Source organism: Carex rostrata, chromosome 24 (assembly GCF_964058835.1).
Source record: "Carex rostrata chromosome 24, lpCarRost1.2, whole genome shotgun sequence".
Classification (NCBI taxonomy): Eukaryota; Viridiplantae; Streptophyta; class Magnoliopsida; order Poales; family Cyperaceae; genus Carex; species Carex rostrata.
In genome coordinates, this window is record NC_135941.1 from 3917719 (window position 1) to 4023706 (window position 105988).

Below are 105988 nucleotides of genomic sequence, written 5' to 3' on the forward strand. Positions count from 1 at the left end.
GACATTTGTCATTGAAGCGGCATACAGTGGCAACTGTCTGACGAAATGCCTGAAAAAACGTGGCCCTATTACAGAGGGAAATGCTTGACGCTGTCCAACAGTGGCGTTAACTATCTAACTAAATGATTGTTGTTTTCTGAAAATCTCTAATTATCATTTGAAATTTGATAATTGTGCAATTCCAAAATTAGATAAGAAGATACTCTGAATGATTTTAGTTTGTTGAACTGTTCGCCATGTCTAGATATGTAGTATTTTATTATGATCAGGGGTAGAGCTATTTGTGAACAATAGGGATCAGCACATATGGAGTCAATTATATAAAAAAATTTGAACTATGATAATTAATTATATAAAAATATATGCAAAGAATGAGAGTCAATGTTAATGTATCATGATATTTTGTGCTAAATTATATAGAAAATTAAATATAAATGTAAAATATATAAAATTAAATGAGGGTCAATTTATTTTCATGAATCTAAGTAAATCCATCTTTGTGGTAAAAATGTTTGGGAGCTTAATTGCAGCTGTAAAGCTGTTTGAATCTTTTGTGCTGGTACAATTTGGTGGTGGAAAAATATATTGTTTTTGTCTTATTGTTAAAGAAAATGCGCACATATATTTATTCGCAGTTTTTTAGTCATATGATATGCATTGGCATTTGGCACCGCAAATTGGTGCCAATTTACTGGGAAATTTTTGTTTGAAGGAAACATTATCATGATTAATTAATTATAAATATTATTTCGGGAGTAGAACTACAGTGTTTTAAATTCATCCGTTTTTTTGTAAACTTAATTTTAAAATTTATTGAATTAGTTTTGAACGATGAATCTAAACTACTAAGTCTATATTATCTTACGTGTAATGTGTAGATGGATTTTAACGATTTGAATTTGTTATTTGAAGTCTCCGATAAGTTTTAGAGTGAGTTAAAAAAAAAGTTTAATGAACTTAAAACACTCTAGTTCTACTCTTATCTTGGTTCATATTAAGAGTGTCGATGCTATAAAATGACACAATTTTTAGAAACACAGTTTTATATTCCAAAATTTAAAATTCAAACTATCGATCTTAAATTTTTTAATTTCTTTTTTGTATAAAATCAACAAGCAAACGAAAAGAAATGAATACGGTATTGCACCGAATTTGATCCATTTATTTTATGGACTCGATATCATGCGAAATCAACCACAAAATAAGAAGTTTGATACGTTTATTTTATAGGCTTTTAGTTTTATGCAATGGAATTAAAAAAAAGTTGTAAAACCTTCAATGAATGCATCATCTATGAAGAAGAGGGAGATCATAAGTTTTGATTTTTTTGAATTTTTTGAATTTTAATTTTGTAATGTTAACAAAAATGTTTCTCCAACTTGTGACGTTAAAATTCTTATTTTTTTGGGATAAATTTTATTGATAATATTTTTTTTTATGATCGTGACAACTAATTAAACGATCATGAAAATAAACAGTAAAATTTTAGGTTTTTCTTTATGATTTAAATTGGTTTTGTATTAAGTTAGATGAATCATGAATGTTATTCTGCATGCAAAAATTAGGAGAGGAGCTAATAAGTTCATGTAAGAGAAGACGGTTATCTCTGAATTTTGAAAATATGGGCCTATATTTATAACGGAGAATTTTAATTTTCGAATCCAGCACAGCCGTTTTTTTTTTTTCTTTTCTAGTCCAATTTGTAAAATCTCTGTAGGGGTGCAAATGGATCGGATAGTGCTCAATCCATATCCGTATCTGTATCCGTATTTTTTTCGGATACGGATACGGATCGGATAGTAATCGGATACGGATACGGATCGGAAATTTAATGGATACAGATACGGATCGGATATTTTCGGATACGAATATAGATACGGATATAATTCGGATTTCTAATTCAAAATATATATCTAATTAACTTGTTGCGCCATTACAAAATATATATCTAATTAACTAAAATTCACCAACATAACTATAACTTTAATTAAAAATACCAACACAAAAGATACTCTCTAACGATATTCTAATACAAAAGATAAATAGACACAAAAGATATTCTCTCAAGTCTTAACACATTAATCATTGTCAACATCTTCAAAACAAGATCCATCTTCTTCTGATTCTTCGATAAAATCAAAAACTGAAGCCGCATGACCTGAAATTAAAAATAATAATTGAAATTAATATTTAATTTTTAAAAGAATCAATATTGTTTTCTTATTCAAATAACATGAACTCTATACCATATGAATTAAAAAATTGAATTAAGAATGTGTACTATCAGTGAAGAACATAGATACTTATTTTAGTTGAATTAAGATTGTGTACTATAAGTACAGAACACAGATGCTTATTTTAGCTCTATCCAAGATTTCAAGTAAATAATTTTTTGTTTCCTTTTCATTTATTAATTTTAAAGCTTCTACTACATGTAAGACCTATCATCGATACATTTTCAATCTTTCACCAGATATTATAAAGAACCTAAGCATGTAAAATTTTTGTGATTAAAGAATACTATGTAAAATTGTTGCACCTAGTTACTGGAGCCTCAACAAAAAAACACTAGACTAAATTAGAAACTAGCAAAATAATAAAATATCAACAGAAGAATAATAGTTAGTAGGGCCTCAACATTACACTAACCTGAAATCTTCATCAAATAAAAAAATTTCTTTCAAGGAGAGACTTCACACAGCAAGTATTTTTTTCTTCCAAAAGTTCATTGAAACAAAGGTAGTTTCATAAGTTAAAAGAAAATGATATAATTAAGAAAACAATACCTTTCTTATCACCTCTGATCCAGTCTTGTATGCACACTAACGCTTCAACAGTTTCTGAGTCTAGTTTGCTTCTATAGGCATTAATGACACGACCACCAGTGTTGAAAGCTGACTCTGAAGCAACCGTCGAGACTGGTACAGCCAACACATCTCGAGCAACTTTAGACAGGATTGGATATTCTTGACCTTCTGTTTTCCACCAACCAAGCACATCAAAATTTTGACCTTTTGGCCATGCAGTAGCACGTCTCTCTATGTACTGATCTAGGTCAGATTTGATATTCCATGATTGACTTCTCTCCAACATAAATTGATCGAACTCACTTTCTCCATCCTCGTCACCATCACCCGAGTCACAGTGGGAACATACCCCCCGCCAACATGTGCTACTTGTTGTACACTACTTTCGTACTTCAATACATACTCTCCATGTAAATCTTTTAAAACCCTTTTGAATTCTTCCAATTCACGTGATCCCCCATTTTCATATATTCGGGGATAATAAAACTCAATAAACCCCATCTTATAACGTGGATCTAGAAAAGAAGCTATTGCTAGTACGATGTTCGATTGGTCCCAATACTTGTCAAATTTTTGCTTCATTGAAGAAGCCATTTCAACAAAAATTGGTTTTTCATGTTTAAGACAATCTCTAATTCTTAGTTTGATTTCACAAAAAATTTGAAAGAACAAGTTAGATGTTGGATAAGAAGTACCCGAGAGAATCTCGGTTACTTTATGGAAGTTCTTTAAAATTTTACATAGCTCAATTGTCTCTTTCCACTCTTCACTTGAAGGAAAATTAGGGAATCGTGCATGGTTGAGGATGTGCATCCTCTCTAATGCATCTCGGTAGTAGGTCTCTTAGCATCATATAGGTCGAGTTCCATCTTGTAGAGACATCCAAGGAGAGTGCTCTCGTTGTGTCTAACTTGCACTCCTTAGCTCTTCTCTCAAATTCTTCCCTCAATTGAGGAGAGTTTTTCACTTTTATCACCACTTCTCGTATTTTATCACACCCTCCTTTTATGACATTTATCCCATCTTGTACAACAAGGTTAATGATGTGAGCGGCACATCTCACATGAAAAAGCTTTCCACCACAACAAATGCCTCCACTTCGGTTGAGTCGCTCGACCATTTCCCTCACACACACGCCATTGGCACCATCATTATCTAATGTAAGTGAAAACATTTTCTTATCAATGTTCCAATCAAACAAAACTTGCAAAACTACCAAAGCTAAGTTTGCACCTGTATGCCTCCCTTGCAAGCGTGCGAAACTAATGATCCTTTTTTGGATAGTCCACTTTTCATCAATGAAGTGGACCGTTACACACATGTAGCTTCTATTCTGCCGTGAAGTCCATAAATCCATGGTGGAACTCAACTGGCATGAAAGTGACCCAAAGAACTCATAAACTTTTTCTCTTTCTTCCTTAAACATATTCAATATTTCCTTTCTACATGTAGTCTGCGATTTCATAGGAAAATTGGGATGGAGGGATTTAACAAAATTAACAAAGTAGTGTGCCAAGTTAGATTCAAACTCATTAACTAATAAGTACTAGATAAAAAAAAAATGCTTTAATTTGAGAATAAAAGAATGGTAGAAATCCAGGCGATTGGAGAGGCGACCAAGCCAGCACCGCTTACAACCACAACACCAGTGAAGGTCAAGACTTTATTCGACATTTTCAATGAAGCAATGGAAGAACCGCCACGAGACATTAGAGAGGACTTCTCAAAATACGGGAGAATCACATGAGAGAGTAGAAAACCACCGCCGGAAAACAACATCGCCCAAACAGCCACCACTCCGATTAGCGCCTCCGCTCTGCAATTTGACACCGCCGAAGGCCGTGCAGCCCAACATGATTAACTTGCCGAAACGAAGGCCACCCAAACAACGGCCACTCAGATCCCCGCCCGCGCCCTCCAATCTGCCACCGCTACTACCTACTCCAAAACTCACTGCTCCCAATCCCTCAGCTGCTTCAATTTCACATCTTCAAGACTATGCTAACCTTGCTCCGCAAAACTCTTTGATTCCACCCTCTGACCAAGTGAACAACCAACTCAAAATTGGGACTGAAGATGGATGGACATTAGTCACAAGGAAAAAACGACAAAAAATTGAGAAACACCCAAAACCACTCAATTTCTTCCTTTTGTCCAAGTTAGAAAAGATGAGGAACCAAAATCGATGCTTCAAGTGGCTATCTGTTGGTCATTACAAGGTTAATTGCAGAGAACCAATTAAATGTCTTCATTGTCATCGATTTGGGCATACATATCGGTTCTGCTCTCAAAAGCTTCATAAATCAAGGAAACCTTCTGATGGTCGGGTGCCTATTCAGACTATGCCTATTGGTCCTGATATCCCACCATTGTCAGACTCACCTCCGCACCATCCGATACCTCGGCAGCCGCATCAACCCCATAAAAATCATGCTTACCAATTGCATACACAATCAAATTGGAAACCTGGAGTTGTGATTTCCATTCTATGACTTGTTAACACTATCAAGGGCCCTGGTATTGTTGCCATTGGTGGAGTACAATGCCCACTACATTACCCTCCATTTCTTGTCTTAACTGGAGAAAGCTTACAGCCATTAAAATCTCCATTTACTCTCACCAAAGCTCCTCTCCAGTTAAATTTAAAAAAATCTGCATCAGGCTTCAGTTCTCTTGGAAATGATCAACCATTAATTCAGGTTGACATTCAAACTGGAATTTTTAATGCATATTCTTTGAAGATGGGACCGTTATTCACTGCTCATTATTCAATTCCAAAAAATCCAGCTTTTGGTTTTGAGTTGGGCCGCTTCAATTTTTCTACTACCTCAAGATCAGGGATTATGTTGGGCCTTGATTTTGGAGACTTGAGATCCCTTTACACTACTTTCACTGATTTCTCTTCTGGACTAGTTCATGTTTTAGACTATGGTTCCCTTTCTATTGCATCAAGCTCGACTGACATTTTCTCTAAGCCCTCCAAGGTTCAGTGCTTGCTCCCTCCAAGTGATGAGCTGGATGCTTCAACTCAGTTTGAAGCAGAATCACCTGAAGAATCCCCACCAGGTTTTAGCGGCCCACCGAAATATCAACAGACTACTCTAAGAAGAAGCCCACACTTGAGAGAAAAACACACTGGGCCATATCAGACTGCTACACAGAGAGCACAATTGGTGGATAACAAAGATGTTCAACAAAAAATTTGTTCTCCAAGGAGGAAAAGCTCTGCAAATACTTCACCTTCGAATTACACAAACAGCAATGCGGCACTCAAAATTTTCCAGGCAGAGGCGGTAGTTTCAGCTGCTGGAGTCACCATTACCTCTTTGATTGCTGATCAGTTGAACAAAGCCTTATCTACTCCCAATGACATGTCGGTGGTTGCTTCTTTGGATTTGGAAATTCCAAAGAAATCTGCTAGAGAAGAATTAGTTATTTAATGGATCTTTTCACAATATTTGCAAGGCCTTGCTGGTGCTCTATGTCTGGTTCTCACCTCTTCTCTTCTCCACTTGCTTTCAATGCTCAGAGTTATCTATTTATGAATGGATTCAGTCAACACATTTAAAATTATCTCTTGGAATGTGCGAGGTTTAAACGAGAAAAACAAAAGGTTGGCAATTCGGCAAACTTTTCTATTAGAAAAGCCGAATCTGATTGCTCTACAAGAAACAAAATTATCAGACCCGCCTTCAAGCTGGTTGCAGGAAATATGTGGATCGACTTTAAATAAAAATATTTCCTTGCCGGCAGTTGGCTCAGCGGGAGGAATTCTTCTAGCATGGTGAGATAATGAACTAGACCTTCTTCATTCTAATCAAGGAGTTCATACAATCTCTACTGACTTCATTTTCAAAAAGGATGCTACAGTTTTCAGATTCACGGCGGTCTATGGTCCATCTAGCACATCAGACTGTACATCATTCTTTCAAGAACTCACATATTCTAAGCCTACAAATGACACTCCTTGGATGCTTGCAGGAGATTTTAACGTGGTTGCTGAACCACTTGAGAGAAATAACCCCACATATGACCTAAATGGAACAATTTCTTTTAGTCACCTATTGCAAGACCTTGGTCTTGTAAATCTTTCACTTGCTGGAAGAAGATTCACTCACTCCAACTCCCGTGACCGACCTTCAATGGCGAGGCTTGACAGGTTTCTTACTTCAGCTCACTGGAACAACATCTTCCCTAATATCTCTCAACAAGCATTGCCCAACACCTCTTCTTACCATTGTCCAGTGCTTTGCTCATGTGTCAAATATTTTCAGTCTTCAAACTTATACAGATTTGAGAATTACCTTCTAAAACTGCCTGATTTTCAAGAGTTTGTCAGGAGCAATTGGAATCAACACCCACACCCGTCTGATTTTTCGGGCCTTGCTATGGCTCTCTCAAACCTTGCTAAGGCCATTAAAATTTGGGATAATCAATACAAGGTGAACCTTAAAACGCAACTGGAGACTTGCAGAACTTATATTGGTTGGATTGACAAACAAATGGAGATTAGAACTGTAACAGCCCTTGAGAAACTCGTGCTAGCACTTATTAAAAATCGATACACTGAGTTATCGGTTCTTGAGGAAGATAAGTGGAGGCAAAGATAAAAAATAAGATGGAATTTAGAAGGTGACAAGAATACACGTTACTTCCATGCATTTGCAACACATCAGAAGCGTACAAATTGGATTCACTCAATAGAAGTTGATGGTGAGCAAGTTATTGATCAACGTGCTAAAGGAAGGCCTTTCTTCGATTTCTTTTGTGAACTGATGGGCAAGTCTTCAAACTCACCACCTGAAATAGATTGGTCTACAATCTATCCCAATCCACAATCATTTCCAACTCTTTCTGCACATATCTCACAAGAAGAAATTCTACAAGCTATCTCGTCTTGGCCTAGTAATAAAGCATCGGGCCCGGACGGCTTCACTGGTGAATTTTACAAGAAGTTCAAGGATCTTTTCTTACCTTGTTTTCTCCATCTCTTCAATAAGGTACTACTGGATGGTATTTCTTTGTACCCTTTGAATGATTCATTCATTGTGTTGGTTCCAAAAAAAGAAGATACAAGCAAACCAGATCACTATAGACCGATAAGTCTAATAAATGGAATTCAAAGAATTTTCTCTAAAATTCTTGCAAATCGGATACAAGTGGTGATAAACCAGTTGATAGATGAGACATAGACAGGGTTCATGAAGCACAGACAAATTACCCACGGCTTCCTCTATGCCCAACACATAATTCAACATGCCACTACATCAAACATTCAAGTTGCTCTTTTCAAGGCCGATTTGCACAAGGCATTTGACACGATAAGTTGGCCATTCCTTCTCCAACTCATGAGAGCTAAAGGCTTCCCTGAAACTTGGTTAAATTGCATTCACCATGGAGTGTTACAAGGATGCTCTCAAGTCATTGTCAATGGATTAGCGGGTAAAAATATTGTTTTAAGGAGGGGTGTTAGACAAGGAGACCCATTATCTCTGTACTTATTTATCTTAGCTATGGATTTCCTTGCCGCTTGGTTCAGCCGACTTACTGCCATTCAAGCTTTAAGGCTTCCATTTCCTGGGATGAAGCCGTGCTTGCTCTACGCTGACGATGCTCTTTTCTTCTTGCAACCTACAAAACAACAATTTCAAATATTGAAGATTGCATTCATGGTTTTTCATAACATCTCAGGACTCAAACTCAATGAGGCAAAATCTGAACTTCATATAACATCTACGACAACCAATCAAACTCAGTCTTGGGCTGATTTTATGCAGTGCAAAGCCGGTACATTTCCCCTGACTTATTTGGGATTGCCTTTGTCTAATAAGAACCTTTCTAAAACACACTATCTCCCACTTATTCAGAATATGGCAAAAAAATTATCCGGTTGGCAAGCAAATTTGTTATCACTGGCGGGTCGCTTGGTCTTATTGAACTCTACTTTGTCTGCAATTCCGATTTTCTTCATGTCGGCATTCATGCTACCTTCATGGGTAATTGTTGAGATGGACAAAATACGCAGAACTTTCTTTTGGCACGGCTCAGCTCAAAGAACCGGGAAATTTAATCTAGCTAATTGGGAGCTCATATGTAGACCAAAGAAAGTTGGAGGATTGGGCATTAGAGATTTAAAGACCGTAAATCTTTCGTTGCAAGCTAAGTGGTTGTGGCAATGGTTCCAACCAACCGTCTACCTATGGAACCAAGCATTTTTGTCTACTGGTACTTCCCTCACTGATGGCAGTCTTTTGCAAACAACACCATTCATGCGAGGATTGAGGCGCATTCTAACAGTATTCCTTTCAAATGTTACATTTCATCCTGGAAATGGCCATGTAATTTTGTTCTGGCATCACAATTGGGGACATGGTATTTTGAAACACTCATATCCTAATCTCTACTCTTTCTCACTCTGCCAAGATGTGACCCTACAGCAAGCTCTCTCTCAAGATAATTGGTATCTTAATATAAGGCCGAATCTGTCCCTTGAAGCCGAGCAAGAGCAAAATTCTCTGTTACATCTTTTTTCTCATGGGGCCTTTGTTCTTAACTCATTAGCTGACATGATCACTTGGAACCTCAATTCCAACGGATTATTTACTTCTAATTCTCTTTACAATTTCATTCAGGAAGGAGTTTGCCCATGCACAGAGATAAAAAATATTTGGAAGGTGAGAATACCACCTAGGATGCAAATCTTTGCTTGGCTGGCAATTCAAAATAAAATTATAACAACCGACAACTTGATGAAACGAGGGTGGTCCCTTCCAAGCATCTGCTACCTCTGCAAACAAAGTGTAGAGACGGTGTCACACTTATTTAATGAATGCCCCTTCTCCTTATCTCTCTACCAATCCTTACAAACCGTGATTTTACCATTGCTCTCACATAGATATGGTGAAATGATAAATGCAACACCATTGTGTGCTATGTTCGCTTACAAAAGTATGCTACAAAGTCTCAGGTACAGCTAGCTGTACCAGTTTAAACCTTGAATCAACTCTCGTCTAAGACTGCAAGTGCACAATCCTATCCGTATAGTATAATAAGGTATCGATCTTCAGGGACGGTATAATTCGATTCTAAATTCCTACAAATTCGAGTTAGGTACTAGAAGTGACAAACTTTGGTTGAATTGGTTTCAATTTCTAAATTCAATAACAAAAGATTGCAAAAGAAAATAAATATTCGTTTCAGTCAAGTTTAAAAGGATGTTTCCAGGGTTTCAGATTTCATCCTCAGCTTTGCCTCTCTAGACCCTCACTCGACTCGCATCATCTCTGATGCGACCCTAGTGATGCAACCCGCATGGTCTCTCATGCGACTCGCATGGCCCTCGAGTGAATCATTGCACCTGTTTCTGAGTTATTCGATTGTGCAAGGTTCTACTAACCCTACCTATGATTCCTGAGCCTCAACTCTCGTTTATTAGCACCAGAAACCTAGTAAGGAATTGCAATTTCACCTTCTTAGATCTACAACTTTCAACTCTCATTTATTCGTGTTCAATCTAAGTCAATTGATCGGTTTGCTGAAGGTATCCACTATCTCTCAATAAATGGAAATCTCACCTTTCGGTTCAATTGATCTATCTTTTCAGATTTCTAACCTACCTCAAGTGCTTGATTAAATTGCAAGAAGGATCAAAGTCAAGATATTAGAAGAGATGCAAGAAACATTCAACAATAGACAATCAAGATTCAAACAATCAAAATCAAGAAATGAAAGAATAATACTCAATCAATTGATCACAAGAACAACTCAAATTCAAATGCAATACATACAATCAAAGCTTTAGACTACATCAACCCTAGAAACAAGAAAAGATCTACTCAAGCAACATCATAAAAGAAGAGAGAAGAGAAGAGATCATGATAGAACCCAATGTAGCAATCTAGCAAGGATCTTCCCTTCTTTCTTGATTAACACTCCAATTCTTGAGGTTTTGAATCTTCAAATTCCGAACTCCCTCCCTGGTAGCAGGGGTGGTCTATTTATAGACATTTCAAAACGAGTGCTTCAATTCTGGGCCTTAATTGGGCCTTTGCTGTCTGCTCTGGAAGCTCGCGATGCGACCAGCGTTAGGTCTGATGCTACCCGCATCGACTCTGTGAGGGTCGCGTCAGATGTGATGATGGTCGCGTCAGATGTGATGAGGGTCGCGTGCAGAGTCTCAAAATTCAGTAACTTCCCTGATTTCGCCCGTTTTCTGCAAAATAAGAATGAAATCGCAGCAATACCACATTCTATGGATATTCAATGTAAAATACGCGATTTGGTGGTTTAAAACGCAGATTTTGGTACAAGAATTGGTCGGAACAATAGATCAAATATGGAGATATCATGCTATTCTTCAAAATAAGTACCCTATGCAATTGAGAAGAGTCTTCATGATTGCCATCTTTATATTATGGAGAGAGCGATGCAATCAAATCTTTAGAGACAAATTTTGCTCTATTTTTCAGTTGGTTGGTCAAGTGGTACAAGAAATGTAATTTTTATTTTATCTTTGCTCAATACTCATTGAGCAGTTTCTTGCTTTTTGACTCTTTTGATTGTAGCTTATATTTAATTTATCAATAAAATATAAGATTAGGGGCTTGACCCCTATCTTATTTAAAAAAAAACAAAATTAACAAAGTATTCATGCTCAACAATGCGAAATGGATACTCATGCATCACAATAGCAAGTGTCATTTTTTTACGACTCAACTCCTCATTATACTTGAATGTCTCTCCAACTGTATTAATAACTCCTTGCCCCTTACTAACTTTATGTTTTGCTTTGTAATGATTCCGTAAGTGTGAAGTTCCATGTCTGCTATTTGCATCAATTTTTTGAGAACAAACTTTGCAAGTTGCAGTGACATATTTTTCCTTCTTTCCATCTACTACCTTAGTGGTCTCTACTCTATCAAAATATTCCCAAACATCCGAACTCAATTTTTTTTGTTTTTTTCTAGGTTGGTTTTCGTTTGTAGCACCTTCAGTACCATCATTAGTAGCAACAGGTGTTGGAGCCGAATTCTGAATCGTCTCACTTTCAATAGGCCTGCTCGATGATGCCATTTAGAGTGATCACCTAAAATAGTAAAAGAATTAGTTAATCACATGCAAAATTGGTTTAAAATTATATAGTTAATCATAGTCAGGCAAAACACCGAGGACATCCAAAGCACATGTTGTTAAAAAAAATACATGCCTTACATGAAATTGATTTATATATAATTAATAGTTTGACTTATTGACCATTCAATAAAAAAAAATTGAACATGATCTCAATAATGCAATAATAATTTATGTCATTCTAAGTAATTCATAATTTATGTCATTCTAATGCAAATTCAGACATTTCTGAACTGATATATAAGTATCTAGATTTGAAAAACCTGTTCGGTATCTATTTAGGAAGCTATTACAAATTTCATGAAACCTGGAAGCTATAGTTTCATAAAAACAATATTTTCACCTTCGAGTAACAATTACAAATTTTAAATTTTTTCCAAAAAAAAAAAAAAATCTAAAAGGCCGTATCAGTGTACTTGAGTTAGACGCGATTGGTAAAATCACCAAAACCCAAATCTCCACCTCCTGATCGCCTCCCCATTCCCAATTCCGAAATTGCTAAAAAAAATGCTCCTCCTCCACTCCATTACCTCGCTCCCCCGTCTCCCATTCTCCGTCGCTGCTCCCACTGTCAGCAAGGTAAATTTTTTGGGTCTCAGTCTTGAATTAGTTTATTCCTAAAAGTATGAAGAGTGTTCAAAGCACGGGAGCAAAGGCTGGGTTACTACACATTTTTCCTTCTACATTGAACATTTTTTGTTGTTATTATTATTGGGCAAAATTAAAATTTCTAAAGTGTAAAGACCATAAGCATTTGGAAATAAAGACACATCTTTACATTTAGCAAATTATTTGTTGGACGTTTGTAATTTTCGTTGTCATTTTTGTCTTTTCACAGCTGTGGCAAGCTTCGTTTCATATTTATTGCTTAGTTATTTTTTAATTTTGATAGAACCATATAGATAGCACTGACAATTTAATGTTCTCCAGCTCTTTCCATGTTAAGCATAATACAATCTTCAAGTAAGAGCATATGTTTTCTTTTACTATCCCTGGTTAGTTGTTTTCTTTTACTTTCCATGTTAAGCATAATACAATTTTGATAGAACCATATAGATAGCACTCACAATTTACTTATCTAAAATACTTCTAATTAATAAACTCAGGTGCAAGGCAATCACAGGCGGAAGGTGGATATCCTGCAACCCTCATTTTTTTTTTCCTATCCCTGGTGAAAAAGCTGGTTACCCCCTGATGCTGCCTTCTTCATTCCTTCCTTGGCAGTCTATGCCCCTGCCGCTCAAATATGGATGATTCGGCATCTACAATACCCGACTGGGCCTATCTCCCCCAAGTAGCGGTGCATTTGATTTCATAAAAGCTTAAATGCATCACCAATTATGTTCGATTTCGTGCCGTTTGCTCTCCATGGCTCTCTGCTTCACTTCCAAAGCCGCACCACCTCCCTCATCAACTCCCGTGGCTGATGATTCTGTACTCAATAAGAAATACAGAGGATGTTGGGTTCCGGCAGTTCTACGACCTATGGGAATCGAAGATGCGCAAGATTCATCTTCCAGAGACCATCGGTAAGGCATATTGTGCCTCCTACTTGTGGCCCCTGGTGGTACAGAGCTTTTCTTGCTGAACTCGTTTAGTTCATAAGTGAGGCCGAGTATTGTTAGGAAATAGTTTCAGTAGAACACTTAAGTTGCTTGGGCTGGTTTGGCGTTGTTTTAGCAGAATTTAGGTTTTCTCTAATATGTTGGTGTTTATCCTTCTATATATGTTATCTGAGATGTTTAATAGATACTGGTATGTTTTATCAGAATTTGTGTTAATTTTGATTGTTGGCGTTTATGCTTTTGTGTCGTGCTATCTGGGTTTTTTGAAGTCAATAATTAATTAGGATTACTGAGCATATTATCAGTTATGATGTATTTTTTGATAATAAGCAACCTGCATTTAGAATGTATAGTTTAGATATCTCTACCAATTTTGGGCGAACTCATTCCCTCTTAACAGTGCAACATAAGCATTTTCATTTAGTAACAATCTTTATCTATTATAATGAGGTGTGATATCAGTATCACTACAAGTTTTGAGTGAACTCATTCTCTCTTATCTTACTCTGGTTTCCCTCTTACTGGACTCAATATGATCATAAAACAAGTGCCAAATGAGGTATGATTATAATATAAAAACTAAATGTGGCCTACTAGGGTTCATATCATCTAATTCTGCTATTAAATTTGACCGAAACTACATATGTTGGTAGTTTGTAACATAACAGTTTGGGCAGCTTGCTAAATAAAATTTTTCTGATAATTCCGATTTGCCTATTGTATACTGTGACATTCTCATTATAACAGATAATGATTGTTACTATATGAAAAAATGCTTAGTTTGATGTTGATGAACTATTGATAGAAACATTTGTATATGAACACTTTTTGCTATGATCACATGACAAATTTACAATTACATATTAAGCCTTTAATTGTACCTTTACTTGGAGCTGGTTTTTATTATTGAAGGTTTGATATCGTTTGTTTCTTTAACAACCTTGTTCTCACAACTCGTGTGATTTTAATTTTTGAAACTTTCAATGTATGCACCATTAAATCTCCCTGTTTTCTAAAAGGAAGGTCAATATAGTGCATTATTCTTTGCGTTGATAGAGTAAAATGGACACTACCTGATTTAAGATCTTATTTTCTGTTGTTTTCAATCTTTTCTTTTTGTGTTTGTGAGTCTTGTTTTTGCTTGACTGAAGTTTAGAGGACATATACAAATTACAGGAAGCTGAAATTGATCAATATGTTGTTCAATGACTGAATTGGACATGTTGCCGTTGTACTAATGCTTAGTTATATTAATTTGAATTGTTGTTATTTGTCAACTTTTCTTTCGATTAAACTGCTTATTTTACTGTATTTGGTACGCGGCTTGTGGACATTTTTGTAGTGAAGAAAAAAGTAACATCATTTTGCTTTGTCGCATCACGACACATATACAACACAACATGTCACGTAATGTGATGGTTACGTGATGCGGCTCGCAAAGTTGGCCACAGATGATGCAGAATATATGTGAACACATCATGACACGTCTTGTGATCACGTATAAACATGTGAACACATCACGTATAGTCACATGCCTAACTATATCTGTTAGATTTTGATTGGTTAGTTAAATTTTGAAAAAAAAAAAATAGACGGGACTGACGAGTGGCGACCAAATGAGACATCTGACTCATAATTATAAATTTATTTTATTTTCGTAATTAAATATTAAATGTTTCTTCATTAAAATTGACATTTATGAAAATTTAACTAAATTATCGTCATAATCATACGTTAGATCAGAACAGTTTTTTTTTTCTTTTTACACTTCTCACATGTAGATGGAGTGATGATTTGTTGAATATATTATTTTAATTTGCTGTGCGCATTTCTAATGATAGAAGAATAGATAAACAAATCAATACTTTTAAAACAATTAGATAATTCTATGCTAGGTGTAGAAACTCGAATTTGAACGATCCGAATTCGTATCCCTTTAATGTTTGTGCCAATATGAATCCGACGGTCCAAATTCATTCTGCATTAACGGATTTTTATTTTTTTGAGAAAAAGCCCTTGCGCAATTAACGGAAAGTTTGAGTTAAATGCACAGGATACGAATTCATCTATACCAGGTGGAAAACAAAATGTAGCAATCTAACAGATGACCCGGGATGATTGCGGCAGAGCATTTTAATACTTTCAAGTTTCAACGATTGCTGTGCCACGCACTTTATCATTTATTAACAGCAAGCATACATTTTTTTACGTTTGTCGATTTTATTGATAAAAAAATCAGAACTTTCAACTTTAAATATTTTTATTATAACTCACAAAGAATCTTTCAAATTTTGAATTCGTCTCTTTTACTCGGTTTTATTAAACTCAAGACTAATTCTAATAATGTCGGTTTATTAAAGGCAGAGAAGAAAAGTTATATTTATAATTTTTACCTAAAGATCGTATTGCAATTTTGATAATTATACTTATAGCCTTATAGGTGGCTTTTATTGTGCAATGACGCAATGTAGGCGAATCAAATGTCGTACTAAACCGTTATTTTTTTTTAATTATTTGATGAATAAATAATCAGATTTAAATTATACCAAAATTTATCCAATTTATTTAGATAAAATTTAAATATTATTTTCCCAGTTTTCCAACTTCAATCACAGATAGAATAAACAGGAAAGAAAAGCCGACTGATCACGATTCACACATTTGCAACTCCTTCGCGCACCCAATGGGCCTTTCAAACGAAAAGGTCCAATTTTCACCAGAGATCAGGTTTTACATCAACAGTAAAGACTTGACCCCACCTGCAGAGGACTGCGTTTTACAATTTGCACCAGGTGCAACCACTATTCAGTCGGAATTTCTTTTTTTGTTTTTTTGAATGCCGTAGTAGCTACACAGTTCGTATCCTCTGCATTAACTTAAAAAGGAATCTTTTGAGTTATACATCTAGACCGTCCGATTAGCTTTAAGAGTAGTGTGAATTTAATCCGCACTAACATTAAAGACACCCAATGTTTTAGGCGGAGGTCGGATGACCTCCATTTAAAATCGGACGGCCAATATCTATTAACTCAAAAGATGCTATAAAGATGCTCTTTTGAGTTAATGCAGACGATGCGGACTCGTAGCTACACAGCTTTCAGTCGACATTTCTTCGCAAGAATATTTACTTGGCGTCGAAGAGAAGCGCGTACTTATCTACAGAACCATCGATAAATTCGCAAATCTCAAAATTCATGAAAACCATCGTTTCCGTCCCTCTCGTGCTTTTCTTGTTGTTTTCCTCTGTGCTCGCTTTAATGGCTGACAAATGCGAAGCTGGTGGCGCTGGGGTTGAGGTAGAGAAGGAGACGAAAGAGGAGGCTTCCGTACACATCGTCTACCTGGATCGACCGGAGGGTGTCGATCCGGAGGAGTTTCACATCCGTACACTGGGTTCCGTTCTCGGAAGGTGACTTCCCTTTTCCTTCACGATATTTTTTCACATTTCTAGGGTTTTGGATGAGGTTGAGAAACCGAGGCTTTAGTTGGGGTTTCTCGTCGGTGCTACCCGAGACAGATAGCCCTTTGGGGTGATGGTATTTGCCACATGGTTTCCTGTATTGTTGTTGTCGTTGTTGTTGCTATACAGAATTTTGGCTTGAAGCATAAGTTTTAGTTGGGATCAGTTGCAAAATTTTCCATTCTTTTGTTAAATTGGAGGTGGAATCACGGTTTCCACAAAAAGGTTCTTAGAGATTTTATTACAGATGCAATATTGGATTTGTTTCTCCCCAATGAAATATAACTATTACTAAAGAAATTTGGGGCGGTCTGATATCTGGTTGAAGCCTTTCGATCTGCATCAAGATTCTCATTCGCTTGATACACGAATCTCAATGTGCGTCTGTGTGAATCTTGATGCAGATTGAACGACTCCGATCGGACATCAGACCACCCCCGACTCCATTTCCAAAAGGACCACAAACTGTAAACTGGTTGTCTTTTCTTAGTTTGTTGCATTTCTATTCATTTTGGACCTTGTTTTTGTTGCTAATTATTAGTGAGGAGGCGGCGAAAGAGGCAGTGTTGTACCACTACAAGCATGCAGCTAGTGGTTTCTCTGCCAAGTTGACCCCATCTCAAGTTGAAGAGTTAAAGAGTAAGTTACTATGTTGTTTCTTCTCGCATTAATTAAAATTAATATATGTTTTTGGTGAACTATTGTTTGTTTGAATTGATGATGGTAGTCGGGCTATATCTGATCAAACTCTTCTATGTCTAAGTACAAAAATTTCTTACTACGTAGCAACTGATGCAATAAAACATTATAAATCCTCTTTAGTTCATTTACACCTGGTAACTTGTATCACGCCACTGTGACAAGCACCAATCTCTGGTACAATGCACTGATCATGAAAGAAAGATGCCATTCTCTTACACTGAAATTTTTGTGATTTGCAGAGCAACCAGGTGTACTTCAGGTTGTGCCAAGCCAGACTTACAAGCTGCATGATGGAGCTGGTGCAATGCACCGCCCTGGTTTGGTGTGACCTCTGTTGTGTGTGTCTGTTTAAAGTTTGTTGGTGTTATGTGAATATGGATCATGGTTTGGTAATAATTGAACTTGTGAAGTACTGAGAGATCTTTTGTCAAGTACTGAAATGGTATCCAGGAGTTAGTGAGCTATAAAATATATATTGTGTGTCTAATTTGAGTTGTGATAGCTTGTAATTTTGGATGCTTGGATTTATTGTTTCAGTCAATTTTAGATAGCTTTATCTCAGTGGATGGATCACTTGACATTGGTTATTTTGATAATTTTGACCATAGTTTCTTAAATCAATTCAAATAATTTTGATAATAGTTTAAAGGACTATTAATTTTGGACTGTTGAAACTTCAAATTATTCAATGTAACCATAGCTCTCGTCATATTGTCAAAATAAATGATTGTCAATTGATTCCTCCGCTTCTCTCTCATTGTCGTTGCCAGTTCATTAAATCGATTTGCAATAGTTGAGTTACAGGTCCTTTATAATCTTTTGAACTTTTAAACTTAATTGTCAAGCAGTTGTTTGGAATCTTCTTAGATTTAGTAGTTTTGAAATCCTCTTATTAGATTTACAAAAATATGTATCTCAAGAAATGATGCATTACCAATTTGATTTAATCAAAAGCTACTTGGTACTCTAATTGTTTCATCAAAATCTTTTATACAGTAGGTCTGATAAGGCTAGTGTTTAACTGTAATTCTGTAATACTCTTTTTTTGATGAACCAAAGAGGAGTGAATAGACGCACCAAAAAAAAAGGATGTTTATCTAAATGAACCGCAATCTATGTTGTATGTTTACCAGAGTTTGTTCAAAGAAGAAATTAGAGGGCATTTTCCCAGAGTGTAAATAAGGCAGTAATTATATAATTTCAAACTCATTTTAAGTTTTGAACTAAGATGAATAGCTACAAGGCACTTTGTTGTTGTGGTTGAGCATATATTTTTCCTCTTACTACCGCAGTTGCTTGTGTTTTCTTTTTCTCTTATTTGCCAATTATTATCATTTTATGAATTATGATCTATGGTCTGGACAACTTTCTGAGACATTTTGCTGAACATTTGAATTATCTCTTCATTGAGGCCTGAAATCAGATGTGCTTTTGACAAAGTTATAATTCTACAAAAGTAGAAATGTCTAAAGGGTTGCGAGTTGTGAACATAACTCTTTTGATAGAGAGCGGAGCGCGTCCGATGAGTATCAAACTCAAATTGGTTCGATGTATGCTTAAAAATGTCAGATTTACTTCATGATTCGTGCTCGTCGCTTTGATATTTGTACAGACCAAGCGTACACAAATTATGAAGCGTATCGGACGGTTCCGAACAAGCATCAGACCGATTTGGATCTGATGCCCATTGAACGCATCCCGCTTCCCTTTAGATAACCTGCGTTGTTTTCCGAGCAGCATGTTAATTACTTCATTCAACATAATTTACGTAGACGTGCTAAAACCTATATGTCTGTTAGTGTGTGACTTGGGATCTAATAGTTATTACTGTTGTATTCTATACTTTTGTTCATATATTTGATGATGTATATTATTTTTTTTCTGTTCTGATATGTCATATGTTATTGATTTATGTAGAGTTCTTTTTATATATCTAGAGCTATTTGGTACTCTACTGCTCCATCAAAATCTTCTAGAGTTATACTATAGGTCTGACCAGTGTTTTAAAATGTGGTTTTATTCATGCATGCGGATGGCCACTGCATACCGCATATGCGGTATGCGGATGCATATGCAGATTTTCATGCGGATTTATATATACAGATTTTAAAATAAAAATTCACGTATATATATATATATATACACACATATATTCATATTCATATATTTTAATTTATTTCCACATAATGACATAACCAACAATAGTTTTTTTTATCTTTTTCCAATAAATTCTAATTAAAATACAATCAAATTATTAAATTAATCAAACACAAAAGCACAAACAAATACGTCAACTACAACCAGATTATGCATAAATTCAATTTAACACAAACATCAAGTAAAATTTAAAGTCCATAACAAATTGACAACACTAATTAAACTTAAGAAATACAATAAAGCAACAAACTAACAAGCAAACAGTACAAAATACAAATAACATAAATGAATCATAAGTTTAAACTAAAGTACTATATTACTCTTATTCCTCTACTGGTACACGTAAATCAGGTTCTTCTTCATCATTATCATCATTATCATCATTATCACAAACATCATCATCATCATCTATGTCATCAGTTGTAGAGGAAGATGCTAAACTTGAAGCTGAACGAATTTCCTCAGGCAAATCTAAGGATCGACCCCTGTCCACTCCCTCACATGTTCATCTTGCTCTTCTTCTCTTGCACGCAATGGATCAGATTTTTTCAAAATCTTTCAATCTTTTATGCGTGCATTGAATTGAACAAAACCTATATCATTAAGACGTTGTACTTCCAATTTGCCTCTCTTCTTTGAATGGGTCTGTACAGTTAAGAAAAATTAATTAATATGTCTACAAAGAACAATAAAGTACCCTCTTCCAATTATGATATTAATGATCTATTCTAACTTTCTAAGTTTCTATAGAGAAAAAAAAAACAGTACCCATTCAAATGTGCTCCAGTTTCTTTCGCATCCAGAAGCACTACATGTAGGGGTGGCAACGAACCGAACCGAACCGAACTTGCCTTAGGTTTGAGTTTGGTTTGAATTAATTTCGAACTGAACCTGGTTTGATTCGTTTCGAACCGAACCCATTTCGAATCGAATTAATTGCGAACTACACATTTTTTGAATCGAACCCGAATCGAATCACGAACTAAATTATTTTTTAGCAGCCCTAGTTATACCGGTAGTTTATACATTAATTTTTTCTCGCGGGACAAAATTCACATGGCTTCCTTTTACCGGTATGAACTATGAAATAAGTGTTTTTAAGTTGAAAAATTGTTCATGAAAAAATACATCAGAGACGGCTTTCCTGGTATAAACAATGAGAGACGACCGAAAAGAGAGGAGAGACAGTCATCTAGGCCGGAGAGAGGAGTGACAGCCGGAGAAACAGCCAGTCACCGAGAGTGTCGGTTAGATTTTAGAGCTAGAGAGAGAGTGAGTTAGGGAGAGGTGGAGAGAGAACTAGATTATTGAGATTTGAGAGCGAGGGAGTGTCAGCTAAGTTAAATTATGACTCTCTATCTTGGATTTTAATTTCATCAGGTAAATGGATGGCCGGTGATTTTATGAGATTTGAACCACAAAAAAGTCACAAACCTATTTCGATCGAACCAGGCTAGGTTTGAGTTTGGTTTGAATAATTAATTCCGAACCGAACCTGGTTAGGTTCGTTTCAATTCGAACCCATTTCGAATCGAATTAAACTCGAATCAAACCTGAATCAAACCCGAATCAAATCACGAACCTCGAATTTTTTTGCCAGCCCTAACTACATGTCAAACTAAGTATTTTGATAGCCATAGCTTGTAAGTAAGGAGTTTCTGAACCATAGAGACTCCACCAATGAGCTGTCAATACAAAAAAAATAAGAGGATTCAAGTAGCTGCTTCACAAATATTAGTTTTTTTTGATAAAAAATAAGGATCTAGTCCTTATTTACTTTATTGATCATGAAAGGTTTCAATATGAAACCAATTACAAGAGCATAGTGTTATTCAACCTAGTTGAATATGAATAATCATAACAAAAATAACAAAACAACAAAACAACAAAACCAAAAAAACAACAAAACAATATAGAAAAAAGGAAAACCAAAATTGACAGAAATCAGGGTCTAAAATGTAAAAATTGTAAAATTGTTCCTGTCAGAGAATAAATATCCACTGGTTTGAGTTGCCGCCATCAGGTTTCATACCAGTAACCATATTGTCATACCGGTCTTGGTACCATGAACTGAATTTTTTACCAGTAACCCTATTCTCGTACCAGTATATGCTTCATAAATTTTTGCATAATAATCAAATCTGGATTGAAGTGTGCCTTATTATATAACTTTAGACAAATATTTATAAAGTCCTAAAAAGGTGAAAGAAAAATACAAACCTCGACTGAAGGCTTCATCATTGGTTTCTCTATGTCTCTCACACAGATAAGGCGATCAGTGGAGGAGGAGAAATGCGATCAGTGGAGACTGGAGATTTGAGAGGAGCTGCTGGAGAGAAATCCGATCGGTGCAGGCGGAGAGGCGCCGGAGGAGAGAAGCGTGAGTGTTTGGAGGAGAGACAGAGATAGGGTTTGGAGGAGAAAAGAGACAGATTCGATCAAATTTGGGCTGGGACTAAGTGTTATCAGTCCGCATATGGGTTGGGACTAAGTGCATAATACATCCGCGTTTTTAAACCGCATATTCGGACCGCATATGCGGCCGCATGATCAAAATTGTATGGAAATATGCGGCCGCATGATCAAAATCGCATGGAAGGACTGCATGGCCATTCTGAACATGGCTGCCGACTGCATACGCATATGCGGCCGCATTTTAAAACACTGGGTCTGACAAGGCTACTGTTCAGCTCCGATACTCTTATTTTTAATGAACCAGAGAGAAGAACCAGCATAAATCCCCCAGATTTTTTTTTTCTATTTATCTATATGAGTCGTAATCTATGTTGTATATTTACCAAATTTGTTTAAAAATAAAATTAGAGGGTATTTTCTTATAGTGTAAATAAGACAGAAAGTTTATTATTTCAAACCGAGAAAAGTCAGTTTTGAACTAGAAAGAAGCTGCAAGGTACATTGTTTTGGTTCAGTATATATTTTTCCTCTTAATATCTCAGTTCCTTTTGTTATCTTTATCCCTTTTTTGCCAATTATTATTTTTTCTCTTACTATTGCAGTGTATATTTTTTTTGTTTGTATTTATTACTATCATTCTCCTCCCCTTCTTCTTTTTCTAAGAGTTGTGAACATAACTCTTTAGATAACTTGTGTTGCTTTCCGAGCAGCATGTTACCTTGCAAAATTTATGTAGACGTGCTAAAAGCTATATTTTACAAGTAGAACTAGGGTGTTTTTAGCTCACTGAGAAATTTAGTAAGTTTAACTTTAAAATTTATTGAATTGATTTTAAAAATAAATCCAAACTATTAAAATCAGGAGTACACTAGAGTGTTATTTTCTTTTAAGGTTACAACTAGAGTGTTATTATATAAAAAAAAAGTTTCTTTGTGAACTCAATTTTAAAACCTATTGAATTGACTTCAAATGATGAATTTGAATTGTCGAAACGCATCTATCTTACGACTAATGCGTCTTCATATGAAAATTTTAAATTTTCAAATTAATTTTGTATAGTCTAAGTGGTAAAAAATCATTCAAAAAACTAATTCATTAAAATTAATTTATAAACTTTCCAATTTTGATCGCTTAACTTTATACTAAATTAATTTGAAATTATAAAATTCCGGCATGTAGACACATAATTCGTAAGGTAAATGAGCTTCAATAGTTTTGATTAGTCATTTGAAATCAATATAATAACTTTTAAAATTAAATTCACTAAGATATTTAATGAACTTAAGAACACTATAATTTTATTCTAAAATCAGATTGACTCAATTAAGCTATATATATGTGCTCTAAAAAAACAAAAGAGAGAATAAAATTGATTTTGTATGATGATCATTTCACTCACGGAAACAAAGAACGGGGTCCGGTCCCATGTCAACCCAAATTATGCTATGTGTATCAGACTATCAGTATATGCCACTTGATCAGGTCCCCCACCAGACAAAATATATATAAAAGATTTTATAACATTCTGAAAATCTATTTGTATAAAAGAAGTGTGGAAAATGTCCTGACATAATTAGCACCAAACCACCAAGTCATCGCAGGAGCAGATTCAAAATTTTCATCAAAGATGGCAAAAGAAATATCGAATCGAGTTTAAATAGCTAATATTAGTATTTAAACTCATTAACTAATTAGGTACTCGATAAAAATATAATGCTTAAACTCATACTTTCCAATACTCTAACCTGTAATTTTTGATTTCTTATAATTATAATTCAAGAATTTTTTTATATTTTAATCCTAAATTTAACTCGAATTGCAAATTAAACATTCAGGGGGTCAAAAAAAATTCTGAATTGAGAAGAAGACAAAGTTGATCGGAACGTTCCGATCTCTACTAAAACTCAAAATTCAGAAAGAGACGGTCTCCTGGATACACGCGGGTCGGCCCTAGTCATGCACATCACAGTTGAGAACTTCAAAATATGTAATTTGTCATTCAAAAGAGCTTCTCTAGTCAATTGTCGATTTAGACATCAACATCATACAGATGCATCGGTTTAGATCGTAATAAATAGTTCGGATCACTTTTCAAAGCTCTAATTAAAATATTAGATTTAGGGGTTAATATCAAAGATTTGATACTTGAATGTAATACGAACTAACACGATTTAAAATTATTTTGACGTGACGAGGTTTATGCACCGAACAAAGTCGTCAGTGCATATTGATTCTCAAGAAAAACATCTAAAAGTTACTAGAATATACCGTAATTATTTAATAAAAAAAAAGTGCTCAGACAGCTCAGTACATATATATAATTGGTGACATTGTTATTTTTCCGTAGAAAACGGATATTTAAATCTCATGTAGTCATTATTATTTTATTGTCAACTATTTTTTAGATAGATAAAAAATTATTTTTTTTCAAAAGTTTCGGATCATAAAAAACAGTAATTTTGTATATTTCTAAAAAGAAATAAAATTTTAATATATAAAATTTGGGACCCTAACACATTTTAATATAAAATTTTATATTTAATAGTTCGAATGACTGTTCGGACTTTGAATACGACACATAAGATGTGAAACAGAAGATGACGTACCTGGTAAAACACGCCCAACTCATAATTTAATATTCAGTTGATTTTTTTGTTTGGTTTTAGAGACCACCACTTAGGTATATCATTGAGGAGACCGAATTCTCTGCCTCCCTGGGAGCAGGAAATTTTTACTTCTAGAGTCATTGTGGGTGGGTCCTCAATTCAAAAATTAACAGTGACTGATCCCCTTTAACAGTAATCGGCCCCAGCCGGCAATGATCTCCTTCCATCATTGAGACCAATTTGGAGATGTGAAACACAAGAAGACTCATTTTTTCAGGAGAGTTCCAACAATATTACAGTGACATAATTGGAAAAATAAAAATAATCTTAAGATAAACTAAAGAGAAAGCAAACAACATAATTGAAAAAACATTAAAACTGGGATCCTTCTATGCCTCTAAATAGCGAACAAAGCTGGATGAATTGGTAACATTCTTTCTGTGCCTCTGACATTCCTCTCTCTCCATTTACCAGTATACGGTAAGACTCAAAATTTACTGGTGTGTCGCAACGGTAACATTGGTACGAGCAGTGTTTTAAAATGCGGTTTTGTTCATGCATGTGGAAGGCCATTGCATACCGCATATGCAGTATGCGGACACATATACAGATTTTAAAATAAAAATTAACGTGTATATATATATATATATATATATATATATATATATATATATATATATATTCATATTTATATATTTGAATTTATTTCCACATAATCAACAATAGTTTTTTCATATAAATTATAATTAAAATACAATTAAATTATCAAGTTTGGACCGCATATGCGCATTTTCAGTTGGCATGTCCGCATGCTCAAAACAGCATGGGAGGACCGCATGACCATTCTAAACACAGCTGCCAATTACATAGGCATATGCGGTTGCATTTTAAAACAATCGGTACGAGCAAGGAGACACGATACTTTATTAAACATGTCCAACTCACAATTTAATATTCAGTTGATTGATTTTGTTGGATGTTGGATAGCAACCCTCAGCAACATTTTTGCCGTCTGGCCCACTCCATGTCAGATTTTCCACGGTGCTTAAAAACGGATGTATCCATTGCTTCCTTTTTGGGTTTCTCGAGATTTTGAGATATACGAATATCCATTCACTTTCTTTTTTCTGAAAAATTGAACAAGCCGACAGTTCCTTATTGAAACTATCTAGAAACATTCTTTCATTTACTTCTGTGCCAAAAAGGAAAGATGACCGTCAAAATAGTCAATAAAATTAATTTGATTTTATATGACATAAAAGGATGCTCCAGTGTTTTTGGGATAGGAGAAGATCGGATCTCCAGCCACGAGTGATAATAACAAATTAAATTAATAGAACCAATTTGGTGGTGTTGTTTGAATAAACAAAATATTACTTGTGCAAGCTATATAATTGTGACAAGGGCTAATTAAACTAAACGAACAACTTCCACTAAGAAATTTTACTATTATTTACTCGAATATGATGAAACACCCACATGCCAATCTGTAATTTTATATTTGATGTAAAGTTGAATACTCTATGTTTCTTACGAATCTATGATTAGTCTAAAAAATATTTTTAGAACAATAATTACGTACTTTTTATAATTCGTTTTTACTACTTGAAAAAAAAATGATTAATGAATATTATTACAAGTACTTTTAACATTTGTTAATTTCAGAATTATCAATGTAATATTAAATAGACAGCAATCATAAACAATAGGAAGTAATGAAATCCAAAAAGCTATTTAAATAATATGCCTAACTATACCACACTACTTTCCAAGAAGCATGAATTACACTAAAAATTATACAACAATCACAAACTTAATGTAAAAAAAAAAAAAAAAAACAAAGTCGAAAGCTATCAAACTAAAATTATTTTTCTAACTTCACCTAAAAAGTAAAAATATATACTGAAAAAAAAATAATTGAGCACGAAATTTATCAAACATAATATAGCATAAAAATTGCATAGAAAAATTGCTAGATGATCACAAAAAATAATAATTAATTTCATATATTAAATAGGCATGCATCACGGGTTTGTGAACATTTATTAACAGAAGGCTAAATTATTTTTTTCATACGATTAAATTTGATAACCATTCATGATAATTAAAAAAAATTTGATGATTTGACTTATCATAGAGATTTTGAAATCCAATAACCTTTTTAAATATTGATTAATTCTAAAAATCTAGAAGCTATTAATTTTTATTCTATTTTCAAACTTTTACAAGTAGTTAACTTAAGTGTCAACTCATACTAAATTATCAATTCATTGTCAACTTTATGACGTAAGATAAATACTCTATAAATATTATATAATCTAATTTAAGATGCTTAGAATACAGTAATAGTTGTTTTATTCTATACGTTAATACTAAAGTCATGCTATTTAAATTTTCAACGTCCATTCTAGTACATATCTAAACAAAATAAATCACTGTTGTTTTATCAATTCAAATAGCATTATCAGTATTCAGTTATTCACATTCACATCAAATCAATTTGATGGATTATAGTATTCAGTTATTCACGTTCACATCAAATCAATTTGGAACTTTTATCAGATTTTCTCTTCAAAAGTTATTCTTAGCTGGCAATTGTAGAAGTTATTTGTAGAAGTTCGTAAAACTTTCCGGTCGTTAAACTATCACTCCAAATAAACTGTCATATCACAGCGGGAACTATCCCTGCGGTACCGTACCGAATTAAATAACACTCATCCGAGCCAAAATCTTTTTGGTGCTTATTTGGATCAGGAGTTTGCTTCAAGATTCGTGTCAGATTAAAACGGACGATGATGATTTCATTCTACACGATATAGTACCGCATTGGATCTGAATTTAATCAGTACTCCCTTCTTTCAAGTAACAGTCCAAAATTAGCGCTCTATAGACTATAGTTCATCTCCCTCAAACCAGTCTCACCAACCCAACCCCTACCCTCATCTCCCCCCTCTTCATTGATGTCGAACGACACCATCTCCGCCACTTTTGACGCCTCCGCTTACGCCGCCGGAGAGCTCCTCCTCCGCGTGGCTGCAAGCCTGCCTCCGCTTTATTACCTCATCGCTTCTATCCTCGTCGTGGTCGTCTTTCTCTACAATTTCCTTGAATGCCATCTCCTCTTCGATATTTTCCATGGATTTCTTGGCGATCCAGTGGAACTCACCTTTAACCCCGACTCAGATATTTACCACGGCGTTGCCTCTAAGTGTCGCTCTCTCCACGGAAGGTAATTCTATTTGCATCGCTGCATTGATTTTATTGCTTTTCTAGTTTCTAATCACGGTCTCTAACGGTCGGAAGTTCAAATCAATGAATTCCTCGTGAGGAATTATTGTTTGTTTGTATATGCGAGAAAAGATGTGTTGCAATATTTGTTCGAACTAGTACATTACAGCATGGATTTCATAAGAATTTTTTTTTTTCCTATGATCCCCGAAGTGAGGTCTGATGCCAATGAAAAAATCCATTTTGACTTGAGTTTTAGTTCTTAGAATTTGTACATGGGTAAAATCGTTGCTTTGATGCTGTTTAAGTGGTAAGATTATTAGAGTATACTCCCAATTTATTTTATAAATATTACTGTGAATAAATTTAAAATCAAACCAAAATCAAACAGGATTTCTTTCCTCTCTCAAAAAAATTAAATTAACTCACATGTTTTTTATTTTTTAATTTGGTGATCAAATACCAACTTATTTATGCCACATCATGCAATGTTTGTTTCCCTCAAATTTTAAATTACAATTCTGAACTGCTAATATCCATCTATTGCACTGAGCAATGCCTATACTAAAATTAGAGGTTCTTTAATTAAAAATCAAGTTAAAAAATCAATGTACTGAAGTAGTCACTATTAATGTTGAATATTTGGCCTTTTTGACCTTGGAATACATTAAATCTAAAATTTTCAATTTTCAGCATAGTTGTATTGTAAATGAGATTGTGACATAGAGCAAGACATGGAATTTTTTGTTAATCAAATCATTCCTGCAAAATAAATAACAAAGTTTGGCTGTGGCATGATGTGGTAAATAAATTGATATTCAATCATCCCTTCTTTTTCCATTTATGGTTTCTATAGTCAATTGGTAACATATGTGAGTATTTTCTTTATTATTTCTATACACTAGAGTACTCGCATGATGTGCACATTTTCTGTGTTTGTGGCTGCTTGAAAGACGAATCATAAATATAGATATAGATTTATTGTGAATTGTGAATTGCTTTATGGTAGATCATTTTCAATAACAAGGGATAATGGATATTTTTCAAACAGGTACTTGGTGACGCCATGGCTGGCAAGCCCACATCTTCAGACAGTATTTTTGAATTTCTTTGGCCGTCCCCCGTCTTTTAAGTACAACAGGTCCAGCCTATATCTGATTTTGTTTTGTTGAAGTTCATATAATTTTTTATTTTAAATAAGCACATAGTTTAATCGTGAAATTTGAGATCAGACTATAATGTAAGCATAGTAAATGAATGTCAAATTTTGGACTTGATTGAGCAAAATGATAGCATTTCAGTCTATGCAATCAATTTAATAGAAATAAATAACAAAGTCATATTGTCAAACTTGAAGTTCAGTTAATTTCAACTCGGTGCCTGTGCAGCACTATTATTCACTCTTGACTTTTTTTTAACTTGTACTGGTAATCTGGTAGAGTGCATCCTTTTTTTATCTCCTTTATATTGCATTTATTGTTGTTGTTTATTAGAAATGGTCCTGATATGGTGCATTTATTCTTATGTATTGTTTTTGTTGTCAATTGCTTTTTCAGGCAAATATATAGAACTCGTGATGGTGGGACCATTGCTTTAGATTGGCTCCTTTTTTCTGATGGTGAGTTCCCAAGTTTCATCTTGTCTTTAATGTAACTGATCTATTATTGGTTTTATGAAATTCTGAATTAAATGGGGAAAAAGGGCAAGCAGTTGAGAAGGTGAGTTGCCCTCTGCATGTTCCATAACAAATCCAAATGAATTAAATGGAGTATTTGTGAAACAGTTGCTGGAGGCTCTTCACAAGTGCCAACTGGTATTTCTAAAGAAGACTCAACGCCTCTTATGGTTATGGTCCCAGGTCTAACCAGTGACTCTGCTTCTCCAGTAAGCACTTATAATTTTGAGTTAATGCATAATTAGTGCTAAAAAATCATGTTGTTTTTGCATTATTGTGTTTAGTTATCTCTTGTTTGATTTTGTGCATTATATTCTTTCTTTCCTTTTTTTTATCCTTTTGGTTTCAAGATAACTTTTCCAACTTTTATGCACACTAGAAATAATGTCACATACAGATATATCATACTATAAAAATGCCTCACCGGGTACACTTAAACAGGAGTTCCTGGATTTTTCTCCACACCTTATGATTAGTATTTCTTTTCTACTGTTTCAATCATTTATTTTAATCAAATGCACACATGTTATCTTTTCTTTTTGTCCATAATTTTTTCAGTATTTTATGTGCATCAAATGTTGCATTTTGTCATTGTGCAGTATGTGAAACATATGGTGTACAAAATGGCCAAAAATGGGTGGAATGTGGTCGTAGGTAACCATAGAGGCCTCGGTGGCATGTCCATTACTGTAAGTTCTATAATCAGAATTTAAACTTAAATTACTTTTTGTGGTTGTGTGTTTCCATACAACCTTTTCTTTGTCTTATGATTTGGCATCCTTTCATTTTATTTTGGAAAATTAACATGGTGGTTGGTTTCTTTAATACCTTTGAAGTTAGCAAAGATAAATATTGGGAAAAACCGATAGCCAAAATATATATTTTTTAAATTAGTACTCTATATTGTAAAGTTGGTTTATGTTATGCATGTTTTGTACTGAATGATTGAAACTCTGTACTAATTTTGATTCAAAGATGAGTAGTTTATTCATGTATGTTATGTAGTCAGATTGCTTCTACAATGCTGGATGGACGGAAGATACTCGAGAAGTTATTAACTATCTTCACAAAGAATACCCAAATGCTCCTATGTATGCTGTTGGAACAAGCATTGGTGCTAACATTTTGGTACATTAGCTATTATTTACTTGGGTACCACTGGTCTCCTCTTCCAGTTAAGTTTCTTTTTCTTAAGCGTTTATATTTGACATCTGAGGTTTATCTTTTTCTTCTTTGGCGAAGGTTAAGTATCTTGGAGAAGAAGGAGAAAACACACCTCTTGCTGGTGCTGCTGCTATATGTTCTCCTTGGGACCTTGTGGTATGTATCTAGGGTAAAATTAAGATCTTAGCCCCTGCAAATTGATAACTATCGTCCATACCCTTCTCTCGATCTTATAGGAGGATTATGTTATAACCCAACTATTCTCTCTCCTTGTTGTACCAAAGCAATTAAGATTTAAGAAGTAGCAGTAGTTTGGGTATCTTTTATTGAAAAAGGCCAAGTGATGATTATTAAGAATATTCTCCTTCTTTCTAGCGGAATACATCCTATTTCTTGTCCTACAAGGGTGTGCATGATATTTATTGCTTTATATGAGCTCACACAAATTTGAGATTCCTTAGAGTGCACGAGAAAAGTGATATGTGATAACCAAATATAAAGATGTACTATACCGACCCCACATTTATGCAACTCAGAAGAGAAGGTCAGAATTCTGTATGCACTAAGCCAGTAACAATGTAATGTAAGGTACTCAGGGAGTCTTGTGTAACTGCTACTGCACCAGCTGTAAATCAAGAACCTGCCCTGATGCTTTCGTATTGATTTTGTTAATTTAATGTGAAATTTTTAGGTGTGTGACCGGTTCATACATCGAAAGTTGGCACAAAGGCTGTATGGCAGGGCTCTGACAATTGGTCTTCAGGGATACGCTGAGCTGTATTGATATTCCTCTTGTTATACTATTTAATTTACAGAATGCATTGACATGCTTCTATAATTTATGGATGGATGTTTTTTACTGTCATTAATTATTAGTCTGTTCTGTGTCTAGGCACCAGCATGTCTTGAGTCGACTTGCAAATTGGGAGGGTATAATCAAGGTTTTTGATTGAAATATGTACTTTGTAAAGTTTTTGTTTGCATTATATCTATTTTATATAATTAACAAGTTTAATTGTCTTTCTTCTTTTGTTGTCAGTCACGCTCAGTTCGAGATTTTGACAATCATGCAACTCGTCTTGTTGCTAAATATGAGGTGATTTTCTCTGACTTGCCTTGATTATTGTTATTGTTTCTTTAGTTCGCAAAGTTCATACTTAATAACATTACTGTCGCAGTGTTGCAAAATTTCCACTTATTTGCTCTTTCTTTTGATAATATTTTCAGTTGTCTTTTTGTTCTTTCTTTTGATAAAATGTCACAAATAACTCAATACATAGAATCATAACTTGCAAATCTTGCTTCAGACCGATTATATATAGAAAGGAATAGTAAAGCAGGTTAGTTTTGGAACCTTTCAGAGAATTTGTTCAAGGAGATATGGGAGATGCTTAGTGCAATTTTCTATGTTCTTTGTCTTAAACATGTTGTTTCTTGTTTTGGCAAATGTTTACATCATATTTGAAGGTCTTAGGTAGGTATAGATACTATTTCTCTCTTTCTATTGAATCAAATGAAAAAGAATGACATGTGCTTTTTCCTCAGACGGTAGATACCTATTATAGAAAGTGTAGCAGTGTCAGTTACGTGGCAAATGTATTGGTACCACTTCTATGCGTCAGCGCAATTGATGACCCTGTTTGTACCAGTGAGGCTATTCCGTGGGATGAATGCAGGTCGATTTATCATTTTCTTTCCATTAATAGTATAAAATGTGAAACTAACTATATATATCCTTTCAAAATCTGAAAACATGGGAAACAAAGTTAGCTTGAGAATTTGTTGAAACTCAAAAAATATATGGGCAGTGGTAAAGATTTTTTTAACTGATTTACAATATTTTATTTAACCTTTCATTAGAGCAAACAAGAAAATTGTTTTGGCAACTACTGCACATGGTGGCCATCTCGGATTCTTTCAAGGGCTGACTGCCAAAAAACTCTGGTACTTGACATTTTCTCTCTCTCTTTTATTTGGTTGTAAAAATTTAAGGCTTTCAAACTTAAGGGAGTCAATATTTCTTCTTCTTTCTTTAGGTGGGTTGGAGCTGTTAATGAGTTTCTCTCTGTTCTTCACAACAGCCCTTTCATGCACTATCAAAAGAAGGTACGTGAATATTATTATTTAATTGTTCTGGAACTTATATTTGATTATCAATTTTGTATTGCTCTATATCTTATTATTAGGGTATTGGTGAATATAAAAGAAGAATGAAATAATGTAATAAGTTGTACAAGGGGATTATGAGACTGCATTTTGAAGCAGTATAGTTTATGAAATTTTACTTTAGTCCCTAATATTCTATTTTATTTAGATGGAGGCTGTTGGATTGCATTCTTCACTTGAATCAACCATTGATCATAGCCCTTATGTCAATATAACTGAAGATGGGATGCTTGCTCCTGCAAGTGAGAATACTATGACTGAAAAATCTGTATCTCGCACCAGTAAAGAAAGAAGTGAATCAGAAATAACCTCAGAAGATGAGACCGTAGAAAATAGTAGCAAAGATGGTAAGGTTACAATAAAAAAAGAAAATGAGAATTCAATAGAGAAGAAGAGCAAAGATGAGAATATCAATAAAACTGTGGCTGATGTCATATACCCTATCAAGAGATCAGTAAACGAACTCACAAAGTATCAGGGGAAGTCGATTTGGTTACTTGCATATATAGCTTTTGTCACAAGTTGGCCTTTTATTGGTTCACTCGGTTTTTTCTTTTTCAGAAAAAGGTTTAATAAGGCACCAAGAAAAAATAATTAATGAGTTAATTAAAAGGTGGGTTACAGGCTGGTTTTGTCTGTGTCAAAAATTATTTGTATGGATGTAGCATAACTTATTTGTCCCAAGATGTATAATCCAAAATTTTCATTTTTCTTTGTTTTTGTTAATGGTGTAATTGGTAGTACCAGTAGTACTGGTAAAACAATTTAGTGTTTTCGAGATTGGAATAAAGGTACTGGTTAGTTGCAACTGTGTTTCTAAATTAGCTATTTTACAACAAACAAAAAAACGTCATAATTCTCAGATTTTGCATATCAGATGTTTTGGCACATACCAGGTACCAGATACCCCCTTCTCGTGAGAATAGAGCAGACTTATAGGTATAATACTATAATCAGATTCCTGTAATTGAAATTCTACATAAGGAAATTTTATTATAAATTAAGCATCAAATTCTTTAAAAAAATGAAAAACCAAACCAATTTATTCGTTTATTAATAAGTCGTTTGTTCACATATTAAATTTGTGAACTTTTAAGTTTATACAGTGTAAAATCAAGTGGTCAAGTGATGAAAGGTGAATCATTGAGATGTAAATGTGTGGAATGTATTGGTTTGAGTATTACCAGTTTAAGCTGATGTGTGTGTGTGTGTCTAGAGTGAGTCTATGGTACTATGCATATTACGATTTGGCACCGTGCTACGGCTCTATATTCGAGTTTTCAAATCATAACGGTCGATCCGAACCGTTCATCTTGTTCTCCATATTAATATGTGTTTGGAGACCAAATTTTACATTTTTTAAAACTTTTTTACTATTTTTTTAGATTTATTGAAAATCATTGTTTTTGGATGGTCCAGAATTTTCAAATCAAGTGATTTTTTAAATATCTAAAAAAATAGTAAAAAAATTTCAAAAAATGTAAAATTTGGTCTCCAAACACATATTAATATGGAGAACAAGATGAACGATTCGGATCGACCGTTATGATTTGAAAACTCGAATATAGAGCCGTAGCACGGTAACAACCCGTGATATGCATAGTACCATAGACTCATTCATATATATATATATATAGATAGATAGAGAGAGAGAGAGATGAGCTACGGTGAGCCATGAAGTAAAACGCGTTTGTACTCCACGTCGTATTTTCATTTTGAAAGTCCAAATGACCGATCTGAACAGTTAGATGTATCACATCCATATTGAAATGTGCTTGGAGACCAAATTTTACATTTTTTGGAATTTTTTTACTATTTATTAAGTAATTTTGAAAGCTGCTGTTTTGCTGTGAACAGTAAAAACAGTAAAAAATTCTGGCCCATCGGATCAGTGATTTTCAAAATTGCTTAATAAATAGTAAAAAAATTCCAAAAATTGTAAAATTTGGTCTCCAAGCACATTTCAATATGGGGATCATGTTTTGATCGGTCGTTTGGATTTTCAAAATAAAAATATAGTGCCATGGAGCACCAACTCATTTTACTCCATAGCTCACCATAACCCATCTCTCTCTCTATATATATAATATATATATATATTATTACAAGAGTTACATGATAACCTGAGACACGTCAAGTACACATATTTTAAATAAATTAAAAAATATGATATACGAGTTATTCAATCAAAATAAAATAAATAAAATGTAGAAAAAATGAATTAGACAAATTAAAACATAAATGATATGATATAGTTTTAAAAAAAATTGAACTTAACAATACTTGTAGAGTATTAAGTTATTGTACAACTCCAATAAATTTATTTGGACGGTTCTTGTTAGTGTAATCGGTTCAACAAGTTTTATCGTTAAGGTCAAAATTCATCAGAGTGAACTTGATTTTTTTTTCCCTGCAAATTAATTTTTATCTATTTGGTGACGTAGCCTGTCAGTGTACAAGCAAGTGAATACATTGCAAATTTGTTTGATCCATGTATCACCTCCAAAAAAAAAAAAATGATGCATGTATGACGATCATCTTGTTTAATCGTGCAAGACTGCAAGTCAGCAACCTAAAATCACCCCCACACGTGCAGGCACGCATCCACCTCAAGCACCCTCTTTTGATCTTTGACTGCTGATTTGTACTCTTTGACTATTCACTTCCTCTTTTTGGTTCCTCTTCATTACTTCTTTAACTGGAATTCGTATCCTCTGCTTTAACTCAAAAAATAATATTTTTTAGTTAATATATCTAAACTATTTCATCTGCTTTAATATATGTGTAAGTTAGATCCGCAGTAATATTAAAGGATCCATGTGTTATAAACAGAAAATTAAATTAACTCTATTTAAAATCAGACACTGACATGTATTAACTCAAATTTTTTTTTTTTAGTTAATGCAGACTAGTGATTTGCTCTCGGGTAGGGTAGGGTACGGGTACCTCGGGTAAACTCGGAACGGATAACGGGTAGGGCGGGTAACGGGTAGGCGGGTACTCGGGTAGAACGGGTACTGGTAGGCGGTTTTTTTTTTTTCAAAAACTCTACCCTACCCGTTTCATACCCGTGCCCGTCTCGGGTAGGGTTAACGGGTACCTCGAGTAGGGTTCGGATATTTTTTTTTTCTGTTTTTTTTGAAAAAATTTGAATTTCAAATTGAAACGGGTTAACGAGTACGGGTACAACGGGTAAAGGGGTGCGGGTTCGGGTGCGGGCACTGGTACAACGGGTCCGAGTAGGCGGGTTTCGGGCACGGGTACGACGGGTACTGGTTGGGCAGGTTTTTTTTTCAAATAATAGTGTCCGGTCCGTTTCAAATCCGTACCCGTGTACCCGCCTATACCTGGGCACGGGTACGGATACCTCGGATAACGGGTACGGACGGACCGGGTTCGGGTAACCCGTTACGAATTTTAGCAAACCACTAATGCAGACGATGCGGATTCCATTAACTGAGCTATCAGGTTGGCTCCACAATTTCACACGTGACAAATTCGAGATTCCATTAACTGAACTATCAGGTTGGCTCCACAATTTCACACGTGACAAATTCGAAACAGTGACGACAACGAAGCTACTCTTTGAGTTCTGACAGCAGTGTTTCTAACTTTTACGGTGACGTAAATTGAGAGGATTTGATAGTGTCACTTCAAAATTACATGCAATCAATAATTTCTAGGACCTCTGCGATCGGGGTTATAGTATCATTTATGTAAAGTTTCGTAAAACTAATGGTCTTTTTACAGTGACAACATTTTTTTTTTGAACTAAAATTGTAAATGTTCAGAAGAAAGTATAATGTCACCCCCATGAGATTTTGAGATATCTGTTTCCAATGGCCTGTAATATGATTATGTTGTCAACTACCTATTTAGTCCTAAAACCTCAAAGTGGAACGGAAAATAAATTGCAGTAGTTTCATTCTCATCGAATGTACTGTGGGAATGTGTATCCTCTGCATTAATTCAAAAGGAAATTTTTTGAGTTAATCAATCTCAATCGTCTGATTTTAAATGGAGCCAATTCAGCTCCTACTTATAAAATAAGAATCTTTCAAAATTAGTACAGATCTGATCACAGAAATCTTAAAACAGGTCGAACGATTGAGATTGATTAACTCTAAAGAATTCTCTTTTGAGTTAATATGCAGAGGATACGAATACGTACTGTGGACCTTAATAACCATGTGAATCATGAATTCATATCATCATGCATTAACTCAAGAGGGGAATCTTTTGAGTTAATGTATTTAAACCGTTCAATTCACTTTAAAATTCGTGCAAATTAGATTTGCACTAATATTAAATAGTCCATGTGTTAAAACTAGGCGGTCAGATTGATTCCATATAATATCAAACGGTTGAGATGCATTAACCGGAAAGATTCCCTTTTGAGTTAATGAAGAGGATACGTGTTCGTGAATCATAGCATAGGCTCACAGCAAAACTGCAAAAGTGAAAAGACAAAAACACCCTTCTCAAATCCATTCTCCTAATAATTTTCTTTATTCATTAGCCTTTCAATTTCCTTATTCGCTTCAGAGACACAGAGGTAGGGGTGGCAACGAACCGAACCGAACCGAACCGAACCGAACTTACCTTAGGGTTGAGTTTGGTTTGAATTAATTTCGAACCGAACCTGGTTTGATTCGTTTCGAACCGAACCCATTTCGAACTACAAATTTTTCGAATCGAACCCGAATCGAATCACGAACTAAATTATTTTTTAGCAGTCCTAGTTATACCGGTAGTTTATACATTAATTTTTTCTCGCGGGACAATTCACATGGCTTCCTTTTACCGGTATGAACTATGAAATGAGTGTTTTTAAGTTGAAAAATTATTTATGAAAAAATACATCAGAGACGGCTTTCCTGGTATGAACTATGAGAGACGACCGAAGAGAGAGGAGAGACAGTCATCTAGGCCAGAGAGAGGAGTGACAGCCGGAGAGACAGCCAGTCGCCGAGAGCGTCAGCTAGATTTTAGAGCTAGAGGGAGAGTGAGTTAGGGAGAGGTGGAGAGAGAACTAGGTTATTGAGATTTGAGAGCGAGGGAGTGCCGGCTAAGTTAAATTATGACTCTCTATCTTGGATTTTAATTTCATCGGGTAAATGGACGGCCGATGTTATTATGAGATTCGAACCATAAAAATGATCGAACCCATTTCGATCGAACCAGGCTAGGTTTGGGTTTGGTTTGAATTAATTCCGAACCGAACCTGGTTTGGTTTGTTTCAATTCGAACTCATTTCGAATCGAATTAAACTCGAATCAAACCCGAATCAAACCCGAATCGAATCACGAATCTCGAATTTTTTTGCCAGGCGCCCTACACAGAGGAGAGGTCAGAGGGGTGATTTTTTTAGAAATAAAAATATTAAATATTAAAAAAATGATTATTTTTTATTAAAAAATAGATAAAATCACACTAGTAATACAATTTCAGCAGTTTTCCATCAAATTTAAAGTCAAGGTAAAATTTAACTGATGAAAAATACTGAAACCGCACTTCTTGTGTCGGCTCAGAAATCTGCACCATCAAACCGTACCAATTTATTTTTAAAGGAAGAAAAAACGATCATGGCCTTTTCCGAGTGATTCTAATTTTCTGTCTACTGTGACGTATGGCATGATCTCACATAAAATTAGGCTCTGTTGATCTTCTGTGGTGTCTGAATTGAGCTGTTGGTGCTGTCGTTGGAAGCTCTGGTGTTTTCATTTTCCCTACCAGACAACTTAATGATTCGGAGAAGATTTGACGAGACCAAATATTTGTGATTCGGAGATAATTCAGATATAATTCAAAAATAATTCAGAATTAATTTTAAGTGTAATTCATATTAATGAAGTGGAATTTATTTTTTCAAAAAATAATTAGAGGATGAAAATCAAATTATAAAACGATTACCAGGATTATTGACCAAATGTTAACTTTTTGTGGTTTTTTTTTTTTTTTTTCATTTCTCACTCATGTACCTCACTCAAAAATCAAATTAGACATACACTTCTACTAACTTTTTTTCAAAAACCATGTCTCACCCACGTGGTGAGAACTGCTGCCATTAACTTTATTAAAATGATGCCACATTGACATAAAGAAGAAATGGACCAGTACGGAGCAACGAATTTTTTCGAACAAAACATGAATAATTCGTAAAATTTCTAAAATTTATGAATAATCAGTAAATAATTCGGAAAAAAATTGGGAAACTGAATAATCCGCAAATTGTTTCACCAACTGCTTAAATCGGAGTTATTCGCGAATCTCGTTAATATATTACCTGCTATAGTTAACATATCTTAACGGGTGCATTTGGTTGAATCAAAAATAGAGCTAACCCAAAAATAACTATTCTTTTGAGCTAGCCTACATTTGGATCTAGAGCTACCAATAATTATTTGTTTATTTTTTGTGAGTTAGCTCACTATTTTACCAACACAGCAAAAAGTTGGGTTATCTCTATTCTCAATTTTGAAGTTAATTTGCTATTGTCACTAACTCATCCCACCATCCAAATGCATCTGAAAAAAATACTACAAAGTATGCACAAAGGAAACCGAAAGAAAAACCTATATTACTTAACATTTAGAATCAGAAACTGACCAAAATAATAATAATAAATTGTTGCGATTTCACCAATAGATAAGTTTTAAATGATTGCACTATAGTACACACTACACAACATCAAACACTGTGGTATGTGCCATAGAAGATCAAATAAAGTTAATGTTATAAATTTTGTTGACGACCGATTCTGTGGTTCTCTGTTCCACATTTCCAGAAGAGCCTGTGATATATATCATTAACTGGTGGACTTCACAGATTTTATGCATTCCTGTAGGCTGCTTCACAGTTGGTGGGGTCCGATAGCCAGTGTACAGGGATCCATTCAGAGAACATGTAACAGAGGATTTGAACTGGTCGGTAGGTTTAAGGTCCCTGTCAAATTTCTTGATTCTTTGCCTCTTTGGGCAGAGAAATGCCAGTCAGCCAAAATGTCAAAAGAAAAAAAAAATAGTGACCAGACTTTCAAGCTACAACATCAAACACACTGAGAATCAATTTTAGAGTATTAACTCTATAAAAAATTATGTATAAACACACTTTGTCCTTTACCCACTTCTGCTCATTTATTTCAAAATAGCGCAAGATTCGACAATAAATTATTTTTCAGTCCTGATGAGATTTTTTTCTAAACTGATCAGGCACAGAACTACTCGTTTGTCAAACAAAAATATAGTCTGCCTATTAAATTTTATATTATTTGGATTTTTTTTTAATAAGCAATTTAAAAGCTCAAATTGTTGAATGAATGATAAAATATTGATCAGATTATTATATATGATTCTGTAATCGAATGATAAATATACAAGATATGTGGACCATCTCTATTATCAAGCGTGGAATATATATATATATATATAAGGAGGGTTCAAATGCACCCAAATTTTTGTGCACCCAAATGCACCCTATCATTTTACTCCGTTTTTAAAGTCCTAGTAGTCAATCCGAACTGTTAGATGCGATCTATATATTAAGATGTGCTTGGAGACCAAATTTTACATTTTTTGAATTTTTTTTACTATTTATTAAGCCACTTTGAAAATTGCTGATTTTACATTTTCTGGATCATTGGATCAGCGATTTTTCAAAGTGACTTAATAAATAGTAAAAAAATTCCAAAAAATATAAAATTTGGTCTCCAAGCACATCTTAATATATAGATCGCATCTAACGGTTCGGATTGACTATTCGGACTTTGAAAACGGAGAAAAAAGATAGGGTGCATTTGGGTGCACAAAAATTTGGGTGCATTTGAACCCTGCTCTATCTATCTATCTATATATATATATATATATAGAGTTAGGCTGGGTGCTATGGATAGCATAGTGGCCTCCCGTGCTACGGCTCAATATTAAAGTTTTCAAAATCCAAACGGTCGATCCGAACCGTTCATCTTATTCTCCATATTAATATCTACTTGGAGACCAAATTTTACAATTTTCTGAATTTTTTTACTATTTATTAAGCCACTTTGAAAATCGCTAATCCAACGGTTTTACTGTTTTGTGCAGCCACCGTTGGATCAACAATTTTGTAAAATACTTAATAAATAGTAAAAAAATTCAGAAAAATGTAAAATTTGGTCTCCAAGCAGATATTAATATGGAGAATAAGATGAACGGTTCGGATCGACCGTTTGGATTTTGAAAACTTGAATATTGAGCCATAGCACGGGAGGCCACTATGCTATCCATAGCACCCCAGCCTAACTCTATATATATATATATATATATATATATATATGAGATGGGCTATGGTGCATTGGACCATAAATCATCGATTCAAAGTCCAAATGACTGATTCAAGCCGTTCATCTTAATATGTGCTTGGAGACCAAATTTTACATTTTTTGGAATTTTTTTACTATTTTTTTTTAGATTTATTGAAAATCTGAAAATCCTGATGAACAGTAAAAACAGTAAAAATTTCTGGACCATCAGATCAACGATTTTCAAAGTGGCTTAATAAATAGTAAAAAAATTCCAAAAAATGTAAAATTTGGTCTCCAAGCACATATTACTATGGAGAACAAGATGAACGGTTTGGATCGGTCATTTAGACTTTGAATCGATGATTTATGGTTCAATGCACAAGAGGGGCCTATGCATTGCAATGCACCATAGCCCCCCCTCTCTCTCTCTCTATATATATAGATATATATGTAAATTATCATAATTGTCAATTGTAAGCAACTTTTGTTTTTAATAGAAGGGCCTTGTGCCTATTTTTTTTAAAAAATCTTAATTGTTAATTTATTTATTTTTCCAACAATTGTGACCCTTCAAATGTAGAGTAGATTGTTGAAACCGAGTTCTACTCTGGCATTTGATAGGTCTTTGCTCACCCAGTTCTACTCTACATTTGAAGGGTCATAATTAACAATTAATTTGTCTTTGCTCCTACCAAGAAATATTCTACATTTGATAGGTCTTTGCTCTTTGTTCACTCAGTTCTTTATTCACCATTTGCTCTTTATTCTACATTTGATGGGTGAGCAAAGAACAAGAAATATTCTACATTTGATAGATCTTTGCTCACCCAGTTCTACTCTACTTCAAACGACATATTAATATATGTCTTTGACCCTTCAAATGGTGAGCAAAGACCTACCAAGAAATTTGATGAGCTTAAGAACAATTAATTGTTGGAGCAAAGACCTATCATATTAATTAGCTTCAAACGACATATTCTACTTTTCCGAATTAATGTATAAAGTCAAGCTATGGAAAAATAAAAAATTAATACATTAATTTAACTTGTAAATCTATTTATTTACCGCTTAATTTTATACTAAATTAAAAAAATTACAAATTTTGACATATAAACGTATTGCTAGACTGTTTGAATAATCGTTTGAACCTAATATGATAAGTTTTGAAGTTAAACTCACCGGTCTCTTAATGAGCTTAACAACATCTTAATTCTACTTCAAAATGTATGCACTTTGTCGTCAATTAGTTGAACGCGATTAAATCCATTTTTCAAATCGATGGATCAGTGGAAGCTAAAACCCACCTCGAACACAATTCTTATCCAATTATGTAAAACTTATTTGATGGTTTGAAAGATTTGGACGATCTATTTGTTTGATTCCAATCCGAACCCTTAATTTTGAAATTAGGTAACACCATGGGTCAAATTTAGGGGTGCACGGATCGGATATGGATCGGATAGTGGTAAAATTATATCTGTATTTGTTTTTATTTTCCGGATGCTGATACGGATCGGATATTAACCAGATACGAATACGGATATCCGCTTTTTATAATAGTAAATAACATTAATTTTTTTTATAATATATATTAAACTATATAGTATATATCTACTATTCAGATACGGATAATTAAAATTTAAAATCATATATGTATCCGTATCTGCACGGATATTCAGATATCGGATATCTGTATCAAATTTTCAGATACGGATTCGGATACGGTCGGATAATATCCAATCCGTTTGCACCCGTAGCCAAATTAGAGGAAATTCAGAGATGTAAAGCTAAGGAGCAATAAGTGGCCGATCAAACCACATTTGATCAGATTTGCATATGCTATTAGTGTGACAGCCGATTGTTATTAGTATATTAGTACGCAAACTGTCTGATTAAATTCATACAAGTCAAATAAATCAGTAGATTTCGAGAATTGTGAATAGCTCAGTGATAAAGACATTATTATTATTAAAAAAATAATTGAAGGAGGGTCGCGCGTCCGAAACTTAGTATTTGAATTGAAAATAAATTTAAAAAAAAAGTTTATTCTCATTTGAAAAAAAAATCAGCAGATTGTTTAGAGAGATTTGTCTATTTTTATTTTTCGAGGTGTTTATTGTAGGAATGAAAACGGAACGGATAGTGGAAAAACTATATTTAAATATTATTTTTTTAAAATTTCAGGTACAAGTACGGATTGGATATTAGATAAATACATATATAGATACGGATATGTATTAGATTAGATATTTATTAAAAAAATATAAAATTATTATTAAAAAATACTGAAGTTAGTAATATTTATTTAATTATAACAGTGAATAACATAACTTTTTCAAAATATATATTAATTTATATAATATTTAAAATATAAAATTATATTTGTATTTAGAGCAAAGCTAGAGTGTGATGTGCTCATCAAGAGGATTTGGTGAGCACAACTTCAAAAATATATCGGATTGACTTCAAATGTCGAATTTAAACTGTTGAAATCCATGTATTTTACGAGTGATGCATGTACATGCAAAATTTTTGAAAGTTTCGAGTTTATTTGCTACAAGGTCAAGCAGTCAAAGAAATAAACATTTTATAAGTTAATTTATAAGTTGTTTTATATATTCAATTTTTATTATTTCTCTGACAGCTTGACCTTGTAACAAATAAAATTGAAACTTTTAAAATTTTGTATGTACATGAATCATTTATGAAATACATGGATTTCAACAATTTAAATCAATATTTGAAATCAATCTGATATACATTTGAAGTTATGCTCACCAAATAGCAGCAGATATTCACACCTTAACTTTGCTCTTTATTTATATCTACGCAGTTATTAAGATTGCAGCAGATATCCACGACTAATTTTTTTATCCACCCCGTTTTCACCACTAATTTATTGTTGTTCGCCGTGCGACAAAGTATTAATCTAATGCGATCTGATACATCCCTAATAAATTGGACAGTCAAATAAAACATGTCTCGTTGAATAAAAAACAAGGAAAACAAATCATTCCGCACCGCGGCCGCGGCCACAGCAACTCACGTTTAACACCTGGCATAAACAAAGCAGGTATATAGACCTGTATATCCACAATCTCCATGATATTCTGATTCACTAAATATTGGTTATTTCGTGTATCTTTACCCTTTACAGAGGAAGTTAACCCGCTATACATTTGATAACTCGATAACACTCACATACAAATCGTTGCTCTGTTCGTCCACTAACTGCAACCTTCCCCAATTGTTATTCATTCATCCACCTCAAAAATTTTTTTGTTATTCACCCTTGCTTACGTTATCCTCGCGGAACAATTTTGTTATCCTGCACCTCCATTGGACCATCTCTTCAGGAAAAGTTGCACGTTTACCAATTTCACATCGATGCCATCACTTTTAAGGGGGTCAACAAGGGCTTGCGGTTTGCTACAACTTTCAATTGATCCAACAAGTGGTTTAGACTGTTGCACAACTCTTCCTCGAATTGTTTAGTCTCCGGTTCTCTTGTCTTTCTGTAAGTGTCTATTTTTCTGTTCTTCTTCTTTTTCTTACCCGAACTAATTGTGATGTACTTCGTGGTGTTACGAAATACGAACAGTATTAGGTTCGGGATCTCAGTATTCCCCTGCTTTGTTGATTTTGGTATTAAGAGGCGTGTTAATTTGGGAGAAATATTCTTTGATTCAACTTTTATTTCGTCAATGATTGTTGGTAGAAGTTGTTAAGTTTGGGGATCTATATAATCTATAACTGAGCTTATTTGTTGTTTGCAAGATAAATGATTTGATGAAAAGTTTGTGGTTCGTTTCAATTGAAAATTGAAGTAAATAAATGCTCTGGGGCTTGTGAAAAAAATGGGATTTTTGTATCCTCTGGCAATTAAGCTGCTTTTAGATGTGATCAGTTTAGCTCCATCTTCTTCTATTTTTTATTTTTATTTTATTTTATGGGCTTGTCTGATTTAACCTCTTATGTAACTAAACTACTAATTTCATCTTTCTTTCTTTTCTCTACCCTGATCTGGTTTGCTGGCCTGAGAGAGAAAATAAATATCAGAAGCTGGGTATATAACAAAGCTAGAGTGCTATTTTTTTTTAATATATTATTTTTTCCCTCCTTTTTTTTGTGGAGGGTTCAAGATAGGATTGGTCTTTTTCTGAGGTCAACAATTATTGTTATGAGAACAGCTTTCTCTAACGTGATCCTAGACAAAATTGTTCTACGAAGCATGATAATTCTCAAATTAGTACATTTTTAAATATTTTGGCAATATATACTTTACTCAACATTGACTTTCCATTTCTCAGGTTGCATGAAACAAACAACTAGTGAGTTGTTACTTTGGCTCAAAAGCTTCATATTTTGAAATGGATTTCAAGTCAAATAGAAAATCAGAATCATTTCATGAACCTAATTCATTGAATCACAATCTCAACCCTTTTAACCCAGCGCCTCAATGTTTTCCCAATTTAACCCCACCACCTTTCCTAAATCAGCCCCAAAATCTCAAGACCAACTCCACCAGCTCATTTGAACCAAACCCTAACCCTAACCCTAACCGTAACCCTAACCCTAACCCTAACCCTAACCCAGGCACGACCACTCAAAACCCAACCCTTGATTGGGACCCTCATACCATGCTCACAAACCTCTCTTTCTTAGAGCAAAAAATTCATCAAGTTCAATCCGTTGTTCAATCCATTATAGACCAACAAGCCCAATTTTCAAGCCGGTCAAGTGAGCTTGCGACACGTCATCAGCTTGCCACAGCTGATCTGACATGCATCATAATTCAGTTAATCTCGACTGCTGGATCTCTCCTGCCTTCAATCAAGAACACTCTCTTAAGTAATAACCCTGCACTAAGGCAACTTATTGCCCCCGCATTTAATAACAGTTCAAAATTTGAGGGTCTACCCAGAAATTTACCAGAATCAAGCAAGAATCCAGAGTATGAAGATTTCATCAAAAATTTAGATGATGGAGATGACTGGATCAAAAACCCAAATCCAGCTCCAGAATCCAATATGGCTGATACAAACCTGAATGATGAACATGAGTTAAAGGAGAGTGATGACGGTGATGTAGAGAGAGAGCACTTGCTACCGGGTTCTTACATAGTATTGCAATTGGAGAAAGAAGAAATTCTTGCTCCGCATATCCATTTTTGTGTAATTTGTGGAAAAGGTTTTAAGAGAGATGCTAATTTGAGAATGCACATGCGGGGGCATGGAGACGAGTACAAAACCACAGCTGCACTCGCGAAACCCAGTAAGGAGTCAGGTTCGGACCCGCAACCTATTACCCGTTACTCGTGCCCATTTGTTGGTTGCAAGAGAAACAAGGAGCATAAAAAATTTCAGCCACTAAAAACAATCCTCTGTGTGAAGAACCATTACAAGCGAAGTCACTGTGACAAGAGCTACACTTGCAGCAGGTGCCATGCCAAGAAATTCTCAGTTATCGCTGATTTGAAAACACATGAGAAGCACTGTGGTCGGGACAAGTGGCAGTGTTCTTGTGGGACCACTTTCTCAAGAAAGGACAAGTTGTTTGGCCATGTGGCACTTTTTCAGGGGCATACTCCGGCTTTACCGATGGACGAGGTTAAGGCCTCGGGATCTGTGAAAGATGATAGTGAGATCATAGGGGATTTTGGTGGGTATAACGGTAACTTTGCATCAGAGGAAAGCTTAACGGCTTTGGATGTAAAGGGGACTGATTTCTCACCAATGAATTTGGATGGTTTCGGGTCACTTGACGAGTTTGAACGGTGTGGGTTTGATCTTGAGGACAACCTGTTTTCTTTTATTCCTTCTGGGTTTGGACAGAGGAGTGGAGATAGCTAAATTTATGTATGTGTTTTTGCATCAGTTAAAACTTTTATAGTACTGATGCATATGGTACTACAATTATTTTTAAGGCAAAATTGGCTTATATTCTCATGATTTTTTTATGATATTTTCTTATCCAATTATTCAAATTATATATTTACCCATCGATTAATTATTCTCTTTGATATTTATCCCTAAATTTGATTCGAACCGAAATGTATTGATGCAATGCAGATTTTTGTTATGATAGATCTTTTTTTAAATAAGAGCAGAAAGAAATATACAACATGAAACAGACTATACATAAATCACCTGTTTTCTCTTTGTTTTCTCAGCTTCGTTTCTTTCTGCATCTCTGACACCTTATTCCAATTCTACTCTTTGCCAGTCTGAGTAAAAGAAGCTAATCTCTGTTGCTCTTCAATGGAAGCACTGATCTGGCAAAGAAAAAAAAAAATGTCCAATTAAATATAATTTTTCACTCTATGTCAGTAATTTTATGCTTAATTGAGTTTTAATTGTTAAGTCGAGGTTTAATTGGGCCAATTTCAATTGGACTAAATTATATACTAGCCTCCTATAAAATGCTGGTATGATTGTCACAACTCGGAACATTTCCAAAATAAAATTAAACTATCCGAATTTTTCTTTGATTTAGTTTATTTAACTATCCAAATTTTCTGAAAAATTATCCTAACATTCTTAAGCGTGTTATTATTTTGATTTTCTGATATTAAGTCATATTTTAATTAAGTTATAATTGGAGGAATTAAAGTTGACATATGCACCAAATTCAAATTACATGATCTGATTTAATTTTAATCTGGTAATTAGAAAAAGAAAACTGAAGAGTACGTTGGCTAATAAATGCATTATATCCGGACCGCATTTTATAATGATAAAAAGGCGTGAAAGAATTTTGATTAGCATGTAGATTTATTTTTCTGTTAGTTTGTTTTCATATGATTGGTTTTCTATAATTGAAAAGAAAACTGTGGCAGCCTTTAGCGCAGGATTTTAAAACATATAAATAATTTATTTTGTACATCAAATTTTATCTACCTCGTTTGAATTCCTTCTGGTAAATACTAGTGTGGCTTATGCTAATAACTATTGTCTGAACATGATGATAAGCAATCTTATTAGCAAACATTTTATTCTTTTTACAGAGCAAAGGTTATGCCCAACAGAGAGCCCAGACAAGATGCACTGAGATATGGATTGAAGCTTGAGCCTTTTCGTATTCCAGTGAAGTCTCGTACCAAAGATATTAAGGACTTCATTTAGGCTGTTTTGAATTTTCAGTGAATGTACCATTAATTAGAAAAGTATAGAAGTAGAACTAGAGTGGGAAAAATGACGCAGCGGAGCCGGCTCCGTCACAGAACGACACGGCACGTGTGTCAGTTACGTACCGTAATTCGCATGTTTCGTGCCGTGACTATCTTTTAAAACTTTGGCACAGCACAACATAACATGTAGTCACGCGAGTCACGTGTAATTATGACTATAGATATTGATTAAATGGTGAATCTTCAATAAACTAACTTAAATTATGATTAAATGGTTGCGTGAATCATGTAAGACATGTTTGGTCACGGCACGAAACGAGTTATAAATGAGCTGTGAACCAACTCGAGTTGATAACGAGCTGAGTTTGAATTGGCTCTACAACTCGTTATTATTATCTCAACTCGAGTTGGCTCGCTCGTTTATTAAACGAGCCGAGTTCGAGTTGGGGTAACTCGCTCAAATTCGGCTCATTTACAGGCCTAAGATAGACGGATCCCAACTGGGAAAGATGAAAATAACGGGTTCGGAGAGAGAATGGGTATAAATCTGGATTTCAATAATAAATCCGCTAATCAAGCGATTTCTTCAAAAATTAAAATCGGACGGTGCAGACTTGCTATCGGAAAGCCCCTGCTCCTCGGATCCGTATCCGTACCTGACTCAACACAATTGAAAAGGACGGTCCAGATTTAATTTCATCCGGTTGTTGCTCGGGATGACTGAAGGGGCAGTGTTATTTGAGCTTTGTGATTCGTGCCAAGTTAAAAAGAACAATTTTGGACTATCCGATTCAATTGTACTCAGTCCAGTAACCTGAGAGGATGTGAATTCCCCGCTCCCTAGGGTTTTGCTACTATGCGATCCAGATTCCAGCCGATAGCTCTCTCTCTCTCTTTAACCACACGCCGTTTCTCTCTTTCCGCCTCCCGGCCTCCGCCACTCCGGACAGCAGCGCTCCGCTCCCATTCCTCACTGTAGTCTGCTAGATTCTTTGATTTTTGATCTGTGATCTTGATCTGGATCTGGAATCCGCACCTCTTTCTCGTTTATTACTTACCACTACCTATATCTCCAGAAAAGAACAAAAGCCAAAATGCAATCTCTAATCTGTGCTAACTTACTCAGTACTAACGCGCATCTTTTCAATCGAGTAGCTGCTAACCATTTCAAAGTATATATCGCTGGTTCTAGAAATGGAATTGCTATTCTCGATTCAGACAAGACACAGATTTGTTTACGAAATGCTCTTCTTTTTTTAGGATCTCTCATTCATCAAAAAGGCCGGTTGTTCTCTATACACACAAATAATCTCTTTGTAAATGAGATCTTTTCTGAAATGGTGGGCTTGATCAAAGGTTCTCAGTGGAAGATTGAGGGTACTTTAAACCATTCTTTTGCCAGGAAGAATCCCTTGCGTTCGAGAAATAATCTGGGGTTAATCCAAAAACCAGATTGTGTGCTTATTATGGATGTAGAGAGAAAGTCCTCAATCATACGGAAAGCTGATAGATCTCAAATTCCTATTGTGTCCTTAATTGATAACACTATTCCTTTGACATCTTTGAAAAAAATAACTTATCCCATTCCAGCAGTTGGAAGCCTACAGTTCATCTATCAATTTGCCAATTTACTTGCCAAAGATGCAAGTTTACAAAACAGCCCACCCACTCCTCAACCCTGGAGGACCCTTCTTGCTGAAGCTGTGGAGCAGAATCAGGCGGTTAAAATTTCAGGCACCACTGGACAATAATTCGTATCAGACTTCTGCTCTACATTTGATCTGCACTGGTAATCACCCAGCATGTTTAAATATTAAGAGTATTTCTGTTCATTGTTCTTAGTTTTAGATCAGTTGAAATGACTACTCGATGTATCTCATATTTGTATGCATTCTCCATTGACAATTCAAGCTAAATAAATACCTAAAGAATATCACAACCACACAATGTTGAAAATAGTAATTAGTACAATTTAAACTCTCTGTAACAGATTACCAGAATCGGCTTAGTATCTTTAACAGCTGTACCACTTAAAAGTACTAAAGAGGTGGACTTTCTCGTGTCAGACCTTGGTAGCTAATTATTCCATTACACCTCTCCAATCAGTAAGATTTGAAGTCAAACAAATAGAATTGATATAGGCACTTCACTCAATTATTACTCCTAGTTAGATTTAAGATTGCAGAGCAGTCTTTCATTGCTTGCATAATCAATCATACTATACCAGAGCACTATTTCAGAGAAAATACAACATAATCACTTTTAGCATTTAAGGTAATATTATAAATTACTAAGACAACAATTAATAATGAAATTAACAAAAGACCTCAAGGGCACAACTGTCAATGTACCACCATCGGTTCAGGCTGCAACCAGCAGCAGGTGTTTTGTTTGTCATTTTTCAGCCTGCTTCATTCTTCCTTCATCACTGTACTGTTTTATTATCCACACAACAATATATGACCCAAACTTTACTTGACTAGGGTCAGGAGTTGCCTGTCTATTGTACCAGAAAGTTAAAAGAGTCGTGGAAGTTAAATTTTGGATATCCAATATCAATTTGGTATTGAAAGAGTTTTGAATATCCAATATAAATCTTAAGAGTGTCTCTGTTCATTGTTCTTAGCCTTAGATCAGTTGAAATGACTACTTGATGTATATCATATTTGTATGTATTCTCGATTGACAATTCAAGCTATGGTCATATTTGAATTCTTAATTGGACAGAAATGAACCAAGCCATACCAGTTTTGTAATTAGTGAAAATATAACCCACAGGACCGAAAAGCTCCAAATTATATCATGCTTTCCACATATTGGAGAACCTAACATATTCTCTAATCTCTTGTTAAAATTGACCAGGTAAGTTCAGTCTGTCTTATTTTGTTTCTCATAAATTGATATACCATACAATTAAAATTCTAATTGTTGTCTTTTTCAATTTTGCAGTATTCAAAATTACCCTCAGCTGTTCTCGTAAATTGATCAAGTAAAAGGAGCTAATCTCTGTTGCTCTTCATTGGAAGCACTGATCTCACAAAGTAAAAAATAATGTTTAGTTAAAAATTAGGTTTCACTCTATGTCAGTATTTTTCATGCTGAATTGATTTTTGATTGTTAAGTCCAGTTTAATTTGGGCTAAGTTCAACTTGGACCCAATTGAAGTGGTCGTTTTTTTTTTTCCTTTAGTTACTGGAGTTGGATAATATCAATTATTATCAACCACAGTCCTATTTTGCTCGTGAATGCTGAAATTTATTTCAGAATTTCCTAACATGGTATTGGAATGGTATTCCCCAACTTGTTTGAGACTAAAGGCTTGGTTGTTGTTGTTGTTGTTGGTAGTGGAATGGCATTGTCAATCAATATTGATTTTTTTGGAATAAACTGGCACCTAACTTTGCTCTTGATTGCTTATATGAAACTTGTCCTAACTTCTGTATCCAAGTTCGTCCTTTAAACTAAATTAATATTGGCAAGTTGTGTGAAATATGTGACAGTTTCAAATTAGGAGCGTTGGTGTGTAAGAGGAAAGAATTCTTTTCCAGTGCTGACGGAAAGGGTGAAATGATTAATCGTTTAAGAATTTAAATTTAATCAACAGATTTTAGTCAAAAATGGATTTGCCAATAATATCAAGGAAAATAATCAATTGAAGAATAATTAGTAGCGTCACTTTCTCTCTCTCTCATCACTTGATTCTAAGTTCTAACATTGAAATTGTCGTCCAGCTACTATGATGTTATTATTTAATTGGAGTTTGAAGGACTGCAACAATCAATAATATTTTTGTCTATGTGCTGATAGATAGCTCGAGGGGATTATTGGATGACCTAACGCAAAGAAAGAAAAAATATTTATTTTCTTATTTGTTTTTAGAGAACTTGCGTTCAATTTAATTATGAGAAGTCCCGCAAAACTATTGTCTTTTTACCGAGTTTTTTTTTTTTTTTTTTCCTTTAATGTTCTACCGAATTGTGTTAACTGATTATTCGGATTTAAAAAATATTAGTTATTTTGTCTGTTGGTCCCAAAGGCACCTAGAGGGGGAGTGAATAGGCATTTTTATATTTTTGATCTAAATTATAATATTTTAGCGTGTTTATAAGTTATTATTGGCGGAAACTAGAATAACTTTGTCCTAAACTAAATTTAAAGTAAATAGTAGAGTTTAGAGACACTTGACACAAGAGTTGTTTACGGAGTTCGGCACTAACACTTACGTCTCCGGGGCTCGCGACCTTCTAGATGACACGTCTTTATTTACCCAATAAGAAAGAAGTACAAGGTGGAACCGATGAGCCTTTACAATTTTTCTGGGAAGTCACATGACCCTAATAACACAATCCGAGTAGCAAAGACTTCAAGGATTGCAAGGTGAGCACAAAGCTTGAAGTAGTAAATAATTCGATCACACAGGATCACTCTAGGAGTTGGTTGATTGATTGAATAAGCTTGAGATTAATTATGTATATTGAAGTTGGAGTGCATAAGCAACAACAGCTTTCTCTAGATCTGTAAATACGAAATATTGAAGTTGGAGGCGGCTAGAGTGATACTCCAAACCTTGGTATAGCTTCTATTTATAGAGAGTTGATAAAAATGAAGTAAGTGGTGCTGACCGTTGTAACGGTACAGAAGACCGTCACAACGGTAGGTCAATCGGAGTGGTTTGGAGTATAATGGTGGTCACTGTTGATCACGGTAGATGACCGTGATAACGGTTCCCACCACGAAAATCCTTTGGAAGAGTTAGCATTCGATGACACTAAAACTATTTTAAACATTACGAGAATAGATAACGGAAATAATGTATACATATTTTTTAAAATTATTAAAGAGGAGAGTTTAAATGTCTTTATTTTTTGTGTTTCCATCGTGTCTTCACTTTAAAAGTTTCTAGTATAATTTTGTTTACTTTATATGTCAAAATAAAGTCGTTATATACATGATCTATATTATCTTCTTTTCGTCACACAAAAATTATTATTATTTATTTTATTTTTATATGAATAGATAAATTAAAAAATGAATGTTCAGAATATATCATAAAAATTATTTTTTTTTTTATAAGAATTGATAAATTAAAAAATGAATGTTCAGAATATATTCATGTCAAACTAATTTTTCAAGATTTTGATACTGATCAAAACAAAATTAAAATGTCACATTCTTGTATAGAATAATTGATATTAGATAAAATTTACTAGTTTTAGTTTGACATTTCGAATTCTAAATTTTAAGTTATCAATATTTACAAAATAAAAATATAATAGAGGCGCAGAAAATAAAAGCATTGAACCTACCTCGTTATTAAAATGACCAAGATAACTCATTGTCAAATAATCACAATTCTAACTTGAACATCTCCTTATAAATATCTTAAAATAACGCATCTCTTGACGAATATCTTAAAATAACATTTCTTCAGTTTTTACTTGCCGGATTTTACCAAGGAAAAAGAAACAAAATAAAAATTTCCGCCCAGATCTCTTAATTCTAACCTAATTTTTTTAGTTACTACCTTAATAAATTGAAATTAAATGATTACCATCCGGTTAGCTAGAATTTCATTTCTACCACCCTCACAGACTAAGTCCGCGCACAGATCTCAATCGGTTCGTAGACTCAGTATGTGCACGGGTTGTAAATTTTTTCCCCATTTTATAATTCAGATTACTAAAAAGAAAAAAAAAATCCGTGTACAGACTGGGTCTGCGAACGGATTGTAATTTTTTTTTTTTCTGTTTTACAGTTTAGATTACTGAAAAGGAAAAAAAAAATCCGTGCTCAGACTATGTCTGCGAACTAATGGTATTTTTTTTTTCATTTTACAATTTAGATTGCTAAAAAGAAAAAAAAAATCCATGCGCAGAATGGGTCTACGAACGGATTTGGTGCGCAGACTAGGTCTGCAAACCGATTGAGATCCGATTCGGTGCGCATATTAGGTATACGAACCGATTGAGATCTGTGCGCGGACCCAATTTGCGAGGGTGGCAGAAAAAAAATTCTGACTAACCGTGTGGTAATCATTTAATTTCAATTTGTCAGGGTGGTAACTAAAAAAGAAAAGGGTAATTCTAACATTATCTGTAATAATTTCGGGTAATTAAGACAAGAGATTAGTATGGATAGATATCTCCATTTGACTTGAAACGGAGAGTGCAGAGTACATATACATACCCGTAATAGGCTAGCTGCTACTGTCGTCTCTCCCCAACTTGCTCTCTCTCATCTCTGATCTCTGCGGCAACCCTCCCCCCAATGGCGAGGGTCCTTTCTTTAATCCTAGTCCTCCTCCTTTCTATCTCCGCTCTTTCTCTTATATCTTCCTCCCAATTCGAGGGTTTCGATTCCGACGAGGCCTCTTTCTCTTACGAAGAGGAAGATCTCGAGGCACCGCTCGATCCGCTTCCCTCCACTTCTCTCCCCACCATCTCTCTCTCCTCTCCTCTGGAAGCTACACCCGACCCTGAACATGATCCGAACCCTAGCACACCTACGGAAAAACCTCATCCTAACCCTACCACCACAACCCCATCTCATCTCCAGACCGATTTCTGGGATGAAGACGAGTTCGAGGGTATCCCGTCAACCCCAGAGACTATCGTGATCCAGGAATCAACGGACCGCGAATCAGAAACTAAATCCATACCCGAATCGTCGCCTGATCCGAAACCAGCGACTCCCATTAAGCCATCCTCTTACTGGGTTGAGATCGTGTGTGTATCCTTCCTGATCTGCTTCATTATCAATTATTTTACTGGAAGAAAGGAGAATGAGACGACGGCTCTTGCATGGGCTGCTCAATTTGCGACCAAAGATTCCATTTTTGAGAAGAATTTCAGTCTTCTGGGGACTGGAGATGGGAATGATACACCCCTTTTGCTGAAGGAAGGTCAAGATATGTTCAAATTTTATGCAAGTGGGAGAAGGTAATATCTGCATGAAATTTTAATAGCTTATGATATATAAATGTAAAGATGTGTGCTATTTGGTTGGTTAATTTCAACTCGCTTAGTATGTAACCTTATTTATGCTACCTTGATACAAAGACTTTTAAATCGCAAGCTTGGTAGTTTGCCTATGGTCGGGTTTCTGTCAATTATATTTGCAGATCTGCACACTACCTACTGTTGTTTTACAGAGAAGGGTCATGATCAATAAATCCATTGACAAGATTTTAACATGGACAATTGTCAAAATAAAATTGAAGTAAGAGATCCAATTTTTTAAGCATGGTCTGTGTGGTACATATTTCATCCTTGTAAATATGATGAGACTTGGTATACATTTTATCTTTCATACAATGATCTGATTTTTCAACGTGAGTTTAACAACCCTTGATGTATTATTTTAGTGAAACTCAAATTACGCACAATTAAAATAGATTTGCAATCAAATCTGATATCTTAAGATGCACCCAAAAACTTGTATTTTGATATTGCCAAGCTTGTCAAATAAAGCCGTCATAGTAAAATCAGTCAATAACTTTCTAGACATGCATGCACAGATACACACACAAACTCGTAACAATCCAAAAGGAACTAAGTTTAAGAGATACTCTACTGAACACAATTTTCGAGCCACTCCTCAGGTTGGAAAAAATATGCTTGCATGGTTGCAGAAAGCATAATAATTGAATTAGCTAAGAACTGTGTTGCATATACCTTATTGTTATGTACATAACTAAAACCTATTTTGTTGACAGATATTGCCAGGGAATGCTTGCGACCATGTACATGCATAGCCGGCATGACCTAATTGCTCGCGTCTTTGGTTGGGTATTCCCCAAGAAGGACATTATCACATTTGAAGTGATAATGAATGATGATGCGATGGACCATGTGGTCCTTGCTGTGGCCAGAAAGAAGGAAGTGAAGGCGATGCAGAAGGATGAGAAGGACCTTCAAAAGTATGCTTCACCGAATGCCGTGGCAGGCCCCGCTGGTAAGAGGTGGGTCTCTGATGAGCTGGCTGTCATATCCGAGTCCAAGGAGGTTGCCTGGGACCTCTTCAATGAGGCTGTGCTTGATCAGGTCTGACTCTATTTATTTGTGTAGTAGTTCTTTTTTCTTTATTTGCATAAATGTTTATAATTGATTTAGTCCCAGGGGTTGATATGTCTCAGAAATCTTGCTGGTAAGAGTACAGCTGTGGTAAAAGACAATAGTCTCTTTTGCTTATATATATATATATATATATAGAGGTTGGCTAAGATCAAAGTGGTAGTTCCTGAGCTTTGGTGCTACCAATTCGTTTTTCAATTTTCAAAGTTCAAAACGTCGATCCGAACCGTTCAAGTTGTTCTCCATATTAAATTGTGCTTGGAGACCAAATTTTACTTTTTTCTGAATTTTTTTACTATTTATTAAGCCACTTTGAAAATCGCTGATCCAACGGTGGCTTAACAAAACAGTAAAATCAGAAGCCACCGTTGGATCAGCGATTTTCAAAATGGCTTAATAAATAGTAAAAAAATTCAGAAAAATGTAAAATTTGGTCTCCAAGCACAATTTAATATGAAGAACAACTTGAACGGTTTGGATCGACGTTTTGAACTTTGAAAATTGAAAAACGAATTGGTAGCACCAAAGCTCAGGAACTACCACTTTGATCTTAGCCAACCTCTATATATATATATATATATATATATAGAGTTAGGCTGGGGTGCTATGGATAGCATAGAGGCCTCTATGCTACGGCTCAATATTCGAGTTTTCAAAATCCAAACGGTCGATCCGAACCGTTCATCTTATTATCCATATCTGCTTGGAGACCAAATTTTACATTTTTCTGAATTTTTTTACTATTTATTAAGTATTTTACAAAATTGTTGATCCAACGGTGGCTGCACAAAACAGTAAAACCGTTGGATTAGCGATTTTCAAAGTGGCTTAATAAATAGTAAAAAAATTCAGAAAATTATAAAATTTGGTCTCCAAGCAGATATTAATATGGAGAATAAGATGAACGGTTCGGATCGACCGTTTGGATTTTGAAAACTTGAATATTGAGCCGTAGCACGGGAGGCCACTATGCTATCCATAGCACCCCAGCCTAACTCTATATATATATATATATATATATATATAGAGGTAGGCTAATATACAATCGATTGTTCCTGAGGTCCCGTACAACCAAGTCATTTTCTATTTTTTAAAGTCCAAATGATCGATCCAAACCGTTCATCTTGTTCTCCATATTAATATGTGTTTGGAGACCAAATTTTACATTTTTATGAATTTTTTTACTATTTATTAAGCCACTTTGAAAACCGCTGATCCAATGGTGGCTTAACAAAACAGTAAAACCAGAAGCTACCGTTGGATCAGCGATTTTCAAAGTGGCTTAATAAATAGTAAAAAAATTCAAAAAAATGTAAAATTTGGTCTCCAAGCACATATTAATATGGAGAACAAGATGAACGGTTTGGATCGATCATTTGGACTTTAAAAATCGAAAAATGACTTGGTTGTATGGGACCTCAGGAACAATCGATTGTATATTAGCCTACCTCTATATATATATATATATATATATATAGATGTTGGCTAAACTCATAGTGGTATGACCAAGGCCTTGGTACTACCAGTTCCATGAGTTTTGTTCAAAAGTTAGGGCCTGATAAAATTCAGCTTAAAAGCAAGGCTGAAAGTACATGATTATAAAACTGTGGTACCGGCATATGCAGGAGTGTTGTTCATACCAGCAGTGCTCTCATGGCTTGAATTGTATTACTCAATATCAATTCTCAACTGGGCATGCTTGTTTTACTCTCTTCTGTAGGTCTTTGGAGACAAGGCTTTTGAGAAAGTTGGAAAGTGGTTCGTCTCGCTCCATTTCTCAGACCAGCAACCAGGGTTGAATAAAAAAGTGTTATTGTTCAAGTTTGTGCTGCCTGACATCAAGCATATGGCTGACATCACCAAATTGGTTGCTCTTGTGCCTTACTACATTGACATCATCGGCCGTTACAAACTCAGCTCTAATGTATGTCCTTTTAATTTTTTATTTAAAAGTTTACTGAAGCTGTTGCAAAGTTGGCGCTACTCTGTTTTAGTTTTCTTGTATTTTTTTTCTAACTACTTATTTACTTTTATCATACCCGATTGGAATGTTCTGGTTTTCCCTTGTCCATACCCAGTTCACTCATAAAACAGAACCTTTGCAACACAAATGAAAGAACTTGGGTGTAAACATTGACCTCTCTATGTTGTTGTTATTATTACTGTTGTTGGTGGTGTTATATATGAGTAAATATAATATGAGCTTGAGCTGATGAAGAGGTTGCGAGCTTAACTTCAAATTTAAAGAACTTTCGGATTGGTTTTGAATAGTGAATTTAAACTTCTGATCCTAATCTACTTGATGAGCCAAGTGTATAGGTATCAAACTTCTGCATTTCTTGAGTTTGTTTTGTATCAGATCAAGAAATAAAAATGAACTATTTTTGTTTGCTCATTATTTTATAATTTTAAATTTCTCGTTCTTATAACATGCTAATAAAAAAAGTTGGAAAGTATATGCTTGGCTCGTCATGGAGATCAAAATCAACACTTTTAGTTTGTGTGTTCGAAGCTGATCATTTGGTTTTTAAGGTTTAAGCTTACGAACTTTTTCGAGGTTTAGCTTCACTCTATTTACTTGGCATTGGTAATAATTATACTACAGAAAGAGTTGCATCTCATAGTATTGTAGCAATGCGATATTTTTGCTATGGGTAATTATTATGCTACAAAAAGGTTGCCTCACAATAGTATTGGAGCAAACAGATATATTATCCAATACTTTATAAAAGTAATGCATATCGATAATAGAATGTAGTACATCAAGCTGTTAATTTGGAATGCTTGCTTTGTGGCAAAATTCATTTGTATTGTATTGTTTAAAAACAAATCATGGAACTTGCCCTTACCTTTCCTTCACCTCAAAACAATATCCACTGACTAGTGTACTGACCCAAATGCTGTTAAGGTGTACTCACACAATGAAAAACTTGAATGTAGGCACGGGCAAAAACAGAGGCAGCCCGGTCTAAGGTGGCACAGGAGGAGTTCAAGGAGATGCAGAGTGCTCGGCAGGAGGCATTGCAGAGGAAAAAGAGTGAGAGGAGGAGGCAGAGTGAGGAGGCTGAAGCCAAGCTCAGTGCCGAGGCCCTGCGCAAGAGGGAAGAGAAGGAGCGTGCTCGCCAGCTTAAGAAATCCATGCCACGTGTCAAGATGATGCGCTAGTTAGTTCACCCTTCAAGTTTTATTTATTTTCTTCTCTTGGTGTACCTTTCTTTTTGACCTCTCCGGGGGAATAAATCGCTGATTCGCTGGGAACTTAGAAAAGCAGAAATTGAAGGAAATTCCTTCCTTTCTTTTTTTGGGGGAGCTACTAGATGTAGGCTATAGACGAGGTACACTGCCTAAATATTTTTAGCTGCATCATTTGTGTTGATAATTTGATCCAGTTTGCCTTCTCCATGGAGTATAGGATCTTATGTGCCAATTAAACAGGGCTGTAATATACTGATCTTGACTAGCTCTTTTAAGTAGCAGTAGTGAATTTTTAAGGACAAATGACAGCTATTTTGGGTACACATTTTGACAGAGCAGTTTTTAATTCATGCAGCTCACGAGTCATATACAACGCTGTTTTTACTCTATTTTGCTAGTTATTTAATTTTAAGTTTGGAGGTATTGTGATATTTTTATTGGGATTTAGACATTTTAGTTGGCACAAAATGATTGTTTAAATCAAGTCAAAATAATATTCAGCGAGTGCAAGCGGTTGTAATCGCCAACTAACTAATTGCGTATTCGCTGTCAGCATCGTAATACTCTGTCTTGACGGCACTAAACTACTGTGCGTAAGAGCATGTTGATCACTCGGACCATTTAATGGTTTTTTTTTTTTTCTTTCTTAGTTTATCTGTCCGTCTATCAACTATTCTTTAACACAATTTCAATATGACTTAATTTTTAACAGTGTCATTATCAATTATTTTCTACAATGTCAGGTCAACTTTATTAATATGATTAGTCCTAATTTCGTCTATTAGGCTCATTTAATATTTGCCATATATCTATAAAAAAAATTATTTTTAGAATCTGTCATTTTTTTATTGACGTCCTTGCTAGTCTTACAAATTTCAAATACCACGTCAGCATCCTGTGTAAGTTTGAATCAGCAATTAAGTTCCTGCAACAAACATTGCAATTACGTTTAATATATATGCTTTGAAATCTCAATATGCATTGTTCAACTTGCGTTAGCTCAATATATAGTACTGCACAATAATTGCGAGTAACAAGAGGTGCTAAGTGCCACCATATGCAACTTTATCAACCACCCTTCAATAAATTGAATTCTCTTATCTTTACATGTTCATCTCAGCTCAGTATTTTAAATTTTCTTTTCATATTTTTGATGATATATCGCATTACCATATCAACTAGTGAAACTACTTAAAATAACAAATTTAGCAATTAGTTTACATCGATATTGTAATTGTTACATCAACGATCGCAATTAATTTGCAATTCCCATACACATGCTCTATGCATTACTTTCATGACACTTTCAAGAATAATATTTTTAGTTGACAAACCTTCATTTTTACTCCAGCCGGCTAAACATATAAATTTCAAACAAAATAGTGATACCATGGTTACATTGAATCAATATCTCAATTTACAAACTCCATATAATTGATATGAACCATATAATTGATATGAACCATTCAACATGATCACTATATAAAAATGCACTCGTAGATTTTACATTATTTTAGGTAGGTGGAAAAATATTTGATCTAAAGATTCCAGACCATTTAAAGAGTGATTTTTTACCTATCTAAAAAAAAGTACAAAAAATTTAAACATTAGCAGCATCAACTATTTTCCAAAAGACCACACTAACAAAAAACTCACGACAAGACCTGATTAGCAATTGTGGTGGCTAAAAGAACAATTACAATACCGATATACCTAAATTTGATTGCATTACTGGAGTTCACAAAAATATGATCTCATGTAAACCTAGAACATTGCACAATTTATATTTTACACAGCACCAAAAAAGTTAAGAAAGCAAAGCAAAAATGTACAGAAAACTTTGAAACTCATATTCTTAGCATATCAAGATCATGAATTCCAGCTTTCAAAATAAAAACATACTTAAAAAAAACTTCATTACGCCCAGTGATTAAGAATCCCTAATTTGTGAAAATAATCTCATCAAAATTCCAATCTCTGACAAGGTCTCTTGAGACAGCACGGCTCCTTTGTAAGCGTGGAGCCCCTTCTACACCTTGATTACCAGTTGCTAAGACAGGAAAAGGTGCAACTTTTGACGTGGCAATGCCGCTGCTTTGTGCACCATGATTGGTAATGGGTTTAAGGGTCAGGCAACTGATGACTGCTCCGCATCGGCCTTCTCCTTCTGAGCTTGAGACAGAGTAACTTCTAAAGGAGTGAGAGGGGCTATCCATGCCATGGCATACAAGGCATGCTAAGCTCATTTTTGTGTGTCAGTACACTGACGAGAAATTTCAGTTCCTGAAAATCACTTATCAAAAGTTAGAGAAGCAAAGCACTTGCATGAATTGATTTAAGGCCAAATCATTGTCGAATAACCAAATAGCAAGGAAAACGGTAATTTGGGTTCAGCGCATGCCTGTGCCAGTTCCAAGGAAAAATAATTCAAAGTGTGAAAAGAGCTATTACTGTGAGTCAGAAGGAAACAACAAAGGGGCAAAAAAGAAAAAAAAGGCACCATTTTCAGACTTTTGTATTTATACTTTTATAGTATGTGTGATAGTCTTCTTTGAACTTATCTTCTCAGGACAAGTCAAACAATTTACTGCAAAGTTTGGCTATGACACCTTTGGATTCTTCTATTACCTATAGCATGAGAAATGTCTATACTTTTGCCTTATGAAAGGCAAACCCTAATACTATTTACTCTAGATTTTCACTGAAATTCTAACAAGGAGTCTTGGACAATTATGAAGTTTGAACCAAGCTGTTCCTTGATGAGGAACTGGTAAACAGAAAATATTATTTAGTACAACAGAAGCTGACAAAGTACATAGTATAAAATTTTGAGAAAAAAAGCCCCAATTACTTTTGCAATTTTTTGAAGTATAGTTTCCATTAGATATCTGATAGATATTGATTCCACTTCTTTTCAATATAGATGTGAATTACATAAATGAATTCCATCAAAAGATATAAAATCGGTTAATTTTGACTGATATATGTCCATTAAAGATTAGCCAGTACATTTTTTCCAATGAACTAATCAGAAGAAAGAAAAAAAGGAGAAAATTATAATGCACCAGCATATAGGCCTTCTCATCAATTTGATTGCTAATCATAGGAGATCGCAGAATTTAAATAATTCAATTAATTCCTATCCCTAAAATTTGCCTTTCAGAAGATCTCGTCAATGGAAATCCCGTCAAAAAATGGTGAAAACAACGAGATTGACCCATTAGTTTCTTTAGTAAAATTGATTGAGCTAGATCGCTTAAAATATTCCCGCCGCATCACAAAGAATAATCGATAATTCGAATGTATGCATAAAAAAATAAATCTCAGCTACTTTAGAGAGATAAAAGCGAGAGAGCTAACCTTCGGTGAAATCACACGGAAGGAATGGTTGGGCGTGCCCGAATGTAGAGAGAGAGAGAGAGAGGGAGAGAGAGAGAGGGGGCGGGGGAGGTGCCGAATGAGGCCTTAGTTTTTAATTTTTTATTTTCGCAAAAAACAAAATTATAGAACCCTTGCGTTGAAGAGATTAGGGAAATTTCTCGTTTATGATCAGTTGGAGCCTTGGAGGAGACTAGGAGGCAATAAAAATGCTATGCAACTCCAAAATATGAACCAAGGAGGCTGTTTTTTTTTTTTGCAATTATTAGATTTTAAAAATTGATATATAAAAGAAAAAAAATTATGACATCTTGGGGAATTAAAACTCTCCTCATAATTCTTGCATCCAGAACTTCTATGAATCTATGGATAGAAAACAACATATGGTAAGTCATAATCAGTTGTTAATTTTCGATGTGTTGATCTGTAAGAACTTCAATTTTTTTAGAATACATGAAGTGTGATAAGTCTTCGAATTTTCTAGCCATACTTTGCTTAAAATTTAAATATTATTCAGTATACCGTTTATTTCAACAAATAATTTGTCAAACAATATAATATTCTCGTGAATAGCTGAGAATAACACTCTATAATCGTCTTCTAAGCATTCTTCTAATTTACTATTTTAAATAGCATTATTAAAATACTATTTTTTTCTTATGAGGGGAGTTAAATGCTTCATGTCTCTCATGCTTCATTGTGTTTCACATTATTTATTTATTTTTTAAATTTCACACGAACGGTTCAAACTGCTTAACATGATTTCTGTATTAAAATGTGTTTTGAGACCAAATTTTATATTTTTAATTTTTTTTATTATATTTTAGATAGGTACAATTTTTTTTCTTCTAACCATTCAAAAATAATGATTTTGTACCTATCTAAATAAAAAGTAAAATAATTTTTAAAAAAATATGAAACTTTGTCTCCGAGTATATTTTAGTATGGAGATCATGTTGAGCAGTTCGAATCTACTATTTAAACTTTGAAAATAGAGATAAAAAATATATTACACAAATAGACATAAAAAAACAGTATTTGAACCTCATTCTTTTTTATATCAATTAGACTCAACATTACCGTTACAAATTTTACTGAAATTTATTAACAAGTTTTGTTGTCGTTATGTGAAACACTGAACGCCGGCCTTTAAGATATGGAGATGGGCAAGACAGATTTTGGAGATTTCCAATTTGTAGCCTTGTAGGCACTTTAGTTTGTCCCGCTACTGTATCAACTTGGCAGGATTGAAATCAATAATTTAGTGTCATTAAAAAATATATATATATATATATATATATATATATTGTCTAAGGGGGGTATGCTGTGCTTTAGTTGATAGATTAAAATAATTGCTTGTGAAAGCATAGTTTTGTATGCTAGTAGTTTGCACGCATGATTGAAGTTGGTTTCAAACGATGACCAAATTAAATTATTGATGATTACAATTTTTTTATTATTTCCTATTTTAGACCCTACCAATGATCTTTTAGGTTAGATTGGGTCACACAAAAAATCCTTGTCCAACTCTTTTGTTTTAGAAAATAAACTCTTTATATTCACTAAATGATAATATGAAAAGGCCCATTACTTTTGAAAATCCACATTGTTCCTGAATTGTACTGATCAGAGAAATTGGATTAACAGTTCCAATCTGGCCCAGCCCAAATTGATTTAGTAGTAGGCCTAACTTGCCAAGGGAGATTCCTAGTTTTTGTATGGTCAACTGCACCAAATGACTTTATGACTCCAACAACAACTCCCCCCCTCGCCTTCCTTTTTTTTTTAGTTTCGTTTTTTTTTTTTTTTTTTTTTTTGTGGTGTGCAAAAGGCCGATTTTCCTATAATTTTTTGTTTGGTCTATGAGCGAGTTGCGAATTTGTTGGTTATCTAACAGTAATAAATATAAAGTATGTGTAAATATTTTTCTTAAAAAAAAATAAATCAGAGAATATTAATAGAAAAAATATATCTTCTTTTATTGATTTGTTATAAATTTCTTCTGTATTTATCAAACAATTATATACATCATCACAAATTATTCAATTACATGTTAATTGGGTGATGCATGGCACATATAGGTGATTTCACAGACAATCAAATTACTCCTTTTTACTCGTTAGTATTAAAAAATTCATGATCCCAAATTCCCAATCAATTAGAACTGTTTGTAGAGTATACTATATATGAAATTTTGGACCTCTCTCATGATCTGAAAATTCAATTCCCATAACTATTTATTCCTCTTTAACATGCCACGGTATCAACCTAGCTACATTTCCTAGTTTGCTTAGTTGGTGTATCTGCCCCTTCTATGCAAGACAATTTGTTTTAATACCATATATAGTTAGGTCTACCTGTGCTAACCAACAGTTGCTCTTTCACTACTGTTTAATTGACAAAACTCTGTTTATTCATAAGCAATCAACCCAATCAGGTACAAAATTTCTCACCAAATTTACTACTTGTATCAGAATATAAAAGTACGTAACAAACACTCAAGATTCCAGCCATTCAAAATGTCTTCTCTTAATTTCCTTTCTTTCACACTTATTTCTAGCTTATTAGTTATTGGTTTACCTCTAAACATATGGGTTGAATCCAAGGGTTGCTCTATCAATGCCATATACAGCTTCGGTGACTCCATTGCCGATACTGGTAACCTTTTGCAAGAGGGTCCAGTTGGTTTTTTCGCCTCTATTGGTAGCTACCCTTATGGCGAATCATATAAAAAGCCCACTGGTCGTTGCTCTGATGGCTTACTTATCATTGACTACCTCGGTAGAGATTTTGCATCTCATCTGGATTTGTATTGTATTATTTGTGTTGAGTTTTATGTATTAATTGATATTGGAGGAAAACAGTTTTTACTGAGTTTTCCAATCTACACATGAAATTTACTTTGGTAAACCATCCCACTCCGGTTACTAATATTAATGCGAAACCCACATATGGCAACTTTAATTAAAATTAAACCAAAATTCAAAATTAAGAAGGTTGCCCAGTTTCTTGTTTAAGTTCTAATTATTCGTCAGAGTTACTAGTTGAAAGAAAGAGAGAAAAAATGCAAAGAGGAAGTTATTTTTACATGATTTAGGAACCAAACAAAAAAAAAGAAACATTGATAATTTACTGATTAGTTAAGACTCTTATAACATAACTGAAAAAATTGTTATTTTTCATAATTGCAGCAATGGATCTGAATCTTACACTGATAAAACCATACTTGGACAAGAGCTCTGATTTCAGCAATGGAGTAAACTTCGCTGTGGCTGGCGCCACAGCGCTTGATCGGACGGTACTATTAGAAAATGGCATAGGCTTTCCTCCTGCCAGTATCCCTCTCAGTTCTCAGCTTGAGTGGTTTAATTCATATCTAAATTCCACCTGCTCCTCCCAGTCTGGTATGAATTCTACTAGAAACATTTATCACTGATCAGCTCCCTTGTTCAATCAACAAAAAAATTATCCTTCTTTACATATGAAAGCGGATTGCACTAATTCTGTTTCTGTTTTGTTTGGTCTTCTTTGATGAGGAATACATTTAGCAACTGGAACATGGATGAAACCTTTTCAAGGGAATTAATTAGTTTGGGGCTATTTGTTTTTACTTTATTGATACTTAATTCCGTTGCTACTTCCCACTCTTTTCTGTTTCTTTCAACAAATGTTTCATAGAAAATGAACTTCTAAACAAATGTAGATTGTGCTCGAAAGCTAGAACAGGCTTTGTTTTTGGTGGGCGAGATCGGAGGGAATGATTACAACTATGCATTCTTCCAAGAGGCCTCCATAAATCAAGCCATGAATTATGTACCACAAGTTGTTCAAGCAATTATCGATGCAGCCAAGGTAACATGTTTTCATGCTTTTCAGTTTACAAAAAGAATGGAGGGAGAAACTGAATTTGCTAAAATCAAATATTAAATCAAGCTTCCGATTGGTAAAAAGGAACTTTGTTTAGTTTCATATGTTGAATTTGATTGTACCTAATTAATTCCAACTTGGTTCATGTATCATTGAAAGATATCATTAAGGTCCCTAATTGACAGCATTGATTTCATTACTACTGCACCTTTCATCAAAAATTTCACACGTACAAACCATTTCCTAATTCTAATTCAAATTGTTTATTGTATGTATTATGTTAATAACAGCATGTGATTAGCTTAGGGGCAAGACAACTCGTCGTACCAGGAAATTTCCCGATTGGATGCTCTCCTAGTTACCTCACATTATTCTCTACAACCGCCTCATCAGCCTATGATGAGAAAAAGTGTTTGAAAGATTACAATAATTTCTCGATGTATCACAATAAGCAACTAAAATCTGCACTGGCAGATTTGAGAAAGAGTAACCCTGATGTGATAATAATTTACGCCGACTACTATGAAGCTTTCATGCATATGCTTGATCAAGCATCCAGTCTAGGTAAAATTTCCCTTCCCATGTTCCTCTAGAACTCCTTTTCATTCTTATGATTTGCACAAAGAAAAATGGTACTTTTGCACTAAAAACTTAATTATAAGGGAAGAAAGAGAGGGAACACTCAAAACATCAGATTATATACATATATTTTTATTTGAGAAGGAACAACGGTCAAGCCAAAACATAAGATAATTAATATGCAAATTTTAAAAACAGTTTAATCACTTACTGAAATTCAGTCCGGCACAGTTAAAAATGATTTAGTAAGGAGGAAATGTCTTTAAATAACTGCTCGTTTTTTTTTTGTTGAAAGTTAGGCATGATTTACAAGTTAATACTAAATAGATTCTGATACCTTCCTCAGGATTTGATAAGGATTCGCTGCTGACGGCATGTTGTGGCACTGGCGGTGGGTACAATTACGAATCAAGCTTGATGTGTGGTTCACCGGGAACAACTGTCTGTTCCAACCCAGATCAACACATCAGCTGGGATGGTATCCATCTAACACAAGCAGCGTACATGGTAATCGCTCAGTCGCTCGTCATGGAAGGTTTTGCTTACCCCAGTGATAAAGTACAGGAAATTTGGGATTGCTAAGACAAGCTTTTTGTACAGTACATTTGTGTTAGAAAAAAACAGAGAGAGAGAGAAAAAGATCCACAGCATTTTTAAAGCTGCACAAGCTGCACAAATTTTCTAGACTGCATATGCAGGATAGCATATTCAGTGTGATTGCGTTTTTTTTTTTTTGTTCAGATATGGTGAATTTGTGGTTTTTTCTTTTCTGTATCACTGTTATGCATGCAGTTTCCATTCTATGACTATTTACAATCACATTTTGAGATAATCGTTTTTCACTTTTTCTTGTTCATTGTATTAAATTTTCATGTTCATTGTATTTATTTTCTTCTAAAAGAACCATTTATGGGTTGTAGCCCATGGTTAACCGGACATGAATAAATATTAAAGCCCATATGAAACAATGAAGTTAAAGACCTTGCATTGACGATGTATAGAAAAAAGCAATCTGATAGGTTGGAAGTGCAAATTTGACCAACTAAATTACTGTTATAATTTTGGAGGAATAAAACCAAGAATTTTTTTAATAGTTTTCAGAAGACCATTAATACGTAGTTGTGACATGAGGTGAAAAATTATAACTAGGAATTGGGGACGGTCTAATGTCAGCTCAGAGCTGTCCGATCTGCATTAAGATTCGCACAAATAATTTTAAAATTTGTGCAAATCAAGTACACACAAATCTTGATGTGAATCAGAAAGCTTCCATTAAACATCATACCAAATTTGACTTGATGATTACGAGACTGTACCCTGGTACCCCACACCTTAAAACTCACCATGCATGGTCTTTTTATTATCTTTTCCTAATTAAATGGGAAGCAAAGATATACACAGAACTAATTATGGTGTAGTGCTATAACTCTACACAAAAATAGCTGTAGCGTTAAAAACGGTCAATAGTGCTATATTTTTTAAGGTCCGAAAAAATTATAACGCTATATTCTAACTCCAGCATGATATCATATAAAAAACACAAACTTTATTCATGTAACCTCAAGTAAACACACATACACACATAACTGGATCAAGCATCCAAAGTGGAAATCGCATAAATGCGATCATGTTATATGATATGTAAACACAAAACATGCCTTTATTTTTCTAGATTTTACGGGCATTTTGGGGGGGGGGCATTATCGGTCTTTATATTCGCATAACAAGGGTACTCCTCTTTGTTACCACTTGTACCGCTCGGTACGCATTGGTACCTCTGACAACACGTGTTGCAAGACCCAAAGCACATCTTCGGCTTCCTTGACTTACTGCAACGGTAATTGCATTTCGCTCCACAATCTGCATTGGTATATAGTGAACACTAAATTAAGACTGAGGGTATATGTTATTATTCCATTTTTTGATGTTATTTCAATTAATTAATTGTACCATTTTCTTTTTCTATCTTTTGGTTACAAGATTCTAACAATCAATTGAGAATGGAAATATATCATAATATTTAATGTGTCCCAATTTCTACATTCTCATGACCAGGATACTAATCAAAAGAATCAACATATATAGAAAAAAAATAAAGGAACAATTAAGGCTATTGTATCCTCTTTTAGTCCAATTCACGCTGTCGTTTTATAGGGAGTCTGGTTGGACCCACAGCTGAAGTGGCCTGCGATTATTGGCTCTATTTTCATTACCAAAATAAGATAAGTTATATTTCTCTGGATAAGATAAAAACAAAATTGACAGCCATTACATCAGTGGAATTACTTGTACAAATAGTAAAGAACGGTTACAAGGGGATGGCTTAAATTGTAATGTTATTACCACCTGTTATTTATGTATCATATATCTTTTCTTCTTCTTCTGAGATACGACCTTTCAATATACTGCTTAATTTCTGACGGGACTCGTGTCAATGATTCTGATGCGTACACTTAGAATGATTATATATTCAAAATATGTTTGAGAAAATGATGATATTGAAACTATGATAATTAATATGTTTTTTCTACGTTGTAAATAACATGCTGTGGCTTTTTCGGAGATGAAAAGCTATAACTTCACTAATATATTTTTTTTCCTCCAATATTGACATGTAGTTTGTCCACCATAGTAGATAGATCTTCTTAGAGCGTTGTGTGTTATGCTAGAGGCTGGTCCAGTCTAGTAATATATTTTTGTTTTAGCCTGGACAACTAAAGTCTAGTTCAGTCCGGCATATCATGTACGCTATAATTTTTTTTTTATTTGTTTTGGTGTGTGTAGTCTGGTTTATGGACCATGGCAGGCTGATAATTTATTTTGATACACTAATATGATAAATTGATACCAATACTATGTTGTATAATTTAAGAGTGTTCTGTGAAGTAATTAATAATGGTTGTGCGAGAACCTTCAAAAAAAAAATAATGGTTGTGCAAGAGAATGTTATTTATTTTGAATTGTCATTTGGAATATAAGAAAGTTGGATGTATTGTGGAATATGTTCATGGGGTGTAGCAGATAATCGTCATTAATTGTTCCAGAGAAGCTATGTAGTGCTCTATGGGATAAGTTATTATCTTTTTTTTCTTGCTCCTATTTTGCAGACTTTTTTAGATATAAAGAGTTGCACTTGTCAACCAGTGTCAAATGTAAAAAGTTAAAAATTTGATAGATTTTCATTTTATAGGTATAAAGACTTGAGAGTTGTTAACTGAGGTAGTTATAATCTGGTTCACTAACTTCGGTAGTTCGGTGCTACAAAAATAGTCATTTAGAAATGGCAGGTTGAGCGTGCAGTAATAATATTTTGCAATAATGAGTCCGACTAGCATGACATTAGTGTCCGACTTACTTCATGTGTGATGCATTTACATACAAAATTTATGAATTATTTTAGTGTTAACCGGTCAAAACTGATGAAAAATAAATGCATTAAAATTAACTTAAGAAACTCCACATTTGACCACTTGACTTGATATTAAATAAATTCAAAAAATTATAAATTTTGCATGTAAATGCATCACTCATCAAGTACTGTTGAATCATATTGGATGCACATACAATCATTAAAATTATAAATTTTATATGTAAATCCTATCGGATAGGCTTCAAACTTTTAGAATTATATTGGATGCACTCACAATACTGTTGCAACAGCATTTATGCATCTATGCAGCTAATTATATTGGACGCACTAACAATACAAATATACGATTGAGAAGACGTTTGTTTTTTTTTATTTTTCTTGCTACGACGCACACATGAGAGGAAGAAGAGATTTTGTCAACTTTTACTCAGTTAAATATAAAATATTAATTTGGTATCTGCTAACTATGGTAAATCGATTATTATTAGCCTGGGGGACAAATGAGAATAAAAATCTAAGAGTCGGAAGGCATATATAATACATTTAAGGGATAGTTGAGAAACAAATAAGAAATTGAAACAGAGTTTCAGAGCATATAAGAAATTAAGTGACATCCCGTCAATCCTGCTATCGGAAGTTCGGAACTGCAACATAATCTTCCAAATGCATTACACCATGTCTCTAGCGTGTCAAGAGGTATCACATATGACAATGTCAGAGAAGTTACTGCACATCCAAGTATCCAACATATATCTCTGACAAAAGGTTTGGATATATAGATACTAGACGGTGTCGTACTATATACAGGTGTCGGACTGTGGACCCTTCAGGGCAAGGAAGCCATTAGAGATCAGAAGACACGGAAGCAACCGAAATGAAATAAATTGGATAAATTATAAGTTACCAGCTTTGTAATCAACACAATGAAAGACCAAAAGGAGAATATCCCTACAACGGTAAAACATCAGCTGATGAACTAAATACCAGATACTCCACACCATAAAGAAAGGCCCTACTGTCAATGATAACATTGGGGATAATACAAGACTTGAGCTGGTACAGTTGAGCTGATATCAAGCTCTGTCAATGCAGAGTGAGTTCTGAGACTAATGATTTTTGCTTGCAAATTGGGGCTTCCTTTTTGGGTACTTTAGAAGTATTTTGTTCATTGTTAGGATTTTGTAATTGCATGTTTTAGTAATAAACTGGGCTTGAATGCTTTTATTCAAAAAAAGAAAGGCATCTTATTCCTGTGCATGTCTCCAAATTCAGATAAAATAACATTTATTACTGACTCAACAATTCATTCCAATAAATATCAAACAAAATAAACGTTTTTATTATCATGGAAGCGCGGCCTTAAGGGACTTAAAGAATTTCTCAAGCTCTTTTAATCCCTCTTCCGGAGAGGTCGATTCACCAAGTAACCTCACCAGTGCACTGCCAACTATCACTCCATCAGCACCCCATTCAGCTATCTGTAATTTTACACCAATTTCAATGCACATGTGAGCAAAACATATTATATACTATGAAAAAAAGGATATGGTAGACGTACGCAAAAGAGGAATGGTATATACAGAAAAGCAAACAAAGAGGAACTGTCATTTAGTAACTGAATAGGGAAGTCTAAAATATGTACTTCAGTGGAACTAATTCAATACTGGTATAAATTTTTTTTAGTAACAATAAGGGTCGTGCCAACTCCGTCTGTGTAGTTTCTACACAACCTGTCCCAAGTCAGAAAAAAGGAGGAGAGTTTGTAATAGGCTTGGCGAGCTAGCGGTAAAAAAACAGCCTCTTTATAGAAATGAAACCCTCATGAATTGGCCAAAAGTAGTATTAGGATGGGTGACCTCGTGGGAAGTCCCTGTGTTGTTGATTCCAGTTAGGTTTGATTTCTAGCCTACTCCAACTTGTTTGAGAATAAAGACTTTGAAGAAGAAGAAGAATAAGGGTCGTGCCCTTATCCAATACTGGTATATTGAACTCGTGATTATGGATTAACTAAATAATTCAGTGTGGTTTTACCTGCTGTACATGCTCCGGCTTTGATATGCCAAATCCAACTGAAACAGGTTTGCTTGTTGTCTATCAACACTAAAAGAGAAGACTTTAGAGATTCAAAAATAATTGGAAAGAAATTAAAGCAAGAAAAGAAAACGTTTAGAAGATATAGAATCATATGAGCATAATTTTTTTTGATTAATTATGAGCTTGATTATAACAGAAGATTTGCACTTGCAAATTTTTGTCAAATAAAAAAATTGTCCCCAATACTTTGTGCTCCCGTGCAACAAAATGAAACAAGTTATAACAGAAAAGGCACTTTTATGAACAAGCACCCGCAAAAAGAGTTTGGTGCTTTGAAGAAATTGGGACATGGGAGCCTACAGGTGACAGTTAGTATATTTTGTGGGGAGCAGTACATAGTTTTTCATGTGAACATGACATTTGAACATTTGTTGAGTCAAACATGAAACTTCTTTTTGTATAAGCAACCAAAAACAGTGATAAAAAGGTGAAACCTTTTTAATCTCCTGAAGAAGGGATTGAACGCGCTCACTTACAGATGCGCGTGCACCCGTAACCCCAACTGAACTCACCTACATGGTAAGTTAAGATTTTAATCCAAATTTTCATAAATCAATCCAGTAACAAGAAAATAAATTTAGTCTTTAATGGAGAACTACATATACATGCTTAGTTGTCCCCCTTGTGCAAAGGGTATGTGAGCCAAAAAAATAGCTGTACCAGCTATTTGATTATAACTGCACCAGATATTCATTGTAAGTACCGGTAGGTATCAAATTTAATAGTAGAGACCAGCATGGGTAGAGACTAGCTTGCACATGCTAGTATATACATGGCATTATGGTGTTAAATGATTTCGCTGTAAAAAAATGTAGTAAATTAAAGAATATTGGACTTTTGCCAGATAAACCCATTATCATTTCTAAAAACTAATACTGCTAAGTTTTTCATTCAAGGAACTTCCAATTCGGCATCATCCAACTCCCTGGTTCCATAATAAAACAAAGAGATATCAATGATTTTTGTTGTATTGAGTGGTTAGACAGTGAGGTCCAGTGGAGAACATATTCATAGGGGCAGACTATCAATTTGGGTTACTCACAAGTATAAGAAATACTGCATTAAATGCAGGATCCGAATCTGCTGCAATCCTTCACATGTGAACAGTATCCTGAAATCTCTTCTTTCCCAAATCCAACTGTCGAATTGTTTTGAGATGTGTGCACAGAAAAAACTAGCTATTTTGAGATCCATGCACAGAAAAAGTTGGACAGTTGGATTCGACAAAAGCAGGAATTTCAAGGTTATTGTTTCCTAACTTCGGATCGCAGCAGATTTGTTTCCTTAAATGCAAAGGCAATGAAGATTCAGGATCATAAATATATATATATATATATTTTTTAGAGTGCATAAATATTATGGTCAAATAATTAGAATAACATTAGACAGGTAAGATGATTTACAAGATAAATAAAGCCTTCAGAGGCATCTGCGATAGCCTTCATTCTCTCTGTGGGTGTGGTTGGTGTAGTAAGTTGAACCTAATAAGGTAGATCAAAACTCAGACAAAAAAAATCTCCAAGAAGAAAAAGATAATAATTAAGTCATTACAAGAGGATTATTATAAGCTGGCAGGTATTAATGTAATAGTGACATTCAGATTGTTTTATTTCTCTCTCTCAACTCAGAGTAGGTAAGCCTTCTATGAATAAATCAGGTTGAACTGACATGCTACTATTAGTACCTCAGTAGTCAGTTCAACAAGTTCAGTACTGGAATGATGAGAAATACATAAGACAGATAAAAATGGTACCAGCTCAATGCCATGTCTAGCAGCTTCACTCTTTAGAATTTCAGTTTCCTCGAAAGGAACATCTGGTACGACAAGACCTGCACCAACACCATACAACCATTTCATCATCATCAGAAGGCTTACAACAGCACCGATACCACCCAGACTAGAATTACAGTGCAATTACAGTGCAAACCAGATCTGGAATGTACCACTAATCTGGTGAAACATATAACATAGTGATGCCGGTAAGATTTTGAAAAGAGTTCCTTTTGTAAGCCCCTACATTTACATTAAAAGGTTCTTAGAATAGAAAAGAAATTTTACACTTTTAGGTAATGTTTTGTTATCGAGTAAAGTAATGATGTTTAAATTGCTTACTCCACCTTACTCTTCATATTTTACATCTTATTTGGTAATTTATAAGTCATGGATTAAATTAATTCATATGAAGGAGTAAGATATTAGAAAATGAACTCAAGCCTATGTCAGTGAGCTCTACAAGTAGAGTAAGTGTGGAGCAAGTTAATCCTCTTGAAAAAGAGGAGTAACTTACTCCGGATTAACTCACCTCTTACTCCTATTTTACTTCTCGTTTAGATCCTTAAGCGTGGAGTAAGGATTTTACTCCACTTCTTACTACACAACCAAACACGACCTTAATGTTTGCACAAAGCATTTTGTTAGAAAAAGCCCAGTCATTAGTTATTGTTTAATATAGTCAGTATTAAGGATATAAAATAAAATAGTCAACATGATAGAACTACAAATTTACTCACAAAAATATCAGGCATGACTAATGCAACTTATAAAAAGTACAAAAAAAATCAAATCAAATCAAAATGACTTAAAGTTAGCTTCAATATTTGATTGTTTTTTTTTGTTATTATAATTAAGCTAACAATACTAATGCCAAACAACAGGAAACATGTGTCAATATCTCAAAACAATGCAACAACAAAAGGGCAATACTAGCAAATACTATTACATAGTACCATTTCTGCAAATTGCCTTAATGAAAACTATGAAAACAAAAATAGTAATATTTTGTAGGCATCACAATAAGAGACTACCATGAATGCCGACACCTCTAACAATAGTCATGAACCTCTCCACACCACGCTTCAAAATAGGATTGTAGTATGTGAAAAGGGCTATTGGACATGATAGCTCTGGTACAACCTATTATGAATAGTTTGATTAACATTACAGAAAACATTACATAACAAATAAGAAAGAAAAAAAGTACATCACTCAAAATCCTTTCAATATATATATATATATACTACTTGACTCCTCCCCAAGTTCCATTAAAAAAAGTCCATTTTAAGGAAGAAGGGAGGAGAACATATGCTTCCTGCACAAATTGGTACGTCAAGCGTCTTAATGATAAGGCATGCATTATTTATATATAGTTTAGTAGAGGCACATGCAGCAGTTACGATTTTTTAACCGGTACTCATACATATAAAAGAGTATTATTACTTTATTTATTACTTTCTTACATCCCATATGTACCTGTAATCATCCAAATAAAAATCACAGAAAGTACCAATACAAAACTGAAGAGTGAGCTACACACTAGTACAAAAAACTCGACCATACACGATATATCATACACGGATGCAAAAAAAATTCCACATTAACAATATATACAGGCGCTTGCATGAAAAAAAAAACTCATACACACAGTCATTTAAAACCCAATCATCAATATTTGTACACAGTTTGTTAATACTAAACCATGCATGATCATATAAAATCGTACACGGTTAGTTAGTGAAAGGCTGTGTATGATTAGCACCAATCTCCAAATATAGATTTGTACTTTTAAACCGTTGGAGTCTTTGTTCTCGTTTTCTCAATCAACACTGCTCAAAATTAATTTCTTGAAGGGACGCCCCTCACTATGCACGCCTTTTCACCTTCTGCCCCTTAAATCAAATTTAAAACCTGACCCTCTCAAGGGACTGCATTTTCTCTTTTAGGATCTTATCGATCATCTTCAATTTTCTCTCTTATCTCACGGTGTGAGGATTTAGCTCAACATTAGTTTTGGATGCCATATATCATGATGATGTTTGAAACTAATGATGAGCTAAATCTTGACTTCACATTGAATTGGTTGATTGTTTTACACTCGTAAAGGAGAAGGCTAGTGATGTATATATCTTGAATTGATCGGCGTGGAGGAAGTGGATGACATGTCATTCCGCAAGAGCACTTAAATAGTTGAGCTCTGTCCTTCTTTATATTTTCCCTTTCTAATTCTTTAACCCATTTCCAAATTTAAAGAACCATGAAGGGCAACTAGGAAAATGATCTATATCAATATTTGGAGTCTCAAATTTGCGATTGACTGTCATCCTCTTCTTTTCTTCCATCAATTCAATAACTAGCAAACATCTTTTATGGCAATCGATCTGACAACGTAAATTATGTTTGTTGTTTGTTAAATCATTATGCAAATATGTTATTTGATTCATTATGTTCATGTAAATCTCTATATGTGTAAAATTTGTATATGTACATTTGATTATTTTAATATTCTTTAATTAAAAATTAAAAAATATGAATCAAATAACATTATGGACGTATGTATGTGCGCCGTTGTCTAAGAGGTGAGACAACATGTGGACCTATCTACCCTTCCTTAACATGAATATGAGGGATTCCCAAACACAAGCTTCCTTGGAGGGGATGACTACTTTTCCAGAAAATTAAAAATGTTCATCTTCTGGAGTTGCATTTCAAGTGCAGTCTACACTTGGTATGCTCCTCATGATTTTAATTTTTTTGGTAATTTGAATTTTGTTAGATCTTAGGTACCAAATTAAAATAACAAAATTATAAATGGAATGTACCAAATGAATAAAAGGTACCAAATTCAAAGCAAGACTTAATTCTGACCTTGTGTTTATTTTCAAATTTAGGAACTGCCAACAATAGTTTTGCCATGATGACGGTCAAACATATCACAAATTACATATATTTTTGGCTTAGATTTTACTTGAATATCTCACTTTTATGATTATTTAGCACGAGAAATTGTTTACAGTTGCATTCTTTATGTTTTATTGCAGGAAACATGATTTGAGGCTATGTTACATCAATTGAAGCAAGAATCACAACAATCTGGATATTGATGAACCAACGAGGGGCCACTGTTACAATCTATACCAGCCAATATAGACCCAGCAGTCCAATACGAACCAGAGATGGATGGAATACACATTAAGTCTTGAAGCGCCTAATTTCAAAGAGGTGAATACGGACCGTATTAGATGCGACTTTTCGTTTAAATATGTGACAACTGTCTCTTGATCAGATTCCTTGAACTCCAATCATCTATAGATGTCCCAAGACTCCTATTTAAGACTCCTGGATAGAAGGAGAATACATCTTTGGACTATCTTTAGATCTCTTAAGCTTTATTTGTTAAGTAAGAGAGTGGAATGCATTGAGATCAAGTAGGAGGGTATCATATTGTATGGTTGTGTCTTTCTCTTATCTCTTTGTTGTAAGCATGTCATTCCTTGCTTAATTCTGATCCTTAGAGTTGGCAGTAAACCTTGTTACTCATGAAATTTTAATATAATTTTATTTGGTATTTGTAATTGCTTTTGTTTTTTGTTTTTATTACTTTTGTGCTTTATGTTCATCCTTGATTTCTTTTGTTAGTTCTAGTCCGCCATGGTGATGGCTACACGTGGAAGTTAGACACAATTAGGCTAACTGAGTTAGGATAACGAGAATAAAAATACTATATTAGTGGTGGAAACCTTAGCCGGAATACCATTAGCTGGACCAACAAAAATACACATGGAAGTCTTGTCATCTGTAGACAAATATTGTATTGTCTTGTCTCACCATGAGGACACCAATAAAACCAGAAAGTAGGGCCAAAAATCTAGTTAAGTGAAGTCCGAAATATTTGGCCTTAGTCACATAACTCCTTGCACCAATTAAGACAAGGCTTAGCTAGATCTCTTGATAGGTAGAGTGACTATGTCGATGCAAGAGCGATAGTCACTAAATTGGATTAGAAACCTTCAAACAACATATGAAATTCCAAATACCAAATAAGACCTTATTGAAATGAATTGAGTAACCATGGTAAGCTAAAACCCTAAGAGTTCACCCTATCATCTTATTTACTAAATACTTTTAATTTTCGCCAAATCCAAAGATCAAACCAACAACTCTAAATTCCATATTTTGTTTAGCCTTTGGAAATGTTGAGATCTGATCGCTCAAGACTCTAAAACAATAATTCCATGTAGATCGACAATCAATTATACTACTTGATAGAATTATGCACTTGTAATCTGACTCGTATAGAAATCTGAGTTATAAATATTATTAGCTATCAGGATTTTCCTCATTATGCCACTAGAACACCCAATATTGTAGGCTTTCATGGATCTTATTGTTTCTATCTTTTTTATTTTCATTTTATCAAAAGGAAACATGGATCCTAAAAGTTCACCAAAGTTGAAGAAGCTTGCATTTCTACAACATAATATAAGAACTGTGTAAGTTCTTTTCCAAATAATACTATTTTTCTCACCTTAGTATTTTTAATTTCAAGGTTAAGCAAAGATCTCCTTAGTTATTAACTGGTTATTGGTTGCAAGTTTGTTATGAGCATGAAGACCTCCCTAGTATTTTTATGCATAATCGAATCCCGCTGGTTGCAGCATCTCCTAGTAGAGAAATCTCGAGATGGTGAAGGTCATGTACTGGAACTTCGATCCTTTGGTAAGGAGATTGGTACAAATATTGATGCTCGGCACAGGTGAATTGCAGAATTTTATGACATATAATCTGACCAATGCTCATTTTGAACCTCCTGAAAACATGTATATATAAGCTAGTGTTTCCTCCTTATAGGGAGTTGGATTGGTCAATTGTACAGTTGATCACACAATTTCAGTAGGTCTCGTGTGGAGGCGATTATACAATTCATGTACTAGTTAATTAAATGCATGTGTTTAATTTGCCGGTTATCTTTTTTTGGATAAAATTCTAATTGTTACTTAATCCTTTTTTGTCTTTATATTATACATGCAAATATGCTATTAATATTTTGTGATGTGGCACAGTTGTCTGTTTTTGGTTAAAATAGCTAATATAAATGTTGAATACTTTGCAAATTATGACAGAGTACAAATGTTGAAACCAATGACACTTCTTGATTATGATCGAGAGCCAAAAGCAAAACATGACATATGTAATGCTAGATAGGTTTTGCTTTTATAAGGTTCTTTTTCATTCTTAGATTTCGACTTTCTTGTGGGCATCACCGAAAAATTGGCAGTAATCACATATAAAAAAGTTGCTCTGAGATATTATTTTTCCTTGATTTTTAGTTTTTTTTTACATCATTTTTTATTTGGAATGGGCTCCAGCAAAACATGCGTATATGTATGTTGAAATCTAAGAATGAAAGTATGTTAAATTAACAATTGAAATACTGTTTTCTATTTGTTGAGTATAAAATATTTAATTTTATTTATTGTTTGTTAAATGTTGAATGAATATGATTGATTTCTGAATGCTGTTATGAATGTTGAATATTTATTGAATTATGGATGTGTAATATTGTATGTTTAATGGCTAGCAAATATAGATGCTAGCCAATTATAAATCGTTTTAAAAAAAATAATAACATACATGGTTTAAAACAAGAATCCGTGTATGGTTACCAAAATCAAACAAAGATGTCTTGTAGAAACTGTTATATAACGCTTGTTATTATACACAGTTACTTTAACCGTGTAGAAATCACTATTTTCAGTGCCTTTTTTTTTTAAGATCTGACACAATTATGGTCTATATATTAACCATGTATGTTAGTACTATATAGACGCAGCTTGTTAATCATGTACAATATACCTACTTATCATATACGATGCTCACTGATACAGTCTAGAGAGTCTAAGGCGAAGATGGTGGAGAAGACGAATGAAGCTTAGAGATTGGTGTAACCCCTTCTTTATTCTTTCTTTTAGTCGATTTATTATGTATTCCCTTACCTCTTCTATGGTTTCCGCATCCATGAGAGGCTAGATCTCTCTGCGGACCATGGTTGTAGTACTTGATTTTGGTGTTTAATAAATTGCTTACTCAGTTTAAGTCTTTTTACTCTATTTGAGATTTTTTTCTTTGTGCTATGTTGTATAAGCTCCACATAATTAGATTAATGATCCAACAGATTTACCTCTCTCAGCATGGAAATGACTGAATCAAAATTCGTTCCTTTTGCTAGGGCACGCACGCAAGCTGCCTGAAATATTATTGTATACAGCAGAAAATAATAAACACAAATTTGATTATAACACAATTCATTTTGTCAGAATAATGAAAGGGACTATTGGAGGATATAGAACCTGAATAACAGGACCATCAAGTATTGGGTCGGAGTATGGCATGCCCAATTCAATCAAATCCGAACCACAAGAGTCTAGAACCTTAAGTGCTTTTGAAGTGGTGGCCAAATTAGGGTCGCCAGCAGATATAAAAGGGATAAGTGCAACCTGTAATATATAGATGGTGAAGATGGAGATACAAATGTTAGTTTTTATTTAATTATATGGCCTATGTTATTATTGTGCAGCAATTTTATTTACATAAATTAATGAATAGACATGAGTAATTTTTGATGAAAAAAATCCAGATTGCTAATTATAAAATATACTAATTCCAAAAATTTCCTTAGAATTTTTATAAAATTTAGAGAGATCAATATGAAAAATACTGTATATTGATTGTTGTTTCTTTTACAATGTCTGTACATGACTATTTATAGGCTAAATTTCTACTAGCCGTTAGGCTGTTTCCTAATTTATAGTGATTATAATCTGTATTCTAATTGTGTCTTAATTACAAGATTTACTAGTCATTGCTAATATCCAGCTAGTTACCTAATTAGTGTGACAGCTATACATTTGGATGTTATATTATTCGGCCATTTTTATTAATATCCCTAAAAAACTACTTAATTTTAAAAAGGCCCCTGTGTACCGTTTTTTTTTTATTTCTGCCCTGACCGCCTGAGCCTCGGGCGGCCCAAAATACCAAATGAGGCGCCAGAGGGACGGGCGGCCCATATAATATATGAAGCGCCCCAAGGTCTGGCGGCCCGAGTGATATCTGAGGCAAAGATCTTTATTCTTCAATAACTTTTAAATACTTATTCTCTCATTTGGACACATCATATCCTGAAAACTTTGTCCAATTATTTTATTGAAAGAGAAGTAAAAGAAAAACGTCTAAAGTCTTCATTATCACGTCTGGGCGATAGTCATTGAAGATCAGTATTTTGCTTCCACTTAATGATGCCGTCACTTAAAAACTGTAAGATTTAAATTATATTTACTTTTTTTTTTTGGATTTATAGATTCTGAATTAATTTTGTGTTCTAATTAAGTTTCTAAAAATAGGTAATGCAGTATCGTCTTAACTCTTTTTGTAACTCAACTTGTAATTTTTAGTCCAAGGAAGTTGCGGCCGCTCAAGATTTTAATTCAGACTTTTGAAAGAACGCGTTTTCAAACTGGACGAAGTTATGAAGAATTTCCTGCGTTAATAACAAGTTCTGATATCCATAATTTAATTTTGTCATCCCACGGTAGTACGGTACAGTTCATAAAATTCCAATTACAACGTACTTACTAACTTAATTACCCCTTTTAGTACACTACCTCCATGATCTTATTATTTCTATCAACAAACTGAGAAAGAAAGCTAGAAAAGAGAGAAATGCTAACCTTGCCTTGCTCTTTGAGCTTGGAGAAGGTTTCAGAGATGCTCCTTGTCTGAGCGACTTTGAGAGAATGCCTTGCAGTAGTAGAAGATTTGAACCTTATTAAGGAGGGAGGCATGGAGACTCTTTTCGGAGGGAGCCCGTAAAAGGCGGAATTGAGCGTGAAAGCCATCTGATTGAAAAAATGCCTACCCTGAAATTCCCAACTCTAGAAAATGCTGCGCAGAGTTGTAAGCTTTGATAGTAGTAAATTAAAAAATAGAAAATTTAGTTTTTTATATTGTAGAATCCAGATTGAAAAAAAAAATTATACTTTCGCATATGATGGTAGCAGTCTAGCAGAGTGGTACTTCTCTCTTCTAAATTTTGGTCTTAGTATGATTATTTATATGTACTCTATCTATGCATCTAATCATTCATCCGAAGGATACTGTAGAATAAGCTGTGCTCACTACTGCTACAGTGCTCCCTACAGTATACCAACGGTCTCTTTCAAATTATTAGTGTTACAGACTTACAGTAATATTTGTATTTTCTTTTTGTCATACAGGTCTCTTTCAGTGCTCTGAAGAGAACCAAACAAATTGAGTTCATTTCAAATTATTAGTGTTACAAAGATTATAAATTTAATTAGTTCTTTGGTTACTAATCATTTGTTGGTGCTTCTTTATAGTATGCACATATAAAGAGACACTTATCATGATGAGGTCTGTTCATTTGTTACCTAAGAAAAATTGAACAATGTGTTGGCCGGTACGATATCAGCATGATCTATTCTTGGATGATTCAATTCTGCACACACTGAGTCAGAATTGTTAATTCAGAATCGAATCAGAAAATTCAACTCGCGTGCAATTCGAGTTAACTCGAATCGACTCGTGACTCAAGAGATAGTACATAGTTTATAAAATATCAAGCCGACTGAACCAGTCATCTAAAATCAAGTAATTACTACCAAAGTAGGTTGATTTACTAACAAAAGGAATTAATTATAGTGGCTAATTGCAAGGAACTAGCAGAAACTAGAGAGGAGAGACTAGAGGGGCTTATCCGAAATTGCTCCAATAGTCTTGGTGAAAACGTGAAGTGAAGTTCAATCAGTACCACCGTATCAATTGGCAAGGGTGAAGTCAAAGTGAGACTGGGACCCGTGAGCCTGAGCAGATGCAGACGGCGATCGCAAATGCTGGGAGCCTGAGAGGCTAGAGGGTGGAGGCTAGGCTGATGTGGGGAGGCCGACACGAAATAGGGAATGGAGATTAGGGTTAGAGAAGTGACGATTACTGTGAAATTGTGGGAAATAGGAAAAGGGAATGGTGGATGCGAAATTAAGAATATAGGATTAGGGTCTGGTCCAAGTCCAACCGAGTTGGGGGCAACTCGGATTTAACTTATGAGTCAACCGAGTCTGTACTCGAGTCAGTTTCAACCCAAATTGTTGGCGAGTTGAACCCGAATTGATTCTGAACGAGTTACGAGTCATGAGTTTTTTGTGCATATCCTACTTCCAGTAGTATGTAGTTTATGGTCGATCCAGATTACAGATCGTTCGGATTTGAAACATGAGATAATTTTGTATTTGGATAACTTATTATTTGTGATTTGTTCAAGTTTTTGAATATATTTGAGTAATACTTTGAATAATGCACTTCTTTATTATAGCTTTTTTTTTTCTGCAAACGAACTGTTGGGTGATGTACAGGCTTTATTTGTCTTCATTTTATCTGATGAAATCATAAACAGGGTAGATGAGAAGAATTGAGTGCTGAAACAACAAAGTTGGCAAGTCCCCTGATTCATTTAATTCTTCGTCTCAGATCCGTGGCCATTTTTTTTTTTTTTGAAAAATAGGCTAAAAGCCCGTCCATTATAATAAAAAGCCAGTCAATAACACAGTCTTGAGTAAGAAAAATACAAAACTACCCCTAAAAACCCAAAGCAACAGTAGCACTAAATCTTGTGCCAAAACAGAAAAAACAGTCACTGTGCCAACAAACAATGTACCAGCAACAGTGGAATCATGGGAACACCCCATATTATTACAAATAACAGTTCAAACAGACTAACAAGATGAACAAAATATTTTTTTAAAGCAAGCCATGATGAATGGGACAATAGCATCTGGGTGCCATGTCACATGGACCCATCCATGTCGAGCGCCATTCAGAGCAAATGCTACGGGTACTATAAAATTCTCCATATGTAATATGAAAATTATATATGATTGATTTTCAAACTTAGCTTTGTCTTTGATAGCACATATACGGCGTACCGCATGAATCTATTATGACTCGGAAAAACAGTAAGTCTAAATGAATAATTAGTTATAATTAGATGTGATATTTTGCATTGTCTCGGTCTTTCGGGTGAAATAAGGTCATGATGAGTCCCGATCCTATGAACTCAAATTTTGAGTTTAGTTCCAGACCATCCAATCATATCTCGGACCAATCCAATCTGAGATAAATGCACGAGACCTCTTTAATATTCATGCCAAAACAAATATGATGGTCCGAATCTATACTCAAAATTTGAGATGCTTTGGGTGATATGAATTCAGGTCATGACCATGTGACGTAATATGACGTGACATGACATGACTAATTCGGGTGATGTGACGTAACTTGACTTATCTATCACATAAACAAGGACCACATTATGTGAGATTGTCCCTATGCGATTGGCTTCTAGAGAGGGATGGCCGCGCAATTCAACTTCAATCAAAAAAAAAATGAGGGTACTATCTTGGAGGCTGGACTTCGGGGTCAATCCAACTTATCACCCACTAGTGCATAATGATACGGCTGTCGGTGTCATATCATGGATTGCGCGATTATTACGTGCTTAATTATTGTGCTCTTCTGGCGGCGATTTTTGCGAGTTAATTAAGGCTAATTAGATTATTGGATATCATCATTGGATATCTTTGTATAGTGCAGGAGTTAAAAATTTAGGACCTTGTAATTATACTCTTTCTTTTTTATCAATATATTTTGTTAGATATTGTATTGTTAAATAAGGATATTTAAGTAAAAGTGTGAATATAATAGTTATAGGGACTAAAGTGTAAAATTGTGTGTATATGTAAACAGACGCTGAATCAATGAAAAATCTCCATTTTTTCAATATCGTAAACTTCATGGTATCAGAGCGGGAGACATTCCTCTCCGCTGCGTGCATCGCGTGAGCGCTGCTCAGAGCCCGTCCGTCGCGCGTAGTTGCAGCGAGTCCAGAGCGTAGTCGCAGCGAGTGTTGTCGTGCCTAGTCGCGCGGAGTCAGTGTGCAGTGTGCTGCGTTCTCTGCGTTCTCTGTGCAGTGTGTCGCGCCCTGATCGGTCCTCTGCCGTGCGTTTCCTCTTCTCATTACCCTTCTCTGATCTGAGCCGTTTCCCTACTAGTTACTCATTTCCCGTTTCCCCTTCTCGTTAACTCATCTGAGCCGTTCTTTTTCTTTTCGTTACTCAACCCTCTAAAAAAAAAAAAAAAAAAGGGAAAAATGGCAGAAGACAAAAACTTTTCTAAATCGTCTCAGATCATCTCAGTGAGATTGAATGGGGTTGAGAATTATCTGTTGTGGTCAAGACAAATGCTTATGCACTTGAAAGGTCAGAGACTAACCGAGTATGTTACTGGTACAGTAAAGAAACCAGTAGCTGTGGGACAGGAGAAGTTAGATGAAAAACCTGAGTTTCAAAAGTGGGAGGCTGACGATGGCCAAGTTATGTCATGGCTGGTCAATTCGATGGAGGGTAGACTGCAAAGTCAGTTTATGATGTTGAACACTGCTCGACAAGTGTGGGATCGAGCGGCCGATATGTACTCTAAAAAGGTAACCATGAGCAGATCTATCACCTCCAGTATAAGTCAGACAGTCTGATACAGGAAGAAATGAGTGTGACTGAGTATTTCTCAGAATTGAACAATATGTGGGAGCAAATGGATTTCTTTGATCCTTTGGCAATGGCATGTTCAGTAGATGCCCTAGCCTTCACAAACTGGTTGGAGAAAAGAAGGACCTTTCGCTTCCTTGCTGGCCTCAACTCTGAGTTCGAGCAAATCCGATAGAGTCTCTGGCAGAGGAATCCTCTACCTGCTCTTCGTGATGCCTTTGCAGTAGTGGTTCAAGAGGAAAGAAGGAAGAAGGCAATGATATCCTTACCAGTGCAGGAGGGTTCAGCTATGTTGAGCCAGCCCCACACAGTGTTCTCTCAGGGTGACAAAGTTTGTGATCACTGCCATAGGAAGAATCACACCCGAGAAACTTGCTGGGACTTACATGGAAGACCAGCTAGAGGTCGAGGTCGTGATGGTGGTCGTGGCAAAGGACAAGGTAGAGGTCGTGGACCAGGACGTGGTGGAGGATACCAAAAGGCATTTGTGGCTGACAACACAAGTACGCTAGGTTCAGGCACTGATGATATGGTGACTCAACTGGTAACCCAGCTTGCAGCTCGGCTCTTGTCCACTACCTCAGCTAGCAGTGCCTCACCTAGTTCTGCTCCATCTGGGGTTGACGGTTACATTCTTTCCTCTCTTCTTACCACTGTATTTAGACCTGTTGGCACTGTTATAAAAGCTCTAATAGCCGAGTCTAGCCTTGATCGGTCCTGGATTGTAGACTCTAGGGCATCTAAGCATATGACCCCTGACTCAACAATGTTCAAAACTTATAAGCCTATGTCTGGGAGAGAAAAGGTACAAACAGCCGATGGCTCGCTTTGTTCGATAACAGGAGTTGGGGATGTAACATGTACTCCAGACCTCCAGCTATCATCAGTCTTTCATGTTCCTAACTTCACTAATAACCTCCTATCAGTTAGTCAATTGGTAGATGATCTTAACTGTGTTGTTTCTCTGTCTCCTACTCATGTTGTGTTGCAGGAGCTGAAGACAGGAAGGGTGATTGGTATTGGCAAGAGGAGTGAAGGCTTGTACCGACTCAAGCAAGGAGGGGAGTTTTTGGACCCAAGAGCCTGTTTGGCAGAGACTCCAGAGTTGGAGATGTTTTTGTTACATTGCCGTTTAGGCCATATATCTTTTAATGTGCTTGGAAGGTTGTATCCCAAGTTGTACTCTAAGTGTAGCAAGATTAAACTAGTATGTGATGCATGTGAGCTTGCTAAACACACCAGAACAATGTATCCCTCTTTTGGTAATAGAAGTTTTTCTTGCTTTGATATTGTTCATTCTGATGTTTGGGGGCCCTCGAGAGTTACTTCTCTATCTGGTTCAAGGTGGTTTGTCACCTTTATTGATTGTTATAGCCGGATGACTTGGCTGTACCTGTTGAGGAGTAAAGAGGGAGTTTTGGAGTGTTTCAAGACCTTTCACAAGATGGTGGAAACCCAATTTGAGAAGAAAGTGAAGGTGTTACGCTTAGATAATGGCACAGAATACACCAACAGGGCAATGCAAGACTTCTTACGAGGTAATGGTATTGTACATCAAACTACATGTGTGAATACACCTGAATAAAATGGTGTTGCAGAAAGGAAAAACAGGCACATCTTGAAAGTGACGAGGTGCCTCCTCTTTGCCATGAATATTCCGAGGTACCTTTGGGGAGAAGCAGCGCAGACTGCTACATATTTGATCAACATAATGCCTTTGAGAGAGGTGGACTTCAGTACACCCCTTGAAATGCTCACAGGGACCACCTCATTTAAGGTACCTCCCAAAAAGTTTGGTTGTGTGTGTTTTGTTCATAACACAAGTCCAGGTATTAGCAAACTTGATGCGAAGGCCCACAAATGTGTGTTCGTTGGGTACTCCAGTGGGAAAAAGGGGTATAGATGTTATGACCCTGTGAAGAAAAGAATGCTGGAAAGCTTTTATGTGACATTTCGAGAAATAGAACCCTATTTTACTCTCTCCGATGCACAGTCCAATGCATCTTCAATTACATTTCATGATCTTCTTGAGGTGGTTGTCACCCATTCCTCAGACCGAGTTGGTAGAGAGGGGGAGAGTAAGGGATCTGAAAACAGTATGCCCGATATTACGATTGGCCTGAGTCCAACTGTAGAGACAGATCTAGACTCAAGCATAGACCAAAGCCTACCACCTCCTAATAGGCAGATCAACAAGGTTTACACTCGAAAACCTCGCCATGAAAATGTTGAGCAACCTCTGGTCCAAGACCAATACCAATTACTTGCTCCTGTCGACGGCTCGCTCACACCACAGTCTTCAGGTAACTCAGAGTTACCCTCAGGTACTCCTCTTTACTCTGATCTCGATCTTCCTATTGCCTTGCGCAAAGGAGTTCGGTCAATTGTCTTGAAGCAAGGGAAAGATGCCTCAACGTCGCATCCTATCTCTCACTATGTCTCATTTGAGACACTTTCCCCTACTTACAAAGCCTTTGTAACCTCCTTACACTCTAACTCTGTTCCATGTGATTGGAGGAAAGCAATGCAGGACCCAAAGTAGAAAAAGGCAATGTTCGAGGAGATGAGAGCATTAGTCAAGAATGACACCTGGGATATGGTCCCTAGACCGTCCAACAAGAGCACTGTATGATGCAAGTGGGTATACTCGACAAAATATACTCCAGAGGGAAAGGTGGACAGATTCAAGGCCAGATTGGTGGCGAAGGGCTACACACAGACATATGGTGTGGATTATGAGGAGACCTTTGCTCCAGTGGCTAAAATGAATACTATTAGAATCCTCATCTCATGTGCGGTAAACTTTGGGTGGGATTTGTGCCAGTTGGATGTTAAAAATGCCTTTCTTCATGGTGATCTAAAGGAAGAGGTATATATGGAGATCCCACCTGGGTTTGAAAATGAACAATTGAAGGGTAAAGTGTGTCGTCTGAAGCACTCCCTGTACGGGTTGAAACAGTCACCCCGAGCCTAGTTTGACAGGTTTTCTATGGCAATGAAAAAACTAGGCTATCAGCAAAGTAGTGCCGATCACACTATGTTCATCCAAAGAAAAAGGATAGAAGATTTGCATTCTGGTTATGTATGTGGATGATATAGTGTTAACAGGTAATGATCCTGTTGAGATAAAGAGGCTTAAGGCCAGCTTAGCCATAGAGTTTGAGATGAAAGACTTGGGTGAATTGCGCTACTTTCTAGGCATTGAGGTTGCTCGTTCAACAAAAGGGGTAGTTCTCTCATAGCAAAAGTATGTTCTAGATCTGCTGAGAGACACGGGGATGCTTGGGTGTCGACCTGTCAATACACCCATAGACCCTAATAATAAGCTGAAGGGAGGAATAGGTGATCAAGTAGATAGAGGACAGTATCAGCGCCTAGTAGGCAGACTAATCTACTTGGCACATACTCGACCTGACATTGCATACGCTGTGAGCGTAGTGAGCAGATATATGCACGACCCTAGAGTTCCACATCATGAGCCCGTGTATCAGATCCTGAGGTATCTCAAGAGCTGCCCAGGAAAAGGTGTGCTATTCAGTAAGAATTGGCACACTAGGATTGAAGTATATACATATGCCGATTGGGCAGGGTGTCTTGACGATAGAAAGTCAACTTCAGGCTACTGTTCATTTGTTGGGGGTAATCTGGTTTCCTGGCGAAGCAAGAAGCAGAATGTAGTAGCAAGGTCCACTGCAGAGGCTGAGTATAGAGCCATGGCCCATGGTGTGAGTGAAGGGTTGTGATTACGAAGATTGCTATCGGAATTGGGGTTGTTGGAGAACAAACCCATAATGTTGTATTGTGACAACAAGGCGGCTATAAACATAGCAAACAACCCAGTACAACATGATATAACTAAACATGTGGAGATTGACTGACACTTTATCAAGGATAAACTTGACGAGAACATTATATGTATGCCTTTCGTTCGAACTAAGGAGCAAATCGCTGATATCTTCACAAAAGGGTTGAGTGTCACAGACTTCTCCAATGTAATAGGCAAGATGAGCATGATCAATATCTATGCATCATCTTGAGGGGGGAGTGTTGGATGTTGTATTGTTAAATAAGGATATTTAAGTAAAAGTGTGAATATAATAGTTATAGGGACTAAAGTGTAAAATTGTGTGTATATGAAAAATCTCCATTTTTTCAATACCGTAAACTTCATATTTGTTAGCGGTAATTATACTCTTTCTTTTTTATCAATACTATTTCTTCATATTATGGATGCGCCCTGAGTTTGGAGGTTTGCAAGGGTAGATTACGTGCGTAATTGTTGTGCTCTTCTGGTGACAATTTTTGCGAGTTAAGGCTAGTTAGATTATTGGATATCTTTGTATACTGCAGTGCTAGATTGAGGAGTTAAAAAGTTAGGACCTTGTAATTATACTTTTTTTTATTAATATATTTGTTAGCGGTAATTTGGGAAGGAAATACGTGACACGCTGTTACGTAACGTGACAAATATGCTGTGATTTGATCACATGCATGACATGATCACGTCACTTGTTGTCACGCCGTGATTACACGTGACGTGACATAACGTAAATTAGTCACGTCAATTTTTTTATATTTTAATTTGGATATTGTTGAAAATTCTGAAAAAATATATAAAAAAATATGAAAAAATAAATAAAATAAGCAAATAATGTTGCAATGTTTTTTTAAGAAAAGATCGTTGGATATTATTTAACATTACTTTAAAAATTCAAATTACAAACATTCATTGAACTAAACTAGAGAATAAAACCAGTACTACACGAGTGTCGGTATCACTGAATACTAAAAGAGAAACCTAATTACTCTATGCATACCAAAAAAAAATACTAAAAATTAACTATAAAATGCTAAATTCAATATGTGACGTGACGTGACCACGTGATTTGACGTGATGTGAGGTGACTGATTCGCGTGACATGACGTGACGTGTAATTTTTGCTCAAATATGGTCACGTCAGGTGATCGACATATGTGACGTGACGTAGTGGCGGAGTCAGGATCTGAGCCAGGAGTGGGTAGAACAATTCAACAAAGACAAAACAGTGAGCAAGCATAATCACTGTGATTTTTTCCAAATACGCTGCTACTGCTCCCATAGCAAAATAATAAGAATTGAACTGTATTTTTGTAATGGGTTGCTTTGTGGGCTAAAACAGAGGGAGGCAGAAGGTAAATTAGAGGTAGGCAGAAGGTTGAATCACTATAGTTCAGTAAAAAAACAAAATCAATTTCCAAGGATAGACAACTGCCCACCTCTAGAATGAATTGGCTCCACCTCTGACGTAACGTGATTGATTATGGCGTGAAATTCCTTCTCTAGCATTAATCACCGCTAACCATCAGAAAACAAAAGTTTAAAATATGTTGAATTGTAAACACAAATAATTACAAAATTTCATTAATATGGCGCTTATAGAGATCGTACGTGAGTTCCAAATCGGATAGAGAAAGTCCAGTAAACATCAGAACAGCAAGTTTGAAAAAAAAAATATATATATATATATATATATATATATATATATATATGAAGTAACCCGTTAGTCATACCTACGAAGTAAAACGTTTATTATATGATGAACAAAACAGTAAGTTTGAAAGATAAATATATATGAAGTATACATCTCAAAAATTGAAGAACGATATTTTTATGATAAATCTCCATCTCTCGTTTTTATGATGAACAGTGAGTTTGAAAGAAAAATATTGCTGTTCTCAGAAGTCAGAACAGCAAGTTTGTTAAAAAATATTACTGTTCTTAGAACAGCAAGTTTGCAAGAAAAATAGTGATCATCTGTTTTTTATGGATGTGCATGCACTGCTGGTGAAACGTTTGCTAACCTAGAGTAAAACGTTTTTAGTATGAACAAAACAGCACCATCTGTTACAAATATTATAAATGTACTAATTATGGATGTGCACTGCTGGTGAATAGAGAAAAGTGATCCCCCAACACTCTACTATACTGGTTTTTGGACCATTTCGCTTGTATGAGAGCGCCCCTGGAAATAAAAAAAAAAAATAGACATTATAGGAAAAAGATAAAAAAATCGGAAACTAATTTGATTATAAGGTTTTTTTAAGAAATTATGTTTATCGAAAATGAAGTTCGGTATGAAATATTGAAAATTGGAATTGAAGTTTGGTATGAACTTTGAACCTAGTTGGAATAAATCCTTTCGTAAGGTGCCACATGAATCCCGAAGAGAATGAAACTAAACTTTGACTATATATGGTTTGGTTGGTTGAAGTTCACATTCAGCCCAAAAAAAATGAAAAAAGTTCGGATTCAACAAAAACTAAAATGAAAACCGAACGCGAAGTTCGGATTCAACCAAAAATATATGAAAACCGAAGTTCAACATTGGTATGAGAAAGAAGAAACCGAACTTCAACTTCAATTTGTCCTTTTTTTTTGAATTGGAACGGTAGGATTTGTGTAACGTTATCGAACTTCAATTTCGGTATGGGAATTTCATGCTATCAACTTCAATTTCAGTAAAGATGATTTTCCTAAAAAAAAATTATAATCAAGTTGGTTCCGGTTTTTATTTTTATTTTTTTAGTGATTGTTTAAAAAAAAATTTCCATCCTTGGGGCAACTGTTTTCATGATTCCAAAACTCGAGTGCACCCGCCCCCCTCTCCAATAGTCTGGCCCTCCCACCCTTTCTAGGAATCACCTCCAACACAACAACATCCTCTCTCAGCTCTATATTATCGAGCAGAGAGGATAATGAAGGAGAGGGGAGAGATTGGAGTCGAGTGAAGTCTAGAGCGTGGTATCGTCAGAGCTCGGAGCATAGAGTCTCTACTTTATTTTGATCAGAGAAGTGTGAATCCAATCGTAGAGAGAAATAGAGATTAAGGTAATGAAGTAATTAAGAGTGTATATAAGTATAGATAATATTATAGTGGTTTAAAAGATTTATTTTTTGAAAAGTAGTAGATAATTCTACCGATTTCATATTGAAGCATGTTAGTACTTGAAAAGTACCCAAAAAGATACTTAAAACCAGTACATTTTTTTACGACTGTTCAGACATCTTAAGACAGAAAGGAGCAGCTAATCACCAAGCAAAATAAAACCTAACCAAAGTACTACATTTTAGCAACAACAAAACAAGACATATATAATAAGAAAAACAACAAATCATTCTATATCACTTCAGTTGATGGAGGCATCATTATCATCAGCCAGTCCTCTTCTAGACATTTGATATGAAGAGTTGTTAATAACCTCCCCAAAAAGTTTCCGAGTGTTCACAATTTCGTAAAAATAAAAGAGTAGATCTATGTAACTATATTTATTATTAATAAAATTGTTAGTAGATATTTAAAACCACTAACTTAAAAAATATATATAGAGAGAGAGACTAATGCATGTGTAGGGGTGAGTAAATTGCTCATAACTCGTGAGTCGCTCATAACTCGCTCATTAAATGCTTACTTAAACTCGCTTAAATTCGCTCATTAACAACTCGCTCATAACTCACTCATTTAGGATTTGCCACATCTAATCCCTGCCACATTTAATCCCAAATAAATTTCTACCACATCAGCCTTGCCTCATTAAATCCTGTGTAATATTCATAGTTTCATCATACATTCATTTTTTTTTTAATTCAGCAGAACAAGTTGAAAGTATTACACTTTGTTGGATGATACTATTGATTTTTGTTATATTCTATTGTTGTTTGTTGGACGATAGCTGTGAAAGTATCACTGTTGAAGTATTGATGATATTGTTGATTTTTGTAATATGATTCTATTTTTGTTGGATTTTTATTATATTTTATTTAAATGAATTATAACAATTTATTAAATTTTAGTACTCATAACTCATGAGCCGCTCATAACTCACTCATTTACTAAATGAGCAAGCATGAGCATACCCTAACTCGCTCATGCTCGCTCATTAATCACCCCTACTAATGTGTATTTGTATGCATATGGCCCGATATGTATACGGTCCAAATTTGAAATTTCAAAATCCAAAACGTCAATCCGAACCGTTCATCTTGTTCTCCATATTAATATGTGCTTGGGGACCAAATTTTACATTTTTCTGAATGTTTTTTACTATTTATTAAGCCACTTTGAAAATTGCTGATCCAACGGTGGCTGCTGATTTTACTGTTTTGTTAAACCATCGTTGGATCAACAATTTTCAAAGTGGCTTAATAAATAGTAAAAAAATTCAAAAAAAATGTAAAATTTAGTCTCCAAGCACATATTAATATGGAGAATAAGATGAACGGTTCGGATCAACGTTTTGAATTTTGAAATTTCAAATTTGGACCGTATGCATATCGAGTCATATGCATACAAATGCACATTAGTCACACTCTCTCTCTCTCTATAAAGAATAGTGCTCTCAATATATATATATATATTATTTAAAATCATATTATTTATGTTTTTATGTATTATGCTCGTAAGGTAGATGAGTTTTAACAATTCTCTTATTCTATGCAATTATTCTCAAAAAACTATATTTCTGAATCTCAAGTACATAACAATGCTATATAGAATAATAACGAAATATTAACAATGCAAATAGTCTAAAAAAAATTTGTTCATATGTCTGTTCATTTCCCTATATTTATTCTTTACTAAATCTTTCTCAATTAACTCTAGTAAATTTATTACGATTTTTATTATTAATATGGATTTGAATGCATCGACTTTATTAGCATCTTTGCGTGAGATGACCGTAGGGTTGCAAATGAATCGAACTGAATCGAACTTACCCCAACTTACTCTAGTTTGAGTTTGGTTTAAATTAATTTCGAACTAAATTTGGTTTGAATTAATTTCAAATCGAATTTTTTTACAAACTCAAATTTGATTCTTTTACGAACTCAAATTTGCAAAAAAAAAATTAATAGAATTATTCTCGATTTTCAAATATTTGAAAAAATTCACAGATCATTCCACTGTGGGACGGTTTGCTTTCATACTTGACTGCTCCACAGTAGGGCGGTTTGCTATGAATTTTTTTTTTCAATTTGTTTGTCTGAACGCCCCACTGCGAAGCGATTGGCTGTTTTTTTTAGAGAGAGATTGTTTAGTATGTATGGAATAATTTCAGTCTCATTGTTTTTATGGTTTTTTGAAGGTTTTTTTTTTCTCTTTTTGTTGGATACTTATATTGTATGATCTGTGTGTGATAAAAGAAATATAATATTTTTCCACATTATCTATTTATGTCTTTCTGTTATAATATATCTCTATCTACTTTTTATAAGTTATTTTTCTCATTTGTAAGGCACCTGGATGTTGTACATATATACACTCTAAACACCTCTCATAAACATGCGAGACTAGGACAAGGGATAAGATAAGAGAAACGATATCTTCATTGAAAAAGTAAAAAATGATGACGAAACTTCAAACGACTATAATACGTTGCTCAAATGTCCGATTTGAGCAAATGATCACTTTTCAGAAAACTTGCGAGAAGATCTATATGTTGGTGATAGCTAGGCTATGTTGCATGAATACGGGTACGGGTATCGTGTCGGACACGATATGGGTACGGCGATACGGTAATTTTAAAAATCTAGGATACGACACGTTTATTATATATATATTTTTTATTAATTTATATATTGTATTTAGATAATTATAACTTAAATTAAATTTGTTCAGAAAATAAAGACTTCATGATATAAGTATATTAAATATTATACTTACTAAAACATAACACATATGATAGTTTGGTGTAGTGGTTAAAGGTTTTGACTTCCATTTGAGAGGTCCAAGGTTTGAATCCCACCGCCAGCACAAAGAAAGAGTTATTTTCTTCGGTCCATAGGCGCGGACGGGTGTCCACGGGCTCGGTCCACAGGCGCGAGCATGGCTCGCGGTATCCAGTCGTGTCCCGTCCATATAGGACGTTTCGGGACGTATCGGCAGGGGTCAACCAGGTGTTGGAGACCGTATTAGACGGGTAGGGACACACCAGCTCACCTGATACGCCAGCTGGTGTGTCTGATACGTATCGTACGTGTGTCGGAGGCGTGTCGGTGTCAGATACATGTCGGACACGGGTATGATGGCTTCCTAGGAGTGTCAAGGTAACATAGTAGCTAGTGTATTTTTCAAAATTCAGAATTGCCAAAAATCAAAGGAAAGAGTCTCAGAACTTAAGTTAAATTTTCCGATTAAGTTTTTCATTTTTAATTTTCGATTTTTTTGTCATTTATAGTCATTTATTTTATTGTTTTCATTTTTCAAAAAAATGATAATCATGTCACAGTGGGGCGGTTCACTTTAGAAGATAACTTGAACGGCAATTGAAGTTTCTGAAGAATAACAGTAAATAAAAATTTATTGTATAAATTTCAAACTTCCATCTAAGTCAGTAAATTGATTATATATAATGAATAGAATACCAATTTTCACTAATCTCGGAAATTTTACTAATAGTGTGGAGTAGAAAATTGTATCTTCCTGCACATAAAACGTTTAAATCCGGATGTTGTGGTAATCCGACCCTGTACAACCCGATAACAAATCTATTTAATTTTTTCCACAACAGGAGTAAGCACAGAAATCGAGGCTTGGAGACCATGGTCCAGGGAATTTTGTTTATAAACCCTAATTAGAAAAATGATTCTTATGAAACCAACATGATTATTATTTTTTTTACAAAAACGTTACTATAAGAACTGAAATGCCATTTCGGTCCCGAAATATATATATAGACAATTTGGTCCTAGGTATTTATAATTTTTTAACGTATTTTTTTTTTCAAAATCTATAAAAACGGCTGGGACCAAAATGGTATTTCAGTTATGATGATTTTTGTAAAATAAAAAATAATCATGTTGGTTTCATAAAAAAGAAATTTCTAATTATGGTTTATAAAAAAAATCGAATCCAGGCCTTCAAGAAATTCGTATCCTTGATCTGCATTAACTGAAAAGGAAATATTTTGAGTTAATGCATCTGAACAATCCGATCTACTTTAAAATTCGTGCAAACTAAATCTCACTAATATTAAAACTCATGTGTTTAAATCAGACGTTGGAAATATATTAACTCAAAAGATTCTCTTTTTGAGTTAATGCAGAGGATACGTGTTCGGCCTCCAAGGGGGTCCCAATTTGATATCTGACCGGTTGTGACTTGTTGTTTATTGAGCAAACAGTTGCTTTGCGTAAGCAGAGCGGGAAACAGAGCCTCTTTACTCTGATATCTCATCGGACTATAAGATTTGATCCAAGCTTGGTGAAGCTCAATAGCTCATGATCTAGAGTCTTACTCTAATTCAATCCACTAAGGAAGACGAGAGGGAGATCAATGCAGAGCCTGTCAACATCCTCTCTCCTCCCCCCTCCACGCCAGTACTCCACCACCGCTCGCTCAAGAATTACGACCTTTCTCATCCCTGAAATCCAGTTCTCCCGAATACACCATCTCCAAAGTTTAAAATGCTTCACACTCATTCAAAATGTCGATGCTGCTGGTGCTGGTACATCCTTTTCAAAAATCTCACTTTTTCCTTTAGTTTTTTACCATTCAAATAAATAATGTAGTCCTCAATTACAACAATTATGTTTAATTTAGAAGCAAAAATCGGGGAAAGTTGGTGGATTTTGATATGCTGTAATTTCTTGGTTTTTCTTCTATTTTAGCTAAGAATGAGGAGGAAGCCAAGTTTATGGAGGCTGCAAAAAAAGGGAACCTGGTGCCGTTGCAGCGCACCATATTTTCTGACAACTTGACCCCAGTGTTGGCGTACCGGTGCTTAGTCAAGGAGGATGAACGCGATGTTCCTAGCTTCTTATTCGAATCTGTCAAGCAAGGCTCCGAGGGCACCAGCATGGTACTATAAAATTGCTTTTGCTTGGGGTCATTTAGAAAAGAAAAGCAGAATATTTTTGTGGAAGGTGTAAATTATGAATTGGTATTGTACAAGTACTGACTGAGTGTCAGGTGTTACCATCCAGCTCTGATCTGATAATCATATTCATCACTGGTTCTCTATTTGATTTGCATTTCCTTACTAAATATAGGTTGTTTTTTCAATCTTATTTTATTCTTTTTCTTACTTGATTCAAAGAAGAGATCAGTGCTGATTATATGATTTTACTTGGAGAACTTTAAAGCAGTATACATTATTATACGTAAAAGCTCTTTCAGTTCATAAAGCTTGTGTTCTTATGACATTAAGAAATAAGCCTTGTTAGTTTATATATTGTATATATCTATTTATTATGCTCTGTAGGGTCGGTATAGTGTGGTTGGGGCCCAGCCCGCAGTGGAAATTGTAGCCAAAGAGAACTCGGTGTCCATAGTGGATCATGAAGAAAAACGGATGACAGAGGAGGTGGTTGCTGATCCGATGACGATTCCTAGAAGTATTATGGAGGATTGGACCCCACAGTTGATAGACGACCTTCCTAACATTTTCTGTGGTAATATTCCTTCATTTACAATTTTTATATATGTGTGTAGGATGGCACAGATATATCTGATGGTGACGATTAATCACTTTTCTCTGTAGCTAGTTGCAACTTGCATGCATGAAAATTAAGATGTTTACATTTGTAAATGTTAGCCAATGCTGAATCAAATATTGCTTATTTTGTAGTAAGCAGAATTTCACTTGCGGTTTCTGTTGAAAATCTTCCAAACTAATGGGGCTGATGCTTTTCAATTTTGTAACCTGGTTTGTTTTCCTCAAGCATGATGCAGGGAAACTATTATAAACTTCAAGAAACCAATCATCAGTAAATTGCAATTAGATTGAAAATGAGAAGTCCTAAGAATTACCATAAAAAAGAGAGGTCCTAAGAAGTTCATTGTAATTCTTAGTTAGTTACTTTCTCCAATTCAAATTTCTAGTTCAATCTGTTAAAGTGATTTTCAATGCAAAACAAGGAGGCTTTTATAAAGAACTTCAGGCTTATTCCCTAAATTTATATCTAATTGTATGGGTCTTGGGGTCATCTGGTTGTATTGGAAATTTGTGTCATATTGTATACTGACTAAAATTAAAGCTCTTAGCTACTATATCTAACACTCAGATATAGAGAATATATAATTGCTTTGCATTTACTTCACAGGTGGTTGGGTTGGTTACTTTTCATATGATACGGTACGATATGTTGAACGGAGAAAACTTCCTTTTGTTGGTGCTCCTTTTGATGACAGGAAGCTTCCTGACATGCACTTGGGTCTATACACTGATGTAATTGTATTTGATCATGTGGAAAAGGTTATTCCTTTTTTACTACAGCTTGTATTATTGCTTCCATTATAACATTTTAAAGACACAAGAGGAATGCGAAGATGCACTCCAGATATGCCCTGTTTATAACTAGTAGCAACTCAATTTATTATCAGTTTCGTGATTTTATATATTCTTCCTTTCAATGTTGCATTGGAAATAACTTCCTAAAACTGCTTTCCCATTAATTATTTGTGCTGATACGGATAAACTTGAAACTTAAACTATCTAATTATTTTACCAATGCTCAGAAGAAAGCGGTAGACTTAATTAAATTATATTCACCGATTGTAATGTGTGCTTTGCATGTAAAAAAAATCTTTGTCCATATTCTGACTGTGCATTTTTATTTGATTCAGAAAGTATTTATCATTCATTGGGTGCGACTGGACAGATTTAATTCTGTCAAGGCAGCATATCATGATGGAATAAGCCAACTTTCCACATTGCTTTCCAGGGTTCATAATCTGAATGTGTGAGTATTAAAGACTGTAACTTGTATGAGACCCTGAGATTTTTTTAGTTACCACCCTAATAGTTCAGAACTAATACATTACCACCGTTTACTTCAAACTTCAAAAAACACCACCAACGCAAGCCCAGCTGGCGCACCAACTTTTTTTTTTGTAAATTATGTTTTATTTGAAATTTTTGTACTAAGTTTTTTTATTGTTCTATTCTGTTTTGTTTAAGTTTTTTTCTTGTTCTATTATGCAAAGAGAAAGTTTGACCAAGTTAGGATTTTCTCTAATTGTAAAAGAGAACCCAAATAAGAACTTAAGCATCATGTGCATAATAGTAAAACAGGGGCCCTTGTGTTGGGATTCCTTAACTAATTATCAAACCTCTGAAATTTGCTTAGTCCAACACTCTCAGCTGGATCTATTGTGTTAAGTACTTGCCAATTTGGCTCTGCTCTGAAGTCAACAATGAGTACCGAAGAATACAAGCATGCTGTTTTGGAAGTGAAGGAGCACATCCAAGCAGGGGATGTATTTCAGGTTGTTTTAAGCCAACGATTTGAGAGGAGAACATTTGTGGATCCTTTTGAGGTGTATCGGGCACTAAGGATAGTAAACCCGAGTCCATACATGTGCCTTTATATATTTATTACAAAAGTTGCTTTTCTATAATTTGTTGATTTTTTTAAAAATTAATTTTGTTATTCTTGCTCTGTTGGACTAATATTCAGGCACGGGGGTGTATTCTCGTTGGGTCAAGCCCAGAAATCCTAACTAGTGTTTGCAAGGTATATTTCTGTGATGCATTTAATAATTAATTAGTTGGCATCAAGTACCATGGACTGCTCTTGATTGATGACTATGTTGTCATTGTTTTAGTTGCTTCATTTATGCTCTACACTACTACTGTGTTTTCAGAGAAAAATTGCGAGTCGGCCCCTTGCAGGTACGATTAGGAGAGGAAAGACAAAAGAGCAGGACATGCGCAATGAAGAGAAGCTGCTAAATGATGAGAAGCAGTGTGCTGAACATGTCATGCTTGTTGATTTGGCGCGGAATGATGTAGGCAAGGTTGTCTTTCTTTGTCCTTTTCCCCGTTTATTCTTCCATCTATTTTGCAAAAGCCCCTGCTTTTCAAGAAAACTGTAGAAAATCAGGTCTCAAAATTATTTCAATTTGATCCAATTTCAATAGGAAAATTAGAGAAGTCCTCATAGTTGGTTTTTATTATAATCATGGCACCAACTCAAGAATGCAGTCAGGTAAATAAGCAAGTTTTTCATGATTCAGTGCATCATTATCACGGAACTTTCCGCACTAGGATCCCTTTGATTTCCATTTGAGAGCCTTTGATTGGGATTTCCTGTGTCAACTGTGATTCACCTATTGTCTATTAATGGTAACAGATAATACCACACAAAATCCATAGACGTTGCAGTTATGTTTGTTCTTCTAGAAAGAAATGCTTCCTCTGAGCTATCAATTGTAATGTTTATTGCTATTAAGATAACCGGATGATACTTCAAGGGGTAATTTTGTCAGAGAAGTAATATTTTAAATCCATCTGGCAATTTAAATAGTCCCAGTTGGACTCTTAGTATCTGCACATTTGGCGGCTAGGATTTGTTCCAGACGAGCTGGAAAATAGATTTCCTAAACCAGTATAGGTCTGGTACTGGGTGCACTCAAGTGCTGAATCTGATTAGTATGGTACGAAAATTTGAGACTAGAAAACTTGATTACAAAGAGGTAAAAAAGTTACAGAAATACTAACTGTTCTTACATTATTTAATTTATTTTGTTTCATTGTTAATATTTTCTTATTTAATTTATTTTGTTTCATTGTTAATATTTTCTTATTAACCCTATTCTTAAAAATAATAAAATTGAACAAGAGAAATAGTAATTACCAGTTTTACTTTGTGTTTTATGGAAATCAGTGATAACTGAATTTGTAGATTTCCCTTTATTTTTATTTCCTGTTTCAACAAATTAATTACTGATCATAGCTATTGTGTTTAAAATAGGTTTCGAAGCCAGGCTCTGTTAAGGTGGAGAAGCTCATGAATGTAGAGAGATACTCCCATGTCATGCACATCAGCTCCACAGTATGCAAATGTTTTCCGTACATTCATTTCTAAATTTGTCAAATTAGATTATATTTTATTGGTCATAGTTGTGGGCTTTAATAGGTAACAGGGGAGCTCCTGGATAACCTCAGCTGCTGGGATGCACTGCAGGCGGCTCTTCCTGTAGGAACCGTGAGCGGAGCCCCAAAGGTAAATAGTGTCATCATTTACTAAGTAAGAGTACTTAATAATGGTTGCTGTACCTGATATTAGATTTTTGCCATATCAGATTTTGGTCAGGCAGAAAAATCAGGTTATTACCAATATGTCCCAGATCTCATGGTACTTGTCTTGCTGGTTTTGATCTTTTTACTACTAGCCTGGATACTCTTGGCCTCTTATTTGTTTTCATTTTTAGTATGTGGGTATTGAATCATGTCAATTAAAGGGGACGCATAACAGGTATTAAGTGAACGAAATTTTCTTTCTTTGCGGTTCATTAAGCACAATTACATGATGAGGGATTAAGCTGGGAAAAATTGAGTTCAGTCAAGGGTTTATTGGGGTTTGTTCAACTTCTGAGTTCTGACCTATTTAATTTTGATATATAAGTTCTCTGTTGTGTTAGGTGCGAGCCATGGAATTAATAGACAAGCTAGAGGTTGTCAGGCGGGGTCCATATAGTGGTGGTTTTGGGTCAGTGTCCTTTCTGGGAGACATGGAGATTGCCATTGCCTTGAGGACCATCGTCTTCCCGACAGGATCCTGCCTTAATACCCTGTTCTCCGACAGGGATGCAAAGCAGCGACAGGAATGGTTGGCACACATACAGGTATTTTTTTTTTTTAAACTATTTCTCAGGTTTTGGGTTTGGTAATAATATTACAATAACACATTTTTATAACAAGTTAAAGCTTGATCGATTTACTGTTATTATGTGTTGCAAGTAGGGCTGCAAATGAATCAAACCAAATCGAACTTATTCAGTTTGAATTTGAGTTTGAATAAGATTTTAACCGAACTGGTTTGATTTGTTTCAAAACGAACTAATTTCAAATCAAATTAATTGCAAACTACAAATTTTTCAAATCGAATTACGAACTATAAATTTTTTTTACAGCCCTAATTATACCAGTAGTTTATATATTAGTTTCTTTCTCGTGGAACAAAATTCACACGGTTTCTTTTTGCCTTTCATGAATTCACACTTATGGATTATGGATCAGCTCAAGATTCTCTTATCTTTTACGCTGCTAGATTGATTAAAATCACGACATGGACCTAATCAAATGAAACTTATTCTATCGTTAATTTGTTACGTTGCTAAAATATTTTTCTATTATAAGTTACCATTATATTAACATATTTGAGCTCTGACATAAATTTGATTCCTTCATTATTAAATATTGATGGTTGAGCCATGAGTTGCATTATTTGAGATTCAAACATAAATAGTTCGCGAATTAATTTCGAACGAATTATACCCAGTTTGAGTTTGATTTGAATAAGATTCGAACCGAACTGGTTTGATTTGTTTTAGAACGAACTAATTTTGAATCGAATTAATTATAAACTTTTTTCAAATCGAATCACGAACTACGAACTTTTTGTACAGCCCTAGTTGCAAGCAAATAACTGGCCATTTTATTGTTGGGTGGTCTAGCTATATAGAAAAAGGTACTTTAATACATTAATCGACAACAAGGGTTGATCTTGCCATTATGTCAAATGGCTTGACTCACTTTAGTTGTTCTTTTTCTTTTTTCTTCTATTTTTGCGCAAATATTTACTTTAGTTGTTGATTGGGTTACATTTGGGTCCAGGAAGGTAACTGAGGACTAAAATTTAAACTTGACCTATTAATTTTGGTTAATTTAAGTCGGGTCATGAAAAGGGAGGAAGGCCTTTTACTCTACAGCAAAGCAAATCATCTGGTTTTCGCATCTCTAAATTTACAGGCCGGTGCTGGAATAGTTGCCGATAGCATACCAGATGATGAACAACAAGAGTGCGAAAACAAGGCGGCTGCTCTAGCTCGTGCAATTGACCTTGCCGAGTCCGCTTTTGTAGAGAAGTCAGGTTTTCAGCTGTAGTATATATTTTCTTTTTCTTTTTACTTCTTCAGTATAGTTTTATGTCTCTTATTCTTTTTGGGATTGGGTTTCTGACTTTCTGGGCTTTCAATTGTTTTTTTTTTTTTTTTTGAATAAAGTGGGTATGACCCACCTGTTTCATTAGCTAAAACAAATAGTAGTTCTTACAAAAACAATGGATAAATCCATTGGATACAAAATATAACTAAAAACAGAACATGCCCATAAGAGATCTAAAGGATCATCTTAGGTACCTAATCAGCAAGTAGTAAGAAAGTAGCATATTAGGAAAACCTAACTAATAGGGAGCAAGACAAAACACACAACATAACAAAGTACAGTATCAATTATTACAATTAGGACAATCCCAATGATCAGAAGTAACTGATGCAGAACCAAAAGAGTCAGAATCAGAGGAGATTGTTATGGCAGCACCATCAAGAACTGCAATATCATCTAAATATTGTAAAGGGGCTTGGTTGCAATAACTGAAATTGCATTAGTTTCTGGTTTGTAATACAGCAAGGCTGGGGCTTGTTGAAGAATTTTCATTTCAGCATACTTTGTTTTTTAAATGTAATTTAAAACGATATTTGCAAATTAGAATAAGTGCTGTATTATAAAATTATGTTCTGTGCATGGACTCCATAATTATCATTCTAGGAAAATTTTCTCATGTGCCTATGAAAAATTTCAAAATAGCCAAATATACCATTTTATTAAAATGGAGGTCTCCATTCAATTTCTAACAAAATTGAATAAGAACTTGCTTTCTGGAGACGCTTCATCTTTCATTCCAGTGTTGTTTGTGCCAAAATAGCATTGCCTTCTTCCTTGTGCTATTTGCTCCAGAACCAACTTCGCTGCTCTCCAAAGAGGAGAGCAGGACTCTATTATTCCAAATCTGACCGTTCATCTGTGCTACAATTCGTGCATGAAAAAATTTAACAGTTATATTTTAAATAACATAATTCTACTCTCCTATTTGGAGAGCAACGGAGTGGCATCCATTCACTCCACCTCTCTCCTGTCCTCGTTCTCTTTTTTTTCTCCACATGTACTACTCACCTAACCACGAAGGTCCAATTCGCTGAGACTATTTCATATTTGCTTCAAAAGATAGAAATATTTATCTTCAATCAAAGTGGATACAACTAAGTGCTAACACAACACTAACACAAGCAACCCTCTGACATAATACAACAATAACAACTAAGTGTTTAGTCCCAAACAAGTTGGAGTAAGCTAGATATAAAAAGTAATTAATAATGGTACCACTAATAATAGTAATAATACTAATAATATACTAACTATATTATGCCTACACTATAGATTGTAGGGGCCAAAGACCTAAGCTGTATGTCCTTGATTCCAAATCCCTAGTTATATGGCCTAAATCCTATAATACTACTCCTAAACACGCCTAAACAATATTTCCTAAGTCACGGTTCTCGTACGTAAAATGCTAACTTCCACGCGCTTTTGTCCGAAGCCAACTCTTTAGATACATTACATTCTTTCAAGTCTCTTTTTATGAAAATGAATCCAATCCGAACTATGTGACATACTAGAATTTGCAAAAGATGTACATATGATTTCAGATTGTAGGATCAAATAATTTATTCATTGTTTTCTACTCAGATTAAATCCCAATTTCATATAATTCTATTTGAAAATAGAGGAAAAAGTGAGTTG

At 34.8% G+C, this 105988-nt stretch overlaps 10 protein-coding genes across 13 annotated transcripts in view; 8 read left to right on the forward strand and 2 right to left on the reverse strand.

Annotated features, from left to right (window-relative positions):
• LOC144575631 (histone H3.2) overlaps positions 1-177 on the forward strand; it is a 781-nt gene extending 604 nt beyond the window's left edge. Inside the window, exon 1 of the mRNA XM_078325838.1 lies at positions 1-177. This exon is cut by the window's left edge and continues 604 nt beyond it. The gene's annotated coding sequence lies outside the window, so the exon portion shown is untranslated.
• Positions 178-16605: 16428 nt separating this feature from the next.
• On the forward strand, positions 16606-18150 carry LOC144575380 (Proteinase inhibitor, propeptide). The gene is made up of 3 exons (XM_078325494.1): positions 16606-16910; positions 17503-17600; positions 17903-18150. The coding sequence occupies exons 1-3, from the start codon at positions 16696-16698 to the stop codon at positions 17989-17991; spliced, it is 402 nt and encodes a 133-aa protein (XP_078181620.1). The 5' UTR covers positions 16606-16695; the 3' UTR covers positions 17992-18150.
• A 9571-nt stretch (positions 18151-27721) lies between these two features.
• On the forward strand, positions 27722-33784 carry LOC144575523 (embryogenesis-associated protein EMB8-like). Its single transcript, XM_078325692.1, has 14 exons — positions 27722-28070; positions 29121-29210; positions 29626-29687; positions 29853-29953; positions 30344-30433; positions 30750-30872; positions 30987-31064; positions 31600-31685; positions 31801-31849; positions 31948-32004; positions 32454-32584; positions 32769-32852; positions 32945-33014; positions 33223-33784. Exons 1-14 carry the CDS (start codon positions 27802-27804, stop codon positions 33670-33672), a joined length of 1740 nt encoding a protein of 579 aa, XP_078181818.1. The 5' UTR covers positions 27722-27801; the 3' UTR covers positions 33673-33784.
• Positions 33785-44719: 10935 nt separating this feature from the next.
• LOC144575496 (zinc finger protein STOP1 homolog) lies at positions 44720-47364 on the forward strand. 3 transcript variants are annotated; one of them, XM_078325658.1, is made up of 2 exons: positions 44720-44872; positions 45666-47364. In XM_078325658.1, exon 2 carries the CDS (start codon positions 45726-45728, stop codon positions 47205-47207), a length of 1482 nt encoding a protein of 493 aa, XP_078181784.1. In that variant the 5' UTR covers positions 44720-44872; positions 45666-45725; the 3' UTR covers positions 47208-47364. The 3 variants fall into 3 exon arrangements, with proteins under 3 accessions (XP_078181784.1, XP_078181786.1, XP_078181785.1); XM_078325660.1 differs by lacking the exon at positions 44720-44872 and adding an exon at positions 44875-44962; XM_078325659.1 differs by lacking the exon at positions 44720-44872 and adding an exon at positions 44905-45083.
• Positions 47365-49331: 1967 nt separating this feature from the next.
• On the forward strand, positions 49332-51769 carry RPS2 (ribosomal protein S2). The gene is made up of 2 exons (XM_078326049.1): positions 49332-50273; positions 51434-51769. The coding sequence occupies exon 1, from the start codon at positions 49579-49581 to the stop codon at positions 50233-50235; it is 657 nt and encodes a 218-aa protein (XP_078182175.1). The 5' UTR covers positions 49332-49578; the 3' UTR covers positions 50236-50273; positions 51434-51769.
• A 2893-nt stretch (positions 51770-54662) lies between these two features.
• LOC144575356 (uncharacterized protein At5g49945) lies at positions 54663-60054 on the forward strand. Its single transcript, XM_078325454.1, has 4 exons — positions 54663-55422; positions 56199-56526; positions 58277-58480; positions 59497-60054. Exons 1-4 carry the CDS (start codon positions 54752-54754, stop codon positions 59719-59721), a joined length of 1428 nt encoding a protein of 475 aa, XP_078181580.1. The 5' UTR covers positions 54663-54751; the 3' UTR covers positions 59722-60054.
• Positions 60055-61459: 1405 nt separating this feature from the next.
• LOC144575803 (PyrD) lies at positions 61460-63248 on the reverse strand. The gene is made up of 2 exons (XM_078326048.1): positions 63112-63248; positions 61460-62034 (listed from the first exon to the last, which is right to left on the reverse strand). The coding sequence occupies exon 2, from the start codon at positions 61995-61997 to the stop codon at positions 61692-61694; it is 306 nt and encodes a 101-aa protein (XP_078182174.1). The 5' UTR covers positions 61998-62034; positions 63112-63248; the 3' UTR covers positions 61460-61691.
• A 2394-nt stretch (positions 63249-65642) lies between these two features.
• LOC144575358 (GDSL esterase/lipase At5g03980-like) lies at positions 65643-68391 on the forward strand. The gene is made up of 5 exons (XM_078325455.1): positions 65643-65910; positions 66321-66533; positions 66833-66981; positions 67287-67560; positions 67922-68391. The coding sequence occupies exons 1-5, from the start codon at positions 65649-65651 to the stop codon at positions 68155-68157; spliced, it is 1134 nt and encodes a 377-aa protein (XP_078181581.1). The 5' UTR covers positions 65643-65648; the 3' UTR covers positions 68158-68391.
• Positions 68392-72262: 3871 nt separating this feature from the next.
• LOC144575381 (tryptophan synthase alpha chain-like) lies at positions 72263-82889 on the reverse strand. Of its 2 annotated transcripts, XM_078325495.1 has the most exons (10): positions 82853-82889; positions 82544-82757; positions 81164-81310; positions 80995-81060; positions 75845-75953; positions 74793-74869; positions 74443-74520; positions 73474-73551; positions 72977-73036; positions 72263-72423 (listed from the first exon to the last, which is right to left on the reverse strand). In XM_078325495.1, exons 2-10 carry the CDS (start codon positions 82709-82711, stop codon positions 72289-72291), a joined length of 918 nt encoding a protein of 305 aa, XP_078181621.1. In that variant the 5' UTR covers positions 82712-82757; positions 82853-82889; the 3' UTR covers positions 72263-72288. The 2 variants fall into 2 exon arrangements, with proteins under 2 accessions (XP_078181621.1, XP_078181622.1); XM_078325496.1 differs by lacking the exon at positions 82853-82889 and having other exon boundaries at positions 82544-82772.
• A 15188-nt stretch (positions 82890-98077) lies between these two features.
• On the forward strand, positions 98078-104382 carry LOC144575724 (anthranilate synthase alpha subunit 1, chloroplastic-like). The gene is made up of 11 exons (XM_078325962.1): positions 98078-98263; positions 98666-98855; positions 99507-99658; positions 100030-100145; positions 100533-100768; positions 100855-100919; positions 101050-101202; positions 102159-102239; positions 102324-102410; positions 102829-103032; positions 104159-104382. The coding sequence occupies exons 1-11, from the start codon at positions 98099-98101 to the stop codon at positions 104291-104293; spliced, it is 1584 nt and encodes a 527-aa protein (XP_078182088.1). The 5' UTR covers positions 98078-98098; the 3' UTR covers positions 104294-104382.
• The last annotated feature ends 1606 nt before the right edge of the window (positions 104383-105988 follow it).

Bases quoted from the DNA above. Each gene is read 5' to 3' on its own strand.
- LOC144575381 (XM_078325495.1), bottom strand. From the start codon at position 82,711: ATGGCTTTCACGCTCAATTCCGCCTTTTACGGGCTCCCTCCGAAAAGA. The intron at 73,552-74,442 runs GTAAATCATCTT...CTTACCATGTAG, and splicing joins CTGAAGGCTTTATTTATCTT to GTGAGTTCAGTTGGGGTTAC. The intron at 73,037-73,473 runs GTTTCACCTTTT...TAGTGTTGATAG, and splicing joins TTCTTCAGGAGATTAAAAAG to ACAACAAGCAAACCTGTTTC.
- LOC144575803 (XM_078326048.1), bottom strand. From the start codon at position 61,997: ATGAGCTTAGCATGCCTTGTATGCCATGGCATGGATAGCCCCTCTCAC.
- LOC144575358 (XM_078325455.1), top strand. From the start codon at position 65,649: ATGTCTTCTCTTAATTTCCTTTCTTTCACACTTATTTCTAGCTTATTA. The intron at 65,911-66,320 runs GTAGAGATTTTG...TCATAATTGCAG, and splicing joins ACTTATCATTGACTACCTCG to CAATGGATCTGAATCTTACA. The intron at 67,561-67,921 runs GTAAAATTTCCC...TACCTTCCTCAG, and splicing joins TGATCAAGCATCCAGTCTAG to GATTTGATAAGGATTCGCTG.
- LOC144575496 (XM_078325658.1), top strand. From the start codon at position 45,726: ATGGATTTCAAGTCAAATAGAAAATCAGAATCATTTCATGAACCTAAT.
- LOC144575356 (XM_078325454.1), top strand. From the start codon at position 54,752: ATGGCGAGGGTCCTTTCTTTAATCCTAGTCCTCCTCCTTTCTATCTCC. The intron at 56,527-58,276 runs GTCTGACTCTAT...TCTCTTCTGTAG, and splicing joins ATGAGGCTGTGCTTGATCAG to GTCTTTGGAGACAAGGCTTT. The intron at 58,481-59,496 runs GTATGTCCTTTT...ACTTGAATGTAG, and splicing joins GTTACAAACTCAGCTCTAAT to GCACGGGCAAAAACAGAGGC.
- RPS2 (XM_078326049.1), top strand. From the start codon at position 49,579: ATGCAATCTCTAATCTGTGCTAACTTACTCAGTACTAACGCGCATCTT.
- LOC144575724 (XM_078325962.1), top strand. From the start codon at position 98,099: ATGGAGGCTGCAAAAAAAGGGAACCTGGTGCCGTTGCAGCGCACCATA. The intron at 100,146-100,532 runs GTGAGTATTAAA...AAATTTGCTTAG, and splicing joins AGGGTTCATAATCTGAATGT to TCCAACACTCTCAGCTGGAT. The intron at 100,769-100,854 runs TTTATATATTTA...TCTGTTGGACTA, and splicing joins CCCGAGTCCATACATGTGCC to ATATTCAGGCACGGGGGTGT.
- LOC144575380 (XM_078325494.1), top strand. From the start codon at position 16,696: ATGAAAACCATCGTTTCCGTCCCTCTCGTGCTTTTCTTGTTGTTTTCC. The intron at 16,911-17,502 runs GTGACTTCCCTT...GCTAATTATTAG, and splicing joins CTGGGTTCCGTTCTCGGAAG to TGAGGAGGCGGCGAAAGAGG. The intron at 17,601-17,902 runs GTAAGTTACTAT...TGTGATTTGCAG, and splicing joins TCAAGTTGAAGAGTTAAAGA to AGCAACCAGGTGTACTTCAG.
- LOC144575523 (XM_078325692.1), top strand. From the start codon at position 27,802: ATGTCGAACGACACCATCTCCGCCACTTTTGACGCCTCCGCTTACGCC. The intron at 29,688-29,852 runs GTGAGTTCCCAA...TTTGTGAAACAG, and splicing joins TTGGCTCCTTTTTTCTGATG to TTGCTGGAGGCTCTTCACAA. The intron at 31,850-31,947 runs GTTTTTGATTGA...TTTTGTTGTCAG, and splicing joins ATTGGGAGGGTATAATCAAG to TCACGCTCAGTTCGAGATTT.